Source organism: Homalodisca vitripennis, chromosome 5 (assembly GCF_021130785.1).
Source record: "Homalodisca vitripennis isolate AUS2020 chromosome 5, UT_GWSS_2.1, whole genome shotgun sequence".
In the NCBI taxonomy this organism is placed as follows: Eukaryota; Metazoa; Arthropoda; class Insecta; order Hemiptera; family Cicadellidae; genus Homalodisca; species Homalodisca vitripennis.
The window spans coordinates 54344986-54489164 of record NC_060211.1 but is presented as its reverse complement, the minus strand read 5'-3'; the positions used below and the strand labels follow the sequence as shown (position 1 = coordinate 54489164).

Sequence of the window (144179 nt, the reverse complement as noted above, 5' to 3'; positions counted from 1 at the left end):
CAACGAAACTTTCAATTTACTAACTTTCTCATTCTCAACGCGTCTAGTTTTAGACATAACGCCTGCCTTTATTACTCCGTATTACTGTACCAGTCGGTATTGTAAGGAATGATTCAGCTCAGAATGTAGTACAGTGCCCGAACCAGGAAGTTGCCGCAAGGCAGTCATCACCGAGTAACCGGGACATTACACATCGATATAGCGAGGTCTAGGCGAGACGAGATGAGCGGTTCTATTGGCAAACAATGCGGTATGGGGTACTACGCGTGCGTGGGAGTGGAGGGGGCGTGCGGCGCATGCGTCCCACACTGGCGAGCGACGGGCGGCTCAGCGTTATTACAACCCGCGGTTCCTGATCACAGTAATCTCGAGCCCGGCCAAAACATCTCTATCGCCCTTTAATAATCAGAAAAAGTCCCCTGATGACCGCTCATCGAGATAATAAAACGGTCTCTCACGTCGAACCCAAAGCCTTGCGCCTAACTTGCCCCCTTCCCTTATGTAATGTGATAGTTTTGTCATTTTGGTCCCGATTCCCCACCACCGGCGGCGAGGCTGATTGCAAAAGTAATTTCTCTGGAATGTCCGCAGACGTCATTTATTGTGACCTGTTTTTGTCCGCATTAAGTGGAAGCCTATTTTGTCCTAATTGAACACAAGGAATCTAAACGATTTCAGTAATAATTATTTATACTGTGGCAATTTAAAAGATATAGAACAAAATTGTGATAATGTTTCTAAACACTCCTATAGTTATTTTACTAAGGTAATATTTTGTGTTATGTTATATGCTATATCTCTTACAATAGGTTTTGTTAATTTATCAATTTTTTTCTGGGCAACATCATAATACAATTTTGAAATTTATAAAATCGCCAAAAACTGTATTGGAAATTACGTATTTCTTTAAAAAAAAATGTAAAATAAAAAAATTTTAAAAATAATCTACCTTATTGAATAAACGTGACTTTATATTTTTTTAATTTAAGTATAAGAAAACTTTAAATTTTAATGTACAAAGCCATTGCAATAGTGGTTTCCTAATGGATTATTATCTTGATTAGTAACGTTGGTGGTCCAAAGACTCGAGATGACTCATTTCTTTTACGTATCCATGTCCATTAAAACTGAATGCGTGATTATATATATATATAATTTTTATTTTTTTTTTTTTTTTTTTGCAGGGAAACGAATGGGCTTCTCACTACTAGTAGTACATTTTATTACTAATCTCGAAGGTGGTCTATTACGTGGCAAAATTGCATTTACGCGCGATGTGAAGCCGAGCTTCAACGATACTTTTCATCAGAAAAGTCACACCGAGTTTTTAAAAGATTATCTCACATTTCAGTTGCTTACATAGAGAAAGTAAAATTTGGGAGAAGGAAAATCCAGCTGACTTACCTTCGAGGAAAATGGTTACTTTCGCAGATCTCAGCTATGTTGTAAAGTAGCCCATTACCACACAGAATGATAGAAACTGGATTCCACATTATTTCATCTTTATTGAAAGGTTGGATCCAACAAAAAGAAGAGCTTAATTCCATACTTCTATGAAGTTTATTAGTGTATAAAAAGATTTATCGAGAGCAGCAATGCATTTAAAGGTCTTATAATTATGTACATTTTAAATAATATTTAATTGTATTTTAAATAACGACATAGCTATAATTATAATATAATCTCATATGACACAGCTTCCTAGTCAGTAGCTCGCAAGTCTGTATTGTCCTTTCTCTATCAGCTGATGACCTGTAAGGTGGTTCTCACCGCTAATATCTCTTGTCCCTTCTCTTGTTTACCTATAAGCCCTTTAAGCCTGTCATAGTAGTACACATGAAGTAAGTCTACGCAATATCATGGACAGGCCACCAGGTTACACAGTAGCTATAGCCCTTTACAAGTGATGAGAGCCTAATAAAAATGCTTTCATATATTTTAGATTGATGACAAACATTGATTAAACAAAGGTTTTGAATACCATTAAGAATTTTTTTTATCCTCCTCGTTAAATGCTCTTTCACTATTGCATATTTCATTTCTTCTCTCAATCAAAGATGTTTTTAGAGCAAATTCAATGATTTTTCAGTGAGAATTGTAAAAGATATTTATAGGAAAATAAATATACAAACAAATAATTAAGTGCTGTACGTATTAGCAAAGAATTGTAGATTACAAATCGATGCGTGCAATAATGAATAAAGGTAAATTGCCAGTTCATAGAATTTATAACCTTCATAAGCTCTTTAATGGTAATAATTGAAGAATCCTTCTTTCGTCAAAAATAAAGTTTATTATTATAAACACAAAGCCAGTGAAATAAATTTGTTTGTAATTTACCTGAGATTTTGGATTTCAAACATAGTCATTTCTATTGAGAATATATCCTGGTAGAGTAGTTCTCTAGAACTGTCATATAGTTATTTGATCAAATTCATTGGCTAAGCGTTGACGAAGCCTTAAAAGCTTAAATCAGCGTCAATCAAAGGACTAAAAGATGTTCATTTCTGTTGTACCGTATGTGTGTCTGTCTGAGAGCAAGTTAGAATATCGACTTGAAAATCTGCACGTAGATTTAATTCTACATATGCAATATCGAGTTAAGTGATGATGCATGGTACACTGTGGGATTCGGCTGAGGTTAGCGAACATTTGAACATCTGTCTTATGGGTAACCATGATGACAACGAGACAATCTTAAAATATACACATTTTTATACAAACTGAGTACGGTCGTTTGACATTTTAACGTGTGACATAGTAACACACGTAATAAGGTCATTATGTTGGATTGGTTTGTAAAATTTACGTCAGATCTGTCAGGTCTTTCGATACTCCTATGTATCAGTTTATTTGTAACAGAGAGTTCAATGATGGTACATGTGCCTTCAAGGAATATTGCTAAACATTAGGAGAGCCTATAACTCAGAGGCTGCAAAATGGACTGAACCATAACGTTAAATTATTAGTCTATATATTTTGCTTACCTTTCAAATAAGGATTCTGAACGATTCCTCTTATGTCTGTTTACTTCCTATGTGTCTATTTTCCGCTGGATATCTATAGAACGAACGAAGTTATAGACTAAATTATCCATGTAACTTCTATTCTACATAAGCAACGAAGTGTCTGACGATGGATATGTCTCTGCATTGGAATTGGCTTTGCGTTTGCGTAGCCTAATCATCACCAAGATATCTCGAGAAAGATTTCATCTGTAGATTTTAACTTTGCATTAAACTTTATTTTTACGCAGACATGAATGAGTTCTCCATGGTTTACGAACAAGAATTGTACATTTTCTTCCGTGAGATTTGAGGGAGCTTCAGTGAAGCCTATCACTTAATAAGCAGGAAAAGGTTTTTTAATAACGTAAAGTTCTTTTGTCTCTTATCATCGATTAAACTCTGGTAGTCCTGATGTCATGCTTCCTTTGGGAGTAGGTTGACTTTAACAATGGAATAGTTTTGTCTATTTTTAACGAGTTTAAATTCGTAATGTTTAACGACTAAAGTAATATTTTTGGAAAAAAAGTGTAGAACTATCTTTCTCCTGTTATGTTTATATATATAGTATAGCCTTTTATACAACAAATTCATTCATTCGTTATCACATGGATGTAGACTAAAAATTTACTTTTGCTGCACCAAAAATAATTCACGGAATAAATCTTAGTTAAGTTTCCGAAAAACATTACAAGCATTACTACCGAGTAACGTTTATATTAATAAATAACAGTAACCAATGAGCCCATTGCTTATTGAGTTGTTAAGTGCTGACATCCTATACAACAAATGTAAACACAGTCAAGTCCATAAATCAAAGCCAGAGACAACAGGTAGAGGTGCTGAAGAAAGGAAAATGACCCCTTCCACTCTACCCAAGGCGTTCGGAAGCCACCGCGAAGAGAATCGGACAGGAAAATTACACCATTCTGTACAGGTGTGATAATTCATTCGGTCTGCGTATTTAAACAAAGGCGCGCTTTAATTGTGGGTTGTCCGTCCGGCAGTGGGATTGATTCAGTTGGCTGCCTTCCCACAGTCGCCAGTCTCACAAGCGCTAAATCCCATTACAGCAGATAGTGACGATATCTCTATATCTTCTTGGGAAGAGGGAGAGGATCAAACCTTTTTAATGACACTTTAACCCATGCATAGATAGTCCTTATCTGCTCGTTCTTCTGATTAATCATTGTTGTAAGAATTCCAGAGTTGTAAAAATAATTACATTATAAAGATATATTTGGACACGAATTTAAATTCATGTCCTATATTTAAAGAACAATTGATGTATGGCTTAGTGATCAAATGATAGTTTGCTGATTTAAACACATATATTCAAAGAATAGGGCTAAATATTAAATAACTGTTGGTGTAATGAATGGACAGCATGCTCGTCTAACAAAAGAAAGATCCGGGCTCGAGTCCTATCGGTGCAAGTATTTGTGTTAATCAAGTTTACTTTAGACTGTTGCCATATACAAACATCTAATTATTATTACAAAGCTTAATATTATTTAATGTACCTATCAAATGTCAATTTGTTTAATGAAGCTATTGATACATATACAAGTGAAATCATTATATAACAAATTTAATTATTTTATTTATACTTCTCTTTTTATTTAAATCATACAAACTGAGACTATTTCATATTCCGTTACCTTCAACTCTTTCAGTATATAACATGAACATAGGTGTAATTTATTTTATGTTTCGATTAACTTTATGTATAATCTGGTGTAGAATTTGACACAGTAATATAAATAAACGTATTAATTAATATTGTTTTATGAAATGTATAATTTTTTTAAATTTTCATAGTGTAAATTATTTTCTCTAAGTGATAGCCTACAGAAAACTATTGTTCTCGGTCACATATTAATAGCTTGTCAGCTTAAGCAAGAAACGAAGGCCGCTTGACTTACCTAGTCAATGTTCAGTGGAATTCAGAGTTATTCAATGCACTTTTCCAGCATTATGAGATAACGTCTTATATAGCTAATTATTGTATTCTAAAATCTCTACCGCCTTTTCCACCCATTAGAAAACATAAATATCAATAATATAACGTAGTTATTAAGTATTAAATAGTCTTAGTAATGTTGGAACAGTTTTTTTATAGACCTAGAGGATTCCTCATCATATAAAAGATCTAAGGAAATTAAATACAAATCTTTAAGGCATTATAATCTTATTTTTAGCCCAATGATTTAAAAATAAAACCAGCGTTTATTCAAAAAGACTTAACCATCACTATGTGTTAATGAGTATATCCTTAGTTTGTTGTATTGATGAGCTATGACAGTACAAACCATAAAAACCTCTGTGAGGGTGCCTGGATAATAAACTTTGCTAACCGATATCTTATTTTTATATGAATTATTAAAAGAAACATTATTTTTATAGATTAAAGGTTCTTGAATTATTAAGCGAAGGGTGGGTTAAGGAAAGGATAAAACAGATTTAAGTATTAAGCAGGGCAGATTAAGTTTCCTAGTAACTATAAAATGTCAATATAATATCAAACTATTACTATAACTGTCTGCAATCATGTTTATCGCACGGCATGAATAGATGTAAATAATGTCCTCCCTAACTCTTCATAATTTATGATTTGAAAAAGTCCATGTCCGAAAAGTGAGGTCTTGCCACGAAACTAAAAAATGATAAATGTTTTGAAATCCTGTATTTTTTACAATATTAATATTCACTTGAGAACTTATGATAAATGTTCCATTGTTGTCTTTTTAAAGATAAAAATTTATATAAGGCTGATTTTATAAATAAAATCAGCCTACTACAATGATTCTAGAAACATAATAGAATACAAGTTTACAACGTGGGTTCTGAATACTATAACTGTCCTGAAAAAGCCCAGACAACTTTCATCATATATATGTCTTTGCTCAGTTTGTTTGCCAAATTACGAACACATATGAACCATCATTCTTAGCCATTTCGTTTCAACGCGCCTGTTTAAACTTAAATCCCACAACTCTATTATTTATAAACCTAAAAAACTAAAACTTTTCTTCAATGCTTATATCATTTCCTAAACTTTCTGTTATCACATGTTTGTCTCTAGAACGGTATTAAGATATTGAATTTGAATCCTATTGGAATAAATTAATAAGATTTCAGTTGTCACATCTGCCCACTTCTTCCGACTAACCCACAAAGACTACATGGGTTGAATAATGTTTTCCATATGTAACACATTGCAGCTGTTTTGTTGAGAATGTTGAGTTCCCTGAGAACTTTACACATCCTGTCGCCGGGCTCCGGACGCTGTGGGACTCGGGCCCGAGTGGTGGCTGTGCCCCCCGCACCGGCGGCGTGATTTATCACGGCCTGAGATTACAGGTGTAGCGGCAGATCACAAGGCTAGCCCGCCAGCCCGCCCTCCGCCACTAACCTCTTCAATGCGCCAATTAAATATTTTAGCCACATTGATTACGCCTAATACACCCATACCGGGGCTGTATCCTGTTTGATTATAGTAATACGCGTCCCTAAGCGATTACCCCGGTATCGCACCGCTCGATAATGAATGAAGCGATGTGATTTCCGCCACTTTGGACTGATCGGAGTTTAATTTTTCTAAACGCGAGAGTGGGCGATTGATTTTTGCAACGCATGTCGGCAGGTACGCCAATTTATATGATGAGAGAACAGAGAACTGGCTCTGTATTGTGTGGTTCTCAACCTGTCCGTGGCACACATTAACTGTGAACAAAATGTGTTACCTGTTGACATCCACATTCCCAACGTGGCACACATTAACTCCGAACAAAATGTGTTAACTGTTGACATCCACATTCCCAACATGGCACACATTAACTCCGAACAAAATGTGTTACCTGTTGACATCCACATTCCCAACATGGCACACATTAACTGTGAACAAAATGTGTTAACTGTTGACATCCACATTCCCAACATGGCACACATTAACTGTGAACAAAATGTGTTAACTGTTGACATCCACATTCCCAACATGGCACACATTAACTGTGAACAAAATGTGTTAACTGTTGACATCCACATTCCCAACATGGCACACATTAACTCCGAACAAAATGTGTTAACTGTTGACATCCACATTCCCAACGTGGCACACATTAACTGTGAACAAAATGTGTTAACTGTTGACATCCACATTCCCAACGTGGCACACATTAACTCCGAACAAAATGTGTTAACTGTTGACATCCACATTCCCAACATGGCACACATTAACTGTGAACAAAATGTGTTAACTGTTGACATCCACATTCCCAACATGGCACACATTAACTGTGAACAAAATGTGTTAACTGTTGACATCCACATTCCCAACATGGCACACATTAACTGTGAACAAAATGTGTTAACTGTTGACATCCACATTCCCAACATGGCACACATTAACTGTGAACAAAATGTGTTAACTGTTGACATCCACATTCCCAACATGGCACACATTAACTGTGAACAAAATGTGTTAACTGTTGACATCCACATTCCCAACATGGCACACATTAACTGTGAACAAAATGTAACTGTTGACATCCAAAACATTTGAACTTAACTGTTGACATCCACATTCCCAACATGGCACACATTAACTGTGAACAAAATGTGTTAACTGTTGACATCCACATTCCCAACATGGCACACATTAACTGTGAACAAAATGTGTTAACTGTTGACATCCACATTCCCAACATGGCACACATTAACTGTGAACAAAATGTGTTAACTGTTGACATCCACATTCCCAACATGGCACACATTAACTGTGAACAAAATGTGTTAACTGTTGACATCCACATTCCCAACGTGGCACACATTAACTGTGAACAAAATGTGTTAACTGTTGACATCCACATTCCCAACGTGGCACACATTAACTGTGAACAAAATGTGTTAACTGTTGACATCCACATTCCCAACGTGGCACACATTAACTGTAACGTGGCACACATTAACTGTGAACAGTGTTAACTGTTACATCCACATTCCCAACGTGGCACACATTAACTGTGATCACACATGTGGCACACATTAACTGTGAACAAAATGTGTTATCTGTTGACATCCACATTCCCAACGTGGCACACATTAACTGTGAACAAAATGTGTTATCTGTTGACATCCACATTCCCAACGTGGCATTAACTGTGAACAAAATGTGTTATCTGTTGACATCCACATTCCCAACGTGGCACACATTAACTGTGAACAAAAATGTGTTATCTGTTGACATCCACATTCCCAACATGGCACACATTAACAGTGAACAAAATGTGTTAACTGTTGACATCCACATTCCCAACGTGGCACACATTAATTGTGAACAAAATGTGTTAACTGTTGATAGCCATATTCCCAACATGGCACACATTAACTGTGAACAAAATGTGTTATCTGTTGACATCCACATTCCCAACGTGGCACACATTAACTGTGAACAAAATGTGTTATCTGTTGACATCCACATTCCCAACGTGGCATACATTAACTGTGAACAAAATGTGTTAACTGTTGACATCCACATTCCCAACGTGGCACACATTAACTGTGAACAAAATGTGTTAACTGTTGACATCCACATTCCCAACGTGGCACACATTAACTGTGAACAAAATGTGTTAACTGTTGACATCCACATTCCCAACGTGGCACACATTAACTGTGAACAAAATGTGTTAACTGTTGATAGCCATATTCCCAACGTGGCACACATTAACTGTGAACAAAATGTGTTAACTGTTGATAGCCATATTCCCAACGTGGCACACATTAACTGTGAACAAAATGTGTTAACTGTTGACATCCACATTCCCAACATGGCACACATTAACTGTGAACAAAATGTGTTAACTGTTGATAGCCATATTCCCAACGTGGCACACATGAACTCTGGACATGTCCCGTGTTCCCAACGTGGTTACGAACTTGGATTGAGTTAGATTGAGTTACGAACTTGATTTGAGTTAGAGCACAGATTCAAATCTTGTATGTGACTGTTTCACACATTACCAGTTCTATCGGCCTTGTATTGTATCGACTCTTATCTTTATTCTGCGTGGTAAGATCCCCGCACAGGCCAGTTGCCCTAGAAGACAGGTGGAATAATGTTTAAAAACGGAGCGGCCTCTCCTTTTTATAAAACAAATGCCTTCGTAAACCTTCAGAAGATATTTTACCATCAATCAATGTTTTCTTGATTCTAGTAAACCTTAGAGTCGGTTTTATGCTATAGCAATGACGCCTACTGTTTATAGCGCACTGTGTAATTTTATGTCTGAAAATTCCCAAATCTTATATTTTGCTTTCAAACCCATTAGAAACTCAAGTCATAACTTATCCACAGTAAATTCCAGCTAAACGTACTTTTTACGGTTGCGTCCTAATTAACTCTGGGCTTTGATTTACTATGTTTAATGACTGAGCACACCACTGCAACCATACAGATGCACTAGATGATTACAGTTTATACTCAATAAATAATTATTAATACATTTTTTGAGGAGGAATGGCTTTTTGTGTCAGTAGTACCCTTTAGTATTCAACTACTGATCAATCACTTTGTTGGAAAATAAGCAATTTAGGTACCAGATGTTTAGAATTATTGCACCACACCCTGTACCTACACCATGCATTAAGGACCATACAGGGCGTGTCGATAAATGTCCGTCTTCCTGTCCATTTGTGAGATAACTCTTGATAGAAAGGCTTTGGAGACTTGAAACTTGGTAAGTATTTTGATCCAAGGAAATAAACCGATTGATTTTGGGTTCAAGAGGTCAAACCCAAAATTAACTTGGTGATTGGATGGATAATAACCGGTTGAGCAAAACGAGTGCTTTTCTGAGCAGCTGTTTAAATAAAAGGTACTGCCATAAGATTAACATTGGAACTTTGTAAACCCGTGCGACCTATAGTATGTACTTACAATCCGCAAAAGTGCACATCTAGAGTTTTTTAAAGATGTCAAAAATGTATATAATATAGATTTACTCGTGTACCCCTAAAATATCCGTTGAAAAACCTTTAAATTCTTCTTATAGAAACAACCTATTTGGTTAAAAAATACGAATATAAGACGTTCTGTTACACACTTTTTACTTCAGTAACTTGTGCTTAGTAGGTCAGTTAAGATTTCCGTAGCCTAGGGATTTAGTAATTTTTTATTTGAAAAATGCTTGTCTCTACTTAAAATTAATTTGTTTGAGGCGATTAATCTCGTAGGCGATATCACATTTGACGTCCACTCGCCACTCATGTCACTTTCCAAACTTCACCTTCAACTTAGCCTCAGATACTAAATCCAATTCAAGGTCATGTCATAGTGAGAGGAATGAATATAGCAATTACATGTGTGATTTGTTATTTTGAGAGTCCATATATTTAGCAGTCACCCACAATATTAAGGGGTTATTATTTGTGAGTTATTTTGATTATTGCGTTCAGGAGAGAAAAGTGTTTACGAAGACAAGCGATTAAGTTAAACAACAGGCTATTTACAAAACAATATCTTAAACCACGACTGTCTAAGTGCTTTGCAAATAATAACACATTTTGTAAAATCTAAATGTCTCGTTCCATTTGCTAGTTGTATAACTTGACTAAATCTATATAATTTAGGCAATCTCTTCACAATTATTTTTATTTAATTTCTTTCTAATTAGTTTGGTGTGTGTGTGTGTGTGTGTGTGGTATTTCGGTTCAAAACGTTTCTTACACAATTACAATTCTGGAATGTTTCGTCCTCGCTATGAAGATCCCCTGTTCAGTCAGCAGATGTTACCACGTCTGAAATATTTCAAGAAGTTAATTGTGTGAGCAATATTTCGACGCTATGTGAACTGGAAAACCTATATATTATTATTTATATATTATTATATATATATATATATATATATAATATTGCTTTTAATTTACGAGTGTTTTTGTTTTAATTGTATTTACAAGAATGTTACACTTTTATTTAAGTTTGCTCATTAGGTTTGTACATTGTGATACATTTGGTTGTTTAGGTTACTTTATTGATGTATTACATTGTGTATACCAATGTATATAATGTGTTATTGTGTAATATTTTCAAAAATAAATCATATTCTAATTCTATTCTATTCTATGATACCGGCCACGCATCAAAGAACTAACAAATCTAATATTAACAAAAATATTCAAATGTTTTACTTGCCTTACATTGCAGCATTCATCAATTGAAATGCTTTAAATATGATATATTTTGTGGTGGCAATCCGAAAAAAACTCACAAAACACACGAATCCTCATTGATTAGTAAATTTCTTGAACGATTAGATCTGAAACGTAAACTTTTTTAATTCAGTAAACTGAGATCAATAAGAAACAATTCCAAAAGTGTAGCAATGAAAATAGAGACATCTGCTATATCGTGTAATCATGAAACCTGAACCACTAACTAATAAGGTTTGAAAGTTTATGTCAGAAAAAGTGTGTGGTGTTTTATAAAGTGTATATTGTACATTGTTCCATTTTAACCAAGAAACCTCAATATCTTAAAAATCTCTTATGAAATACACGTTTTATAAGGTATTGAACTAAATTAATTATACATACATGTTGCTCTCAAGAGACGGATATGACCTCAAGGTTTTTTTAAATTTTAACTATTCTTACAAATTAGACTATTACTTTCTGAAATTACCACTCCATTCAATTTCTATCACACATCAAATTAATGTTACTTTAAAAAAGCATTCTAAAGAACTTTACTATCACTATGTCCGTATTCCATCCTGAGTTCTTTAGTTTTCAATACCAATTTTTTGGATAGAGCAATACTAATAAATATGTTATAAATATGGTTTTACTGTCGTAGCGAAATTTTTACCATATGATTAATTATTATATATAGTATATCAAATTGATTAATCAATTGCATGGAAGCTATTAACAAGACTATAATAACAATATTTTTATGAAGGCGCTGACAAAAAAAAACGACGAGCACAAGATACTGATATTTTTACGCGGTTGTTCCCAACTCCTCTCTTCCAACTATTCGAAGCTGCCCCTAAGATGACAACGTACCAGAATGCTTGTGATGACGTGTTAGCTATGATGCGAAATACGCTATGAGGAACCTATGCGTTGGCCGCGCGCAGGTATTTATTAAGGTCATATTGCAATCGTGTCGATGCCCCTCCATTTTTGCGATAACTCTCAATAGAAACATCCTAGAGACTTGAAACTTGGCACATAGACCACTCTTGATCCAAGGGAGTGTTGATTTTTGGGCCTAAAGATCCTAACGGGTGATATAACTCTTGATAGGAAAGTCTTAGAGACTTCAAAATTAGTATTTAGTTCGGTCTTAGAGTAAGAATAATTCTAATTATTCTGGGAACAAAATGTAAATCCGTTTATCTTTTTGACAAACATATTTTTTCAGATTTACCCATGTACAGTCTAATGGACAATGTTTCCATTTAATTTATACAAGCATTTAATATTTATGGTAAAAATAACGAAACTAATGAGTGTATAAAATTTAGATAAAGTAATAACAATTACCTATCCCTACATATATGTCTTGTAGCAAACCACACTGGAATAACTCAAAACACAATAAAACTTTGTAAGACCTTAAATCAAAACCAAAGATAACAGGTAGAGGTGCTGAAGAAAGGAAAATGACCCCTTCCACTCCACCCGAGGCGTTCGGAAGCCATTGCGAGGAGAATCGGACAGGAAAATTACACCATTCTGTACAGGTGTGATAATTCATTCGGTCTGCGTATTTAAACAAAGGCGCGCTTTAATTGTGGGTTGTCCGTCCGGCAGTGGGATTGATTCAGTTGGCTGCCTTCCCACAGTCGCCAGTCTCACAAGCGCTAAATCCCATAAAAGGTAAAACTAAACGGCGTTCCACAAAGTTAAGGACCCTTGGGTGAAAATTATTTTATGATAAACCATTTTATCAATGGAATACAACTATATCACATTGTGTCAGCCATTATAGAACTATACAATTTTTTCTTGTGTATGAAAGCTAGGAGTAGGCCTACGCCACACTACGTGTCTCATAACAAGCTTAGGTGAGGTTTAATGCAAATCCATTTCAAGTACGTATATAGCTAATTTTCTTGTTGACAGATAAAATAGGATATAATCATACAAAAAAAATAAATCTTTACATCCTTATACAAACCATTTTTGTTCATTGAATTTGGTATCATATCAATATTTAAATAAGAAAATTTAAGTATAGATATTAAAATAATAAAAACTAAATGAAAAGCTTAAAATACGCTCATCCAAATTCTATAGATAGACATTCACCATCACAAAACTTATTTTTGTCTACGTAAAAATTAATAATCTTCATTCAAACTTAAGTTTTCGGATGAAACATTTCTCGAGATATCTTATCACATAGTACATTCACATTATAGTTTATAAAATTGAGCTTCATATCAATGTTTAAATTATAAGTCTACACACCAAGTCACCATAAAATGACATTTCATGTGTAGGGCGATTAGGCTACATGTATCAATATATCACGTGTTAAAATATGTGTACTGAGTTACAAATTTACTCATTCTGATATTTTCTCTTGCCGTCATGGTTTAAGACCAGAGTAAAAATATTTGCTAACGCTCAGCCAAATCCCATGGGTTAATTGCACCATCATCGAACTCATTGTTTGCCTATATATAAATGCAGGTTCGTGCAAACTTTCAAGTCTATAGTTTTCAGTTCGACAGACAGACAAAAACAAATTCCAGTCCCTCGAGTGAGAGGTATTACTAACTCTCACTCAATTATCACACACATACTTACCTGTTACGGTAGAGGGCAACATAATAATATATTATGAATATATTAATTGAACTAGAATGATAAGATTCAATGCAATTGGCTGTAACTACTTGATCCTCATGTTGTCGCTATAGGTGAACAAAATTTCTTCGAATAGAAAAGTTTAAATTCGATTAAAAACTGTATTTTAGCTGGAAATAACATCCATCGTTTTATTTTCCCCCAACTTTTCGTCAACAACTACCCTGACCTGACAGCAACTTATTAGCAACTGCGTCTTTCAGATTTAAAAATAATGGTGATTGTGGATTACCAGAGATTTGTAGAAGGGGAAATAATATAGCTCTTAGCATTTAAAGAAAGATAAAATAGATTACTAAAAAAATGCTTCATCAATTGTTGGAGGATTGAGTGGTTGGGTCAGCTAGATTCCCAATTGACCTCCGATGCAGTGCAGTGTTTGGTTGGTGAACCCTTTCATTGCAATGAGCTATCGCTTTGAGCACAGCGAAGTACAAAATGTGGTGTAAACGGTGGTATATATAAATGGCGTATTGCGAAATTACTGGTTGTACCCACTTCCTACAAATCGTCGCGTTTCTCAAAGCAAACTTTTGTAGATCTATCAGTTGGACACATGTGGTCAACTCTACCACCGTACTTTCCAAACTGTACAAGTGTAATATTTCAATCAAAAGAATAAATTATCAGCAATAAGATAATATTATTATGTACTATGAGAGTGTTTTATTTTGATGCATTATATGTATATATATATATATATATATATATATATATATACGTGTGTGTGTGTGTGTGTGTGTGTGTGTGTGTGTGTTTGTGTGTGTGTGTGTGTGTGTGTGTGTGTGTGTGTGTGTGTGTGTGTGTGTGTGTGTGTGTGTGTGTGTGTGTGTGTGTGTGTGTGTGTGTGTGTGTGTGTGTGTGTGTGTGTGTTCCACTATCTTAATGTATTCTGAATACATTTTTTTATAGAATTTAAGAAACACAAAACCTGCAAATTTACAATAACATTGTATAACAATAATTATATGTGAATTTTGAGTCTACATTACATGTACAATAACTATATATTGGTATTTTTTTCTTTCTTTCTGAGAGGAACTCTTAGTTTCTTTCATAAAACAAGCAGATACCTTCATTTCACGAAGTAAAATCTCATACGAAAATAAACTATTAAATGAAAGCAATATTTTAATTTGTTAGACAGTTTAAAAAAAAAACTTTACAAATTAGCCAAAATAGGCATGTCATCATTGGAAACATAGATATGCACTTCTAGCTTCATAAATCATGCATTATAGTGAGATGAGAATAATTCATCAACTGCCATTATCAATTTAACGAGAAAATTAACGATGAATTAAATATATTGTAAAAGAGTAGGAATAGGGAGGACGATTGTTGTGTCCTGTTGCACGATGAATATACTGTGTCTCGTTATAAAAAAATATTAGTGACACAATATCATTTTTTTAAACTAAGAATACGTATTTATTCACTCTTCTGCGTACTAGGAATAAAAGGATTGTAATCGTTTTATACGAAATTGATTGCACCCACGTCTGGGGTTCAGAAGCCGCTTGGGCATGTTAATGGGCCAAAACTTATGCTATGCGGGACTCAATCAAATTTGGGTAAAAAATGGGGTCCATTTATCGAAAGGCTGCCCACCATGTAGATGGCCGTAAATAACGAGGAGCGGAGAGCCGAGCGACGGACGGACAGACGATGACGCGGACAAATACCTCGCGATTAGTACCCTTCTAGCGTTGTTTTGTGCCGGATTCAATTAATACACGTGTTCAGGGTAGGAAATTCGACCGATGAATAGACCACCGAAGGGATTTATGGGGTGGGTCTCCATAAATCCATCAGAGGTCGTCACATTCCACCCCTCCCCCCACAGAACTACCCCCACCTTCCCCGAGCAATGGTGAATATTTCATTACCGCCTTATTCTGTTTCCAAACAGCTGTCAATTTAGTGTCACATAAATAACCGAGGTCTCGCCAGGAGGTAGAGATAGAAATCGCGTTTTCGGATTAATTTAATTTAGAATTTGACTCGATTTGACACGTCACGGGAGGAGGTGCCTTTGTTGCGAAGAACACCGGGATCTGTTTCCGCAGAGAAATTAATTGGCATATCATCGGGAGTGAAAAGGTGGAATTTGAGATTATTCTCCAAAAACATAACTGAAAACATTTATACGGTGCTGTTATATACGGTATTTTTAGTAAGTAAGTCATATAAAACATGAGGAATTGCTGTAAATGTATTTAATTTCCCTAATAACTGTTTTATAAAAATCACCACATATCTGTTTTTCTCAAAAGGAAATAATTCAACAGCAAAACGATATGTGTTTCTCTACATATAAAAGATATATTTCAAATTGAAGTTCAATCATGTTTATTCAAAGAAAACGTATTAAAATACACGCGAAGCAGCAAATCTCATGCAAATTTTACAGTAAATAAATACACGCAGTTTAACATAACTGGACTTGCGGGATGTCAGATGGATTAACAACAGTACATTTGGCACTGTCATACATGTTCAAGCAACTCACTATGATTAAATTGTAAACAAATAAATTACAAAAATCACGATTGTATAAATGATTTGCTAAGGTTATATCAGACTACTACAGATGAATAAATTACATTACTCGTCTATTAAACAATTTTGTAAACTATTTCAAACGTATGCAAGATGTGTTAATAAAAAATATATATTTGAACAATTACTAACGTTAGTAGCCGTGACATTGGAAAATTTCATTTTTGTCTGTTCGCACGATTTCTGGAAGGTGAACTGATCTATATAATTGAAATTTTGGATGAACTTTTATTTCTATACAGGTAGCACTGATTTAGATAATGGTGCATGTCATTCCACGGAATTTGGTTGAGACTGAGAATTTTTCCATTTACTTTATTGGTAACTATCATGGTGAAATAGGAAATAGTAGAATAAATAAGTTAGCATCAAATTGAGTACAATAATACAACATTTTAGCTTGTGACATTTTTATTCATAGAGTAAACAGAAATAAATAAGAGAGTAGAAATTCATTGTTAAAGTCTGTGACAAGTTTTTTCTGAGAGGACTCTTGCGATGTAGTACTCTCCTTAGCTCACCGGAACCTTCATTATTTAAACACTGCTATGTAACCTAAGCTATTGGACAAATATTTGAATTTATCATGTGGTAAGATATCGCGAGAAATTTATTTCTGTAGACAATAAATTTGGAAACTTTATTTCTACATACGTAAAGAATGAGTTCTGAGTTCTATGATGGTGCATGTCCAACCATGGAATTTTAGCTGAGCGGCATGAAGCTTATCACCGAGTAGGTTGTCGATGAAATGTAAACTGACAGATCTATCTGAGTTACAATTATATGAGTTGTAGATTGGAAATTTTGCGTGCAACCTCAGCGAAACATGTTACGCGACACGTGGTGTGGTGTACTCCTACCTTGTACTTACAAACGACGTTGTCAGGGATGTTAAAGTTCGAGTATATATTATATAATGATTACCTAGATTCATAATTAATCAAAAAATCTTCTTACAATAACGATTTTTGTAAGGAGAACCTAGAAATCGTGTAGACGGGACCTCGATCAAAGGAACAAATTTTTTGTGATCAACATCTAGTTCTTAATAGCTTTTAACTCGTATAGCTAACAAGGACTGTTATAGTGATCATTTCATTTTTAACCAGTGTCTTTGATCGTTTGAGGTCCTGATACAATCAACTCACGATATTTTAAAAATGAAAAGTTCGAGAAGTATCTAAAGTGGAAATGCTCTGTGCTAAGATTATGATAAGCTATCATTAAATGTTAGGTGCTAAAATGAACGTTGTCGAACTGCAACTTTGATTTTCTCTAAATTAAGTAAATTTACAATAAATTTCACCAATTCGTTGAATCTCTTTACACTTTGAGATTGACCTCTTCAAACGCTTCAGAAAACAATCCCCCAGAAGGTTTAATAGTATCAGGTACAAGTCCTGCAGACCGTTAACTTCCTAATCGCACCACATTCATCAAAACTGTCCCGGGAGAAAGCTAACCCCGACGCGTTCTGCTAATAGGGTCTCAGTTGGCGGGATAAAAGAATGGTCCAATCAGCGAACCTTGGGGCACTCCACGACCGCGCACTCCGACATAAATAACTGGTAACGCGTGAAACTGTAATTGGACAACTTGTACAAGCAAATCGAAGAAAAAATCGGAAGCAGACCCCACACGTATGATAGATCACGTTCGGCCGGGGGTGCTCCTATATTTAGAATCAATTTAGTCAACAGTAACAATATACGTTATTTATTAACAGTAAGAGCGTTAATTTATTTAAGTAGGAGTCGGTCCCTGATAGCATCGCCGCCGAATGATCAGTACTATAATGGTTCGACTCCAACGCGCGCTTTAACAGCTTTATGATAATTGATTTTTGGGTTTATGACGAGTGGTAAGCCTGATTGTGGGCTAAACGATTAGTGCTGCCCCCGAGCGGCCGAGACACCAACTAAGATCCTATCGCACTTATTTATTGTTCTTAACAGGTTACTATTACAAGTTTCTTAAAGGAATCATTAAAACTGAATATAAATGTTTGGCTCCGATCCGCGCGAGGAAATAGCGCCGTTAATCGAGCTGGAAGTTATCGGAAGTTCATCATTTGTAGAATTGGTAATTTTTCATCTGGAAATTAATTTTAAACGGATGTTTTACGGTAGGCCATAATATGCCCACGTAGAGCTGCGCCTTGCCTCATCTGAGGTCGGCTCACCTCTGCGCAGGGGTACATAAGAAACGTTGGAAACCTCTTTTAGTTTAAGTGGGGAGTGGAACGTAAAACATCGACTTGCTATGATTCCTTTAAAATATTTTACAACACTTATAGCTTATTCGCATCATTTCACAAATTTGGAAGTGCTTGAACTATGCATTTCATTTGGTTGTTACAGCGACTCTATTGAAAATATGTCACTTAGATAAAGTTATTGTGTTTCTCTTTTTCAAACTTCCAGTGCACAGTTAATTAAATAATTCCCATATACAATATCTGTGTGATATTTTTGCATTTCCGAAATTATATTCCCAATAATTTTTACAAACAATTGTGATAATGTGTGGAGGGTTATGACCACAGATGCAATTAAGGTACTACATTTAGCAATATCATTATTTTATATAAGAACCATTTTCTTTTTCGAGTGTGCTTTAAATATTGGTAGCAGAATTATCAGAGTCCTCAAGTAACTGAAGTAATTATATCCATATTTGATAGTGGCAAGAAATTGGTTTCACACATAATTACGTATATACTGTAGAAAGCCACATAATCTAATGAAAAGGCATGTTAGAACTGAATTCAATATATAGACTTATCGTTAAAACCAATTATTGTATTCAGGCGGCATTTAGTTTTACCTTTTATTTAGGTCTATTTAGTCGCTCGTTTTCTAGTCATTGGCGAATATTAGACTTATATTATTTATAAATTTCCATATCGGCCTAGATTTGATACTAAGATCGGCTTAACAACAAAAATAACTAATGAAAAAAATTGGGAGAGCTAACAAAATAATAAGATTTTGTTGTCGAATTCATGTTGCTTACCTTGTGTAAACCAATTCTCAAACTTCGGGATGAAATTCAAACAACATAACATAAACTTAGACATACAGACGTTTCAGTCTAGGTCCGAAGAGCCAGTTTACACAAAACCTAGATTTTTTTGAAATCAAAAGAACACAATCGATCACCAGCTGCACTAATGTTGGTACAAGTCGAAATGGGAGGAGCGTGTCAAAATGGTAAGAAATATGAGATAATAATTTATCTACTTAATTTTTGTGCTTGATACATATAAAGCGACCGTCAGACACTTAAACAATAGTTATATAATTGTCAAATAACGATAAAGAAGCTGAAAGAGACCCACTTTAAGGATCTGTATATCATTAACTGACGGTTGGTTTTAAATGCACAAGCTAAAAAAAAGTAGGATCCGAGAAAAGTCTCGTATTTTTAATTCTTTTAATACTATCCCATTTCTACCTTTACCAATCCTAAATGCGGCTGATGATCAATCAATTCTCAGGAGAAATTTCTGCAATGATATCAAGAAAAATATGATTGGTTGCTTTTATAATGCAAATTAGCTAGACTATTTCTGGTTATCCAAACTAACTAGCAACGTTAAGATTAGATCTTGTTAACGCGGTGTGAAAACCCCTTGACGAGATCGTCTAAAACCTTCCAAAAAGTGAGATTAAAGAAATTGGAATTGAATTAATGAGTGCCTGATCTCAAAATAAGAATTTCAGGAATATATTCCAATCTTGCCACTAGAGGACTTTATTCAATTTAATTAGATTTCGTTACTCGTTTTACTTAAAAAAGCCCCTTGGAAACATTAATTTCAGAAGGAATAACTCCAAACTCCATAAACTCGCTTGGCAAGATTATCCTGAGAGTTTCACCAGTGAACACGATGAGCTCGTAGACATGTGGCTCTTGTGAGTGTCAGATCCTTGATACACCCGCACGCTCACTAGCTGTGTGATAGGTGTCGGCCGCCCCGGGGCGCGTGAGCCACAGCCAACTGATTAACAGCCGCATAATTGTTTCCATCGTCGCCGCTAAACGTTCTGCCGCTCACCTCGCCGCCCCGCCAGGTGTAGGTTCCTCGCCATGCCGTCCTCCTCGCCATGCCGCCGAGCCGTCTGCAACGATTGCGGGCCGACTCGGATCTAGACGAACTTCTTATCTTCTCTTGATCCACCCGCACACTCACTAGCTGTGTGATTGGTGTCGGCCGCCCCGGGTCGCGTGAGCCACAGCCAACTGATTAACAGCCGCATAATTGTTTCCATCGTCGCCGCTAAACGTTCTGCCGCTCACCTCGCCGCCCAGCCAGGTGTAGGTTCCTCGCCATGCCGTCCTCCTTGCCATGCCGCCGAGCCATCTGCAACGATTGCGGGCCGACTCGGATCTAGACGAACTTTTATCTTTTCTTGATCCACCCGCACACTCACTAGCTGTGTGATAGGTGTCGGCCGCCCCGGGTCGCGTGAGCCACAGCCAACTGATTAACAGCCGCATAATTGTTTCCATCGTCGCCGCTAAACGTTCTGCCGCTCACCTCGCCGCCCAGCCAGGTGTAGGTTCCTTGCCATGCCGTCCTCCTGGCCATGCCGCCGAGCCGTCTGCAACGATTGCGGGCCGACTCGGATCTAGACGAACTTCTTATCTTCTCTTGATCCACCCGCACACTCACTAGCTGTGTGATAGGTGTCGGCCGCCCCGGGCCGCGTGAGCCACAGCCAACTGATTAACAGCCGCATAATTGTTTCCATCGTCGCCGCTAAACGTTCTGCCGCTCACCTCGCCGCCCCGCCAGGTGTAGGTTCCTCGCCATGCCGTCCTCCTCGCCATGCCGCCGAGCCGTCTGCAACGATTGCGGGCCGACTCGGATCTAGACGAACTTCTTATCTTCTCTTGATCCACCCGCACACTCACTAGCTGTGTGATTGGTGTCGGCCGCCCCGGGTCGCGTGAGCCACAGCCAACTGATTAACAGCCGCATAATTGTTTCCATTTGAAAAATGAGTATACGGTACTTTAAATTGATCAAAAGGAAAAAGTTATGGGAACCCCTGAGGAGAAACGAAAAATTACAAAATAATACGAAAAACACCAAAAGATTTGCTCTCCTCAACTCATTGCAATTTCTATTACGTCTTTACTTGTTTCATTTAAAGTAGCTCTTGTGATCGTCTTATCACATTCTCACCTCAAAACTCTATAAAGCATTACATTTATCATTACTTAAAACAATAAATTTGGCATGTAAATATTTCATGATATTGAGCAAGAACAGGATCGTTTATGTTATCAGTCAGTCCAACAATGGATTCTCGGAAAGGAACTTAAACCATGATATTAACTATCTAAAAAGTATTTTTATCTGAATTTTTATTTATCAGGTAAAATCAAAAAAACGAAATGTTAGCATATGACAGACTGAGAAGCCACATTTTTATTGTGGGTACACCAGGTACAATGAAAATTAAATGTTTGGTGTGAAATGTCTCATTGTAGAATAATTAGCTCTTTTTCTTTCAATACAATTAAAACATTTACTTTGGTATTTTGGGATTTTTCTTTTGCTCAACAAGAGGTATTGCAGCCAAATGTAATTTTTCAATAGGACGGTGTCCCCCTCCCTTGTTGGACTGTGTTTTCTCGATATAGTTAGAACGAAATATTCTCAAACCAATGGATTAGCCGACATATTTTAGAATCCTAGGTCTATTAATTACAACGTGTGGTTTTTTTGTATGTCAATAAGATAAACACACCAAACATGAACACATCGACCATGAAATGATTTTCGTGTTTGGTAGAACTGGTATGTATACTTGATTATTTTGAGAAAATAATGGGAATCGTATTGAAATTAGGAACATTCTTTGTCACCAAATTTAAAAAATGTCTATATTTTGGTTTTAATTTTATAACCTTAAGTGAAAAATAAGGATTATATGTTTTGAAGTTGTAAAGACTTTTTATAAGCACCTTAAACTGTAACGTTACTCTTTTAATGCTAATATTGAGGTTAATTCATCTAACCTTCGCTTAGTCCAGTGTCTAAAACCTAACATTGTCACAGACTAGACTCCTGGAATCTGTATATAGTGTCAAAAACATTGCAGTATACTCAATTGTGCACCTGATGAGACAATGAGAATACTTAATCTAGATTATACTGGATAACTTCTGAGTAACCCAGACTGAGGTCCCTTGTAGTCTCTTGTGTTGAAACGATGCAGAGTTCGTTTTAATGTCTTTGTCCAAATGCTGTTTAGCTCAATTTCACCTTCTGCGTAGTGTAACATATGGAATCTGACAGTCACAGACTTGACTCCTGGAATCTGGATCCTGTGACAATGTCAGATATCACACGCTGCACTATGCGGAAGTTAAAATGGAGCTAATCTTAACAGTTGCATAACCACTGTAAGCAAACTGAGTACAATCATACTATATTTCATTATATATCATGTGCTATAGTAACACACGGTCAGACTTTCGTTAGTTAGGTCTGGGTCCTTTATACTCCATTGTTCCATTGTATAGGTTTATTAAGTTTAATTTATTGACCAGTTCAATTGAGATATTGGCAGTTTTTCTGTAGTTAAAATTATGGTTATTTCAGTTTACCCCACTTATAGTAAGAGTGCAACAAAATTTGTGTTGATAAGTTTTCTTTGACATTTGGTTGTGTTCGAGACTAACTCTCATTTCTGTATTAAGACGACAGGAATATGGAGTAACAACATTTCTTTTTTACACTGGGCAGAAATTCCAGATTTTATTTTACACAATCTCGACTTTCGATGACGATATACAGCTTTGATGAACAAAGCCATCCATTATAAGATTCACTTTTGTCGGCTGCAGAGTTTTAAATCATCCCATCCCAATAGCATTCTTTACGTGCTGCTCATACATTCAATCAGTTCATTTATTATGGTTTTTACAACAAAGTTGAACTGAAATGAGTGTTTTCTTACCTCCTCCAAGTCCTGACCTCCCCTCCCCCACCGACCTATCACCCAAGGAATGGCCGGTGTTTTGACGCGGACCCTCTCAGCCCAGTGTCACCCCTCACATCGGACAGCTTGTCACCTTGTCACCGAGGGGGATGTCACCCTCAATACCCTGACATGAAGAGGGTACGTCATGTCTACTCGGCGGTCAAGCAGGTCTCGGCGGGGAGTTTGTTGTTCATTGCACGATTGTCATAGCTTACAAACTGTAGAGAGTTTACTAATCGTGTTTTAATCTATTCACTACACGATTTAAAACAAATATTCCCGATGAGTTAATAATGTATCAAATGTTACTTTAATTTTACAAAAATACCAGATTTTATTTTACACGATCACGACATTGTGTTTTTGGACTATTTTTTTTTATTTTGACCGGAATTATTACTATCTCATACGCCTTGCTTCATTAGCTACAAAGTAAACACAAACTGAGAAGCTTTACTAAAAGTCACGTCCCTCGTCTTTCAAGGCTTATTAAAATGTTTTTACAATTAGAAAAATGTAATAAGCAATTGTTCGAACGAATATTGGTGTTACCTGGGAAGCTAGATGTTTTACACATATTGTCAAACAATTAAATTATAATTCAGGAAGTAAACATGTATTTTATTTAATACAAATATATTGTAGTATTTAATTTTGAAAATTTTCAAAGCATATTTTTAATTTGTACATAGAGGCCGTACATTTTTACCTTTATAAAAAACAAATCCATTTGTAAGAAATTTTTCTTTCTTTATTGGCTGAGCATTAGCGAAGTTTTGAGTTTTAATAGCCATCTCGGATTAAGTTTGATATTTTTAAATCGAATAGTACGACATTTAATTTCAAATGTATTGTCTGAGTTCAGTTGAGAAACACGATTTTGTTATCTAAAGTAGTTAAAAAGTAATAATTATTATAATGTTAATATTATTTTAAAACTTTCAAATATGTAATTTTTATTATGCAGAGTTGCGCTATTATTGCAAGTTGCTTCTAAAGTATAAATCCAAATTCATCAAGTTTTTAAACGTGACGCGTTAAAATTAAATAGAGGAATTATGGAAATGTTATAATACTCATGCTTTTAATTTAATTTAATTTATTTTTACTCTAAAAATACTTTAAATGGTCCATGTTTTCCTCTATAGGTGCCATCCATAGTTCCCTCGTAAATAGTCATGCAAACGTCATGCTGGATATTCAAAAACAAACCGTTCTAAAATTTATTCTAAATGGATGACACTAATTTTGGAATTAACAATTTTTATTTAATTACTGTTTGTAAATAAAACAACAGCTGATTGAGATTAACCAAAATTTAACAAACAAGTAACTCTAAAACAGGCTAAAACATTTCCACAGGTAATAAATTAGTGAAATAAGAAAGTGACAAGTGAGTTTGACTTTGAGTAACCAACTTGTTGTAGTGAATATTTTAATTCATCGTATATTTTCACCACTATGAGTCACAAAATAATCTGTACAGGTTTTACTTATTTCATTTAGGTATTTACAAAACTGAAGCAACAAATTATGATAGCTCAACTCTGGATACTACAATTGTTACAGATTACAAAGTTGCATTTTTAAATAAACTCCTACCTGATTCATAAATACAAGAATGGATTTCACTATTGAGCAAAGAACAGAAAAAGAATTCGAAATTATATGTAACATAACCTTAATTCGTAGTTGTAATGTTAAACTTACATCCAAGATGGCCGCCAAAATTCAAAACGGCAGAAACAAATAGTTACTTTTATTTTATGAACACATACTAAAAATTACGTAGTAATTCCAAGCCATATACTCCCCATGCTGTGTGGACTGATCTCAGAATACCATTAGAAACTAAAAGGTCTGTTCACTTCAGAACACCCCGAGAGGGTCTCTCCAATCTCCAAACCTATCTCAAGTGTCACCTCTTGAGTGGTCTCACTTTCTGCCAAAAAGTCAATCTTCGGCCAACAAGTGGACAGACCATCCAAGTAGTGTTTATACCACGCTAATTGACAGCCCTTGAGCGCGAAGGGTGGCAGGCGTCAGTCAGGATTAGCTCCCAGGACATCTCCAGGGACACCTCCAAGGGGTGCTGCAGGTAATTAAGCCCGCGTGTGCGCGCCACCCCACCCTCGGCTTCTTTGTAATAGATCCTGATGTCTTACTCAGAACCTAAAATAACGCCCTGAGGGGTTCCTTTAAACGCCCTTTGGATTGGGAGAAAAACTAGAGACCCTTCAACCCTTCGAAACCAATATATGTGAGGTTTCTGTTTACACGCCTTGAGCTTCTGTTTACATTTTAATCCTTCCACTACTGTTGTCGGTAAACATTTTTTTATATGGGTTATTGACAATACTTGTTCGCCAGAATTTGTAAAGAATCTACAGGTGACTTTCTAAATACGTAACTTTTTATACACTTAGCACAAGGACTTAAGCCGCGTTTACACCGGAATTGGCAACCAAAAATTGCCAACTCCGATTGCCGACGCTAGTTGCCGATGGAAGTTTGCAATTTGTATCTGCAACCATGAACGTAGTTTGCTTAATTTTTACTGCAACTTGCAACCAAAAAATTAGACAGTACAGTATATAGAATGTCGAGTGCGGAAGAGGTTGTACTTGCTGCGGCAGCGTGTGTTGTTCTAGGTAAATATTGAGAAGCGGAGAAGATTCTGGGTTCGACCTTCATTGCAGGCAAGAGCAAGGTATAGTGGCAGCGATCTATTGAATGACTTAAATAGAGATGATACAGATCCTTTGACGGGAGAAAATTGAGATGCGATGGCAGTATAGAAATCTTTTTAAGAATGTCAAGCAACGATTTTGAATGTTTAATTGTTGGTATTGGACACATAATTAGCAAAAAGAATACTAATTACTGGCAAGCAATTCCAGTGCGTGAAAGGTTAGCTATAACTTTGCGATTTTTGGCAACTGGTGACTCTTATACAAGCATCAGTTATTTGTTTAAAGTTTCAAAAAGTACGATATCTCTCTTTGTGCTAGATTTTTGTGAGGCTTTGATATGTTTCCTGAAGGATAACATACAGGTGAGTAAATGTTAAATACCTATCGACCACGTGGAGCCGATGGGTGGGAGGGATAGCGGGGTTAGTTGCAGACTCAAGTCGCCGCTCAGTTTGCCACTGCAACTCGTATTGCCGACCGAGGTTGGCAACCGCCTTTGATCTTTACCGACTTCAGTCGGAAAACCAAATTTTGGTTGCCAACTCGTAAAATCGGTCTGCAACTACAGTTGGCAATGCGAGTTGCAGTTGTTTTAAGGCGTTCGACTAAAAATTGCCGATAAAAGTCTGCAATCATTGGTTGCCAACTCCGGTGTAAACGCGGCTTTACTTAGCATGCGAGGTACTAACAAACCTGATGGAAACGTGTATTAGGGTGTATGTGAACTAGTGGACCTATATGTCTTTTATAGGACTACCTTGTCTTTATTTACACTCTCTTGCAGCTCTGTTTATATAAGTTCCAGTTTGAGCTGTGCGTAGTTTCATTGTCTTAAAATCTCATTCCAGGAATTATTATAAGACAAATGCACCCTCAGCTAATAGGTCACCGTACGCTACACTGCAACTGCAGGGGGTACGGCGGTTATCGCGAGATAACTGAATCAAGCAACGTCGAGCGTGGCTGCTGCTTGGATGGGTGACCGCTGAGCGATCCTGTCGTTGCAAGCTGTCCACCATTTATAGTGGTTGAGAAGTCACCTTTAATCCGTTGGTTCCCAGGTTAAGTGTTAGAGAGGGCTTCTTAGCCCTAACGTTGCCTTGTAAAATAAGACATTACTTTAATTTACTTTACTTTTATGAACTATATGAAAACCGTACTGAACCTCGTCCCCCATGTCCTTCTCTCAAATGATTATTCAAGAAATTGTGAGTTAACGACAGACAGCTCAAATTATAGGCCATAATCAATAACGTGGCGAGGATTCATCCCCCATCTTGAGGATAATATGAGTGCAAGACATCTGGTAGATGACTTCGCCATAGAAGGCTCCTAAAGCTTTAGAAGACGTGAAAAAGAAAATATATCTTTCTATCTTCTCTTATGAAGTATTTATTTCTTCTTACATTCTCAACTGTATCTTGAGTCCGGTCAGAAACAACGTTAATAATGTTTTAGGGAAATACTTCCTCGCGTATCTATCAGGTCCTTCACTGCCATGAAAAGTAACTGTTCTAGGCTTCAAACGTTCTAGCTTCGTCGTACTAAGGATCGATCACAAAGGAATGAATTTACAACAGTGAGGAGAATAAATGGTTAACCTAGTTTATTTAAAAGCTTATCTTCCAAAAGATTCTCCTACGAAATTTTTCCATGTCCTCCTAAATTAATTCTTGTCCAGAGACTCGCCGTCGAAGACATTTGAAGTGCGCAGTTACAACCATGCCACAGAGACCATCCTGTCCGATACGATCTAACCCTAACGATCCTTATTCTGCCCGGAGGATCATCACCCATCTCGGTTACAATTAACCACGGACTACCGCAGGGCACGTCTCGTGACCGAGATATTTAGATGCGATCTGGCGGTGAAGAGGCGGAGATCAAGTGGAGATTTGAAATAGAAGATGAGTCGCGTGATCGTGTTACATCGGTGAGGTAAAGTTGCTGCAAACCGATGTTAAATATCAACGTAACCTTAGATCGAAGAATGATTGGTGAATTAATGGGTTTCATCCTTAGCGGTTATGAAATCTTGGCCGTCCAACTTGCCAATTTGTTAAGCGTATGTTATTTACATATTTAGCATTATTTTAATGTATTTTACCACTAAGCGATAATACAACTCTCCAAATAAGTACACTGTAGAGAGTATTGTCTTATGAGTCCTGTATCGTATTTACAGAATTTATAAAAAGCTCTATTTAAAAATACACAGTTTAAAATCCAGGTTTCTAATCAACGCGTGACGTAAATATTCAAAATTGTATAATTTTTACTAAATTTAAATTTATATTTAAGTGTTTATTCTTATAGGCTACTCAGTAATACCATATTGCATTAAGAAAGAACAAAAGATTGAAGTGATAGATTATTTACATTTTAAATTGAATTTGATTTTAAACTTATTTTAATTTTTATAAAATTAAGTTACTTGCATCAAATATTTTGGTTCTATGCCATTTCTTGATTTTTTTATAAAAAAATCAGGTCATTATCAAACGAACTACTTTTTATCGACTAAATTAGTCTGTAGTACTTGTAAAAATATTAATAAACACATAAAATTCAATATTTTGCTTTCATTATGTCTTCCGTCAGCATCTTTTATCTTGATGGTGGATCTAATTATCGGCGATCTTCGGGGAGTTACGTGTTACCAAGTTTTGGTTGATGCTAATTTGATTTTGTTAATTGACCTGTCACAGCATTGATGTAAATATTATCCTTTATACATCCAAACAGAAATGATCAGCCAAAATCACTTGAGGACCCCAACGCGGTGGCTGGATAATCACCAAACAGAAGCCGCAATAATCCTCAGCTGTGGAGGGCGAGGGCGTGCAAGTCGATGCTCTGAGAGGAGAAGGAGAGAGAGCCGAGTTCCCATGGTAGCACAATAACGTAAAGCACGTCCGCGAGTTTATTTGGAAGGTAATTGGATGAGCTCTGGCCACCGTAGTACGTGTCGGCGCCGAGCAGTCCCGGCCCGGTAGCGGAGAGTCGACCCCCCGCACTTCGCGGTCCTCCACAGTGGAGTAACACTCCGCCATCTTCCCATGTCCTGGAGTGCGAGGTCATCTACGTATGTGAAATCGCTAAACACAGCCTCGGCATCATGGGAATAGAGGAAAGTTGTGTTTCTGTAGGTGGATCATTTGGTAAAACTCACAGTAGCTCATGTAATTTGGTGATTGTCCAGCTCTTGTTCCCACTGTTATTGGCTGAGCGTTAGCGAAGCCTGTCACTCGAGTGGCTGGGAGAAATTTAATTTGTGTCTACCTGTTCGCACGATATCTCAAATTTGAACTAACATACACTTGAAGGTTTGCATGAAGCTTCATTTCTACAACCAACACTGGGTTCCGTGATGGTGCTTTGAGATTTGGCTGAGCGTTAACAAATATTTTGACTTTCGCCTTATGGATAGTCATGACGGCAACGAGACAATTGCACAATAAATTAATTTGTAAACAAACTAAGTACAATAAAATTAGGTTTTAACTAACGTATTACAGTTTTATTCATAGATACAAAAATAGAACATAAATTTATTGCAATAAGCTGGTGACAACATTTGATATCAGCGAACTCTTGCATTGTAGTTCCCTGCCTAGCTCATTATAACTTTGAATAAAACATAGCATGAAGACAACTAAATTATCTAATTTGTGAATGTACCATGCGGAAAGATATCTCAAGAAATATTTAATATTTAGATTTACATTTTGCAAGAAAATTCATTTCAATATAGACAATCAAGAGTGCATGTCCATCCATGCAATTTGGCTGAGCGCCATTAAAGCCTATCATTTATGACATAATTTCTCTTTTCTCTGCCGGGGATGTAAAAATTTCTTTTCGGTTCATCATGAAACGTCGATAATGAAATGAGCTATACATTATTTATAGGTATGAAACTTAGCAAATTCTTTGCCTGGCGTAATCCTACCTGGAATTAATTCAAGTGCTTGTGTAGTACTATTTATCATGAATAAAACTGTAATTCATGTCTACATGAATTATTGCAGTAGTTGTTTTTATTTAAATTTATTTCAAATTAATAGCAGTGGTGATTGAATATCTGAAGTGACAAACGGCGTCACCCACTCGCTAAAACTAATCAACTTGAATAATCCACCGTTTCGGTTTACATTATAAAAATCAAATAACACATCACAGCAAAGGGCAATTCAAAAAACATTTCAGAATCGCGGTCTAAAATTTCTCCCCCTGAAAGTTTCACCGGAGACATATTTTAATCCAGATATTTCCACCGCAACTAATCCACGCCTCGGTCCGGTTTCGAAGAAGAGTTATCTCTTCCGAAATTAATACCCGGTTAATTTCCAGCAGTAGAATTTGACAGTGAGCGGTGTCGGGTTGGCGCTACTGGACTTATAATTACGGAGCTATATATCAATAGTGGGCAACTGACAATACCGCCTAACTACCCGACGACCACCGGACACCCTGAATTTATGGGGCAGGTACTTCTTATCTGCTTATCAGCCGCTGACCTTCCCGCTCGCGTTCCCTCCTGATATTTGTGATACGATGTCCTTTTAGCCTTCCAGTAATATGATGTAACCCTTTCCCCATTCATGGATTAACATTTAAGATCTATCACATTTTAAATGTATTCAAATGATATTAGGTGCAATATATTGAAGTTTCTAACTGGTTTCCGGTGAGTATACATTTTTATTGTTTAATAATTTTTGTACTCACTTCTAGAGTTTAAGGTAAAATATGTTTTTAGTTTTTTTTATTATTTTTAAATCACGGTCTAGTAAGATGGTGCACGCATTTTTGGGTTTGAAGAATATGTTGTTATACAGGGTGAGTCTGACCACCCGTGCAGTATTTACAGCTGTCTTAATAACTGACTTCCACACTTTTTCTATCTCTTTTGTCCATAATTTGGCCTCTCCGAATCCGTTAAAATTATTTTCAATTTTGAAAAATGCCCCTAAAGGGCCCAATTTGGGGGTAGGGGGTACTTTTTGGGGAATTTTCAAATGTAAACATAGGTCGTGTGATACATCAATTTAAAGGTCTCATTACACCGAAAATTTGTTACATTTGTTACATTTTGTAAACAGACATACGTAATTCAGTTTTTTCGGCTGCGATTTTGAAACAGTAAGAGATAGGGAAAAAAGTTAAATACAAAAAAATTTTGTTTTAAAAAGACCTTTTATTTGATATAAAATGTATTATATGTTGCTATTTAAGAATTTTGAGTGTTAGGATTTTTTGTATTCTTAAATTTTGAATATTTTTGAAATTTAGAAAAATCCAGTGAAAAATGCCCGTACCACATATTTCATTGAAAAATAGGTCAATAGCAAGTTAGGAAAAAAATCTGGAGCTGTTCCGTATTGTAGGTAGGGTAACACGGTACTTCATTTTAAAGTCCTATTTCAAAACGTTTTGGTACACCCTGTACATACGGTTAAAGATAATTAACTTTTGTTTGCGCCAAAATTTTCGGTGTAATTAGACCTTTAAATTGATGTATCACACGACCCATGTTTACATTTGAAAATTCCCCAAAAAGTACCCCTACCCCCCAAATTGGGCCCTTTAGGGGCATTTTTCAAAATTGAAAATAAATTTAACGGATTCAGAGAGGCCAAATTATGGAGAAAAGAGATAGAAAAAGTGTGGAAGTCAGTTATTAAGACAGCTGTAAATACTGCACGGTGGGTCAGACTCACCCTATATTACATTAATAGTCCTTTAAGATAGGTTTCCTGGAAACAGAAAAAATATTTTTCGGTCACTCCAAATGAATTTTAAGGCATTTACGGTAGGACATTTTTTAATGTGGCCTAAACAAAAACGGCTAATGTAAGTACAACACTGTAATAGAGATCTACTCTTAGCTTTAGAGGGACATGTTATATATTTACAACCTAGGGAAATTAATGTTTTTAATTAAATGAAACTTAAGAAAGTTACAAGTTTTTAATACTTTTCTAATAATAATTATTTTATAAAAAAATACGTCACATGTATATACATGTAGATGACAAAAATATATGTTTTACCTTTTATGCAATGAAGTTATTTTAAAAGGCTATGAATGAAAAATAAAAATATATTTTTCAAATCCAAAATCGGTTGCGTCACCTCAAAAGTCATTCTTTGAAGACAAATATTGTTTCTGTAGTATTCAAAAAAGAGTATACATATCAACATATTCTAAACCATTTTGTATTATAAAACAATGCTATTTCTACAAGTTATGTTTCATATTTAATATTCAATTTCTTACGTAATAATGTATTCACATGCTGTAAAATTCATATCTTTATCATCAATTATTTAGCTTACGAAAATGCCTAAAATAGTTGTTATTTGTAATGCCAGTAGTTTTTTATATTTTGTTTGTTACTAAAAGCAATCGTAAAGAGGTATATAACTGATAAATTTATAAAGTTGAACTTACAAAACCCCGATAACACCATCTTGACTGAATGCTGATTTTAGAGTGAACTCTTCGCGTATTTTACTCTGCAGTGCGCATATAAAATTAATGATGGAAAAAACTTATATAGTATTACCGTTTTATTTAATATCAGATTCCATATAATGCGTCATTGAAATGTATGATTTCACTTTGTTTTGTTGAAACCGCGTCTTGTAGATTTCATAGGAGTGACTAGGGAGCTGTAATTTCAAGCGAAGGCGATAAATTTGATTTGTCTATCAAACGTGTTCAGACAAACTATCCAGACTCCTGATTATTTGCATTTATCGTGAGTGAGCTGTACAGTGATAACTGTATATTACATAAGCGTTATGTACGGCGCTTAAAATGTTGATAAGAATATGAGTTTCACGGTCTTAACTAATCACTTTGACTAGTGAAATCTTAGCACAGTACTTCACAATCGTAACACCGCGGGGTGGGAGCCAATATAGAAAGTAACTATTTTAAACTTATTGAAAACTTTATGTAAGAACTCATATCTGTTATAGAGTGATAATTTATCAAATTTAAATTGAAATAAATACGATAAAGTATGATAAGCACTATTCTTTAGTGGCTAAGATATAATTAAATTTATAATTATTTGTCAAATTATAATTTGTAAAAATATCGAGTTGCATGTCTGTATGGAAGATATAAAGTTGTTCTCCATACGCCAGTTATTGTGTAACTGGTCGTGTTATTTTTATAACAAAACTCTTTTTAAGCTTTTCTTCTACCAACGAACCTTTAAAGAAAAGTTTTAATGGAGCTAGGGAATTGTTTGAAGCTCAACCAATTACATTAGGCACTAGAATGGAGTGAGATGGCCACTTTCGCGACTTACGGAGGGTTTGTAACTGTATGAAGAAAACCAACTCTTGTTGCTCATAACATATTTGCAGGGGTTCATCTTTTTAGTTTTCTCAAAGGAATTGTTTTTTAATATTACAACCACTAATAATCAAATGTAAAACGATTTAAATCTACAAGTGTGTTTATAAATATTTTTCATCATTAGTTACTTACAACTGCAGTGTTTATTTGCATATTTTATTAGTTTTTAATTAGTTTTGTTAAATTAGATAATAGGTAAAACCCAAACCGCTTAGAATGGGGTCCATATGCAATAACAATTGTATAAATATATTAACTTACTAATTTCTTTTCGCTGAAAATACTTTAATATCATTTAACATAATCTGCATTATAGTTCAGCTTTTAATACAGGAAAAGTTATTTACTACACTAATAAGCTTGGGATGTTTTATGATAGCTTGAATATTAAAAAGTGCATTGTAATTATCAAATTTTAATATTATATAAATAAATGGGACATATTAGTTTAATATTTGAACTCTTTTTCAATGTTTATCGTATGTGCATGGCTACTGGCAAAACTTCAAATCTTCTACATCTTTAACAAAAGTTTTCCAAATCGTTTATATTAGTTTTAATTACATTTTCCAAATTTTAAGTCAAAAAAATATGACGATTGATATATTGATTAATAAGTTGGTAAAAATAATCTATATTTTAATGTTCTGGTTCATCCAATTTCCCATTCCGTCTCACGTTATATTCTAAAAAATTACAAATGCAATATTTAAATATATGTTTACTCTGCTTAGTTATATACTTATATTACTTATTGATATTTTTTAGTGTCTGTTACTACCTAGTTACTTAACATTTAGACTCCTGGTTTTTGCTAACACGCCTACTACATACAACACATCTGAAAATAAAATTTCTTACTCCTTTAGATTAGATATTGCAGAATGAGGAAAAATACAGTAGCCACAGATAGTGTAAAAGAGCTTCCTGCGTTGAAGCATCAACGACCGAAGTGTTAGGCTACATAGCGGTGGCCTCAGTGACGCATATGACGGACGGGAAACAACAAGAATATGCCATTGGAAATATAATTCAATCGAAGCATTACACAATGTGTGCCCACATATGTAAAACATAGCATAGTATGGCTATTTTACTATTCTCAATCTTAATCAAGTAAAGTATTTACATAGTATTACAGCAAGTAAATTGTGTAGTCTGTCGAGTTGATTGAAATACACCATAAACACACACATTAATCTCCATACAACATATAAAATGTGTTAATAAATTTAAATAAATGCGACAGTTGATATGTGAGTATCATAAACACAGGTTCCAATAAATTAAATTTATCTTAAAGGAATATGACGATGTGGATAAACTCAACAACAAGAACAGTAAAGAACAGAAATAATGAACTTATATGGCAGCTGATATTTTTATATTAATACTGTAGTGTCGCTGCCAATCAGAAACGAAGTACAATGACAAGCGCTCCTTTATGTGTAGTATCTAATTACCGCCTATACTCGAGGATAGGAACAGTGATATCGGGTTAGTACCATATGTGAATTCACCTGGCCTGGTCAAGACCATTTTCCCTGACTTCATGTAAAAGAAAATTTATAGGCCAAAAACTTATTGTATTGGGTTAAACACAATAATTACATTTTCGTTGCCCTTTAAATAATTGTGGCCTATGTGTTTTGTGTGAACTTGCTGAAAACAGGTACAGATTGAAACATTCGCCAAACTGTATTACAATTTTCTTTACGCATGTAACCTCCTAAACGAGTGTACGTAACCCGACACCCAAAACCAACATCGTAGTGCGGAGTGGCGACGTGACGGTGCGGTCTAGGTGAGTACGGAGTAGTAGTCACCAGTCTGCTCACGTTTCACCACAATTAATTTGTCAGCTCTAATGGTCGAGGACAAGTGATTTAATGCAGATTAAACCGATTCCATTAACATTCAATTACAAGATTTGTTTGGCTAGAGGTCCGCTACCGCGCTACGCCGCGCAGCCCCGGCCGCGCAGCCTGCCGGTCCGACCTAATCACCGCGTAATGAGAATCTCTACTAGACCTATTTGGCGGCTAGACGAGTCTGATTTAACTTTTGGGAGTGATTATTGCCTGTGCTTATTTTGTTTCCGGCAGTGATTCAAGTGTCAGTATGATCTGCGTGTGAGATCGATGCATCTCCACGAATATTATTTTTACATGTTGTAGAGTAAAACCTTTCTTTTATTTATATATATATATATATATATATATATATATATATATATATATATATAATTTAAATCACTGGCCTCTCGTTATACAAACAATGTGCATTAACTACATGGAATCACCCAGCAGGGACCACTTCTGGCTGGTTTATACCTTCCAGTTGAACCCACCACTGGGCACAGCAAAAACCAATGTGACATTTAAATCTGGGCAACCTTGTGGATGTGCAGCACATCACTAACCGCAAATGTTGAGATTCTGGGGTTCATGGACAATTTGTTAGGTCTAGTCTACTATGGGAGATGACTGTTGGAGTTGGTGGGGTTTGTTCCCTAACTATCAGAGGTTCTTGCTAACCTCAACAAGGGTGTGCCACTAATCCTTCCTCATGGATCTCGATAGGAGGCGGCCCCTACTCCCTAACCTTACCCATCTTGTATATCCTGTCATACCGGAAGCAGCGCAAAGGTTCTTACAGGACTAAGTGCAATTTATAAGCTTCTTGTCCTGAGAGAAAAAAACTACATGGAATCTCAAAAAGTTCAGAGGAATTTATAGATCCCAATCAACTTTTCTTTTATAAGATCTTATATAAAAATCAGTATTAAAATACTTTATTAGCCCACAACAGGCCTTGCAAACTCTTCTATATTAAACCATCACACTAAAATCGTTATTAATGAGGTTTTATATTCTGCAGAAGTAGAATTTATCTTGTTTTACATGAAAGGTGTCGGGCAACGTTACTATCTTATTTTATTTACTAATGCCTCCGGCTATCAATGCGGAGCTATAAAAGAAAAACATCCCTTAAGATAGTGCCTTTCTATAAAGTGCAGATCAAATTCCTAGAGGGTGTGATCACAAATTCCTGAGAGAGAATCAAGCATTAGACTAAAAAAAACCTATCAAGCATAACCTATAAAACTTTTAAAGTGATTTTTAACAAAAAATTCCCATTGAAAGTTTTAGATTTGTAATTTGAAATTCTCTAAAGAACTCCTTGGCCAGTAAGAAGATACCACGGAAGGTAGGTGTATTATTACACTACATTGAATTTATACTTCATTGTTATCATTATTTCTGCAATGTGTGAGCCTATTACACTCTCGTACGCGCATGCACAACTCATGCGGACTCTGAATCACCAACTGTGTTCCCTAATTACAGTTGACTCATTTTCTTCTACTTTCTCTACGCCATGGTATCAATGACTAAAAAGGTTAGGTAGGCTTCAGTTCAATTACGGTTTGGTATTGCGGGGAGCCGACGCAAACGACCAGTTCTTCAGTTTTGAGAAACGCAAATCAGGCGTTTCGCACAATTCCATAATTGAATTTTCGAGAATCTTGCAAGGAATCGAAATTACATATATCGAATCTGTCTAGTCTGTGCAACTTGGAGACATTATGTGTATGTACCTGAGGAAGGGGTTTGACACTTAGGTCTACCCTCACAGCCAGGGTTCGTTTTATCAACAAGTTGCCAAATTCAATAAAGATTGTACCAATATCCAAGGCGTTGGAGACTTGTCTAGTGACCAAAGCATTTTATAATCCTGACGAGTTAGTGGTGACGCACAATCAGTAGACTAACAACCGGCTAAGTGGGAAAATTGGAAAGGAATGAGTGGGGTATGAGAGCAAATATTGCATATTTTACTGAGGATTTAATGTTGTGCGTTTGCTAAAATAAAACAAACAATTCTGACAATTTCTATTATGTAATGTCTCTTGTATAAAGAAATTTTAATTTTGTTTCATTTTGGCGGTCAGCTATGGGAGTGTGGATGTTGGAATAGTGTAATCCATCAGGGACCACGACTCTTCTGGCAGAGTATATTTCTTTTAAACCTTTGATTTTTTTACATAGGTATACTCGTACATCCCTGAGCATACCTCATTTCCCTGGTCGGTATGCGCGTCAGTTGATCATTCTGTAGCGCACCCACGGTCCGAGCACAGAGCGGCGTCGGTGTCAGAAACTAATGTCCTGAGGTCACAGCGGCGGTCGCGGCGGCGCACCTGAAGGCGGCGGCTTTGTCATCGTCTACTGCACCTTTGTCTTGCAAATACGGCCGTGTTGTGGTCGTGCCACGGCTACTTGTGCCGGGTAAGAACCCGCCGCCGTACACCGCCGCGCCGCGCCGTAGTGCCGTCCTCATACAGATAGTAGTGCCCAGAGCGAGTCAAGCGAGCGGCCGACGAAACCATGCCAGATAAATCTCTATTATTGATACATGTCTCTGTTGTACACGATGGTTTCAAATTTATCTGGCTTTAATTCTTTATGGACGAATTCTAATAAAAATAATTAAATGAAGTGATAGAACAAACCTAATCTCAATCATGTCACTTGAGAATTTTTTTGAGATTCTGAGATAACTTTCTGTAATGTTCATTGTTATAGAGTACCAGAATGGCCGTACTGGAGCCTTGTATTACCCTTTAAAATGTACTTTAGAATTTGTAATCTTAAATTTTATTTTATTTCGGTTTCGAAAACAATTAGCCTACTGTTGTGTTATGAAAAGATATTCACAATATCTGTTCAATTCTTATTCCAGAAATTATTTACACGATTAAGGTTAGAATTTGATAAATTTAATTTTTATTATTTTAAAGTAATTTAAAACAATAGTTTTGATCACATCCCCACCTAACCTTTTATGCCAGGAATTGCTATGCAGGCTAGAAATTAAATATTTAAGTAACGTCCAGATGCACAAAAATATGTCCCACAGAATTTTAATGAAACATTCGGTCAGCTTCTATTTTTGGAGTATGTAAACAAGTTGAACAATGTTATTCAAAGCGTATTTATTGTTAAATATGCAGACGATACGACTCTTTGTAGAAAAGAAAATTCAAGAATCAATTTGGAGATTTCAGTATTGATTCGCGTATCCAGTAATTTTCAAACACATCTTTAAAAAATAGTCATAATGCCATCTTCATCAATTTTGATTTACTGTATACAGATGTTATGATAGACGACAGTCTATTTGAACATTGTGAATAACAACAACACAACTCATTAGAGGGATGGTTTGGAAATAAAATCTTTACGAAATTTGTTCAAATGACAAGGGTTATTTTAATTAATTCATAATAACTAAGATTCTGAAGATGGCCTTTTTTGTCTAAATCACCTTCATTTTTCTAAGTAATGAAACAGTGTTTAGACTTAAAAAAGCAAACATAATTGTTTCAATCATAAATTCTTGAAAGCTATGTATGTCTTGATGATATTGAGATTGTTGACTTTTCCCTTCAATTATACTCTCGGCGTCTTTATATACTGCAATTTCTAGTGTGATTTAACTCTTGACAGGGATATCAATTGTGATTCAAGAGACAGGAACACATGGAGAATGCGTGAACATCGAACAGCTATCTTTGAACTCTTCTTAGGTTATTGTCAGTTTGACCTGAAGAAACAAACGAACATTTGTTGCAAGTTCGACTAAAACACCTCTCGGTTACTATGCCATGTATACTGTGGATGAATTCATGGCTAGCCACTGGAGTATCTAATATAGTAACTAGTATCTGTCATTTGCCATGCATTGTAATCATTGTCGTTTTGCAATAAGAACACAGTAGTATTAGACCTAGTCCTCAACGCAATCCTGAAGTACATATATGTAGTGGCCGCAAACCCGGTATCGAGGGATGATAATTTTGATCTTTCTTGGCTTATAGCTTTCTGGACGAATTTTAAAAGTTTTAAGCGTAGCTTTGACTATGATTTAGCTGATTATGTCATAGAAACTTCAGGGCTATGAACAGAGTTTAAATTGTGAATGTTGAGTTCAGCTCCATCTCACCTTCCACTTAGTCTAGCTAGCGTCTTGAATATATCACATACTTGACGACTCCCAGAAGTTTGAACCCATGACCGTCTGAATAAAAGCTTCTTCTTTTTTAAGATCTGTTCAAACGAACGTGAACTACATATTCCAGGAGTCAAGGCTGTAGAAGCGTCAGACTTCAGACACTTCACTAAGAGGAAGGTGAAATGGAGCTAAATTCAACATTCGGATTGAATCCACTTTTTCCATCATAGCTTCTTTATGTGTAGAATTTAAACCGTTACCCAATAAAATTGACTGAGGCGTGTAGTAAAGCAGAATGAACCGTTGACGATTTTCTTCTGCACTGTAAAGATGTTTTATTGTCAATTTCCGAGGCAACAGCTTTTACATTGAATATCAACTAGTTTATGATTCGGCTTTTGCTGTCATTCTCTTTTTGGTGAGTTTAATTCTGATTTACAGACAAACTTGGATCACATGAGCAGGCGGAATCAGCGGAGGGAATTTTTTTGTTATTTTAAAACAACTCCAATGTAATTTAACATTCTTTGAATATCATTAAATTATACATCCAACTTTGCTATAATTTTTAAATGAACTGATTGTGGAATGTGATTGTGGTTCTGCCACATTCTGTTGTTGCGTGGTTCGACACACATCCTATTGTTACAGAAGTTCAGTTATATTCTGCTGTTGTGTGGTTTGACTCATCCTATTGTTACAGAAGTTCAGTTATATTCTGCTGTTGCGTGGTTCGACACACATCCTATTGTTACAGAAGTTCAGTTATATTCTGCTGTTGCGTGGTTCGACACACATCCTATTGTTACAGAAGTTCAGTTATATTCTGCTGTTGTGTGGTTCGACACACATCCTATTGTTACAGAAGTTCAGTTATATTCTGCTGTTGTGTGGTTTGACTCATCCTATTGTTACAGAAGTTCAGTTATATTCTGCTGTTGTGTGGTTTGACTCATCCTATTATTGCAGAGTATAAGGTATATTTTGCAGTTGTGTGGCTTGACACACATTTTGTTGTTCTAGAGGTTGAGACGTATTCTGGTGTTGTAGAAGACACATTTGGGAAACAAGATCGTGATATGATGTTTGTGTTCATTGACACTTTTTATTCGTACTCGGTGGTACGTTTTCTGACCTGAAATGTATGTATTTTAATACTACGTTAGCAAATCTGAGTATTAAGTTTGGAAGGCATTACGTATATTATTTATAATAATAAACACTATAATTTATTATTATAGTGTTGTTGTTGTTTTTGAGGAATTAATAACCCATTCAAGCAGATATTTATTATTGGTGGTTTCGGTTCAAAATTTGTTAAATAAAGATGGTTCTCCACAGCGGGACCGAAATATTTAAAGAATGTAATTGTATGAGCAATGTTTCAATGTTTCACCGCGATGTGAACAATAAAATTCACATGTTAGTAAAACACATTTTCATACTTTTTGCTTCTATTAAATACAATTATTTGTTGAATGATAAACAATACATAGTGATCTGGTGTATATATTTACATAAAATATTTACTTTATTTAATTATAGTATTGATGTAAAAGATGTTTTCCTTATCTACTCTAAAAAATCTCTCCAATTTTCCAAACAAGCCTGTCTATTTATTTTGACAACAGTTTTGTATGCTACTACATTAAAAAGCGTAAAGATAGAAAGCAGTTCTAAGATGAGTTTCGATGTATTCGATGGTGAAGGTTGGATGTTGGAAAAAGATTAAGCACCTATAAAATAGCTCGTAACTTTAAATGGCCTGAGAAACATGAACCTTTTTATTGTTCATGGTTTACGCCCTTGAATCACGACGTCATGTCAGAATCTGCGAAATGGCATAAGTGGTAAAATGTTTGATAAAAAATAAAGAATTAGTGTAATTTATCTGATGCAAATATAAAGGGTCATATCCCTTTAAAAAGCAATAAATAAACTAGTTAAAATCGAATTAGTGATAAAAATATAAATAGTTTGTATAAAAAAATTTAGAACGCTTATTGGCACGGAATTTTTTTCAAATATTACTCGTTTGGATTTGAAATTGTACTATTTATCTTATGCATTGTTATCGAATAAAGAGGAATTAATGAGAACAAGTTTTAAAAACTTTAATAATTATTTTGTAAGATACTCACACGACTTTTAGAGAGTGTTTCCTTCCTTCAGACGGAATGTTAAGCAGCTTAACAACCTGTTATAAACAACGTTTTTCAATAAATTATGTTATGGTTTGTGCATATGCTGTTGGCTGCTAATAATTATTGTTTGTTATTGTTTATTTTTACCATTCTATAATGTTTATTGCTGTTATTGTTACCTTCTGCATGGCGGTTTGTTGCCATACTTTGTTATTTTGTTACTTTTTTGTAGATTTATACGTGCAACTTAGTCATTCATTTAGTTCATGCATTGCACCTATGTTGTTATTTATAAAGTATATTTAAGTGTTATGGTTATTTGTTAGTATCAATGTTAAATTTAGAGTTCTAGAATTTATGTATATTTTGTTGTTGTTATACTGTTTTGCTACTGTTATTACATTTTTTTACTTATCTTTGTTGTTTTTGTTACATTGTTGTTATTTATTTTTATATGCATGTCTTTTTATATGTCTTTCAAAATTTCACTATACGCTACTGTTAACTATTTATTTACATTGTATTATTTGCCATCTAATTTTCACATTGTTATAAAATGGTCTGTACCGTTGGAATAAATAAATGTTTCACATATCTAAATTGTTTTTTGTACCTCACCTCTGCTTTGTACCACTTCTTAAAATTATTTTAATAACTTTTAAAACTTCAAGAATATTAGATTCTAGTCGTTTGAAAATTATATCGTCATCAGTGCCTCGACGTAACAAAAACTGAGTAAATTAAAATGCATCTTCACATGAACTTTAGGGTGGCACTTAAACAATAACCGTAAAATCTACTTTTTTCTCATTATCCTGAAAGGAATATTTTTAATTCACTTATCTTTAGTAAAGCCTATTACACGGGGGACTAGAACTGTTTTATTTATTATTGAGATTTCTCAAGAACAAACTGGATTAGTCTTTAAATTTTGCATGCAACTTCTTTTGTAAATAGACATAATCAAACTCGATGATGGTGAATGTCACTCCATCGGATTTGGCTGAGCGTTAGTATTTTACATTGATCTTATCAGTTACCATAATGATAACGAGAAAATTGCAGAAACATTACATTTGTATTCAATCAGAGTTCAACAGTAACACATATAGCCAAGGAAATGAGCGTTAGACTTAAAATTTTGCATACAACCTCATCGAAGCCTGGTACACGATACGTCCTACCTTGTTAATATCATGGCTTGTTGTACCATCTTGATAATTACATTATCAAGTTAAAATGACGTTAACCATCTGTAGATAAATAAATAATACTAAATACATGATTGGGAAAACAAAGTGAACGATTGGAGATACTTTTGTGTAACTGAGTAAATAAACATAATTAAGCTAATACGAGTGCCATGCATAGTATGAGAGTACCGCTTGTGTCAGTGAAATATGTAACGTTGATTGCCTTTAAATTCATACAACGCCAATGTGTATAATAGGAGCGATGGCTTCGTCTTACATAGCAACAAGTTCTAAATCGCTGTTTACCAAGCCATTTTCAAGCGCCACATGGGTTCACTTCTGGCTGGTTTGTACCTCCCAGTTGAACCTACACTGGGAACAGCAAAAACTGATGTGACACTTAAATCTTTGTAACTCTATGGATGTCCTGCAGCGGAACATCACTAACCGCAAATTTCGAGATATTGAAATGCAAGGGTAGATCAGTAGGATGACTGTTGGAGATGGTAGATCCGTAAGTGTTAAATTAAGTTGCTACCCTAGACGTAAGGGTGTTCCACCCCTGCCTGACTGGGAAGGCTGGTACAGAATCGGCTTCTCCTTCTTCCAAGGAGACATGAGGAGACTAAGATCAATTCCAAAAATCCTTCCTCGTTGATTTCGACAGGAGGCGACACCTACCCATCCAGAATACCCTGTCATTCCGGAAGCAGCGTAAAAGTTATTGTCTTAAGAGAGAGAAACAATTTTCAATGTCTTAATATTCACCTTGTAATACTAGAACGTAATTAATGATACTGTTATTAATTTTGGAGTCTAAATATTTTGTGTCGATGAAGATTAGCATATTTTCATTACCTTTCCCTTTTTTCCTACGACCCTTTTTTGTAACGATTTGCTTGGACTGCAAATTCACAGAAAATGATATTTTACGATTGCGTAGCTACACTCTTCAACCGCCCTGTGTCACTCAATCCAAATTTTTTGCTGGCGTTTAAAATATTTTCTTCTTTGAAAAATTTTGTATTTTCTCTGAAGGTCCATTCACACATAGCAGCGTTTGTACTCATCTCAGTCTTATTCAGTTATCACCTGGATATTTTTTATCATTTGCAGTAGAGGAGAATCATTACATCCTGCGAGGTAGGCAGCCTCAGAAAGGACGAAAGTCGTGGTTTTGTCTAAAAAGAGTAGATGTAAGAATCTAGATGCGGGTAGTTTTTGCTGAAAATTACGTATAATCTTGTTTTCACATGGAGCAACACATGTAGAATGTAGCTAAAAACAATTGAACAAAAAATAATTCCAAGATAATTAGATGATAGAAACCATTGCTTGCAGGCCTCTTGCTCACCTCGTTCTACATTTAGTAATTTATGAAATTCTATAATTTCAAAGCATGTGAGACTTTTACACCAAATCAATTCAATGTTGAATCATTACCACGACGTTCAAGTCTCTGGACCGGTCAGTTACATACATTCATCACTTTTGTGACATACTCATATAATGCTGAGCTTATAGTCTCACTAATCCAACATCTTGTACTACAATTCAACCCACAATAGAGAATATACCCAGTGACACCAGCCAGTATTGTACCGCTTAATAGGATTTCCAAGAGAACTGTCGCAAGTTTTGATCTCGATACCAACAAACGCCAGCAATGGAAATCTAAATTATGTTCCGTAACGTCATCCGTACTCTTCTTGGGGGTAAAATATTGGGATATGGGCACATTAAGCATAATCCTAGGAATTCCACACAAAGTGCAAATTCCAAAAGCAATACAAAATGATTCTTTATTGAGGATAAATTGGGCTATTTTACATATAACCTCAAACAATAGTGATCGAAAATAAACACAAATAAATTAACCTCTTTTAATGTGAACTATAAACAAGATCCATAATTGCTTACAATAAAAACAAAAATCTCTTAGTTTTACCCATGATCATCTCGTACATTATAATTGACATGAGCACAGACAATTCTGGTAAAGTATTCCAAGTAAGAGTTGATTCAACGCGAATGTTGAGTTTTTGCACCTATCCAACTTCCGTTTAGAGCAGCGTATGAATGTCCGCTCAATTGTGCGCCTGATGAGACAATAAGAACAAATATTCATCTAGATTATACTTGATTTTGAATCCGATTTATCTCTGGTGTCGAAACGATGCTAAAAGTTCGTTTTGAGCCTCTTCGTCGCCGAATTTGTTTATCTCTTAAGATGGGCGTGTACTCCGAATTTCAAATCTGCGGAGGCGTCAGATTTAAGATGGAAGATAAAAATAAGCTGAACTCAACATTCGTAGATGAGCTGTTGCGTGAAAACTCCGAGAAAACTTAAAGCTGTCTGCCAAATACTTTGGAAAACTAACTTTAATGATGAAATTAACCAAAACTAAAATAAGAATAATTTTATTGTTAGTAAGTTATAAGATGTAAATCTTGAATGTAAAAGGCGTTACCGAGCTGCGCAAGTGTAATTTGAAACAAACCAACCTGTAACGAGAATGGAACTCACATTAAGTTCTTAGAAAGCAAATATGTCTTGTTGTTGGAAAACAAAGTAATCAGAATAATAATCAGAAGCCACAGATTTTGCAAATATACTTAAAGGTGGAAAGGAAGCTGGCGTAGGATCTTACAGGTATTCTGATGTTAGATTGGTATTAGTGAGGGAATTACAAGGAATGCTGCAAGATGGCAATGACTTTAAAAGAGCTTTAGAACAAGTGCCATCAACCTCCATGTTGATCGAACGCCAGCCTACTCACATGAAGGTCGTTACAATGGACCAACTACCACTGAGACAGCTCTGGTTGTGGTTGGACTGCAGTTTAAACAAAAATATATAGTAACGAATAACCGTGGTAACAAACGAATCAGTGAATTCCATCGATCTTATGATATTCTGCAAAGTCCGCTTGTGTTTTATTATGGTGAAGACGGGTAATCTGTCGATGTCATTCTGATAATAAGCTCCTATAACTATGGAAACGGTAACAAAAACTATTTCTGTTGCTCGGTTTTATTCACTCCGTTTTATGCCTAGATATCGAGAAAGGTTTAATTAAATCGCTACCTTGATTGTAAATTTACTGTTTAAATTGTAAATACGGTTCGTTGGTTCGTTGAACTGATTTGTTTTACTTTATGAAACAAATCAGTTCGATTACACCACTGACCGTTGGGCCAACGACCCTCTTATTTAAAACTAAACTAATGTTTGTGTTAAAAAAAAGAAACTGAAAAGTTTTTTTATCTCCTACATAATTAAAGCAAACTGAGAGACGTGGAATTCTTTCCCTTGAGGTGTGATGAAGAGAATAGTGCTTCACATAACTTAGACAACTTCTCATTTTATAAGAATCTTTTAATGCAGGTTATGATCTCATAACAAATATAAGTAATTAAACAATTTAAGAGTCGGCTGTACGAGTGGCCATCTTGATTGCAGCCCCGTATAAACAAACCCCAAGCACCTATACGACCTTATTTTTAGTTTTAGTATTATGATAGATCTCTCATTTCAACTATATAATTAATACGCATTCAAACAATATTCAGTTTTTTAATATCTGTAGAGGTGATTTGAAAATAAATCGAAATTTTTTTAAACTTTACTGTTTAAATACTAAAAGTTATACACATTAGGTAAAAAAAACAAAAAAAGGATTAGGTCGCATATGAATTAAATATTTAGAATGAAACATTTTTCGTAACGCTGCGATCGTTGTTTCGTCACAGCCAGCTCTAAAGTATTTGTACAAATGATACAGGATACTTACAGAACCTAAGAACCAGTAAGTCGAGATTGGAGCTGACCATGTATTAAGTATGTCATGGTTTACAATGATATTTACTGTACCTTTTACGGGTCTGGTTCGATTACTCCACCGATCGTTGGCCCAACGACCCAAACATTAGTTTAGTTTTAAATAAGAGGGTCGTTGGCCCAACGATCAGTGGTGTAATCGAACTGATTTGTTTCATAAAGTAAAACATAACTAAAATGGATCGTTGGTCCAACGAACCGTATTTACAATTTAAACAGTAAATTTACAATCAAGGTTCGTTGGCCCGACGATCCAAAATTTACTTACAAATACTAATAGCGTATATGGTTCGTTGGGCCAACGACCCTATTACAGTAACAAGTTAAATTGTAGAATGCAGGTTCGATTAGTCCACTGGGTCGTTGGCCCAACGACCCGATCAAATAAAACATTGCATTTCAAATGAAAAGGGTCGATTACTCCACTGACCGATTAGTCCACTATGGACAAAGGCAGGCAGTACGGCAGCCGCTCCTCCTGCACTGTAGTAATTTTATCTTCATTATGAGCGTGATTACGTTTGATGAAAATATAAATATATATAACTATAAATATTATTATAAATTATATATTAATTAAACGCAGGTATGAGGTAACTTGTACATTTTTATTTTTTTTTTCTTTTGTCGGTAAAGAAAACATTACATTGGTTAATATAAACGTAATATATTTTTAGTTCTAATTTCTTCTACATCATTAACGTGACTAAAGATATATATATGTTTATATAAAATTTGTATACACGGCAAAAGCGTGATTTAATCTTTATTGAAACTACATTAGTATCGATTTTTTTTCATATATATATATATATATATATATATATATATATATGTATATATATATATACATATATATATGAAAATATATATATATATTTTCATATATATATATATTTTCATATATATATATATTTTCATATATATATATGAAAATATATATATATATATATTCATATATATATATGAAATTTGAGAATCATTTGCCTCGAACCATTTGAGAATCCGTATGACAGGGCATAGGTTTGACATATTCCATAAAGATGAAGATAAACCATTGGCAAGACACTGTCTAGAACACAAACAAGACAAAATTGAAGAGTGTTTTAAATTAAAAAAAAACCTTTATAAAAATCAACTGTTCCAACAAGATTGAATTAGAAAAATTTCACGTCAGCTGGACTTTGTCAAATGTTATGCACTGTGTTTACATTTATGTTTTATTAATTTTTGTTTACATGTTATAGTTCTGTATTCATTTTTATTTAAAACTTCCTGAAGACGGGGGTATTAAATCCCCCGAAATATAGAAGTGAAAAATAGTTCTTTTCTTTTCTTCTATTCAACACAGTGATTAGTATATATATATATATATATATATATATATACATGTACAAGTGAAAGAACTGGCCAATTATCTTCAAAAAGCCAATGTATAATGTACTGAAGCATTTTCACATTTTCGTGTATCTGGTACATTTCTTCAGATGGATATAAACTACATTTACAGTACATATTAAAGATAACTATCAATCATTAAAGCTTAATTCAGAATATGTTGCCAACTTTAAAATAGAAGCCTCTGAAGAAGTAATGTTGATTGTTAATGGGACGTGAGAGAAGGCATTACATTATCTTATACCGGGTATTCTATATGAACGTATCTATAAACGTAATGCAGCTGTTAGACTCTTAGTTATAAGTAGAATAGTGTAATTTGTGGTAATATATTAGAAATACAATGTTATTAGTGATGTCGCAAAAAGAATTCAAATTTCACATGCAACTGTGAAAGTACAGTACTACTAGAGCTTTAATTTCCCATAAGTTCAACATTATTCTTTTGATGGGATCTTCCTCAGTTTCTTTCCAAGCTGAAACATGCAAACTTGAATTGATGTCTCCGTGACAAACCTTGTTATAATTATTAATAGTTTTAATGTGAAGTAAACGTTTTCTTTGGCGTCTTCATTGTAGCTTTGTACTCTGTGATGGCTGATGAGGATAGTGATAACTGTCGACCGGAACATGAAGTCGCAGTCATTTATATGATTTTATTCAGTTTTCATTGAGCCCGGTGGTTTACTTTTACAGTTAATTTACATCATAAAAGATGGTAAACGGATTAGGTCTTCGGTTTACACGGACGGTGTCATAACCAACTGTTTCGGCCTAACCGTGGAAAGCTACCCTCCGTCACAATATTTTTTTGGTTTAAGATCTGTTGTTTAAGATAGTTCCCTACATAAAAACCGATACATTGTAAGAATTTAATTGGGTAAGCATCGTTTCGACGAGGTGTAAACTGCACAACACATCAAATATTATCAAATCATATAGCTCGTGTTTTAGTATTTAAGGTTATTTAACAACTATCGAGAAGTGTTCTATTAAATTTTTAAAACCTTCAAATTTGTGTACTTTATTTACATTTACTCTATATCATTGTCCAGTATGACTTAAGACAGTGAAGCAGTGGACCTGTACAGAAGGAGAATCAATCGTGGCCATTAGGCAAACTAGGCGGCCACCGAGGACGGCAGCTTTAAGGGGCTAAAAGAAGAAAAATTACAAGAATGTGTATAAATTACTTTACAGAAACCGAGCCAAAAAATACATAAAACAGGCTTGTGTCACTATAAAATTCAACCTTTATCATATCAAACATTACTTAGAGTGTCAGCGTAAACCTTAGGTAAATTGAATATAGTACAAGAAGTCTTTGTAGTTACCCTGTATGTGAAATTATTGAAGACGGCAACAGTTTTAGTGTTGTGTTCGGAGTTGGGCGTGATATGGCCTCGAAAAGCATCTTGTCGCATCGCTTCTATAACCCCATTACTACTACTTGTCTAAACCTTTACTCAAGTCGGAGGATCGATCAATCATTAGGCTAGTTTTGAGGGTTTTTTTATCGACTCTGTGTAATTTTTATTAGCGGTATCTAGTGTTGCTTGATTATGCGAGCATCCCGTACGTAAGAGGACACGCTAGTGGATGCTGCCTGCTCATCCGAGGCTCTATTTTTAACACGGAGCAAAAATTGAATGGAAAATAGGCACTTGACTTGTCTCAAACTTGATTTGTCAATCTTTCATTCCACAAACAGACTTTATAGTGGAACGCCTGGGGGTTTTGACCTCGGATTACAACTACAGTGAATGCATTTATATGGTCGATGTGGTATTTTGTTTTTCAGACTATAAATTGCAATGTTTATCAAATTTTTTATTTAGGTTTTTTTCATTGTTTAAACATAATTACTATAAAAATTAATCTTTGAGCATCTTTTAATGGTATTTTTCATATTATATGTGAAATTTAACCTAAATAGATGTAGAGAAACCACTACTCTTGGTGTGTTTTTAATTATATTTAGGGTTGTCGGGCTCTTGAAATGTAGTAAAACGTGGAGGGGAGAGCGGAGCTGCAGGTGCAAAGTACAGTGGAAATATGTAATGTAAAAAATAATATACATGTGGCCTTATTTTCACATAGTTCAGTGCCTAGCAACGAGGATTGCTATTATTAAGACAGTTTTTTTCTAAATTGTAAGATTTTGAACAGTCTATCAATTGTATTCACATCTCGTTACCATTTATATACAAGTTTTGTTATTTAATAGAAATCAACCAAACCTTTTCCTATATTGGTGACCTCGACTTGATCTGAATACTTAACCTGCTGATCTGGAAAAGGTTAGGTTGATGCCTATTAAATAATAAAACTTGTATATAGGTTAACAAGATGTGTATTTATTGAGTATAACTGATAGACTGTTCAAAATATTACAAAGTAAACTGTCTTTATAATAACAACAACCCTCGTTACGAGGCACCGAACTATGTGGAACTATTGTCACATACACATATATCATCATAAACCTATTTCTTATTTCAAGTATAGTAAATCCCTCTAACTAAATCCATATTCGAACAATACTGCTGGACGGTGTTCTGATCCTTAGATTTGAACCAACACTGACATGGTCCAAATGTTGAACTACAGATACGAAGTTCTAGGGCCAACTCCACATTTCTTTACCATAATCCTAGAGGATTTAGGGACCCATGGATTGTAACAAAAATTTACATGGAGATTCCTTGGGATAAATGACGATAATTATTTAATCCCCTTTCCCTTGGAGATAAGGGGCGTAGTTCAAGATCATAAATGTTTTTCGGACAACTTCCTCTGCATGGCAATGGGAGTGGGTGCATAAATGTTTGTGAGGATTAACTTACCTATTGACTTGAAATTTTGCTTGAATCCTCATTTCTGCATAAGGGACATTGGTTCGATGATGCATGCCATGGGATTTGCCTGAGCGTTAGGAAACATTTCTATATATTTATCTTATGAGAAACCACTATGAAAACGAAAAAAATATTTTTATAAGCAAAATTTGTAAATAGACTTGATTACAAATTAAAACACATGACTATTTTTAAGGCACAAAATTAATACAAAAGTCTCGATGTTTTTTAATATTTCCATCACGTTTGTGCACGAGTTCACGGAGCCGTTTATCGAGGAAACTGAAGTATTTCCCTAGTCACCAATAAATTGTGATGACGACATGTTCTGTCAATCAAACGAAGAAGAGCAGATTGATTTAGAAGACAAGACAACAGCACAGAGACCAGGAAGTAAGTGTAAGGCCACAGGGATAAGCTGGCTTCCGGGAACGAGGGCATTATTTTAGATCAATAACCTAAACTATGGCTGCTTTGAAAATTCTTTCCCTTCATTCGTCCAATCTCAAGCACAAAGCCTTGAACTTCACAACCACTTCAATTGTTTGAAAACATTCCATTGCTATACTTTGAATCATATAATTGTCTTGAATAACAATTGACATCAGTGATTGCCGTTGATAGATGTCGTAATTACAAAAAAATACGTTTGGCTTCGTCAGCCCCTAAAATCCTTAGTTTCCAAAAAAATTCAAAACAAAACCGACACCTATTTTCAAATGGCAAGATACACTGAAGTAAGATTTTAAACCAGTCTGTGGGTCTTGTACTGTATCGACTCTTCCCCTTATAATCTTTGTTAAGATCCTCGTAAAGGTCAATGGCACATGAGGAAGAGCAGAATAAGGATTCGAAAGAGACCAGCCTCTCCATAAAAATTAACGTCTATCATTTCATTTCAAGATTAGTATTACAATTTTATATATGCATTGCAATCCTTTCACCAGTTGATGCCAGTTTATGAATTAATGCCAGTTTCTGAATTAATGCTTTTAAAAGAGCTATATATTACTTAATTTTTGTATATAAAAACAAAATCAGCGATTTCATTAATTTAAACTACAACACTGGTCTAACTGTTGATTTGAGCATTTTTAATATTAAATCGAGCTTAAAATGTAGTAGTCAGAAATGTACAATGTGTGTGATATTAAAACCAATAATCTTAAATTTAATATAATTCTTAAATTTAAAATTCAGTTTTCTTTTAAAATCTGTAATATTTTTTTTAAATGCTTATACCCTGTTATTATGTTGTTATTCTCTTTGCTTGACATTTCAAAAACCATCAACAGTTTACACACATCACAGTTGATGTTTATATTTTGCTTGTATCCAATTCTCTTTTACCACAGACCTATGTTTAAAATAAAATTATATATTTCGTTGCTTCCAAATAACGATCAGGCTTAACAAATAAAACTGTATTACCTGATTGTTTTGTATGCATGAAAGAAAATTTATCAAAGTATCGTAAGCAAAATATAAAATATTTATATTCCATAGAAAAATTTGTGTGAATAAACTGGTATAAATAATCTGCACTAATTCTTGATCATTTAAAATATAATATTTTTATTTAGATTATATCTCATATACTTCCAGTATCGATTTATTGTGGTCAAACAATAACACATCGTTAAATAGTGTAGATTTATTTCATAATTATTTTCTATATAAATGAATAAGTGTTTGTATTAAGGAGGAGTCCTGATATAGTTTATAAAAGTTATTCATTATAGATTATTTCAAAAGAATATCCATCTTATCGAAATTATTTAAATTGAATTAGTTGAATAATTCAGATAACACCATAACGTCCTACTCAAAACCTCAGTTAACCTTAATTATTTTATGTCACTGGCAATGTAGTAATCGACAAATACTATATTTTCTTCTTTAAGTATAAATCTTGTGTTATATTTTTCTATTGTGTGTCTTGTTATGCTATTTTTATTTTAAAATTGTTTGATTCCAAAGATTTAAGATTGCCAATTAAAATGATTACAAAATATCTTTAAGTGAAAGTGGTTCATCTATCGAACTATACATAACGTTCGTTTAAAATTGCATTCTTGTGTAATAATATGTTAATAACCTGTGTCAAATGTCAAACACCATAAAATATGTAAATAACGCTTCTAACTGTAGTTATAACTGTTTAACAATTATTAATTTTCACATGATATTAAGGATTATGGACCCTGAGAAATCTTACAATAATAGGTTTTTAAGATGCAAAATAATTCTCGATACATTTTATTATGAAAAATAATCGGGTTTGAAATAGCGTTAAGATGTTATATGATATTACTATTATAATTATTCCTAAACTTGTAAAACATATGCGTCTAACAACGTTTACGGGATTTCAATACATTTTACCGACTTCTTATTAACCATGCAAAATATAACTATCAACGAAATTTAATAATATAATATTTGGTTAAATATGAAACCACTTATACTTTATATCAACCTTGTTATATAAATATTAAACAGGTAATAATAAAAACAAAATGTCATCTCATAATAGCATTTGTGGGTACTAATACTAATATAATAGTACATACTCCTACTAATATGTATATATTTGATTTTTAGTATTGAATATATATGTGGTTACTTTATCAGTTATGACATATTTTCTACAAACATTAGTATCTCGAGAACAACACTAAAACTACATATTAACTGGAGTGCTAAAAAAGTAAAACATTGCCTTGCAAGGGGACTTATAAGGAAAAGCAGAATGTAGTAGACTAATCGATAAAATAGTAGTGAACTAATCGACCCTCTGGCCGCTGAAATGAGCTAATGTAGCGGCGTGGGTCGTTGGGCCAACGCCTGGTGGTGTAATCGGCCCTCTTTTGAACGTCGTACGATTCATTTCACTTAGGTTCGTTGGCCCAACGACCCCGTTTAAATATTATTGCTTAATATTAATTCATGGTCCAATTACACCACTGATCGTTGGCCCAATGAACCTATACCAGTAAATAAAAAAATATAAGGTTCGTTGGCCCAACGACCCTTTATTTACAATTTACAGAAATAAAACAAATAGGGTCGTTGGGCCAACGAACCATTGGAGTAATCGAACCTCTATATGTTTGTAAAATGGGTCGTTGGGCCAACGATCAGTGGAGTAATCGAGCCGTCCCCCCTTTTACACCATTCTACAATAGAATGCGCCGGGTGTACAGTACACGCAGAAAGTTTGGTGTCCGCTACAACAGTGTAATTTTTCAGCCTAAAGATATGTGCTTTAGGTACTAATACTCCTCACTACTTATTTACTCAACGCTCGTTCAGCGTTTAATAACTGGTACTGAGACATACTTGACTCCTGAAATCTGGAGTTAGCATCTGTCTCAATAGATTCAGTAAGATCAAACAGTGGTTCAACATTGGTGCAACGACTATGTCCAATACTTCATCAGCCGCAATCTCACAGCAAATCCATCAAAGTCCAAGTTTGTAATTTTGCCTTGCGTGCTGTGGGAAACCAGTTTCGAGCTGCTGTGTATTTTAAGCGGACTCCACACTAGAAGAAGTATGTTCTTCAAAACTCCTTGGGATACACCTTGATCGAGGGTTGAATTGAGTGAACACAGCGATCACGTTTGCGACAAACTTTCTTTATTCTGAGGTCTTTAGCAAAATACTGCCAGAGTCAGGTGCTGATAACGGCGTATTACGGCTTCATCTATCCACATTTGTCCTACGGTTTGGTACTCTGTGGAGCTTGTGCAATCTATCAGTTTCAGAAACTTTAAAATGAAAAAAGAGATTCGAATGGTCGCAAAAATCAAATTTAGATGGTCTTGCAGGCTAACTTTCAAGGAACTGCAGCTTTTAACTCTGCCCTGTCTCTACATTTTGGAAACCGCTTTGTTGGCCAAGACTTGCACATGCACAAGACACAATACAGAGATAACTACCGTAAGGGACGGCACAGAACTATAATTTATGAACACTTGCCCTCACAGGCAGGTATTAATTTTCTCAAGAGACTGCACAACTCAATAACAAAATAAAGTAACGCCGAAGGCGTTAAAAACTCGCCTTAGACGCAGTTTTGTTTAACAGGAATTTTTCAATACTGACAAGTTTTTGGAATTCGACTAGGAGATCGCCCTAGAATTATTCTCTCCACTGTTTATAAAGTGGGATCTGGTTTAGAATAATAAATTGACGTTTGCTATGCAATTCTAAATAATTGTTTTCGCAATAAAGAATATTTGATTTGGTACACTGCATTATAGTGTATGAACGATAATTATCAGAAGGAATGTTACATGTGAGTCGTTTTTCTTCTGAAGCAATTTGTTTAAAGCATTTGATTGCAATAGTCTAAACATTGCACAAGGCAGATACCGATAGAGGTAGGGGAGAGTGGGGGAATTGTGCGCACCTAAGGGAAAATATTTTTCATATTTTTTTAATGGCTTATTTTTTTGTGTCATCCGTTACACCAAAAGTTTGAAGTGGTTATCATACTATACACTGGTGTTTTTTTGAAAATAAAATACCCTAAGGCAAACTATGTACATTTATTTTTCTAAGAGTATGCAAGAGCGCACAATTGCCCGAACGTAGGGTAATGGTACGCAGTGGGTTGGGTAATGGTGCGCGTTTTGAGCACATATCGGAATGTGGGAATAAAAGTCACCATTTATAGTAAACACTTTATTATACAGTGTGTAAGTAAAACATTATAGTGAATAAAGTATAAAATGGTTATATAAAATGTTTTTGGTTACAAAGAGATATTTTTAATATGAAAGAGATAATTTTTTAAACAAAGAGGATAAAAATTATTTTAGTATTTACAGAATTCGCAAATAAAGTCTTTAGCTGATTCTTTTCATTGTGCATGCTGCGTGATACCACTTTCCGCACAATATAACATCTGTACCACAGTTCCCTGTCTTTTCCATGATCTCCACAAAAACCACACAACTCATTGGGCGCCCCCTCAACTGCGTCTAGATCGATTACACTTCTGTCTACATCGTCCAAACTCGTCATCATTTGCAGATGGCTGAAGGGTCTATGTCTGATTCATCTGATGTGTCCCAAACGCTTTCCTCTAGTTTGTGATAAGGCCTAACTTTGGTCTTTTTTACCTTACTGGCAGTAGGGCCCATTGCTTTTATTAAGTTTAGGAGACAAAGCTAAACTTTGAACAACTTTCTGGTTTTTTTTTGGTCAGTCCTCCTTTTTTTTTTCAGTTCTTCTTTTAGTTTTTACTTTTCTGCATTAGCTTCTAGTTTTATTTTAACTGGAGTGCTAGTTAGAATTTCTGAATGTTGTTTTTCCCTGGGTTTTTTTTTTCTGATTTGCAGGCTTATAAACCTTCTTATTTGAACTCAAGAAAGGAGCGTATGCCAGAAAGGAGTTGGAAGCTTTGGTCGATGTGCACGGTAACGGATCATCAAAAAGACTTGGTGCATGTGCAGTTGACTGAGGACTTCCGAAAGTTGATGGTGTTGACACTTGACTTGTGGAAGGGAGTGTTTTTTCTGGACAAACAGTGATCCTAGTTGGTGTAGGCATTTCATGCTCTGGAACTCCTTCTACTGGAGGGATAGGCAAGTCGCGCATTTTCAGCCATTCCGTTGTCAAAAAACTTATCAGGGTTTGAAAGGGAAAATCCCAGCAGAACGGAAGCCTGACGCAGCATTAAGACATGGTAGCTACCTTTATAAAAGCTTGATTAAGGAGTCCGGCAACATCATACTCGGTTATCTTCTCATGACCGGATCGCATTAGATGAAGATCATATTCTCTATACAAGGCGTTTTTTCAATGGACCGAAAAAAGTCAGGTCCAGTGGCTGAAGCCGATGGGACGTGTGAGGGGGCAAAGATATCATATGAATGTTGCTGTCTTTGCAAAACTTGTAGGCCGGTATGGATATATGACTGTTTGTGATTGTCCAGGATTAGAAGAACAGGATCCTCGGGTGTAGGGTGTGAGTGTTTTTTTAAAGTGAGCTAGCCACTCCAAAAACAGCTCCCGAGTTTGTCCCAGCCGTTGTTAGAGAGGCAGTAAAGTGCACCATGTGGTCCATTCACTTGAAGGTTTGGGGGTCATTTCTTTTGCGTGGATATATATCAGCATTGGTGGGATGTAGGTGGCCAACCAGCACTTACACAAAAAACTGCTGTGATTGTTCTTCCCCCTTTCCCCTGAAGTAGCCCCACCTACTCTTTTTAGCACCCTTTAGTGCCAACACTTTTGGGCACTTCTTTTTGGAACGGTTGTTATACCGGTTTCGTCCTGATTGTACGTACGGTGGGGGTCTATTTCAAATTTATGTATCACTGCTTTCAAGTTATCAAAAAAAATCTTAACCTCTTGCTCATTGAACGCTGAAATTCTGTTAAGACTTGTGTTTTCAGGCTGGCGTAACTTCAGGTTTGTGTTGCGTTTCAAGTAGCTATATAACCAGTCTTTGCCTGCCAGACAAGTTTCTTTGTTGAAAGAGTGCTTAAGACCATTTGTCTTCAGCAAATCTGTAGGCAATTCGGCGAAGCTCTTTGGGTGTTAAACCATAAAAAAGACTACTTAGCAGCAAAACAAATTCACTAAGTTTCAGCTTCCGTCTCTGCCGGGAAAATAGTTTTCGCGACCTAATCGAAGATTGACGTCTCTTAGGCCTATTGTTCCTGAACGGCAAGGTATTTTCGTAAGGGTCGCCTCTGGAATGTTGAAACTTCTTCCGACTTCTCTGATTTTCCTTTTCTCTTCTTTGACAGCCCGCAAAGCTTTTTTAGGTCATCTGGCGAGTACTTTAGGCGATTCACCCTTTCGAATGTAATTTCTCGGGCATCTGAGAACAAAACCACGAAAAACAAAGATTAGGCAAACCTTTGTATATAAGCCGTGTGAGGGGGAATCATGCGCGCAAACGCGTACCATTACCCGACTGCGACCATGTGCGAATAAACCTAACCTAAAATATGCAACTGAACTAATCTAAAGACCAATCATATACCGAAACACGCGTAAATTAACGTAGTTTAAGACTATGTACAGATTATTTAGATTGAGAAATGATGTAGGCTTACCTTCTTATTTCCTGATGATAGAAAATTATAAGAAAATCACGATAAACACTTCTTTCACTCTCACTCATTAACAACTGCCAGTGGCGCGCCGGTGTTGTTGTCTAGTAGTTCGCATAGCAACCGCTAGGTGCAGCACTTATCAGACATCGGATTACTATGTCCGTTTGTCTCAAACAGTGATGCGCACTATTACCCACTGCGCAGAATTACCCCACTCTCCCCTATGTGTGTTGCAAATGGCACGATTTCTGAACAACTGTTCCCGACAAGCTATCAACACGCTGTGTGTGTGATTGGATTGACTAGGGGTTATCCGTATACCAAGGGGAGCACGAGGGCAAAAATTGAAAAAAAAATTATTTAATTTTTTTTAAATTTTTTATAATTCTACAACTTACAGGTATAACGAGTAATTTGTTGTATAAAACATTATATAAAAACGTTTTAAAGTGTACATAATTAATTAATCATTATTTTGTGCAGTGCTTAAATACGCAACATTTGCTATGTGTGATTTGATACGGTACGCAGTTTATTTCTAAGTTGCTTTGGTTTTAGTTTTTTAATTGGCTAACCTGATCTTTGCTAATTTCCTAGGCCTAACTCTCCTGAGTCATTTGAAACCTGTAGAATATGTACCAAAATTAAGTACTTCTGGAAATGAAATTGGCGACTTGGAAGATGTATATAGTAAATTTAGTTCAGAAGAAAATGTAAATATAGTTGTTGACCTATCTTTGTTGAATTGTGCATTACTTCAATCAGTTGTTTGTTCGAACTGTGGCGATTCCGGAATCCAGGTTAGGTTAGTAAGTAGTATTGGTTTGGCCTCAAGCATCGAATTATTTTGTAAGAACTGTTCTTTTAGGTTTGATTTTATGACATCTAATAATTTTAAGGGAAAGCCAAAGTTATTTGAAAATAATGTTCGGCTTATGTACGATCTTCGCTCCATAGGAAAAGGCCAAAAAGCGGCCCAAACAATTTGCGGTATAATGAATTTACCTCTACCACCAACTCATTTTGAATCCTACACAGATGTTCTAGGTTCAGCAGCTGAAGATGTATGTTTTGAATACATGAATGATGCTGTATAGGATGCAGTTGATGTAAATAGTGGAGAACGGAACATAGCGGTGGCTATCGATGGTACAATGGCAGAAGCGAGGGCATACGTCCCTCAATGGCGTCTTAACGGCCACCGGCTTCGACACTGGAAAAGTTATTGATGTGTCTATACTATCAACATGTTGTAAGTGTCCTAACAAAGAATCTCATAGTCCTTCCTGTACAGCTAATTACAAAGGCTCTAGTGGTGCAATGGAGGTACAAGGTGCAGGCGATATTTTTCGTAGGTCGATGACTGCGTATAACGTTAGATATACTCAGTACTTGGGAGATGGCGTTTCCAAAGGTTTCATCGCTGTCCAAGAATTGGAACCATATGGAATAATAAAATAGTTCGTGGCAATATATTTTGCGCTATATAGAACAAAACTATCTATGCCTCAGCCCACTCCCCACTCCATTTTTCGGCGTCAAGACATTTCGCTGACGATTCCACCGTGTAGTCTTCTCTTTCCGTATATGTTGCAGCGGTTCGTGTGTTGTGTTGTGATTTTTTGCAATTGCTGGTTTTACTACTGGGTTTAGATTTGCGGTTTTTATATTAACTTTTTTTAGAAGTATGACTATGACTTGTTTCACAACATATGTTTATTAATTTAGTGTTTCACGCCTAAAATTTGTTTGAAACGTTGTGTCTCATCTTTCCAACATATAATAATGTAATATAATCATGATTTTTCTCGGACATTTAACATACCTTAGTGATACAAGAAATCAGTAACACTACCTTTCGAGATCTGTAATCTGATCTTTGGATCTTTGGTGGATAGCTAACCTATCACATTACCACAATATTAGTGAAAATAGACAATCGTACAAACTGTTATACGACATACATTACTCAGTAATCACAACAATCTATTGTGTCCATTCCATCGCTAATACATGCGACTTACTGGTTTTTTTATTTACTTTCTGTTATATGTCATTATTAATGTGCGGACGTTGTATATATTTCTGTTATTTAAATATTTATTATTGCTGTCTTCAATATTTAAATTCAAACTCATGTCCTCCAATCTTATAATTTACTATATTGTTGTTATATGTACATTTATTTAGGCTCATAATTAGAATTATTACTATATCATTTTTATTCATGCTGATTTCATATGTTTAGAAAGGAATTGCCTTTGGTCAAAAAAATAAGCAAATATCACAAAATACTATTTAATATTGATGCTTAGCTAAAGAATACGGGTAAAAATACGCCTGCACTGAACGACCAACCACTGAAAACTGGCCAGAAGCCAATAGTAAATGACGTCACGTCACGTCAGAAACAAGATGCTCATGAACTAGGTGAGCTTTTTTGTTGGATGAACTTCTCTAAACCATTCTGTGACTCCGCATTGGTTTATTAGAAATCTAGTCTGTTTGATAATTTAGGTTTCCTTGATAGTTCATTTTTCACAATTGGCAATGAAAGTGAAACAATTTTTACTTATGGAAAAATTCTATCAGATATATAATAGCTTTTCGGTTGGTCCACTATTAACGAAGGCTAATTTCCAAAGTAATATTATTCTTTCATAACCAAGCAGTTAAACCATTTTAAAATGTTGTGGAATATATAAAATACACAAATTCACAATAAATGTTCCTGGATTCATAATCAAACATGATACACTTTGTTTTTTCTCTTAGCATGTGCATTGATTTTAAACCAGTTATTTTCGAATAAACAGTGATCTACATACAATAATGTCAAATAATTAGCTTGAATTATAAAATACTGGTCAACATATCTTATTGTTTATTGTGTAAACTAATTAATATTAGGATACAGATTCTAGATGGAATCCATAGCTCTAAAAGTACTGTTAGAGGGCTAAGGAACAGGAAATTCAATGTGCACAAATTATTTTATTCAATAAACTTTATTTCACTATAAATAACATGCGATAGGTAAACATGTTTACAAAAATATATCCGAGTCACTCCTTACATTAGTATACATATTAGGGATCAACTAATAAAAAATAAATTATCTTTTTCTACACTATTTACAAAGTTAATCATAAACACATCACACTATTACAGATAGCAGAGTTACCAGGCACCTCATACGGTACACCAAGTAATCATGCGGAAACGGAAATAATAACATTTATTAAACTATAAGTCTGACTAATATTATTGGGAGGCACAACGTTTTCACTGGTCCTACTTTATTAAGTTAGAAGATTACACAAAACAAGTATAGAACAGCACTGAAAACATATCAAATTATGATTAAACACAATTGAAATTACGCAATAAGTATCGTACAACATATATACACACTCTTTACGATCACGTGATTTATGTATAACGCTATATTACATAATGGTTTCTGTATCACACAATAAGACACAATTCAGAATAGTAAGGCATTTTAAAAACCGTTGTATCAAAGTTTTAAATTTAGGCATTCTAAATGCTATTTGAACAGCATAATAATACATAGCAGTAAAACCTACATTGTGGATAGTTTCCGTACAGGTATTATAGTTTAATACTTATCTTACACAAAAATAATTTGTTTCCATATTGTGTAATAGACAAAAATTTAAATTTTTTATAGTTATCGTAGAACTTATTATTTAATAGCATGTACATTTTCGTAATAATTGCTAACCACAAAATATGATGAAAAATATGAATTTAAATTCTGCACGTTTTCTATTGGATATAAGAGTAATGAATTAAATTTAATTTTAATTTCTTAATTGTTGTTATGTTAAAACCAACACTTTGTGTTAAATACTCCTCAATTCATCTACATTTTTAAATATTTTTGAAGCGTGTTTTCATTATTTTTAAGATGGTGATCTAATCATATCAATATCCCTGACTCTACTCGGAGAGGAGAATAGTCAGGGGTCTTAGGTCTCAGTGGACGCGCCCGCACAACCCCGCCTCCATGCTGCTCAGCTGGCCGAAGTACGGGTAACCGGACTTAGCCTCAGAAGGCGAGTGAGAAGGGGTCAGGTTGGAGGCTCCATACACCTGACTGGCGCCGGCAGAGAACAAGCTGTAACAAAAAGAAAAAATGTACAAACGATTTTGAAATTGTCCTATTGTTGATAGGTAATGGAGACAGCCAAGTAGAGATGACACGCAGAAGGATACAAGCACCCAAAAATAAATAGAAAAAAAAATAGAATGGAAAACCGAATTTCTAATTAAAATAAATAGATGTCTGATGCACAAATATTTATGTCCTTCGCTGACCTTGACTCCGAAGAATAAAATCCCATCTTCACGTGAACATGATATTACGTTTATCATCAAAATATTGTGTTTCTAGGTTTTGTCATTATTCTGACTTAAAAATTGTTTAGTAAACTCGAGGTATTCTAAGTGAAGTGAATGTTAAAATATTGCCACTATTTAAACTTGGCAGCTTTATATTAGTTTAATGATTACTTCCTTAATGTATTTATGGTTAGGAGGTGTGTAAAATTAAAAAACAAATGTATCCAAATAATTATATCCTAGTAGACCTGTCAGCACTTTACAAGAAAATAATATTTAAAAGATTAAAGTGACTTGAAAACACATCTAAATCTGTTTCTATTGTATTTTTCAATCTATATAAACATAAAAATTTGACATTTTGCCATAATCTGTGTAGGTAGGACTTGTTCTATTTCGGGATGGCACCTCCTTACAAATCTACATTTCTCCGTTTATAAAATATAAGTATATAGAATAATATTAAGAAGTAGCCGTATATCGTTTAATCACAGATGATGTATTTCACGACACAACATTGAATTGCCCAAATTTGTATTACTAATTTTAGTCACTAGCAAGCACTAAGAACGTGTTGTAAGTAAATACGTAAGTAATGTAAGTAAAAAAAACGACAATAACTCTATTGTTATTTACTAACAATCCACTAGAAAAACCACAGTTCCAAGAAAACTTTCTTTTTTTATAAATTAAACAATGTGGATATAGGTCTGTAATTTTCCAGATACGAATGACCACCACGTGAGAGGTGAGGGTAGACGGAACGATCCCGCCGCATGCACCGCCCCTCCCCAAGACAATGACATGTATTACGCTGATGACCATTTCATTACTCCGGCCTACTGTGTAATTCGACTGCGTGTGCGTCTAATGCGTTGCCTCCCACAAGCAAAACCACACGCAATTTGTTTGCGGTCTGTCTGGGTCTGGAAGTGATGGTATAGTACACGCGATTACCTCCAAGAGAAAATAGCCGTTTTCCAATATTTCGACGTCTTCCAAATGTTCTCCATTGTTACTTCCACGTATTATTCTACTTGTTGAATGAATAATCCTAGTTTTATTCAATTCGAAATACTTTATAAATACACATGTCAAGTGCATATATACAATATCTTACAGCCAACCAAATTAAACTTGTATAAATAAGTAACGACCTGTTCAGATTGGTGGTCCTCGGTATGTTGAATATTTCATCTATAAAAACTATAAGACTTTTTTGTGCAATTTGGAAAGGTGTAACTTGATGCCAAAATATGAGATGTACCTCCTCTCTATCTCCACTCTCAATGTTAAATGGTAACATATTGATTACGGTGTATCCTGGTTTGTTTACTAAGTAATGAATGAAGAAGTACGCCTTGGGGTAAAAGAGGTTGCGTCTTATGTTGTTTCTTGTGTATGACCAATGTCTTCGTAAGAAGAGTAAGTACCGTGTCAAACGCAGGATGATCTCAGGTAAGGTATACGGTCTTATGTTGAACTTCAGTTGTGCTAACAATTGGATTTATATTAGTAAATGAACAATACTGATTCCAAGTTCCTATTGGGTCATTTTAATTTTTATATTCGTAACAGTTGCATATCAAAAAATGTCCGAAAACACTCTAAAATAATGCTCGTACATGAAAACATTTTTCTTTCCTTCTTTTTTTAAAGAAAAGGCCGATCACCTTTGTAGCCTTATTCTGCCCATGCTCGTGGGCCACTGGCCTGTGCGAGGATCTCATCAAAAAGAATAAGGAGAAGAGTGGGTACAGTACAAGGTCGATGGTACTGGTAAAAATGTTACTGACAAAGACAGAATTTGAACCTATGCTATAGAGACTCATGTCCACAGTCCGACGTGAGACTGATCGACCATCGGCACTCACACTCCTAACTCTACTCTCTATTAAAATGCATAAAATTTCGGGCTCATAAGAGTGAACACTAAATTACCCAGCCTATAAACAGAATAACAGATAGGTATGCTGCAAAAGAAACTTCAAGCCAAGTTGCAAACGCAATTACAGTACTCCACTTCGTAATGTAACAGGAATGTTGTAACTGGAGCAAACTCTGTTTATGAAGAAACCGTTTTACTGAGGCATTAACACAAATCGAGGCAGGAAATGGCTAATGCAGTTTGAAAGAGCGTATCGCATGCTGTACACACAGGCGTACAAGGCCATTCGGTGGCCGGCTGGGCCGGGTTAGCCAACTTGTCCAGGGGTTGGCAAACTTTTGCGGTAGCCAAAGCTATAAACATGTCAACGACGATTCAAAGTCATAAATAATATAATAGGCTACTAAATTTTAGCACCCTATTTTATACGCCTTTTTAATTTCTTACTCTCAACTTTTAGTTTCGATTCTTCTGAAAAATATATTTTTTTGTGGCATGGTCTATGTAAGACCTTTCGCATACATTATACATACCACCAGTCATTCTTGATTTATTTGCGTTATTAGCATATAGATTATCTGTCGCTCTAATTAAAAGTATATTTCTTTTTGCGACGTAATTTGTTAAATATATGTCATGTTCATGTACGAATAATTTCACTAATAAATATTACGTTTTGTTAATAACACGCAAAGTTAACAAGCAAATATAATTTCAGTTTTTAGAAAGACCCATATAATAGTAAAATGGACCAACCTTTATAGTTCTACTTTTTTATAGTGATGAAAAACCTTGGTCTAAAGCAGGCTGGACCCCTATTACCCTATTAAGTAGTATCAGATGGACCAACCCATATTTAATATTATGAAGTACATGTTTGGGATATCATAAAATTCAAAATGAACCATTATGTAAAGTTTCTTTTAATGATTTTTGTTGTCTGATGTTTGGAGAGCTTAGCTGAAACGTTCTAAAAACACAAAAATTCAAAGTAGGACAACTTTATTACTAAAACGGATTATTCCCAATTTTCTAAAACTAAAAACATTTTGTTTATTTAGATTCACACTTTGCAATAAAAAAGCCATAGCAAAAATATGAACACTTAAAATCATAACAGTGCAAATTTGATTCGGGAACATTGTTCCTAACAAAAGTATTGGCTATAATCTTAACCTTAAATGTCTGAAAGCCTGGATTTTGGGATTGGTCCACTTTGCATTTTAACCATTCATTTGACTGACCGTTTCTTAAAAATATATTATACTTATTTATCAGCAATTCCACGATGCTGAAATCGTTGGCTACAAAGAAAGTAGAAATTCCAAATCGAAGGAGAATATAGTAACTATATAAGAACTGTTCTCGCTTCATTTATGCAACATTTGAAGGGATAAGATATCGTGAAAGGGGAAAAGGTAGGAGAGAAGAAAGGGGAAAAGGTACGAGAGAAGAAAGCACTATCGAATGAAGTTGTTAGAAAGGCCTAAAGATCATTTTCATAGCTGCATCGCAACGCAATTATCTTTACAGCCCTGTAAAGCCACAACACATAACTCAAGTTAGGGCCAAAAACAGGAAGCGTAAAGAAGCGTCGGGCATGAAACCGGCATGGCGCGGTGCGGCGCGGCCCACTGCGCCTTGGCGCGGCGCTGCACATTTGTTCAGGGAACACTCCGGTAGGCCGCCCGGAACTAATGCCAGATGCCGCATTGTACGGTGATACGACGCAATCATAATCCCGTCTGTAAAAGCCTATAATCAACAGTAGCGGGGTTATATAATTCTGGGAATGGAAAGAGAGCGGCGGCTCGCTCCGCTCGTTTTTCCCGCCAAAACACGGATGTCATTACAAAGGTAAACCTGAATTACCCCCGCTCCGCCCACCGCGGGGCCATTTAATTTAATAGAGACATCGCATATTAATTTATGGCCACGCAATCCGCTCTTCTGGACCTCCGAGGAGTGATTGTAACCGTCGCCTCAATTACACTTCTCGTGAACCCTGTGAAACTTTTGCTCCCTGGAATTATCCCTGTCCTCCTGGACGCCTCTGGGACCATCGGGACATCCTATACCTGTTCCCCTGTGCTCGAGATTGAGAGATGTATAATTACAATCAGGTTTGTTAGTGATTATTGGTATTAGTGGTGCTTCCACACTTAAAAACATGGCTCGATAACAGAAAAACATACATTAATCAGATTTATAACTGTAACAATTTAAAAGTACTAATTTAAATTTAGATATAAATTTCACCTCCAGCTCAAGATCACACGACATGAAGACAAATTTTGATAATATGATAGTATATAAATTGTTAGGATCATCATATACAGGCCACTTCTTTCAGTCTACGTCATTTTACCCCCTCGACCCTGCTTCTCCAATTACTTGTTTTTCCTCAACGTGGGTTTCCTCCGAATATACTGTATGTTCCTATTGTTGTAGAGTCAGAGCAAATATTAAATATACACCTATTAATACCTACTCAATCCAAAACATTTTAGTTTTTGTTGTGAAGTGTATAATTTTGTAGTATTTAAACTATCAAGTAAAGCATAGATTCTTTTTCTGAGAAAGCGATAAAAATGTCTAGGAATCTTTTTGATGCGTTTTGTTTAAACCTTTCAAACGAAATATCTCGTAATTTTACATCCAAAAACAAGGATGTAAAAGTGTTTAAGCTTAAAATTTGTTCATTTGGTCTAAATTCAAGACAGCCGCCTGGACAAACATCTATTAACTAAAATGTAAAATATCTTTATGACAGGGTGTCTCCCATTATTTTAATCTCATATTTTATTAAAAAAACAAAATATCCACTGTATTCACCAATGATTTTAATAACACATATATAAAAAAACTAATCCGCAATAGTAAACGCGCTGGAATCCTACTCTCAGTTTCTTTTGAAATAAATATAAACAGACATATAGAATTACATTTTCCATCGAGTAGGCTTCGCTAACGCTCAGCCAAATACCTAATTATACAACTGAACTCACTGGAGTATGGATTTAGAGGTGAGGAATATTCGTTGTTATATTCAAATTAATCATTTTTTTAACCAGCCAGAAAAGCAGTCCTTAGATGTTCGTTTCGACTTTAGGGTTGTAAATAAATAAGCAATGCAAACCTCTCTTAATGAAAGCTGCAAACAGTTTGATTTTAATCAGAAAATTAATTTACATTGAATGGAGTTACTTGCAAAATATTTTATTATATTTCCCCTACAGTTTAGGGACCTCTTCACATCTCTCTGAAACGCAGCTGCGCAATGAACATAGTTTCATCTGCTTTTAGTCTTTTGTAAAAACTTTTGCAGATCCTTTGTTAATTATGTATAATTGTTTCATCCATAGACTTAAAACTTTGCACAAAACTTCATTTCTACGTCCAAACGTGGAATTTGGCTGAGCGTCGTACAAACACTCAGTAGGCGGTCAATTTCTCTTTTTTTGCGCCGAAGCCTAGGCGATGTAATATAGTACACCCATTATTGTTCTCTAAATTGACTATGGACTTAAAATATTGCATTGAAGCTTAGTAAAGTCTATTGCACGACAAGTGGTGTCGTAAACTCCCATCTTGTTCTTTAAATCTGTGTAAAATCTACATGTACGTGAGTGTACCTTAAAATTCTTTTTATTATAAATATACATTTTTATTAGGCTATACATTGTAATTTCAATGCATTACAATGGGATATTTCAAGATGAATTTTAGGAATTTTAGTGTCTTGAATTTTGATTGTTAAAGACTATGTTAAAATTCGTTTGGTCGAGTTCCAAGCAAAGGAAATTAAATTTAGTTAAGTAGCTAAGAATTTGCTAAGATTAAACCAAGTCGCCTGTCTTAGATGTTCATTTTTTTAATTTCTTAGTGACAAGATGAACTAAAAGACAACTTTACTAATACATTACTGTTTACAGTAGTATTTACATTACACTATAGCTGTTCCAACTATACGTTAGCAGAATTCACCGCGAAGTAACAATGCAGGGATGTTAGTCCGATGTTTCTCTTTCACCCATAAAAATCTATTTCATCCCTGCACTAACCAGCTCCCTCCTTCGCCAAACCTGTATCTATCATAGTATCTGTGTCATAACAATTCTCCCTTCCAGTCACCAGGCCCAGAGATAGCGTCAGAGTAGTTACGACACTTTCACAACCCCACTTTGATGAGAAAAGAGGAGAAGGTTTCGGTCGATTTAGCCACCGAACAATAATCATCTGCCTGACCTTTGAGAAGGAATTCAATTCCAAGCATCAGTCCGTTTCCGGGAGTTCAATTAATGACGCGATATTTGGTGTGGATCGGTCCTCCCTGTGTGAAATGAAAATTGTTTAATTACCGCGCCGTAAGATGGGGATTAATTAACGGTTACGCCAGTAAGCCCAAACAACAATAGTGCTGCCAGATTATAGGATATATAATAACCGATATAGAAGATCGAAAATATCATAGAACGTTTAGAATAAATAACTAAACACGTTAAAACTTCTTTGTTTAAAGTCTGTTATTGATGATGGAAGATTTGAAAGGATAATATGATTTCAGGCAATGGCCATGTTAAAAAATGTATCACGCTACGTTTCGAGGATTGAAACCTACCCTCTTCGTCACATGTAAGACATTTAAAGCATGAAAAAGTACTTAAAGTCTATAACGAGTGGCAATAGCCTGGCACTTAAAATATATAAATTATTTTCATTCATTAAGTATTATTTATTGTATTATAATATGATAATTATTATATTATATAGTTCATATATATTTTTCTATATTTGTTACGTAATATATATAAATAATAATTATTATTTATTATTGTATTTATTAAATCTTTTACTCCTGATGGAGAGGGTAGATTTCAATGCTCGAAACGTATTGTTACACATTTTGTAACATATAACAATGGCAAATGTCCTAAACCCTCTTATCCTTTAAGTAAATTATTTTTTCAATGATTTTCTTAATTGAATTTCGTATTCGCAAATATTTTTAGCCTCCATTAACTAAATCTAATCCCTAATAGGAAACGATCTAATTAGGAATTGTTGACACATTTGGAATCTTAATCTGAAATACTCTAGTAAGCAATAAAAACTTTTACTAAAGCTTGCATTAAAAATGGCATGTCGCTAAGTGCTTGGAATTGTATAAAATATTCTTTTTTTATTACTAATTCTTAATAATTATAATATTCTTTACCTCTGACATGGGTGTAAAATCAACGTTAAAATCATGTTTTATAAAGTTAATTAAATCAATACTATACTAATAATAATCGTGATTTATTTAAAAAAAAAAAAAATTTATTGTTTAATATTAATTTGAATTGTTTAATGCTAATACCCTGTAAATTTTTAAATCTATTTTTGTTTTCTTCTACTTAAAACTAATGTGTCCTTATACAGTAATCTCCCAGCTTGTGAGGACATTCATTTTATTATTGTGAGTTTATTTTATTTTTTAACTCAGTAAATATTTTATTGTAACATTTCTACGCAGGACGTAGTGTTCCTTTTTTTTTTGAAAAATGGTATGTTCTGTATTAATGTTTGTAAATAATTTCTTAATTTAATGGTGTAACGGTGTGTTATTTTGCTCCATTGAGAAACATCTATTATAATTTTGCTGTAGTAACTGTACATGAGTTACTAAGTTTTGTAAGTTAAAATTTTTTAAGCATTAGTTTTGTTGATTAAATTTAGTGTCATTTTCGCTCTAATACTAATAATAATAATAGTCTTCCCATATATGTATCTAAGGTATACGCTAGTTGCTTTAGAGACTATATATGTAATAAATCTAAAAAAGAAAACATTTTTGTAACAGAAATTCCTTGACAGAATCATTTAATCCGAGAGCACTTTGTTAAATTTAAGTGCGTATAGGCTATGTGTTCCTTTCCATGCCTACTGAACTGGCGTTTGTATGCAGCATTTTGAAGACTATAAAATATTCTTTATGTTTGCCTTAAGATATTACTAAGTAGAACCGATAGTTTTTTAACGATTGCAGTTACGTAAAACACATTTTTTAAGTAAAATAATTAAATTCTTTTGATTGATTTGTTTTACACGAAATTACTACTTCTTATCGATGCGCACACATTGTATTATACAAATTGTTCATATTGATCATATTAAACAGCTTGTTTAAAAATACCTATATATAAACTAAAATAAAAAATAAACACCTGTAACTTGTAGGTTATAGGCTTCATAAATGATATCATAAATACTTTATAATCTAATGATATTTATATAAAACCATATTAAACAAACAAAATAAGGTTCGTTATTTGTTATTGAATATAAGTATTGAATTGAGTTAATTATTAACGTTAGTTCAAAACTAAATTTAGAGGTTATTTTAGAGGTATTAAGAACCATCGGAGAAGGAAGGCGATACGGTACAAAAAGACAATAGCAAAACAGTAGAGCAGTTTATGTATAGTATCGTAGGTGGTTAAATATTGGTCCAGTAAATAGATAGGATCAGAAATATCAGTCCAATATGTATACATATATAAATAAATAGGGTTCCAACGGTCTTACCTGTAGTTGTCAGGCCAGTGGGTAGGGACGTCCACGGCTTTGGTGGCAGCTGCCTGCGGGTGTCTGGCCCAGGGTGAGGCCCCACTCTGAGCACACTGCTGACTAGTGCCCTGGTAGTACTGGGTGCCGAGGTCCCCGGCCGAGCCTCCACCACTGGGGTAGCCGCTGTTGTAGCTGCCGAGGGTCCCAGAAGCCGCATACCCGGCTACAGCCGCCTGCTGCGCCCAGCTAGCTGCGTGGCCTGTTGGGCAAATATTACGTTATTGTAGGACAGTATAATTATTGCTAAATTAATATTTTGGGAATCCATTCCAAATTTTAATAACGAGTAAATATAGCAATTCCATTCCTGTCCCATATCTCTGGTGCTAAGTACAGTCTTCTTTCAATGAATTCTATCCTCTCGTCTGACTGACTACGCTCGACCGCTTATTATAAAACGACGCCTCCCTACGACCGGACCCCGCCCGCAACCCGAGTGCAGGTCGGCAATTACAGGTTTAATGCCGGGTCGAGTCCGGCCAGGAGTAAGACACTGCCGACGATCATCGGTTTGATCAAATCTTGATCGTGCATCTCATCAGGAGGAGGCTAGTATTTCGCTAATGATTGCTGAGGGACTTGTAAATGGGGTGTAATAGCTAACGCGGAGCCGTTCGCCGGAAGTTGTCGACTCATCTCACCACAATGTTGTCCTGCCCGTTCTGGTGGACCACTTCTGATCACTGTCTGGCCGAAAAAAGAGGAGTAGTAGTTTCAGGACGAAAGTTTGTTAGAATTTTAAGCGGACCTTAGAGGACTAAATTGATGTATTAGGCAACACTTCATGAGATAATTATTAAACCAAATCACCATTATTTTATAAAATAATTTTTTACGTTAATTGTATGTTTTATTCCCTCCCAGTAGGCTACAAGAGTGTAAATACCTTTGCTTATTGATGTGTTTGTTTTAAAAGTTAAACTGGTAGTCTACAGGTACTACAGTCTCAAAATCTTCACAACTACTGTATATTACATTTTTAGTAAATATTTGATTACAAATAACACCAACAACTATAAGCAAAAATTCACACAAAAACGGGCAACGTTTCAAATCCCTCTAAGTACTTGGGATAGGGCTAATATTTGGAGCGTTGGTCAACCTGTGACTGTAGGCAGGTAATAGGATGTTATTAGGAAATATAGGAGGTTAATCTTAGAAATATCCTTAAATAGGGTTTGAATTAACATCCACTACGGGAATGGAGTGAGTTATAAAACGTCGTCAACTAAATAACCCCCACAAAGCCACGGAACAATCAGCGGCACTAAACAGAAATTGTTAAAGATGCACCGAAATTTCACAAGGTCTGGTGGAACTGGAGTAGATTTCAGAAATCGTTGTCAATTATTACCAATACATCCAAGAGACTGTGAAGAAGGACCTAGGCAGATCTTGATAAAGATGCACTCAAAGTTCACAAGGTCTGGAGCAGATTTCATAAACTCCACAAAGCTATGATACAATGAAGCGGCCTTGATAAAGATGCACCCAAAGTTCACAAGGTCTTGAGTAGATTCCATAAACTCCACAAAGCTACGATACAGTTAAGCGGGCCTTGATAAAGATGCACCCAAAGTTGGCCGGGTCTGGCGGGACTGGAGAGCGAGTAATTTAATTTGAACGCGTGCAATTTGAGCAGGCAGGCAGCCCGCGCAGGCGCAGGTGTTGAGTCGGCGCGCTTTATTATAAGGTATTAGTAAATAGCGGCCTCGGCGTGTAATGTGGCCCGATACCATCTGAACACCCATTCACTGAGCCGTTATAGCTCGGTACTCACCCACAGAGCCCGCCGCTTCACTAAATGTTCTTCTCTTATTACAAAAACAGATGTTCAAATGCTCAATATACTACACTCGAAATCTTTTTCCAGTAATTTAGCGTAAAGGTATTGAATTTTTTGTGATACTCTTTCTTCAACTCAAAATAATAAATTAGAATACCATCACGTTTTATGTATCAACTTTTTTTAACAAATAATGAATATCACAGATATGTGTTTTACAATAAGTCGACTTAATATGATATGTAAAAACAGCAGTACAAAATATAACTAAGTAAAAATTACCATTAAACATGATTCATGAAAACATATTGATGCTATTGTATTTTTTTTTTTTTTTTTTTTTTTTAAGTCAATAATTTGCGACTGATAGTTAATATATACTGTAGGTATATGTACTACAGTATATAAAATCAATCTTGAGGTAAGATGCCAAATGGCTTATTCATGTAGAAATAAAATAAAAAGATTTAGGCCTACGACAATTTATAAAAGGTTTAGCCATATTTGGCTTTATTATTTTTTTATTTAACGTAACCATTAGGTCTACAAATTCAGGACTTAAAAAAAACCAACACATTCTCATAGATTATAAATACATTATAACTTTCTAAAAATTGAAAGCACACTATAAGTATTTATGAATCAAAAACACAGTTTCTTCAATCAACTCGCTAAAACTGAAAGAAAGAAGAAACATAAATAAATTGTGTCTTCAGTTATATTACCTGAATATTATCTTCAACTATGTTTTAAACATATGTATAAATGTAGTATAATTATATTACATGCTATGTGCATACATATACTTTAATAATAACATGTTAAAACAATAACATGTTAAAATATTATATTAATTTCACCACATTGTTCAAATGTAATTATTTTTTTAACTTTTTTATTCTTTACGTAACATTTTATTAATATTTTAAAATTTACGTTGTCGCAGGTTAAGTGTAACAAATCGCCATGCGGTCCTAACTTTGCCTGTATAAATAAAGAATGTTTTATTTCATTTTTTCATACTTAATAAATAACTGAAGATAATATTCAGACAATATAATTCAAGACACAATATATTTATGTATCATCTTCATTTCAGTTTTACCGTGTTGATTAAAGGAACCGTTTTTTTGTAATCAAAACCACTTAAAGTATGCTTTACATTTTGTATGAATACTAAATTATATATTTAATTAAGTGTTAAAGGATACGACGTTTCAACTTTCGTTGTGATATTCTAAAAACCAAAATTATTGCGGAGGGCTCGCTAAACAACGAGCAACGCCGTTTAACTTTCAGCGTTCATTTAAATCCTCACAAATTATGGGGGGCCCTTAATGAAAAGGAACGGTCCCAGAGTAAGACCCTGCGGACCCCGTGTGAGGTCCTCGCTAATTATTTGTTTTATTTGTCACGCGAAGCTCGGCCCTCGACAATGTGTAGTAAATATGCTCCGCTCCGTACGGTCCTGTCAGGCAACACCTGCTCTAAATGCTTTTACTTATCACAAATGCAATTAACTTTTACGACGTTTCCAGAAAAATTGAACGTTATTAGTGACACATTTTACGGTGAGTTTATCGTTCCTGGAAGAGCCGGACTATAAAGTGGCCAGTTTTATCGGCGCGGAGTGTCGCCGCTCGGGGAGCACTGGTCTTATATGCTGCAGTTGTACTAATCATGTTTTTGTGTCAAAGGGACCAGTAAATCACGTGACCTGACGCGCCTTGCTATTGGCCAGCTGTTCACCCTCTTTGAGGGACCATTGATCACCCTACTTATGCGACTATGATCTTCCCCCTTTCAACGACCGCCCTACTCTGATGTTTTCAATCGCCCTAGAGGGGAAACTAGGGGCGATAACTGAGTCATACATATTTAGACGTAACCTCCATCTTCCCTTCACCAATCTGATATTACTCAAAGTATAGATACATTTATTCGGGTTGTCTATAAACAAAAGTAGTAAAAAGAAAGATAATCTAAGAAACCGATTTTGCATTTTCACCTAGGATTTATTAAAACATTTTAATTTAGCAGGCGAAATTAGGGCTAAGAAGCCGTAACTGACACTTAACCTGAGGACCAACGGCTTAAAGAAGAAATTCTAAACCACCACCAATGATCGGGCAGGCTCGCTTCTTGCAAGGACAGGATCGTTTGGCGGTCACCCATCCAAGCAACAGCCACGCTCGACGTTACTTGATTCGGTTGTATGTGCACTATCAACAACACTGTAACTACCAAAATATCAGTGTATTATTCAATAATTCACCAACCTTGGGCATTGAAGTTGGCTGTTGGGTCAGGCACAGGGTATTGGTGGTGTGCTGGAAACGCGCTCTGGAGTGTCATCGAGTTGAACGCGTTCAGCTGCTGACTGTTGAGTTGCTTCCGTAGCCTCGCGCGTCTGTTACTGAACCACACCTGAACTCTGGCTTCTGTTAGCTTCGTCCTGCAACACAAACAGAAAGTTAGACATCGAGTTGAACGCGTTCAGCTGCTGACTGTTGAGTTGCTTCCGTAGCCTCGCGCGTCTGTTACTGAACCACACCTGAACTCTGGCTTCTGTTAGCTTCGTCCTACTACACAAACAGAAAGATAAACAGAGACAGTTTGATTAATTTCTAATCCAAAAATATAAGGAGGTGGGCTTGATTTCATCATGATGGAAACGAACTATGTTTTGGAAGAGTCAAAAAATAATTTATTCACATCAAACCTTATATCAAGGATCTTCTTCACGACTAAAATAGATCCGTAACCTTGCGTTACAGAAATAATTATTTATACACGCACAAAATTTCACGTAACCTTTTACTAAATATCAGGCCCCTCCATTTTCTCTCGAGACAAGTCTGACGCAAGAATATCTTTATTCAATAGCGGTTTAATAATAGTTTGCATATAGATCGCGTGGCCGGGGGAGGCTATTAGTATGCATGAATATATGTTGACCATAAGCCACATAGGATACCTTGACATTCTGCCTGCAGCCTCTGGGCTTATTGTTTCATCGACTATCCAGTCTGTATCGGCAATTCCGTCAGACCAGGGAAAATTTGATTTACCACCGTCCAAACGTCGATCGTTAGATTCGCCTCCGTGCGGGTGCACTGGGGTCACTCAGATTTAGAAACGTTTATTGGGCTTTTAATTTTAATGTAATGTGTTTGAGGCCTACAGGATGGAAAGGTTTTATGCAACTTCGATAAACGAAATGAAATCCTTGAAAATTCACGTTGGTTCTCTATTGTTCCCCCCTTGCTTGATATTGTGCAAACATTCCTTAAAGATTGATTAATACTGGCAAATCGGAATTATTAGTATTATTATGTTATGGACAGTAAAATATCCGTTTATTCCACTATTGTATTTTACTTGTGTGAGGTTCATTTGATATGAGCTAGAAATGTTGATAAGCGTGTTTTGGGATAAGAAACATTTTAGCTATTATAAACTTTATTCCTATATACCCTGAAATACAGAAAAGAGATTTTTATTTAAATTATTGAGAACACTTCCAGAAGGCTGTAAAATAATATAAAACACCGATAATGCATAGTTACACACTATTTAGCCTGATAAATCCCAGAAACTAAACAATTGTTCATTTAAACAAACGTTATGTAAAACAATTGTTATTAGCAATAGGATTAATCGAGGCAGTTAAATTTAAATAACACTGAGTCCTCCTCCGTATACTAATGGTTATAGTATCGGCTCTTTAACTGAGAGATCACACGTTCAAATTCCGGGGAGGGCCAATCATTTATAAACACGTGTACTTGAAAAACAGTGTGTGAACTTTGAAAATAAACCAGTGTACTTCGAAGCCGACATAGCTGAAACTGAGCCTTACAAGAGAACAAAAAAAGAAAGAAAAAAAAACACTGCATTAATTTAATTACCATGTTTGGGCTCGTTGGTTAGATGGAAAACGAGCTGCAGTGCTTAACGAATTTTTAATTAAAATTATTTGCAAAAGTACTAAAATCTACATTTAAGTAACTGAAAGTACCATACATTTTTAAAACATCGTATTATTGCTATTCCATACACAAATATTGCACACAGAACTGCAAACAGTTCATAGTAATTTCATTATTTTTAGCCATCAGCAGAGCTAAATATAGCCTCCGAGTCTCCACTACTGTCAGGCTGCGAGATTGCAGAGACTCCCATAACTCAAGCGACTTGGCCACGGTTGACCGTTCTCTTTACGGTACGTAGCGCTACAGGTTACACCTACTTCTGCGCTAGCTCCTCCCTCGTGTATACGTCTGGATACTGAGTCCGCTGGAACGCCCTCTCCAGCTCCTCCAGCTGGTCTCCGGTGAAAGTCGTGCGACTCCGCCTCTGCTTCCTCTTCAGCGGAATCCCGGGCTCCGACTCCGTGTCACTCTCGTCCCCACTGCTAGGACCTGGAACAGGTCGATCACAACTTGTTATGTTAATCTAACGGTTCAGTCCTACCCGACTTCAGCTTTTCCACAAATCTGAAAAGTGAATACTGTTTTTTTTTTACTACTACGCTGCACGTGTATAAAGCAACTTTATGTTGAACTATGTATGCCAAGTATTGCTCTAATTAAAAATCAATAATACTGTATTATAATTTAGCTGAATGGCTGCGGGCTCCATTTGGAATGATTCCTTCCATATTTATATAGACATTAGTATAAAACATAGTCTATACCATAAATAACAAAATTTAAACCAAGAACAAACTTTCGATAAAGAATTACATACGTAAGTTTTATTTTATTGGTATTCCCATTAGTTCAATTCAGTAGATGCTCTATAACTCTGCATTTGAAACTATGTATGTACAAGAACAAAATACTTAATGGTAGTTATACTTTTATGTTAATAATGTTTATTTTAGTTAGTATACTTTATGCAATAGTTGGTGTAACTGTAACCATATTTCCAGGAACCGATTTTTGTATTTATTTTTGCGTTTGCCGTTTGCCTTTACAGGTTTACTTGTGTAATCCCCAAAGATCATACTTTTAATTCGAGTTGTAAACGAATTGCCCCATAAAATCTACAGCCCTTTTAGATGGAATTGCACAGAATGCTTAGCACAGATAGATGGCAAACAGATACTATTACAACTCTCCGGACCAGCGTATTGGTCAAAGAAGCAGCCAGTACAACCGACATACATCAAAACTTGACTTCCGGTTAATTAACGGGCGACAGAACAGCGCAACAAACAGGGCTGACGATAGGAGTGGATCGGGCGTGACGCAAGCTTAACCCCACGTGGAGGGCAAAAAAGCACAAATCGTCCGCAAAGAAAGCATCCGATCCGTGCAGTAAATCGCTTCAACAAACAGTCCTGGTTGGTAGAGATGGTGGTAGTGGGGAGGGGGGAACAGGTGTCGGTATCCCAGACCACCTCTGAGCAAGCGTCCTCTTCTCACCCGGTATTAATGATGATTAATGCCCACCCTAACCTAATCAAACGCTCCACAATAACACTATCGCGCTCGCCGCGGCACTGCTCCACAGTCCTCATAAATAACGGCCACAATTAAATTATTGATTCATAAATTTTCAGGAATCCAATCCCTCGCGACAATTTAATGCAAGCCACAACACCGCTCGAAATTTAGTACTCGCCACGTTCGAGCTGATGAAATTTAATTTCGTATTTTTGACCGTTCGACACGGTCGCCGTTTATGTGCCGCCTCGGTTATTTCTGGCGTGGCGATCGTGTCGCCGCGTGCACCGCCTGCCTCTGTAGCGTAGCTGTGACAGTATGATACTCTGGGTAACTATCGCTTCTCGACACGGTCGCAGTTTGTGTGCCAAACTGATATTTCTGGCGTGGCGATCGTGTCGCTGCCTTCACCGCCTGCCTCTTTAGTGTAGCTATGACAGTATGTTACTCTGGGTAACTATCGATTCTCGACACGGTCGCAGTTTGTGTGCTAAACTGATATTTCTGGCGTGGCGATCGTGTCGCTGCGTTCACCGCCTGCCTCTGTAGCGTAGCTGTGACAGTATGTTACTCTGGGTAACTATCGCTTCTCGCCGCGGTCGCAGTTTGTGTGCTAAACTGATATTTCTGGCGTGGCGATCGTGTCGCTGCGTTCACCGCCTGCCTCTGTAGCGTAGCTGTGACAGTATGTTACTCTGGGTAACTATCGCTTCTCGCCGCGGTCGCAGTTTGTGTGCTAAACTGATATTTCTGGCGTGGCGATCGTGTCGCTGCGTTCACCGCCTGCCTCTGTAGCGTAGCTGTGACAGTATGTTACTCTGGGTAACTATCGCTTCTCGACGCGGTCTCAGTTTGTGTGCTAAACTGATATTTCTGGCGTGGCGATCGTGTCGCTGCGTTCACCGCCTGCCTCTGTAGCGTAGCTGTGACAGTATGTTACTCTGGGTAACTATCGATTCTCGACACGGTCGCAGTTTGTGTGCTAAACTGATATTTCTGGCGTGGCGATCGTGTCGCTGCGTTCACCGCCTGCCTCTGTAGCGTAGCTGTGACAGTATGTTACTCTGGGTAACTATCGATTCTCGACACGGTCGCAGTTTGTGTGCTAAACTGATATTTCTGGCGTGGCGATCGTGTCGCTGCGTTCACCGCCTGCCTCTGTAGCGTAGCTGTGACAGTATGTTACTCTGGGTAACTATCGCTTCTCGACACGGTCGCCGTTTTTATGCCTCTGTAGAGTAGGTTCACCGGGATAAGATCAATAAAAATAAATTTTATTTCACTTAATATTATTATCGCTGTAGGTACATTTCTACAAATGCATTTGTATGCTTGTAATGAAATACTGCACAGACCTGTATTTTAAAATTTGTATTTACTAAAGCACTTGAAACAAGTATTAAAGAATACTAGTATTTTTTAAAGAGTGAATTTTTAAGATAAATTGTAACAGTTTTTCAATGTGGCGATCAACTTTCTAATTGAGCACACTAAAAACGTGATTTGTAAACGTTTTATTTAGCATTTTTTAACTCATGGACACTTAAATATTTTTGTAAATAACCACTGCCAACATAAAAACATTTAATAGGCAATAGCGTTTAACGTTCCCTTCCCTTTCACTCAGAGAAAAGTAGACCAAACAAACAATTAATTTTCTCACTACGGTCCAAATGCTGTGATTAAGAACTGAAAGTCCGCAGCTTGCAAGCGTACGTGTGATTAGCGCATACGTCACGAATATCCCTAGAGTGGCGAGCAGTACCTGATTGATTTATAGAAGCCTGAGGCCGACCGACCCGGCTCGGTACCGGCCTAACTAGGCCTAATGAAGCCCGATGACAAATGGGGCCGATAATGAGCCCCATACACGCCGATAATCAGGCCTCGATTAGCACTTATTTGTAAGTAATCAATTTAATATCGAGTCGATTAATCGAGCGATCGTTAATCGACGCCGCTCAGCCGCCCACATCGTGCGTCATCGCCGACAGACCGATTGTCATTGCGGGCCTCGCTTTGATATCACGCCGTTTGTTTGGCGCTCTTTAACCCTTCTATTTTTAAACAGAACGGTCATAACCATTGAAGAGCCAGCTTTGTAATTAAACTAGCAAAGGTGTTATAGACAGCTACTTACACTTCTACAGTTAACTCTAAAAATAAGTTATTATTTCTACAATAGATCATGTTTTCAGTATATTACGTCAACACATTGTTACAAGTAATTATTATAAAAACCCTGTCTCAGTAGAAAAGTGTTTGAAAACCTTCAGAATCGTATTCCTGATCTGAACATATCAAAGTTTTTTCCTCGGTCTCTCACCTTCTCTTGTGTGCGAACATGTTGTTCAGTGCGCTTCTTTTATGTAGTGACATGGTTGATACTCGCTCTATTTACTCTGGACCCTCATGTGTTCGCGTTCTTTTGAAGTTCACCAAGTTCTGTAGTTAACTGTGGTTGGGACGAGTTCAATCACCCAAGTATAGATTTTTTTCTTAGCTTTGTGAATGCTTCACCTTATTTTTCAAGGTTTTTAACTCCTGAAGAAGGGGATAGGCCTAGATTCCAACCCTCGAAAATTAGTGTTCAATTATATCAAATGTTATGGGAATTTATGACTGGGGACTCCAAGACAATCATATAAACATTAGCAGAATAAGCTAGATCAACCTCTAGAACTATATTACATGCAGATAATTTGTCCATCAATTCTTTTCATTGTAATCGTTCCTGCTTGGATCACGTATAAAACTAATACTAAATTTTAGTAAATTTAGTAATAGTGTATTGAGACTTCTTTTAAGAGCTATATATTATAGTATCAGCAGCAAAAGAGCCGCTACAAAAGAAGATCCAACACCGCTTTAATCCTGAGGGTGGGGCCGAGTTGAAAGTTCCTAGATTATGAAAGCAGTAGAAAGTACGTCGGATAAAAACTAGGCGAGGATTTAAATCTAAGTTTATGAAATGTAATAAAATGTACTCTTTATTACCTTAAATAAAAACCTAATATACTAATGACGTAATTCATGCAGACAGGTACAATTACTTAAAATGTGTATTCCCAAACAAGGAGCTGTTCATTTCAGAAATGTTACGACTTTTGGAATAGTATATTACATTCATTGACAGAACTAATTAACAATTACTAACTTTTTCTATTTTAGGCTCAGATAAAATGTGCGGGAATATTTCTTAATATCTCAGAAATATTTGAATTTTATTGAGGAGTAATTCAAGCTAATATAAAAATCTGCAAGTCGCAGAAATGTCAAAGCTCCCAAAGAAAAGGCCCCCAAGCAATTATACCCCTTTTAAAAACATTTTATTTGTCATACATGTGTTTTGGCATGCAGCCATCTCCTGTGTACATTAACCTCTAAAGGCTGTCTGTGTACATGTGTATGGCGAATAAAATGTTTTGAAAAGGGTTTTAGTTGCCTATTTTTTATACTAATACAAAGACAACCCTTTAATGTGGATGTAATAACATATTATTGTATATATTATAAATCTACAAAAGACAATAGCCTTAGAGGAATTGTTTACATGATAGGTAATGTTTGCACTAACCTAATCCTTAATAATACGTGTAAACTAATACTTCATATTGGCTAGAGTTAGGATTAGTGTAAAATGTTTTAAATTTGGCCAAACAAATTTTTGGGGGGTCCAGCAACTGTAATTTCTCATAGTGAACAGATAGTAAGGCCCCATTTGGTTCCTTAAAAAGATCTTGACCTGTTTCTTTGTGGAGAACGATCTATCAGCAGTACATGTCAGTAATACTGAATTATTTAAATAATAATTCTTTACTAAATAAAGTAATTTCACAAGTTGAAAATTTGGGGGTCCTGCTCTCTTGGATCCCTTCGCTGGCTACGTTCTTGAACTCTGCATTGAGTGAAAATTTATGAAAGTAGCTGTTGTATTTTTACTCATAGTCAAACAAGAGTATTATTATGGAGTTTTTTATACTTCTAACTCAGAAATCAAGAGGTTAATACTCGCTAGACATCTTGAGTTGTATTAAGGTAATTGACTATACTATATCTACTACGTTTGACGTAGCGAAATTGTTATTCGGTAGACTGGCAAATATTTAACAAACTATCCCAAAGTCAAGTAAAACAAAGTCATTGTCATTACAAGGATTGTATGTATTTAAAGGTATCTTGTTATCAGGCGTCAAAGAAACTGTAAAAAGAAAGATAAGGATGTGAAGTTTTTACATTGCGTATATCTAAGATGATTGATTTAAGAGAGTGACGTGTTTGTCATTCATACAAAATAACTTTCTTAAAGTATTTTTGTATTACCTTGATTTTCTTAAATTAAAATATAATTTCCCCAAGACTTAAAAACATATCACACCCTGTAATCGTTAATTATTTAAGAATCTTAAACACTTAGACCTCTTTGCAAAATTAACCGAAATTCCTACTATTTTCAATCTACAGTTTTATCTTAAATAGAAATAACTATTCTATGGAACTCAATGTTCTTTATCTACTCAGCCTCTCATCTGGGAACTATAATGTGTACAGATTTAGGTTCAGAAAGATGTTAAATCCTTGGTTTGTTTAACTCTTTAGTTTTCTAAAGAAAAGGAGAGGCCTCATCCTCACGGATCACTTCATCTTATCAAACATAATAAAGGAGGGGTTTGATACAGTAGAATGTTAATGGTACTGTTAAAAAGTGTAACTTTCATAGTGAGAATTTGAATCTTCAATCCAACTAAACTCATGATAACTTCCTCAGTATTTAGTTACAAATATCCAACCAATGTGAACTGTACAACTGTAACTCTCACACAGATGACGAGCAGAGAGCTAGATAAACGTTTGCTCAGTTTAGATGAGCAGATGTATAACCGCTCAATCGTAGCAGCAGAGCTGGGCTCGTAATGACAGCTTGCACCACCATTGTCACACTTGGGTGGTCTGCGCTTCGCCCGACACATCGTCAGATAGAGCTGTACAGTTCAGTTCAGTACAGTACAGTACGGTACAGTACATTTGCCACTCTCCGTGTTCCAGTTCTCGCAGTTGTACTGAATCTCTCCCGCTCTAACATCTTCCTGTACTGGATAACGCGTTAGTTGGGAAATTACAGATGCACTAACTTGCTATGTTTTAACAATACTTTTTTAATTGTATTTTGATGTACCATCGGTACTTTTCCTTTTCTGTAAGGCGACGAGGTTTATTTTTAAACATGTATCTTGTGGACAACTATTGAGTTAATTATGTTAAGAATTAAGTTAAGAATATTGTATCACCTCCGATCTTTTCACGCTTATCGTATACTTATAAGAAATCTTTCCACACGTTTTTATCTGTGGTAGGCTATGTTTATTTCTTACTTGTCTGATATATGTCTATCTTCATGTAACTATAATTTTTGATAACTATTATAGTTTGTATAAAACCAATATATACTTTTTTGATAGCTGGGTTTTCGTGGGACAAGTTATACCGGCACAAAATATTAAGAGCTACAGCGCATGTAGAACTTTAATAACCTTCCTTTAAAATTAGATTTTTAATTTTGATTTTTCCTAATTTCCTAAAAGCACATTTTAACTGGGTATGACTGCCAATTCATTTAATGTTATAATTGTTTGAACACACAATTTGAATACCCCATGACTTTTCATTCCAGTAACTATATCGTCCTGATCTAAGACGTCTTCGATCACTTTTTTTCATTTTCTCTTTACTTTGTGATGGAGATAAAAATATAAAATATTTACTAACAAGAAATAAAGAACTGAAGTAAGTTTAGAAGTCAGGTCCAATATTACAAGAGTAATTAGAACAGAGTTGGAATCTTCTTACATTTTGCGATCTCGCTCAGCCGCTAAAGGTTACTGAGATGATTGTATATAAACTTGTGAATTGAACAGCTTCATTTATTAATTGTTTCATTATATGTGGTGGTAGAAGTAAATTGTGAATTCTACGTGTTAACCAGCTCTTAGTAATTTAATTGGTAAAACTTCTGAGATATTGACGAATCGATAATAACAAAAACAAGATACGATTGAATTAGATACATCTTTTAGAGTGTAATTGACGAAAGTAAATATTTTAGTCTTAGCAAAATTCTAAGTTTCATTCCTTAAATGTTCATTACCCAAGACTTGTTCTGGCATTTTTTTATAATATTCGTACCAGCTGAGCTTTAGCAAAGCCAATCACTCGAGGAAATGAAAAAATTCAATTTCTGTCTATTTGTCAATTTGTCCACACGATATCTCAAAAACGAAGTAATTTAGAAACTTGATATTTTGCATAAATCTTCATTTATATATTATCACCCCTGAGTTCAATGAGGGTGCACGTCACTCATGATATGTGGCTGAGCGTTAGCGAATATTCTAATGGAGATCCACTATGACACCGATAAAACAGTAGGAATAGTTAATTTGTAAACAAGCAGAGTTCAACCGTATTAGATTTCAACACGTGACTTTTATTTATAGATTAAGAAGAATAAATAATATAATGGAAAGTCAATGTTAAACTCTAAGGCAAGATTTGATTTTAGTGTAGCTCTTGCATTGTAATATTAATAGTGCCCAATACACTGGAACCTTTACTATTTAAACAATCTGTTATGAAATTTAAGTTAATGAACAAAAACTTAAATGTATCGTGTGGTAAGAATCTCTAAAAACATTTCATTTATAGACATAGATATAGAAACTATATTTCGACATAGACAACTGTTAGTTTGGGGCTGGCACAATTTTTTTGTTTGCCGATGGATGTAAAAATGTATCTTCTATATGATATCTGTCTGTCTGTATGGTCACAGGACACCTCAAGAATGAAATATTGAAATTTTGCATGCAACCAAGAACAATTTAGATGGGTAGGTAATATTTATAAATAGTCTCAAATTTAAAATATACTATGCAAGCTTCTCACTCTCCAATAAGACTATTGCCAAGGGTGAGATCTACTCTCTCTGAGCTGTTTGAGGAAGACATGGACCGTGAAAGTGGTACAGTCCCGCGAGGTTAGCGGCTAAAGCGAGTTTTGAGTGTCTCGGTGGGCCACCTCCGCAGGCACCTCACCGCACCTTACCTCGTCATTAGTGAAGTAATGGAGACAGTCTCTATCTCTCCAGTAATGTGCGGAATATACTGTACGTCTGCACCACATCATTACAAGTTTAGGGGATGGTATCTCCAGTTCAGAACTAAGATCTGTCTTTGAACCCGTAATCAATTCAAGGGTCGTGTTTCATCTTCTTGTGTTTAGTTCACATACAATACTTTCTGTTAGCTATAATAATTGGATGTTGAATAAGATTTATCCTTGTGTATTAATAACAGAACTAAAAGGTTTTCACAAAAAGTATTATTTCACGAGCTATGCTGGAAATACAAATATTATATGACCCATGAATGAGGCATAGTTTTGTATGACCATTTAGGTCGTAGGTTGAACTAAACATTTAGTGAACGGTCTTAAAAACACAGGCATGTTATAAATGACAATAGCAAAAATCGAACACATTAAAAAACTTTCTCAAAATATATCTACTATTTCTATGAATTTATGTTTTGGAACATTTATTAAGCGCAAATTTGACCAAACGTAAATTTGTATTGTTAATGGGATTAATACAGGCCGTGAAATACAATTTATTGTAGATTTCTCAAAGACCGAGGCATATAAAATCTCTACTAGTCTCTATTAACTCTGATGGTTATGTGTCCCACAACATTTCCATGGAAAGCTAATTAACTCGTATTTCCCAATCTCTGTGTTTTCAGTTATCTCTACATTTGTATAATAGTTTAATAAAAAATATTTGTATCCAACTTGTTCGAAAGTTGTGTTCACCCGCATTTGAGATGTAGAAAACATACAAGCTTTTAATGTTCACAACATTCACTTTAACAGGAAAATCTTTGGTTAGGAAGGAGAATTTTATCATAATCTGAGAATAAAAAAGTAAATATCCTTTGAAATAGTAATTGCACTTGAAGGAGCACACGACTGTTTTTCACCGGTAATCCTCTCTTGTATTTTATTTTCGTAGTTAGATGAACGCAGGAGCGGTCTCAGCACATATTTCACTCACTCTTCTGTCTCTTTCTGTAGGATCAACAGCAGCTAACGCAATGATGACGAGAGAGACAGAGTGAGAGAGAGAGAGAGAGAGACTCAAGTCATCTGGTCAAGGGCATATTACCAGTCACGAACTTCGGTCAAGCAAAGCTTCAAGATCCTAAAACTAGTCATAAATGTTATTTTACTGAAAGTAAAAGCACTTCCTCTCTAAAAGAAGAATCACGTTTAACGCTTTTATTCATAGCACGCCAAACATAAACCTCATCTGTATTAAGTGTGGTGTGACTGTGCTGGACTTACGTTTATAGCCCTTTCTAAGATTTTAGTATTGGAAAGTGATTCAACTTTCCGATTTAATTCAAACGTAATTGAAAAATTCATTTTACAATGGTAATCTGATCAAAGATGCCAAACTAATTAGCTTACAGGCGATTGTCGGAATAAATAAAGAAATAAGTCTTCAATGGTTTATTGCATTTTTTTTTAAATTGTACAATTTAAAAATGATCAAGAGATGATTAATTAATAATTGCATTCCAAAATAATATTTGCAATCAAGCATCAATAACCAAACGCCATAGCCTTCAACAACAAATCCAAACTGGATATTCTTGAAACTTTAGTGAAACGTAAATTTATAAATACGAACTTTATAAAAATTAATTTAATTGAAAGTAATTATTAATATTAAAATGAGCTTTATTATTACAAAAGTATGTAGAAAAGCCTACATAGGCATAATTTGTATTACAAGAGTTATAAATAGATTTGGAACATCTAACTTTGGAACAAAGTAATAAAGAGGAAATCCCGAGCAACCTATTTTAAGAGTTTAACTTTATTTGGCACTAAATAAAAATTACTAAATGTAGATCTTTTTGGTTAGACAATTAAGGAGTTATATTTATATTAGACTTAATAATTAAATTTCTTTACAAATCTCTTACAAGAAAAAGTTATAAAGATGCCTTAACTTTTTGTTATAAAAATACTTTGAAATAAAATTTTTTCTTATTCTTTTGAGTAAGTAACTACGATTGAGATGCCTAAGGATGGAGAGAGCAAACGATTACGCAGAGTAAGGGTTGGCTTACGGAAGGAAAAGAGTATCCTTTAATAACACTGTAAATTATTATTTTACACCTTTGTGATACTATGAGAAAAGTTACTATTTTTTTTATTATTTTCATAGGAATACTCCTTTTTCACCACTGGCACCAGAATTACAATTCTCCAGAAAGTTGCAATACTATTATGAACATTCATCAGTATGCAGACTGAGACTTTTTCCTGAATTACTTTCCAAGAAATCCCCTCACAGAACCAAATTTGGATCTAGCAGGACTCCATGCAGTAGTTCAAGGAGATCAGGTCTTTATTCAAATGCGTGATTCATCACAAACGATACCCGGGCGATCATTACTGTGGTGCTCCAGAGAGGTAATGGATTACTACGCCTGACCAGCTCGCTTGGCTCTGAGATGTAACCTTGCCTGGGGCAATCCGCCTTCCCTAGCTCTCCTGCAGATCCTGTAGTAACTGATGCCCTCATGACATTCTCTAATGCTCTACATCTTTTGAAACACAGAGCTTTCATTGCGTAATTACCAGAAATCTTGTTGAATGGAAGTTGTTTTTTAATTTGATGACTGAAGTGTCTTAAGTGCAATAGTATAGAATGACACTCGCCTTCGACTCGCTGGGGGCTACGCCCCCAGGCTGCAGGATCGACTATTTGTTAAATTTGGGGATAAACGGAATTCGGGTACAGGTTAAGTCCGAGCATTAGAGTCGTGATATGGGAGTTTATAGTAGAACTACTGTATTGAATTTTCCGGATTTAACCAGTTTTGACTTCAAGGGCATTTTGTGGCTTAACCCTAAGAGATACGAGAAAAAGTGGCTAGACCTTTCTTGTCGGAAATTGAAAAATGATTCTGCTATTGGATTTCAGCCACGAGCTCTTATTTAGGCGGTACAGAGCTTGAGAGAAAGGACTGCACTGGCCAGTTTTTAAAGAACTTCTTAGAGTAGGTAATTTAAAATGAAAACTGACCAGCTTTAATACATTTTCGGACAAATTTCATCGTCTAAGCTACGATGAGTCAGTGAGTCAGTCAGTCAGTTACACATGCGGCTGTATATTATATAGGATAGATGCATTCCTATGGGTTAATTCAATATGTTGCTAAGCCTGTTAGGAGTACGTGTTGCATAAGAAATTTGGCTAAAGGTAAAATGAGGATCATTTACTTGTATGAGGGACATTTACTTGTCATGACATTATAGAGGGACATGAGTTACCGTCAAAATTAATATCACTATTGTGTAACTATTGTGTAATAGTTTGAGAGCTGTCTTATAATTTCTCCAACAATTTCCTATATTGTTTCACCATTTACTTCAGCGCACTGATGTCCAGTAAACGACACATTTTCAGGACAATTTCCTTACTTATGTCGTAACTTATAAAACATTAATCTTGAATTTATGTAAAGACGTGCATTTGAAACAGTGAACATTCTAAGATTAATAATAAACCATATAACCAGCTTATAAGTGCTACGTTTCAATTCTAAGATGGCGAATGCTGCTACCAAAGTTGGGACAGTGACCTTTAGCTACTCTTTACGGAGGTTTAAGAGAGCCAGCTCGACAAGATTCAATTTTGAAATTAAAAATAATATATGAATAAGAACTTTCTTATCCTCGTATCCTAAGATTGTTTTCTAATCGACTATTGGTAGCTCATAAAATCATCATTCGGCACTTTCCACGCGGTCTGTCCTTTGCAATATCGAGTTTCTAAAACTTAACATTGTCCGATTAAAATAAAATATGTCAAAGTAATTTCTTTTTAATTTGAGTTGTGATGGGAAAACAATAGTCCATACAAAGTAGTAATAAGCGTATATATTCAGTATCACTCAAATTTAAAGGGTTTCAGATAAACTCAAATAGTTAAATCCCGCCATTGACTGGTGTATAACCCAGTTGTTGGGAAGCCCCAGCCAGCATTATGGTTTCCAAAACCATCGATGAGGTCGGAAACCGTTAGGGGTGGCTCCCCGCACAGATGGGGAGAAACAATAACGAGCCAGATTTATGGACGTATTTATTAGAGCAATGACGGGCCTGGCCACCGGGTGAGAAGTGACGACTTCTTGCCAGTGGGTCAGGACCCCTTCGGGGAGACCCTCCAATGGGGTCACTGGGAGGGTGATAATCCCCTATGACGACATACTCTCCCCTTCCCCTTCCCACTTAAAATGGCTACCGCGTGGATTAGAGAGATGGAATAATCCGATGCCTCCTAGATCTACATCATAAATCTTCCTAGGCTGACGCGATTCCTGTTTGTAATTATTTCTTTATTACTGAAATGTTTGTGCAATATCTTCTTGTTACGCCTCATTGTCACCCTTATTGTGCTGGTCGTTTCGGTGTTGGTCATATGATGTATGTTAGAGTTGGAACACGACATAAACTAAATTGACAGCTATTACTCGCAAACTTACAGGACAACGAATCACATTATTTTTTGCAGAATGCATTCTACAAAGTTAAATTTCTCAGTAATTTTATTCTGTTTTTTTTTATTCTTTATTTTATATCTTGCACTGTGTGTGTTTTATTTACATTTTACTTTGAGTTTCAAAAAAGAAAATGTAACTGTAAATTTAATATTCTAAAATAAAGTTTCCCTAATACTTTTTTCGGTGTTTTTCATGTCATTATGTTACTGTTTATCTATTCAAATGACACTAACGAACAGATAAAGCTTGTCTATCTTTTTGCCAAGTTCATAAAAATATTTCACTAAAAAGAATAATTTTAATTCACTTTATTATGTACGAAATATTAGAAAAAGTATGTGGCAAATAAAAATATGAAGGATAAATTAACATTATGTACCAAGAGATTAATTTTTAAAATACATATAAATAGAATAAACATTATATTGTAAGTTAACGTTAACTTACGCCTGGCAGAGTAACTCTTAAGCTGCTCTGGAAACAGTTATATTAATTTGAAACTCGAAGCACTAATGTCATCTTGTGAAATAATTTCGAGCTCCAAAATAAACGCCAAAACCCCGACTTATTTCAATATATCAATTGGATTAGAGTCCTTTTTCGATTGTAGAGAACTTATACAAGTGAAACTGTCATTTCAGGTTAGATTCTTATTATGTTTATAGATAACTTCTACAAAAGGAAATATAATGTGAAATATTACGAATCACATTATCATCATACTTAGTATGACCATTTTGATATACTTTGATCACAAATAAAATATTATACAAATTTATTGTTATTTCTAATTTTAATGCAATTATTACTTCAGAATATATTACAAAGAACGACGAAATAAATATAGTCGTAATATAAATATAGTATATTGAAGATGAAGGAGCAAAATGCACGAATAATGTATTCAGCAGGGAATACACTTACCAAGAATGCCGTCAATGGAGTGGTTCTTCCTTGGATCGCAGTCGTCTCGCCTGTTTCCTCTCAGCAGCCTGCTGATTGAGCTGACGGAGGGGGCGCTGTTCTTGTCGCAGATTCCGTCCTGCTGGAAACCAAACATCAACTAAACCTGGGCATTTAAAAAATCAACAGCAAACCAACACATAAAAAGTAACTGGTAAATTACTCTTTGATACTTTTTCATTTTGCTGTAAAAATCAAACTATGCAATTTTTTCTTGACAATTATTGTTGCTGTGAGTGGTGTAGATCACAAACATGAAATGGTAACGAGAACAGATTAGTAACAAAAAAATGCAATTACATGTAATGTTTTAAATTGCCAAAAATATACAGAATGCTATGATATCAAAGGATAAGAATAAAATTTTGCAAAAATGAGTGGAGTATTGGAATTGACTGAAACCACTTGAAATGGAATAGTGATAAGGCCTTCTGACATAGATTTATAATTTGATAAACCATCTTGAAATAGCAGTGTAAAATGAGAAAAAATGAACTTAACAAAATGTAGTATTATGTAATTTTAATATTTTACTAGTAAAAGTTTTTTTACAAAATTCACATTTCGTAAAAAATCTAACTGAGAAATACTGATTTACACGGCCGAATATAAAGGAAATTCATCGGTTAGAAAAAGGTGTTGAAGATGGTAGGATTTCTTTCTATCACTTAGCTCAAGAATCTTTGGATGAGGACGAAAGAAAAAAAGAACTCTATCTTCTTTTTGCCTTGATCTGGATACCTCACGGGCCACTGGCCAGTGTAAGGATCTTATCAAACAGAATTCAGATTCAGAGTCTAGCCATCGGCACTCCCTAGCGACCTTCTTAAGTAAATAAAGAGAACCATGCTCGCTTCATTCTTTCACTCTTCCTCCCAACTTTAGTTTTGTGTATGCCACTAAAGTCATATTATCATACCTAAAAGATTCAACTAATTAGAATGTTAATGTCCGCACCTTAACTAGTCTGTCCCGGATCTCCCAGCTGAAGATGCCAGGATTGCTCTTCTTGTATTCCTCTATCCTACGCTCAACATCCGGGGTGGCGACGCGGGGCTTGCTGCCGCCGATCACCCCAGGTCGGATGCTGCCGGTCTCCTGGTAGCGGTTCAGGATCTTGCTGACGCAGCCGTGGCTGACGCGCAGTTGTCTGCTGATGACGCACGGACGCACTCCTGCTGCAGCCATCTCTACGATCTTCAACCGGATGTGGTTCGGTAACGGCCTCCCATTGATGAACACTCCGCCTAGCTGGTTGACGCGCCCCTGACCTGGAAATATCACCAATGGAGATCAGAGATGATGATTTATCTATCCGACTATCGCTAATCAATTCACCAATATGTACATGGAACTCTAAAAAAAGTTAATGATACAATCAGGATTTTTTCTGAAAATGAGACATAACATAAAATCTGCTTATTAACAACCCTAATATTATAGACTACTAATAATATAAGCTACAAAATAATATAGCCTACAAATAATATATGATACTAATAATATAGGCTACTAATAATATAGACCACTAATAATGAAGGCTACTAATAATATAGGCTAATAATAATATAGGCTGGTAATAATATAGGTTATTAATAATGCAGGCTGATAATCCCTGTTATGGTATAGTGTGTTTTTGAATGCTAGTTCGTTTTCACCTCTTCCTGTTCATATGCTTGTCTATCTTTCCTCGTAATATTAATTCCTATTTAATAAATATTAAACATTTGTAGTATGTGTGTTTTGTTTTCTAATTACTTGCATTGTTTTTGTTGCGGTAAACCAGTTGCTTAGAACCGAAACCTGTATTTCAGTCATAGTACTACTGTGAGTTAATGTAGTAATGAACATATATCGCTGTAATGTAATGAACAAATGTGAAGTAATATTTAATGGTAAATTCCTTCAACAGTATATTTTACTGTCCAATACAATGATTACTGGATTATATTTCTGTATAAATCACTCTTGAGGTGACTGTAGTCCATTAATAATACACTATTATATAATACCTATATTATTTATAAAGTGCCGACCATGCAATTTCTGATATTTTACCCTACTTTACATATTGCAATTTTATATAACTCTTATCCTATTTTTATGCAAATCCGCGTGTACTTGGCGAGCACGTTAAACTTGGCTATTAAACTTTATAGAGTATTGTTAAACTAATAACCGACCTATCCCTACTTTCTCACGGGCTGCAATGTTTGTTGCCTCCAGAACTGTACTTTCTTCTGTACTAAAGTTCCTTGGAGGCTCTCAAACTAACGGTTCTTACCGCTGAAGAAAGCTCGTGTACGGCATTAAAAATTATGGTAACACGGTGAGTAAAGTAAGGCATTATTCACCGATGTCGCTTAGAACAGCAACAAATTTTGTTATGGTTCTGGTTTTTAGAGTATTTAATTACGTATTTAATTTTAATTTACATAAAATCTTGGAAATAGAAATGCAAGAAACTCCTAGATTCGTATCTCATCTCTCAATGTTTTTTAGGGATTATTGAATATTTTCACAAAATTATAGTGTGTATTTAATTGCCATATATTGTATCTTAATTAAATTTCCTAAAATTAGGGAGAAATTATTAAAGAGTGAAAATTAAAATAATTACTCAAACTCTTTTAAAATTAAGAAAAGGTGTGTAAAGTCACAACGTTGAAATGAGTGGATCGTTTTTGTTTTAGCTATAGCCTGTACACTGCATAATAATTTGGTTATGATGAAATATTTATGTTATTAAAACTTCACCTGATGTTTTCTGGTAATTATATCCAGCATATTCGTTTCTCATGTGACCAGCCAACAAACGAGATCATGTTTTGTGATTATATCCAGCATATTTTTTCTTAGCAGCCAACTAACAAGATCTCTTGTTTTGTGATTATATCCAGCATATTTTTTCTTAGCAGCCAACTAACAAGATCTTGTTTTGTGATTATATCCAGCATATTTTTTCTTAGCAGCCAACTAACAAGATCTTGTTTTGTGATTATATCCAGCATATTTTTTCTTAGCAGCCAACTAACAAGATCGTGTTTTCCTTGCCGGACTGTTAGAGACATTTCCAAACATAACAGACAACGGTGTATCCCGTTGGATAATAACTGAACCTAAGTCTTGTTTGTTAAGTTTTCGTCTGTAACGCCAGGTCTGTAAATCCACTAGAGACTATCCCCCGGTCGATTGAGTGTTTTGTGGCCCCAGGGCCCGGCCACCCGGTAGCATTGTCGCTTTAAACGCTCGATTTGGCGAGTGAGTAGGTCAAAGAGCCGCGCGTCTGTCAAAACTGGGGGCGCGAGAAGAGAGAGGCGGGGCGGGATCTTGATACAGGCCGGGTGGATAAGCCACTCCAGAGGTCCGCTGGGCTGGAAAAGCCTGCTTCAACAATGAATCCCAAGTTTACATGTATGTCAGTTTATTTTCCGTAAGAGTGGCCACACAAACACTCAGTGGCCCCTTAGCTGGCTGTTGGCGATCTTGGTGATATCATTAAATCCGTAAAGAAGGTACAAGTGGTAATACTCTCAACTGGTAAAAACAATAAATACATGAAATAATTGTGACGTATCTTAAAAAAAGATTAATGGCTCTTTTGATCCAACTCCAATTCTTGTATATTTGATATTAGATTTTACTAGTTGATTCTTGTAAGAACGTCATAGGTGCAGGACAACATAAACCCCATTTGTGAGGGCAGACCTAGCTTATAAACAAGTTTGTGTACCTTATTTTAACGTAAGTTTTAGAATTTCATTTTGATCATAAGGAGCGGTCATGTCAGGAAACCCATTACACATTATAATTTGCTAGTGGAATTACATCTCTATAAGTATTTCTATAGTAGATGATAGAAGACAGGGTTAGAACCGTCTAGGACCCACACCTCATTGGTGAGTGAGTAGAGGCCCGTCTAAGAAACGCAATGAACAAGCTGTAGAAATAAACCAAGGTTTCTATATAAGTTGGATCTAATAACTACTACGTTCAGGACCTGATTAGTCCAGAGGCATGGGAATGTCGAACATGTTTACCACGCAAGTAGCGCATGATCTTGAACTCTGGGATCAGCACGTAAAGATCATTTGATTAACCTTCTGAACAAACCAAATTACCAGATATATCGTGAATATGATAGAATAAAAATTGAATGTAATCATAGAGTAGGATAGAAGTTCTTGGGTGAAGATCTCAGTAAAAATGAACCAGATATTTTATCAAGGTTAATTTATAAGTAGGAAGAAGGGTTGAATGTTGTTATAAAGCGGATTAGAAGTTTTTGGTTCTAGATTTACTTTTAACGCAAAGAGCACACAGTCGTGAAGGCAAAACTACAAAAATAGAGTGCACTTAGTTTTTTTCTGTTTTCATTTTATTGAGGTAGAAAAGGATTATGTAGCTACCCACTGAATCGTAAAAAACTACAAGAGAAGACACATTGTCTACTACATTCGAGCGAGGGAGAGAACAACCTTTATCGTATACATGTTAAGAAATAGCTACTGTATTTTCAATTTAACGTTATAAAAAATAAATATTCAAATTAATGAATAAATTTGCCTAATAAATTGTACGCTCAAACTATTAGGACACGGTAGTCCCTCAAATATGATTAACGAGTGCTCTGAACTGGCATTAAACCATAATTTAAATTTCATATTTTAGACAATTTTTGTTTTATATCTTATCTTTGAATAGTGAAATATGCACATATTTAATTTCTTAGAATTTCTACAAAATAAGAAACAAATCATAACAAAAATGGTAAGTATCCAAACGTTGTACGTTTTACCAGAAAGTGAGATGGTAGAGACTGGGACTAAAGCATGTTCATTGATAAAGTTATCGGGCTTGTCTTGTCAGTGATAGTACGATTAAAAGATACAGACCATTTATGGCACAATTTAAACTATTAGTTAAGATTACAATCATTCAACTACAAGAATGCTGGAATTCAGTGCACTACTACTTTTAATTCTCTATACCTAAAATTCTCTAACAAGGAGAAAATATCGTACACCTTTATGTATAATTAATCATTAGCTAAATTTTATTTTTGGTTGCAAGAATGATACTACTATGATATACAAAATTTTTTAACTCATTTCAATATCAATGAAACGGATTCAAAAAACCTCCTTGATCCTCTTCTTTCTAACAAAATAATATTGGATTAATAACAGCTTAACAGTATTGCAGATGTAATTAAAGTGGTTTATTAAGTGAATATTTTACCGCAAATACTTAAAACTGTCCGTTGGTTATAAAATATTAACAGTAAAAGCACGAGGTTTCAGTCATACCGATCGTCAAAGTCTCCTCATTTCACTTTGTAATTTCAGCGCCATTTTATCTCACTTGCTACTGCGGCAGGAAGTTGTAATTAATTAGCCGTTTTATCGCAAAAGCCATCATTAAACTGGTGCATATTCCCTCGGGAGGGTGCATAAATAATGATAAACTGATGACGGTTTCACGAGTTGATTGCGAGGATAAGTGTTGATCGGTCAGGACTTGTTCACGTTTCCTGAAACCACTGTTGCATAATTGTCAGCTTTCCTCCTTACAGTAAGTTGTAAATCCTCTTACTCCATGAACGGTAATATACAGCAAGAGTTGTAACTAATGATAACTGTTTGTCATTTCCAGGAGAGTGTTAGTTTAGTTAAAATGATATGGCAACCACATTATTACGTTGATGTCCCCGCAATGGTTTTTAATACTAGTTTGTTTAACGCGGTAGTGATACTTGAGCAATTATTAGGTAACACACTGCGTATAGTTAAAACTGTAATGTTCAACTCACCTAATTCCAGAAATGAATTGCTTATGTCAGAGAAATGGTGGTTGCGGGAAAAGAGGCGACAACCTAAATTATTGACCATCAGGTTTTACTAGGGTAGAGTCTATAGAATTCAAATAGATTTGGAAAAGAATACAAACACGAATTTTGCTAGTTCTTCTTTGACATAAACTTGATTCTAACAAATCTTTTTCTCTAACACAATCTTATTGCACAAAATAAACCCCGACAACGTGTAGGGGTTTTCCCATATTTCTTAAATGTATAACCATGGTCCTTAATCAGAATCAGTATAATCCTTGTCCTAGAATAACTATCCTTATCTGTAAAGTTATTTTTTTTTAATTTTTTTTTTTTTTTTTTTGTGGAAATTGTAGCCTAAAACTGTGACGATGAACCCCCTGAGTAATCATTTTTGAAGTAAGAAAAATTCGGATTCATCAAATCAAATCAGATGGGTGCGTAATCATATGTTGTTCTTACTTTTCATTAATTTACCAGTAGTAATTAATGATGATTCTTGAAGTAATTGGAAAAACTAATTCGATACAACTAGTAATAATCGCTCAATTTTCCAGTGTTAATTTTTATTTTTGTGAAACCTTTCCAAGACAACGATTTCCTCTTCAGGTGAATCCACAAATAAATATTTATATGTTTTAAAATGATAATGAGCATACGATTTGTAAATACGATTAGCCAGTATAATATATTCTAATAGAGTTACTATTAAACTTCTTATAAATCTCTTAATCTTCTTATAAATTGATATGCGAGTAGAATCAAATGTTCAATAGGTCTAATGCAGTATTTTGCAATAGCATAATTTTCGGTTATGTATGTGTGCAAATGTTCTTTAAATCGTACTTTGATTTTCCTTTTTTGTTTAGCCAATGCACGCTTTTAGCTCAGTCGTTGCATTTAGTTTATTAAATTCCTAATTTGTTTTTATATGTGTTTTTGTCTTTGTAATGTCCTAATATTTGTGATAATTTGTTGTTTGTTTAGTAAGTGATGTATTTGTTTGTGTGTTTCTTAAAAATATTATATGTAGGCTAACTGCATTGAAGTTTTGCTGCATGTTGTACATATGAATTCTCGTTTGATGTCTTGAATGGTACTAATGTTTTATACATTTCCTTGCTTTTCCTTTTATTAATTTGCGAAATTTGTTTGTTTGTCAATAATTTTGGTGATGTAACCGTTAAAATATCAATATCATTTATGTTATGTATCAATATCATTATATTGTTTAATACTTAATTGTAGTACTTCGGTAACGATTTGGGATTTTTAAAGTCTATAAATCATCGAATTAAACTTGCTCTGTTATTTAGAGGGGGGTAGATATATTCAGTGACGATAAACTATTCGTATGAGTTGGTTTCTTGTTAGTATCACATTCAAGTTTTGCTTGTTTTATATTACTAAATCATCTACAAATAATTAAAAATTTACTTCGTAAAATTATGTGATTATTACTAGTTGTTTCGAAGCACATATGTGGTTGTGTTTTGTTGAAATAATTTTTATTGTAAACCTTTGAAGTTTTCGTTTAATCTACAATGTCAATTTCACAAAAACATATATATGTATTTATACTCTACATATTTTGTTGCTTAAAGATTACTATAACTATTCCCGAACTGTAGAGATTAAATGCCACAAGTCTTTAAACTCTCTCCATAATTTGTTTTCCGAAAATGGAAAACATTTTTTGAGCACTGGTTAGCCAACCTGGTACTGTGGAAAATGTAAGCATTCAAGCTAGAATATTAATCACCAACTTATGCAACTACTTTAACTTCTTGTCGTCTTAGGTTTCTCTAAATAGGAATCATCTTCATTGTGATAGTGATCGTTGTTTTGACAAAACAAACTACTGTATCTCTAATATTGTCTTGATATCACATATAAATTGCTGTTTTGGTTTGTTATTTAATTTTATTGTTGTAGTTCACTTTTAATTTGACATAATTACAAATTTAATTCAGATTTGTAAAGTTATTTAATTGTCAATATTTAACTAATTACTTTATAATTTACAACTTTCATTGTTTGTTTTCAAAGTAAAACATTTTTATTTTCCAAAACGAATGTTGAGTTTAGCACTGGATGGAAGTGAATATACATCGATAATAATTATTTGTCGTTTATTCTTATGGTAGTGTTACACAACCCTAACACATAGTTACATCAACTTTAAAATCAGTTACAAAACTGAAACAAAAACACAATATGTGTTATGTCAGTGTGTCTGCCAAACAGCAAGATACGTTGTTGAGTCCACACTTGACCCTCGCCCATTGAGGGTAGTCTGCGGGCAGCAGTGAGGAGGCGGCGTGCGGTCTCCCTCGCAGCCGGTGGTACCGCCACCCTCTATGTTGCCGCCCCCACGTGAATGGGCGATCGCCCTCAAAGCCATTGTACCCTTGTACTTTAACACAACATTATTGCCTGTGTCCGTGGGAACGCTTGACTGGGTCGGCTCCTTTGGGTGGAAAGGGCGGAAAGCGGAGTGAATAGTTTGGTAAATTAGTTCAGATTCACACGTGTGTAAGGATTGTTATAAGTTGTTTACTACGTTAGGCTTCAGTGTTATTTTGATCTATATTGTGTGTACGTGGTTTTTGTATGATACATCTATTTATTTAAAACTATTAAAAAAACAGTCATAAGTTACTGATTGAATAATTTTTAAATATAACTTTTTCATAAATAAAAAAAATGTTTGAAACGTCATCAATGTTTGTCTTTCTGTAAAATTTAGATTTTGATATATAAGACATTTTTTTATATAAAAAATTTGATATAAAAATATTTTGCACTGCAGATAATATATTGTGTTGTTTTACCACCTAAAGATGCTCATTATGTTAGTAGCTGAAGCATTATGGATCTCTGTAGAATAAGTAATTAAAATAACAAGCCCTAACTGTTTAATTTAATGTAATTCCTAAATTTAATTCGTTCGTTATCTGCTATGTTTCCAAAATCAGTAAAACCCCTTAAGGTAGAACTACAACAAGTACAATTGACGTCAGAGAATATTTAAAAAGCTGTTGGTCATCACTTATTTACCGCATCGCCTACCGGAAACTACTCAGACAATTATATAATAACATGGATTAAACTAATAATTAGGCTTAATGAATATTTATTAACACCTACATAATGCGATTAATGGTCGGTGTATAATATTAATTAAATCTCATTTCTTATATTTAGGGTTTTAACATACGTGGTCAATCTTTTTAAAATCTTTTCAATTTGTATTTTTTAACTTGTAGGCATAAATTTGGAATATAAATATTTAAAAGTAGTGATATAATATACTTTCATGTATTGCTTTCCTCTCGTCTATAGTATAGCCATATTTTAATCTCAACTAACAAATATGTGTTATGGATATTCATTTAAGGACGCCGTAATAAGAAATAAACACACTTTTGCTGTTTGAGTCAATTGTTTAAGAGTGAATGGATTACTAAGCTATGAGGACAAGTCATATTTGAGAAAGTTTTAACAGAATACTGAGACTTTTTTAGTCAAATCTACGTTTATATACACTGTAAACGTAAAAGAAGACTATTTTCATGTTTGATTAAAAGCATTTACACTCTGTTTAGTAGACTATTTAAGGTCTATTCACACACATCAGTTGAGTCACAGTTCCGTCACAGTTCAGTCTCAGTTCAGTCACAGTTCCGTCCGGAATTCGTCAGTCAACTGTCCGTCAGTTGGCTTCAGTCAGTCGTCAGTCACTTTATACAGTGATCTTACAGTCAAGCTTATTTTATCATGAGTGAATTAAATTGGATAATATATAATTACCTCAATGGCTGATTTTACTATAGTAGAGTTAGCTGCAATAGCGATAGCCTTAGGTGACAAAGAGATTGAAAATAAGAGAAAAAAGCGAAGGATATGGGTTCATGATTTATGGAAGAAGAGGGAAAGTCAGGGAGAGTTCATCACGTTATTTAAGGGACTAATGGACGATGAAACTAAGTTCTTTAAATATTTTAGGATGACAATTTGATGATCGTTATGATCGTAACAAACAGTCTTTAAAATATAAACTCAACACAGAAATACAACTTTTACATAAAAACGTAATCCTAATAGCAAACACATCCGTCATGCGACCGTCAGGCGTCCGAATAATCAAAAAATATCGGTGGGAAGAAATCTGAAAATGACTGACGGACGCCGGCAGAGCGACTGACGGACCTGCGCCGGAACTGAGCCGGATGATGTAGATAGCGCAACAGGAAATCCATTATAGAATACATTTTTTGACTGTGACGTGACTGATGTGACTGACCTGTGACGCGCCGGAACTGATGTGTGTGAATTGACCTTTATTTTGGTATAAAATACAGAAATATATCATTTTGTTTAATCTGAGCAGAATGTGCATCTATCTGATCAAACATGAGACTATTAGGTCTAACTTGTTGGACAAAATAAAAAAAAGTTTTATTTAGATTTTTCCAGGACCTGATGGAAGAAAAAAGTTTGTTTACATAATGATACAAAAATTATATTACAGGGATCCTAATCATGAATATATTAATTGATTACTCATTATTAAATCAAATCATATTAGGTTTTTAAATTAAACAGCTATAAAATATTTAATTACTTTGTTGTTGTATGCGAAACGTTTAAGTCGCACGCTTATAGTCTAAAATAAGTTTATATTAAACAGGCATCATGGTGCGGTCACGTGATACAAAACTTACTTGTTCATTCATAGGACTTCAAGTTCAGTGCCGGATGTGTATCTTTGTGTGCAAGAACCTTTAACACACCTACTTTTAATTCGATTCATAGCAACCAAAATGCTAAGCTTTCGCTTGCACTTCTTCTAATACATTTCGGTATTCGAGAATCAATGCGACCCAAACATTTAAATTGAAGATATCTAACATATGCATGCTGTAACTTTATTGACTAATTCAATTAAGAACACAAGCACATCAATTCAATTATCAATTTTAAAATAAACCTTGAAATTACTTGCATGTTTGTCCTATGACTAAATTAACGTAAATTTAAATATTAACGTTTTTTTAAATGCCAAAAGTACATGTTTCTCGATATAACAATATCTAAACATTGAGGTCTTGATTCGGAAATTGAAAGCCGCTGACACTTCGGACCCGTTCCGGGGTAAGAAAATCGAGTGAAAAGTGCGGTGGAATGTCGAGCTGGAGAGCCGGCACAGGCGAGGCGGGCAGACGCGAATTACATGGTTTACCGCCATCAGGCTACGCCCACCCGCTTTGATCTAGCCGCCCGTTGTAATATGCTTACATGGATCTCCACACTTGTAAATTAGGGTCCTCACCACGGGCCGTCGTCGAGCAAACGACCACCTCGCCTCCTCAACAGTCTTTCCATATTTTTGTTTAATAATAACATTGTCGAGCGTGTGAACCGCGGTTAATTGTCCAATGTCCATCGCGGCGATCGTCTTTGTCGGGCCGATACTTCACTGACGCTCAGCCACTTGTCAAATCTCGTTGAAATACGCTTACATGGATCTCCACACTTGTAAATTAGGGTCCTCACCAATGGCCGTCGTCGAGCAAACGACCACCTCGCCTCCTCAACAGTCTTTCCATATTTTTGTTTAATAATAACATTGTCGAGCGTGTGAACCGCGGTTAATTGTCCAATGTCCATCGCGGCGATCGTCTTTGTCGGGCCGATACTTCACTGACGCTCAGCCACTTGTCAAATCTCGTTGTAATACGCTTACATGGATCTCCACACTTGTAAATTAGGGTCCTCACCAATGGCCGTCGTCGAGCAAACGACCACCTCGCCTCCTCAACAGTCTTTCCATATTTTTGTTTAATAATAACATTGTCGAGCGTGTGAACCGCGGTTAATTGTCCAATGTCCATCGCGGCGATCGTCTTTGTCGGACCGATACTGCACTGACGCTCAGCCAATTGTCAAATCTCGTTTCCACTTTAGATGGAAAGTATTGTCTTATGGAAACTGTTAATGGCTATAAGAATTATCTAGAAAATTAGCGTACCGACTTGAAAGAGTCTAAAACAGTAGTAGTATAATTTTGTAGGAATTTTTATTGTCATTATTTCAAACTCATAGCCAATGCTCTCACTGAAAAAGATGTAAGGGGATAATAACAAATGGTAACCCATGCCTCTACTTTATATGCATTCTATTATTACTTCTTTAATTTTACATACTGATGACATACATGCTTGAAGTTCATTCCGATTTAAATTTAAGGAGGATATTTCAATAACTTATCTTAAAAACTATCTAGTTCTTTCCTTCCCTGTTGTCGAAACTAAGTTAGTACCTACTAATTTCTAAATACATGTTTACGTAAGTATGAACGTACTTATCTTTACATTGTTATTTTAATCAATTTGTGTTCTTTTATAAACACCGAGAAGTATTATAAGGTCCTAGTATACTTTTGACTTATCTTATTTCATAAAGCTGTATTGAATATAATGTTGTAAAATTAGAGTACTATTTCGCATATCACAGGGACAGATTATTCATCAAATATAAATACAGTATTATGAAAGCTAAAAATATTCTATTAGGAATTTCTGCTAAAAGTATGTTTATATAATTTATTAAAAAAAAATTAAAAATAATTTATAAAGTATATTTTATATACCTGTTTTGTTTCTTATAAATGTAGTTTATATTGATCGTTAATTATTTAAAAAAAGTTTGATTACATATTAATTTGTTGATAGTAAAAAATGAATAATGTACACACTTTAAATATTTTTTGTATTTTAAATAGAATAACCACTGTTAAATTTTATCAAACCTACATTTCACAATGCCACAAGGCTTCCAGTTTTATTAACTTTTTCAACTTTATTTTATTTTTATTTATTCTTCCAACGGAATTAGACCACTTGTACGTGTAATAAGTTAAAAGGAGTATAAATTATTAATAGCACAAATATAATGTATACATATATAATTAAATAACAAACAGGGTTAAAATAAGTAATAAATAAACAGCGAATTACTTGTTTACACTTTTTCCATAAATACGACAGACACAATTTTTTTAAGAAATATTTCTACTTGTCCATAATGTTAACTAATATTTTCTTCTACCTGAGCTATCATTTATTTATTTCTAGTATTTACTCATTTAATATATCTGAAACCAGTGGCGTATATAGACAATTATATAGTGGGGGGCTGAAACACTGCGTGGTTTAGGAAGTATATAGAACACCTCCAAAAATAGTGGCTCGGAAATATTCTCCCCAGAGAATTGTTGTGCAGACTTTATAAATTTATTCTTGTTAAAAACTATTAAGTGCAATTTTAATATTTGTTTTTCAAAGCTTCGGAGAGGGCTTGCGCCCCCTTGAACCCTGGCTTATATACACCCAGGCCTGAAAGCATGCTGTTTATATAATTGACCCATTGTGTGGTATTTTATTACGTTTATGTTTTGCCTTGGACTGTAAATACATTTAGGTACTTGTGGTAATAGGCAAATTCTCTGCGAGCTAATGTACTCTAAAAGCGTACAGACGTGGGGCTCGTATGATCATATCAGGCGAAATTAATAACGTATTCGATGCGAGCACAATATGGGAATAGGAAATGACCCTCGGCTCACCTCTGCCAACAAAAACTGGTCCTTAATCTGCCCAGCTGGTACCTAGAGGACGAACCATAGCGGCTGTCCACGCGGACGTCTCTGAGGAATCTCTCTTCCACAAGGTTTGAGGAATTTATACAATTTCCTGCATCGCAAAACTATTTTTGTAAATTAGCGGCCGCTATTTACAGACAAAAGAAGTACAACACTTGTCTTAATTTTGTGAATCACCCCACTACATCATAACAATTTAGAACACTGCCTTATTGAATAGTTCACACGAGAAATACGATACAAATGTAACAAAAGTTACATTTTAAGTTCTAATAGTCTTCATTACTTATTGATCAGTAATGTCTTCATTACTTAACTAATGTTTGTGATAGTGTGTTCCTTTTTCTTTTTTTTACAATAGGCCTATTTACGTCAGTTTTCTAACTAACGTAAAACAAAAATTGTTATTATTATTGATGCTACTATTTGTCCCAGCGCAGGGCGAGATTTTGATGAGTGATTAGATATGTGTAGTGAGTATATGTGTTGCATATTAGAGCCTGTAAGTTGATTTCAGATAAGATATCAATTACAAAATAATTTAGTAATGATAGTGAACCCGAGGTGACTCAGTAATTCGATCCTATCTTGCATTATTTTACCAATATCTGCACAAAATTGTTCACCCTTTTTACTTAATGCATATCAGTATAAATCTAAGTGACCAACAAAATAATGTTAAATAGCTCTAAAAACTCTAGTAGTACGATTTTAACTGATGGTGTTGAAATCATTAACAAGTAAGCATACTCGTTGATATTTCTTACTTCTTAACTTTAAAAATTTTAGTATTATCAAATATAAATACGTCTATCCTCTCAAAATTTACATAGATAGTGTACATAACAATAAAATAAAAATGCATGCACAAATATCATAATAACGTATTTAAATTCAAAATCAACTTACAAACGGTTAAATATAACAAAATAAATCCTTACTGTGTACTAAGATAGTGCAATAATAATTTTCAGAAACTCTGCACAATTTCTATACATTTATAGTTGCACCCAGCCCGGCATCATTGCGTTTTATATGATCTGATGGTTTCCTGTTCAATTAAAAATATATTATTGTGGACAAAGGATATTAATGTGTAATATGCTTTCTTAGTTATTTCACAATTAGACTAGAAATAAAACCTGAATGTTACTTTTGTGCATTTTTATCAAGTTAATTAATCTGTAGGTAAACAGCAAAAACAAACTGTTTAAAACACTGTACATTATAATAACTGCATTTGTGCTTATGCATATAACTATTTCACTCTTGTAAGCTTTCAAGAAGATGTAGCTTCCAAATTTTGTATTATATTAACATGCGCACACCTAAAGATTTGTCACACAATCAGCATAACAAATAACAAAAATAACATTTCATTTGATATTTTGATATGAGTCACATACAAAATATACCTATATATATATATAATATATATATATATATATTTTCCTACTTTGCCAGAAGGGTTAGTTATAAGGTAACATTTTAAAATCAAACTGTAAAAATTTAATTAATTCTTTTAATAATTACTAATGATCACATTAATTCGTAAATATTCTATAGAAGTAAATTAAAATAGACAATTTAACTTGTTTTACTGTAATACCAACTGTTTGCATTCTATGTAATATATTTACTGCAGAAATATTAGTCAAAAGTATCACAAGATCTTGATATAATTTACCTCGTCAATGACTAGGCTGTTTTACAATGCGTTTGGATTTAAATGAATGTGCGTACATGTTATGTTTTGTGTTAACTATTCTACGAGTAAAAGTATTTTTTCTGATAAAGTAGGCGAACATTCTTTAAAATATCTTCTGAACTACAGGTAAATTGCAAGATTCTCTGTATTAAGAAAAGTTTAATCGTTTAAAATGCCGTTACATATGTTTTATTCGACATAGGTTGCCAAATTATGACGGTAAAAATGACATTTAACAATTGACATTAAAAAAACTAATGAAGAAAAGAACTCAGTTTAATATGTAGTCATCCTCTGAGGGGAAAATTTTTTTCTCAGTTGAATCATTCTTAAACTGTCAAAATTTGGATTTCACCTCTCCATTAAATGTTTTCTTGACCATAGATCTCCAACTTATTAACGTACACATGACTGAATTTCATGAGTAACAGTATTTATAGAGAGATGACGTAGACAATACGATTTTCATAATTTATCCGTGGGAGGTAATTTATAGGAAACATGTTCTGATATTTAATCCAACAATAAGTGCAAGAAATACGCAGATGATTTAAGTACGCTTGCACGTCTCTTGTCAGTGTGGAGTTGAAAGTTCAGTACGTTTTACTGCTGGTAATGGAAAGATATTATCTTGCAGAAATACTACGTGATTATGTTTTATATGAACCTATGAAAGTAAAAGTCCACAATAAACCATCAGGAATAATTAAAATCAAGAATCTTTTTGATTTAAAATAACTTAAGATGCTGTTAAAATCTTTTCTGTAAATTTATTACTTGCCGTTCAATTGACTGCATTCAAATTTAAAATAACCTACACATTTAAATATATATAGGTTATATATATATATATATATATATATATATATATATATATATATATATATATTAATTATTAAATATCTGAATTTTATTTTATAGTATTAGATCTTTATCTACTGTACTGGGAGATGGAAAATGCGATAACCACGTATAGACTAATTTATTAATGGTGTCAGTTAATTGAAGTGGGAGTTGGCCATCGTTAATATGGGCTTTAAAGGGGATACCTCAGGTATTGCTTCTTGGACCAATTATTTTCTTATAGTTCATTACTAAATGTTCAAGATTGTCTTCATGTGATTTACACTTACTTCCTATTTTTAAACTTTGTAATTCTATATAATTACAAAACTTTCCTAAGTTTATTATTACATACCTTATATTGATTTTTCGTAACCCGTTATACCCAAAATAGTTCATTGTAATATTCAAAATAAAATTTTAAACCACTTTTTTAATATAAGAAACAATTTAAATGATACTGTTACATTCTTAACTGGTAAAGATAGAACTATTATGGACATAATTGAGGATTGTAGTACCTGGAAGTCGGTTTGATGGAATTTTAATGTTGGATTTAGAGTCTCAGGAAACGAAGCAGAGGAATTGTTACTACAGGGCGTCTTTGTTATGTGTTTCTACAGCCTAAGCCATAATTATGGAATAATACATACTTTTTTGAACTGTATATATCAGATTTGTAGCTATGAATACATAGTCTACGAACAAAGTTATATCCTAAGTTCCCAAGTGACGGTAATTCTAAACTACCAATTTAAAACTAAAAATAATGATATCGATACTGTAAATTTAAATAAATAAATAAATAAATATATATATATATATATATATATATATATATATATATAAGGGCTATATAAGAGATCAAATAAAATGAATAAAACTAATAATAGATTACATTACAATAGATTCAATTATATAAACAACAAATTGTAATAATTATGAAGCATTTATGAAATTGTGTTGTAATTTAAAAAATAAATTTAACATAATATTCTCACAAATTCAGTTTATTAGTCTGTAAGTCTTATTAATGCAAAACTCTTTTTGAATACCTACGTAAGCTTAATCCACCATTGTTATTGATAAAACATTCGTCAAGGAGTTAGCGTAATGTGTGACCTAACATAAATTACTTTTTATGTGTCAGGCAGTATTACTGGAGGACAACTAGCGTGGTAATGACGTGGGTTATTCTTGGAAGGAGTTAAAATCTCTTTGGTCCCAGAGGTATTATACCGTCCGGGGAGTTCTACCATGACCGGAAGTTAGTAAATAATTTCGTTTCGGTTTTAATGCGTCTTTAATGCTTAAGTAATGTTATTATTATTTTTGGAGATTTAAGAGAAGCAAGGTTCACGTACGCTTTTTGCCTAGAATTTTTAATTTTCTCTTATTGTACTGCCGGCTATCTTGATTTCAATTCGATAACAATAACATGAAACTAAGAAAATGTAGCATCTTATTATAAGCTTCAATTTAAAGATATTGTTAATACTCATTAAAACGTGTTTAATTTTGCTAAATATTTTGTTAGTTTATTTGATAAAAAAACTTAAAACCCTCAATCTCCAAAAGAATTTCCACGTTTAAATAATCAAAAAATTATTTACTAAATAGAGCTAAAAATCGTTTGGATTCGTACTAATCATATTTGTGAAATAAAACATATTCCATAATCCTAAGAAAAAATAAGGGCTTGATGAAGTTAACATTGATTTATGGGATAAAACGTATGGTCGTTTCTCTACATCTGGCTCGTTTTAATGCAGTATTTAATATTTTAGGAAGGACTAATTTAGGAAGCGAAAAAATATATAATAACTATTCACCATTGAACATAAAGTTTCATGATTACCATTCATAACTTACATCAAAATTATGTAGGTTTATTTATTTGTTATTATTTGTATGTTCATATACGACTCTTCAACTGTATACTAAACATACGAATAAACTTTAACTTTTTTCAATTTCTTATAACTATATTTTATGACAGAGTTATTTGTTTAGGTTTATAGCCAATTAATCCAGTTATTACATAAAACATCCAGGTAATATCTATAATAGCTAGTGAAAGTGGTCAAAGTGGTTGTTAATGTCCTATTTATCACTCACTATACAGTGGCTATACATATTATCTGAGTGAAGTTGGCCACAGTGATTAATCATGGTTTATTTATTACTTCATCTTGTCACTCACTATACATATTATCTGAGTGAAGATGGCCACAGTGATTAATCATGGTTTATTTATTACTTCATCTTGTCACTCACTGTACATATTATTATCTGAGTGAAGTTGGCCACAGTGATTAATCATGCTTTATTTATTACTTCGTCCAGTCTAACCTAGCCTAACCTAATCTAGCCTAACCTACCTAATCTAACCTATCCTACCTAATCTAATCTAACCTAACTAAGTTTTCTTTGCTATTATTTCTTTAGCCAAATTGTCAAATTATTTTGTCGCTTACATACCCTGTAAAAACGATTTCTTGAGTCCAGTATTCATTTACTAAGTTTAAATTTCACAACTTGAGCCAAGACAAGAACATTAAACAATCTAAAACAGGACCTATATTGTAAACTGTTTCAAACTTTTAACCAGCGTAATGTTTTTAAAAATGTAACCCTTTGAGGTTAGATTTGTGGCATTGTACTCTACTAACAAAACCTATGCTCCTATTTAAGATTTTCTTCTGACTTCTTGCGGGCCATCCCTTCGACAAGCCAAAAAATGGTAGTTACTTTAAAAAGTAGATTTATTGGTGCGGTAATGATGTACCTAATTTTATTGCTTCACCTTTAATCGTTCGGGAGGTACCAAGCCAGTGCGGGACTTTTTACACCCTGTATATTATATCAGTTTCATTAACATTATAATCTCTGGCGTTAGTACGAGTCGTAAATGGAAAGCAGCGAGGGGGGGGGGAACCCACAGTGGTTCGATCTAGCCAGTTCGATAAACAGAGGCAATCAGTATGAGGGTCACGTTTGGATCTGAAGATCAGTTTAGCTGGCTCGGTAGCACACCTGGTCGGCACGGCACGGCGGCCCATCGGCACGGCACGGCGCGGCGAGCCTTATGGTTGTAATCCCCAGTAAGCGGCATTAGTTGTCAGATATGCTGTCATTCCCGGCCGCGACGTGGGAGGTGGCCTCTGAGGGGCCGACGCCGCGTAGCGCTGCTCTCAGATCAGAATATCCTGGCTCAGTTACTGCATTCAAGCAGGATTTTTATTTTTATTCACCGAGCTTATTTGCAAAAATTTTCTGGTCATTTCAACAGAATCAAGGTACACGACGAGCCTATTAGTGAAGATAACATTATAAAGAAATTACAGTTTACTTGTTTTGAGGCCTAGGAAATGGGGTATGGTGAATGAGACCTCCTGTTCGAGTATTGGAAACCGTAGAGGGAATTCCTCATGCACATATTTATGAAGTTATTGACTTCTTTTCGCCCTCTTCAGATACATCCTAACTGTAAAGATAAAAAAAAACTAAGAATTGGCATTGTACACATAATAGAACATACAGTAGTTACAACAAAGTTACAATAGTAACCATTAAGACATTAATCCTATTAATATGTTCAAAAAACTATAACCTATATATAAAATAAAAATTCTAGACAAACTACGATAATCAGTCAAATACAATTTAGCAAATGCAGCAATATTATCATTTTTTTTATTATAGTTTAAATAGCAGTTACCCATATCTTGTTTGAGTGAATTACATATCCGACCCTAATGTTAAGTTTGCCTTAACGCCATGATCAAGAAAATATTTAAAAAATACACGTGTGTGTGTGTGTGTGTGTGTGTGTGTGTGTGTGTGTGTGTGTGTGTGTGTGTGTGTGTGTGTGTGTGTGTGTGTGTGTGTGTGTGTGTGTGATCGGTCAAAAATACAAGATACGTTTTACAACAGTTTTAAAATTTGTAATAAAAGTTAGATAGTAACTTAGTCTTATATATGTGCTTTACTCTACTGAAGAAGCACTGCATACTTAATATTTGCTAAAAAAGTAAAAATTATATTTTTCCTAACATATAATTTTTTCATCTCTGGATAAAACATTGTGCTCAACAGCGATTCCAGAAATATCTAAGTAAGAAGTTTTGTTTCTATTAAGCTTTGCTTTCAAGACTATAGATGTAAACAAATTTAAAATAATAGCTAAAATGCTTAAACGTATGTTGTGCTGTCAAAAAACAATGTTCACACAGAACAGTTTATTACATTTAACAGGTTCATTCAATTAATAAAATGTGTTTGCTGTAATACAACTTTTTGAGACCGAGATGGGATTTTTCGTAACTTTAGAGACCAGTGAGGCGCAGCCGGAGATATTCGAAATAAGAATATGTAAGTATAGGGACCCCAATTAAGGTTTCAGTACATCCGGTCCAGTAGTTTCTAAGCGATTAAGAAAGGAAAATAACGTTAAATTTTATAAAACAGAAGAGATTTATTATTTCTCCCTCCTTTAATTATCACGATTCTGTAGTTCGTAAATCGGAGCGTTTTAAAACTTTTAGAAAGCTAACAAATACAGGATTTGCAATCTATAACCCCTGTTAAAAGAAAATAAAAAACTACGTTGGTTTCCAAGGTAAATTATGATTTCTTAATTTGGTAGATACAAAATGATCGACTCAATTACATTAAGATAATACAAGGATAAACACAAGGAAACAATTTATAATCGTTATATTTTTAAATTTAAAATTATGCATTTTTATTTTAATGGACTTAAAAACATTCTCATATTCTTTTGCTTTATTGGGAAACCATTCGAATATTCAAGAAGTAATATAAGGTAGGGGGACTGCTCGTCCCCCCTCCTCCGTAAAGGTAAAATACATCCTTTACCCCTAATGTACGGAGAGAATGGAAGAGGATCTGTTTATTTGGGGATGGGAGAGTTCTATGAAAAATGTCAAAAAAATAAATTTACTAAAAATTATATTTCTAATATCTTGCAAACAAATTTTTCCGTCATGCGTTGTCATGTGCAGTTATTTCATGTTATCGGCAATGAAAAAGTAAGAAAGTGGCTCAGGAACGAACAAGGGGTCTAAAGGATGTTTTAGATGCAAACATACAACTAAGTTGAATTTTATTTTAAAGGTCATTAAGAGGTAATAAATAAGATAATAAAAAAGTAGTCAAGGGTGTACTGAAAAAATCGAAGACCTACTAATATTTTAAGGATTGCGCATAAAAAGGAAGTCGAGATTTAACAAGGTCAATAAAATAAAAGTTTTAGAGAATTCAACATTTTAAGGGGATGCTCCTTAGAAGAACAATCTAAAACACATGTTTATCAAATTACTGATTCCCCTTCTGTAATTCTGATACAATCTTACTGGAAAATAACAAAAATCTAAGAAATTTAGCACGAATAGTAGAATTATCTGTTTTCTAAATTGTCTATATAAAATTCACAATTGAAATCCTATTCGCCATGTTACCAAAAATGTAAACTTTGATTTCGAATGGAGATGCTTTACAGAGCAAACCCGTGCAAAATAAAACAAAGTACCAACAAGAAATTAGATTCTGGTGTTAATATTTCTGCTGAGGACTCAACATTTTAATCAAATTTATCCCCTTATTTATCTTTCGGTTCTTTCAACGCTGAACAAGTTTCAACTTTTCCTAAGTGATTATGTAGGATTTGTGGATTTGTTTATGTTTCAGTCTTAAATACCTTAGAAAATGTGCAAATATAGAAACATTCAGCCTCGATTTTTTGTTTATCGACTTATTGCAAAGAAGTGTTTGGCTTCTAAACATATCTAGGGAGACGTTTCATCAAAATAATATGTTCATGCCAAATAGCAAGTTCTGTGTCCAAGACATAATGTTCAAACTCTCTTTTCAAATCGTGAGACCAAAGTTACATTCAAAGTTATTTGAGGTATAATATTTAGTAAATTTAATTTTTCAGTTAAAATAGACATTTGATAAGTACTCGTATATAGCCTAATACACTGTAACACAACTTCATGTTATTCTATGCGATAAAATAAGAATGTTTCAATCTCGATAATTGCAATATATACAAATTATTGAAGTACACTATTTTATACAGAATATTATTTAGAAGTCTTGATACATCTTGAAAGTATAGTTAACTTTATCATATTATATAGTTATATTATTATAGTATATTATACAGTTAGCTACACAAAGTTTCTATTTACGTCTGTTGAATATGTTGAATTAAACAACCGTAATTGAAAATAAATAGTATTATTGAATTAACTGCCATTATATTAAGGAAAACTGTAATTAAAGTTTATCTAAAGTATATTTCATCTAGTATATTGACTAATATAATTTAATGTAATGTAATTAATACAAGTAGACACTCATTAATTATGTGTATGTATTTTTTTATATTGGCTAAAAAAAGGCTGTTCATTTTAAGAATCTGTATTTATTGAAACTCCATTACCTCAAAGGTACACTAGAAATACCTGATAATGTTTAACTTTAAATTGCGAGATGAAAAAGTCAGTTTCCTCTGATCATCTCCTGTGATTATGAAGTTAAAAACCCGGAACAAACCATTACTTAGACCGCTAACAGTTATTATACCTGAGCTGTAAGAGTTCGAGGTTTTTATTGAAACCCTGTAAATCTTTTATTTCCTGACTTAGTTTTCTCCTACAGCACGAAAAGTTAACGAACCATCAATGTTATAATTGGAATACTTTAAAAATAATACAACTGCTCTGCGAATAACGTTTCAGAGAAATTTAATAAAAGTAAATTGTACTAATATATCTTTTTATGAAAACTTTACATGTGTTCACATAAACACCCTGTTTCATGGATAGCTTAGTGAAGCAATCGACTTTGGATTTAGAAAAATTGTTTTTATGTGAAATTCATTGCCGTTTAAGATAACTTCTTAAAATACAAAAAAGAGAGATTTTTTATTATTACTCTGGGTGAAGTAAGAAAATAAAGCAAATTTGTAATTAGTTCCAAGTAAAAATGGCTCAAGAAATATATATATGTGTAAAATGTTCACAGCATTTACATGATTCAGCATGTGTTTTTATTCACTTATGGATTAAGGAAATCATAATTTTTAGTAGTATATAATTTAAATCAATGACATGTTTTTTTATATTTTTCACGTAACTAAATTTATATTTTTATGAATTAAAAACTTGGCACTCCTCTAAGTAAACACTACAAAAACTTTACATTTTTACCTGCAGGCGTTTTATTTGGGTCTGATTTAATAATTTTCTAAATTTCCCACTTTGAATACGCGTAATTTACTACTTTATTACTTATACATATACATAGACTTACTTTCCTGGCTTTAAAATATTATCTCCTTGTATTTTTTTAATGACGTGTGTTTTTTATTTAAATAAAAATTGTTTATATTATTGTAACCAGTATATTAACATGTATGTGTAAAATGATTATTGTAACCTTTAATTTTAGTTGTGTGGGTCTGATGTTTACTTTAAAAACGAAAGGCCTCAAAATCAATTGATAAAAAATATCTTCATTTTTTGTACCAAGGAAGTTATCTTAAAGGACTGACTATGAATTTGACATAAAAATATTACCCAATACCAAAATCGATTACATCAACTTAAGTAATTAGTTTTGTTAAATAACATGTATAAAAAATAATATTTGTGAGGAAAGCAGCAGTACTATAAATATTCTTGTATGTGAGTACAGTATATAGCTTCTTTGAAACAGTATATAGCTGAGATAGGTTTTATAAAGAGTAATATTGTGGCCCTAAAAATAGATAATTTTTTAATTTTTTTTTTAGAATTTAAAAATGACCAGATTACTACGAATTGTTCCTGTATATATTTATGAACACTTTTTCATCAAACTGCATAAACAAGTTCACAATTGGCGAATTTGTGTTACAGCTTGCGAATCCCATTGGAGACGGTGGACATTTCGACTCGCACATTATAACACAGCATAAGCTTTATTACCTTAGATAATCGGTTTTCAGTTGGGATAAAGCTTTTTAAATATTTTTATTCCTAAAAACTTTTTTGTTCACAGTCCTTTCCTGAAGATAGGAAGTAGAAAAGTTTTTGATTATTCTACGAAGATTTGTGGGTATTTAAAACATTATTTGGGTATATTCAAGCAATCAGGCAAGGAAGTTAAACATGAGGTCATAACATTCTTACATTATGTATCTGCATGTAACTAACTGGAGGGAATAACATTATGTAATTGTAAAAAAATATACTGAAAGAAGATTTAACTTAACAAATTGACTTCTTAGAATTGAAGAAAAGAATTGATGAGTCGTTAGAAATATGCCACTTTCCTAAACTATAAGTTGAATATATACTGGTCAAAGTTTATGTTTATGTTCATCAGTTAATATTTGGTCTTGGCTATGAAGTTATCTAAGTTCAATTAAATTATTTAATTTTTTTACGTTTTCGGAAAAGTTATTTAAAATAATACCGACCAATAACCAACTGCAAACTCCTCAAATGTATTTGATACATGCTTCTCGTAACCGTTAATAGTGACAATCGTACATAAATCTATGTAATAGATAACAACTGTAATTAAATCAAAGTTAATTAATCGTTAAATAATTACATGTTACATGTATGTTACCAGCTCTAGCGTTTCTCTTTTGTACATGAAACGATGTATTGTATATAAATACTTACTTATTTTATCATTGTTATTCTATTGTTGTGTTATATAAAAGTATCACGTTATTGTTGTTAAAAAAGTATGACGTTATTGTTGTTATGATCTCTGCTTGTTATATTTGATTCCATATACCTATTGATTGTTATTATTGTTTTTGCTACTGTGTTAATATGTAACATTATTTAGTTGCATATATATTATATATTTTCGCAACCATGTTATTCGTTACGGGTTAGTGGTATTATCTTGGAACTAAATTCTTGGCGGAATAACAACTTAATTGGCACGCGTAGTAATTTTTTTCTCTTGAAATTTGTAGCTGAATATCTTGACCTCGTGCACTTTATCCATAAGAATTTACATTTTTGAAATATAAATTAGTCCTTCATGCGAGATTTATTTTTTGTATGTATTGTAAAGTAATTTTGTTAATAATAAAGTAACTTAGCTACGATTATGTTTTAGTTGCCAGATGATATCAGATATAAATTGTGGTGACGTCTTACTGACAAGACCAAGTTGTCGTAATTATAGGTTGTATCGATAAATGGCTAATCACGTCGCGATTTTATTTTAGACGAGTCCTTGAGTCCTGAAATGATTCCTCTTTGAGGACTACCTTGATTAAATCTTCCTTTTTGTGACTACAGCTGCAATGTCGAGCCAAGATGGTGACGCCGCACATATCCAGTAAGTCGACATTAACGTGAAAAGAAGTCATTTAAGGTTTTATTCAAGTGATTAAGTTGGCAAGGAAAATTACGAAGAACAGTGGAACCACTAGGCCCACCCCCAGATATAATTTTTTTTATTAAACTCGATTTTGGCAGCAACGTGGCATGTCATATTTTAATTTCAACATCTAAAAGTGGTGCTTGTAGGTTTTATTTGTCATAATTAAACTTACAAGTAAACTTTTCAATGCCGAGTATTTATTACTACGACTTCAGAGATCTCCACCCCATGTGTTTCGTTCATTTGATAGAAATCTTTTTACCATAATTACTTATAAGGCCTTACCTATAGTTCATTTTACGTTTGTACGTTTTTTCTTAGGTTGGTTGATATAATTTATATCGCTAACAATAGGAACTCTTAGTACTGTCTAATTTAGTAATATTATACTTATAAATTAAATGGTGGATAATAATTTAAATTAATTAATTAAGAGTTAGACGGCTAATTTCTGTTGGTGTACTGTGGTAAAGGCATACGTCCTACTATAGTGAAGAAAAGCGCAATTCAGGTAAGGTGTGCAAAAGATGGGAAAATGTTATTAAGCGACGAGCGTAAATTGGTTAATCGAGTGTCTCTATAAAGTGACGTGCCATACGCCACGAAAGCAGAAAATTGAGATGTCCAACAACTGAGGTTGGTAGTTTCATGGATGATGATGTTAATGATGTCTCCTTCAGTCATAAATGATTATCTGCACGAAAATGTCGTTTAGTTTCTGTACTCAATTTGGACCTCACAATTCGGCTGTTTAAGTTATCAGGATTTTCAGCAGTATCCTCTGACTTTAATATACGGAATAAGACGGTCACTAGAGCTGCAGAACTTGCCCAAAAGTCATGCAGTTAGTCTGTGTATTCCTTATGTGGAAGTCTATATTCAGTACTGTGGGTAACATTAATTTGCCCATCATTACCTTCGCCATTGCTTTTCTAGTATTTCTGTATGAACTGCTATAAGTTTAAATTAAAATCTTTCGAAGGAGAAGAATAAGCGTAACATAAAGCTGAATGATCTCTGCACACGTTTGACATGAAAAATTAGAGATCTCTAGACACTTCTCATTGAACAATTAAATATTCTGTCTCTAAAACCGACAATTCATAAACTTCTCGCCAGGAGAAATTGACACTAATCAGTTATAACTAACCTTAACTTAGTTGGCGTCTATTACTACATACTCTATTCTAGGTGCTATCCTGTAAGTATAAACTTAGTTTATAATTAAGAAAATTACCTAAAATCATTGTGATGCGTTTGAGTTCATTGTTAGTTTATAGCCTACTTGTAGTCCTGGATCCAAGAGTCAATTTTGACTGTATAAGCACACAACCTGTTTTTCCTAACCGATAGAGGAATTTTCTTTAGAAATAAATTGACATTCGCGCAACATAATTATATATATTTTTCAATTAAAATTTACCGTTTATACGCTTAAACAATAGCTAATTATCATTTGATAACTAGATAAAGAGCCTAAACCTCCCCATTTTATGGGTCTTTATATTGTTATTTGACGATAATTTAACATTTATATATATATATATATATATATATATATATATATATATATGCCTGACATTTGGTTTTAAGTGTATTAACGTAAGAAAATGTCCAACTCATATTTTTAATTCTTTTGCTGCCTTCCCATTATCACTTCCAACAAAATTAGCGCGGCTGATGATCAATAGATTTCTTATAGGACAACATCTAGCAATAAAAAAGAGGTTATGTACCTATACAATACAAATGAGCTCTTGACTCCTAGATTATCGTACTTACTCTATTCCAGGAAAAGGATCATGCTTTCTTATGTTCTTATGTAAATGCTATCTCAATTTGTTGTACTTTTTCAGAAAGGAAATCTGATATACAACCCTGTGATCATTACTGCTTGTGGATAACATCATCTTAAAACTTCAAATCCAAACTATTGTTTCACAGGTCATCTTTAGTTTTGCTTGCTTTACACCTGTAATTTCGTTTGCATCGCATTAATGTACATGTAAACCAAACTTTTGAGGTAGAAAGCGCTTCCATAACAGATACAGAAAGGAAAACAATGAGAGGATCGAATAGTCTAATATTCCAAGGTCCAAAAGCCAACCCAAACATTGCTTGTTTAAGAAATACTACACTGTTTAAATGTACGAAAAATTATGACATTTACATAAATTTTTTATTCCTTTTATTCAAAAGGTAATTTTTTATGAAATCCTTATATAAAGGCTGATTTTACCTTCAATTTTACTGATTGGATATGACTATAAAAGAATCAATTAATAATTTCATTACTTTACGAGTTTCCGTTCAGAAGAATTAAATCGGAGTTTTTAAGGGAATTCCACAAACGCCAAGGGCATTTTTATCATTTGTTCTAAGCGTTTTTAAGGGTAAAGTGTACAAACCTATTAGCAAATTTTATTGACCTCCCCGGGAATCGAACCCGCGACCTCGGGGTTAGAGAGCCGCACAGTTACCCCTACACTACGGAGGAGATCTCTGCAGTGTTCGTAGTTGCGTTGTATTAATCTTAACCTGATGTCAGCGTGATCCCCCCTGAAGCGAAGTGCCCACTAAATTCTCCCCGAGGACGCATGGCGACGGTCGACTCTTCCAGGCCGCGCGTGCCCCGTCACGCCCGTCACGCCCGCCACGCCGCCGCGACGCCCATCGCGGTCTCGTCACATGCTGACAATAATTACCCCTAACTGGGACACGGACCCGCCTGCTCTGCCATCACCATCACCGTACACCACGTTCTGAATCAGAGTCCTCATCGTCATAAATAGCACAATTATTTTACACTTAAATAATCTCCTAACTCTGAGGCGTTGCTAATAATCTAACAGTACAGTGAAGAACTTTGGAGACATTTTTCTATTGCCTTAGAATGTTCACTTGTGGGGCTGCATGTGCTCAATTTACAAAAACCTCCAGTTTCCCGCTATGTTCTAAACCATATTTCTCTATGTCGATCAGCATTTAACTTTCCTTCAGGAAGATCTAATGGAAGAGTGTACAATCCCAAATCACTTGTTCTAGAATTCAAAAAGGACTACACACTTAAATCTCAGTTTTTTTAATCATCTATACACAATAAGTATGTATAAAAATAACCCGTACTTAACCCAAATTTACTATCAATGCAGATATGTTTTGTATATTATATATAGTTTTTGGGCTTCCGATTTGTTATTTATGTCGTGCCAAAATATGTTCTGGAACCATAAAAACGTAAAATACTTACGTTGCTTATACTTATTCTAAATATTTCACTCATACAATTTTACCCGTCAATTAAGTGTATCTGTAATACTCTTATTAGCCTATGTTATTTCACATATTTAAAAAAAAAAAAAAAAAAAAAAAAAAAAAAAAAAAAAAAAAAAAAAACATCAGACTGAGTTAAAAAGCTCATTACATAGCATAATTGTTTATCCTCAAAAATCTATGTTTAAAAAATTTAAACAAATTCGAACAGTCTTAATATTTGTATTTCGCGGAAACTTTAACGCATAATTAATGACAAAGACCATTAAAACCAAAACTTATTCATCCCATTGTGAGCTGCCTGTACTAACGGCTATATTTGATTTTTGCTGCTAAAATATGCTAAAAAGTATGTACTTTATCAGAAAATTTCACTACAGACAACTCTAAAAGTACAAATAAAGCATGTAATAAATTCATTATCATTATCGTTAACATCAGTACAGATTCCTTTAAGGATTTCCAGCTAAATTTCTAGATTTTAAATTATGCTTTAAGTGGATTTCCACCAATATCGATTTACAAGTAGATTTAAAACTAATGTGTTTAGTTAAAACTAATAGCATTGCTTATTCGGTTTTGTGTTTCTTATGACAATCTATCCAACCATAGTTAATTCTGTAACTACTAGATGTATAATCAAGGCTATTAGTTACTGCATAGGCTAAGTGTTAGTTAATAAGTAACTGTTATAGCTATTAACTATACAATATGCTTTGTGTACTCCCGATAAGTGTTTTGATTCTCCATTGTAAGCTTTCTTTAAGTAAGTCTAATTCTAACAAAGTTAGACATGTAGACTACAATGTGAGTTTATAAAGCTGCCGCTTATAGCCTAATCATATTCAATAACAGACTTAACCTAACAATGGGAAAGCGCTGTTTGTTCCGCTAAGCCTGGTGTGACATGATTTCTTCGGATTTATCGATACACTAATGAATTAATGTGGCAGACTCATTTATTTTATCTTATTTATGAACGGTAAACACCGTTAAAAATCATAAATCGATTCATCACTTCACAACATTAAAAGTCTTCTTAATTTACTATTACTTAATATGTAGCCTATTCTTATGAAACGGAATTATATGGAATGACATTTTTTTTAATCACAGTATTAATATCCTATAATATTATAATATATATTTATATAATTATATATGTAGCCTAAATGTGTGTGTGTGGTTTATTTATATTTTAAATCTTTAATGGTTCTCTTGATTGTGTATTACTTCTTTCAATTTCTATATTTGTATTTGAATTGCCTTGTTTTGAAGAGATAGCCTACTTAAGAATTAAATAAGATTATTATTATTATTATATTAGTAGAGTATTAATATATAATATTACAAAACCATATTAATACTTACATAAAATAAAGTAATATAAACCTTTATTTGCATTTTATATAAACTTTATAACTGTCGTGTTTGACTGTTAGAGACTATAGTTATTTTTTAAGTTTGTTGTTGACGATGTGTAGGCTAATTGGAAAGCATAAAAGCATTTTTAACTTTTACTATCGTTATATGTTGTTTGTTTATGATACAATGGTTTTTAATATATGCCAACTCTGCTTTTTATACTTCAAGAAGGGGTTATATTCATATCATCGAAACGTATAAATCTATAACTGTAGCAAATATAGTAAATCTTTTTACTTATATTTATATTTATTTGAATTATATTATATTATATTTGTATTCAGGTCATAACAGGCCTGTTTTAACTACAAATATTTGGAAAATTTGTGAAGATAAATATTGGTTAACTGCTACAACTTTAAACTGTCTATTCTAAAGATAGCGATGTTTTCAGTATGTTGAACCTAAATGAACCTTAGTGGATACACTAAGCTCATTCAGATACTTGATAAATAAAAGAGAGTCCAGTAGTGACAATAGGGGCACGCCCACCGTGACTAATGAATGGCTAGGACTACCTGTACCAACGTTATGGACAATTTAAAACGAACTGAAAACAATCGTAACCTAGGAATCTCTAACACCTTTCGTTCCCATCTTGTCAAAAATATGCTGACAATTAAAGATGTCAATGTCATTGAAATCTAAACAGCCCTTCAACTCATGACAAGAGATAAAAATGAAATCCACCTCTAAATATTGAATTGTTTTCTGTAGACACATCTTTTCAAAACCACTCCAATTATATGTGTGTTAAAAACATTAAAGTAAATATTTAATAAATAAACGTAATTTAAACAACACTTCTCCAATGTTTATAAAGGATTAAAACGGAAAATCATTTAATTGATAGTAATAACATAAACATAGTTCATCGGCAAAAATTATTTGATAATAGTTAGCCTATTTAGGCTAATTAAAATTAAAAGTCAAAATTTTAAAAATATATTTTTCTTAGCTACCTGACGGCAGTAACACACTAACTCAAATACCTAATCTTATGATATTAAATGGCGTATATTGTAATTTATTATCAATCTATCATTGTGATACGCTATTTTGGTTCAATAAATGCATAAGGAGTATTATATTTATAACGTGGAAACTCCATACGGTACTCGTTAACAAATAAATTTGTAAATAAGATATATGAAAACATGCTGCAAAGTTTGGAAATAGGCTACTTTAATTTCTTCTACACTTAATCGAAATTCAAGCGTTTTTTTGTTTAATTCACACTTGAACGGAAGGGCAACATTGTTTATATTTCAAAGGGTGGGATGACACTTTTCTGTTCTGTAGTGATTTCATATTCGCCATATTTTTCGCAGTTGCGTCAGAATACCAGTGACGCATAATTTGGCATTGATTATACATTTAGGCTAACGTTCACACCATATCAGAATACTAAATTAATGTTTATGCAAACTTTCTACTGTGAAAATATTAGTTTATTATATGTTTGTCAAAACAATATTAGAAATGAGTTGACTAAAACTTAATTTTAAAAATAACTAATGAAAAACATTTAGTTGTCACTATCTAACTAAACTAAAAGTCATGGAAGCGTCCTTCTTGCAGAAAGGCTCCAAGGCAGCTAGCTACACACCTTGAAATGGATAACCAGTGAAGTACGGAGCCATGTTCAGCGTGGACACAGCCATGGGTGACTCAGCCTCCAGGTCCACAAGTACAGTCCTAAGGCACAGAACAGTCCACAACACTGTAAACCGCCGCGGAACGACTAAAGGCAGCACATTGTAGAAGGCACACACTAAGGCTATCGGCGGACGACGGCCAAACACTGAGGTGAGATCTCTTCCTGGTCGGGCTCACAGGTGACGCTCCGCCTTCGTCCTTATCGTTCCTTTGAAGTTCGCCGCCGCCGCCTTCTGATTGGTCGAGGGGCGGAGCTTCCTCACTAACCTACCATGAAGTCGGTACCCTCTCCCCTACCCCTCACGGACTTCTCTGAATGTCCCTATTACCATTCCTTTTCATATTTAAAATCACGCTGTTTATAAAGCCCCCATATCTGTTCTGTTATTCAAGCTCTGTACTATTTAAGAAAGTAAAGCAAACGTATTAATTTAAAACAACATATTTCGGATACAGCCGTCTTGTGATTTTATAATAATGTGGGGCCAGCTGCGTTTTAATAAGTTCTACACATTCGGTTTGAGCCTTTTGTAAAATGTTAACTGATACGAACCGTTTACTTGGCCTACTTAATATTTTCCCACTGCTAGACTATTATATTTATATGTATGAGATGAAATTACCTATGTGTTTCTGTTCAAGTGCAGAGATTTTAGAATAACATTATCAGGGATTGGTAACTCCTCCATTATTCTATGTACTGTAGTACAGACTTTGTACTATAGGCCTAATATGGTAATTTGCAAAAATACTAGAACTAGCCTCCTGTCTGGAAACAATACATTATGTAGTGTATGAACTCCTACACGTATGATACCTCTGGCCCCTCTTGCAGTTAGAGCAAAAATTTAGTGCATAGGTTATCTCTTCTTAAACAATTCTGTTGGTGCAGCTGTTGATATACCCTAAAGAGTGTTTATTGTGTTGTTCTTGATTGTTATATAATTTAATTGCTTTCCAGTAATATCCTTTTTGCTACACGCACTATGTTAATGATATTTGTTATTCATTTGTTTACTTATTGTATGTGTTTCTTTTGATTATAAGCTTTGTTTCTGTTGACAACTTTTAGTGATTTTTGTTGTTGTTTTCCAGCATTGTAGAATTGTATAGTTATTATTTAACTTTAATTTAAATAGACTACTGTAAAAATTGATTTATGTCCGTTGGAAATAAAGAAATAATACCTTGCAAAAATTGGGAAATCATATTAGGTCTATACTTAATTAATGTAGCCTAAGTACAAAATGATCAGTGTGCACTACACATATTTTTATAGCATATATCCAGAATAATCCTATAAGTATTATTTTTTTTTCATTCCCCTCGCCTGGGTTGCCCTCAGGATAGGATATGTTAGGTAAGTATAATCACATCTGCAATGGGCAATTTCTCATTTAGAGTTATGGGTTTTACGAAATTGATGTCTAACACTATAATAAGGTAATACCTAGACCAGAAATAAATGCGGTTCATGCTAGAACTCAAGAGAGCCTTAGAAGCATGTCGGCTACATCATACTTCGATAACTGCTATCAAGATTGTAAAAATTGTGAATGGGTTTGGCGTTAATAAACTGGTTAGTAGTATACGTCACACCAGGTATCGCGTAATGAGCTTCGCTCGTTTTGTTATCGGGACGTCCTGCAGGACGTACAGACAGATGGGCAATCAGACGTTAAATTTGAATATCCCGCATGCAGACAGAAAACTGCCAGCCTACTCAATTATAGAATTCAATGACGCTTGTATAGAAATGTGGGAAATGTTTCATGCAACATTTCCAGTCTATAGATCTGTTCGTTTTTTACGTACGCTACGGGAGACGACAGAAATGAAATATTTCCACCCCCTCAAGTGATAGCATTCCTTAATGCTCGGACATTAAACATACTTGATCTTAAAAAACACAGAAATTATTGACTGAGACTTGTCTCATACCTCATTATGTTGAAGATATTTGTTCAAGAACTAATTGTAATTTGGAATGTATAAGGACAGCAATAACTTGTTTTTCCAGAATCACCACAGTTTTCCATTATTCTACTATTTTCTCGTTGGCATCATGGTTACTTATAAGACCAACGTTACATTGAATAAAGCTCAGCCATCTCCTATGGCGTAAACATGCGCCATTATCAAACTCAGTATCCCTCATATAAAAATGAACCTGCAAGCAAATTTAATGTCTATAAGCCAGTTTGTTATAGTGATATCGCGCGGCAGACAGTCAGATTTCTCCTACGTAAGAAACCGATCGTCGATATTTTTAGTGCAGGTGGAAATAGGAAGGCATCAAAAAGGTTAAAAAAATTAAGTAATATATTTTCTAAGAACATATTTTTCTTAGCTTGACTCTTAAATGAATGTTAAATCAGCACCAGTTAACTGTACTCAAGGTGCCTTTCAGTCTTTTATCTATTGTCTGACGATATTATTATTACCTGTGTATGTGTCTTACGGTTGGTTTTAAGCTTACCAAGCTAGGAAAACCATAATCTGGGGAAAATTTTTATTTCATATTTTTAACCCTTTCGAAAACTTTCGCTTCCAACCTCCACCAAAGTTGGCAACGACTGACGATCAATTTCTGTGTGTGTGTGTGTGTTTGGTGAAATTCCTTTATCGATTAAAAAAAACACAGGCTGTGTGCTCCCGACACCTAGACTATGATTCTAATTCAGTTTAGAGTCCAATTAAATGCCGATTATTGTCCTCAGAAGTGGAACTAGGATCATTTGGAGCTCAAGGCCCAAAAAAATTAACTGTATCAGAGCTCGGGTGAGCCAAATTGTAGTGAATTATTGTAGTTAGCCTATGGATAGTTTAAAACTCGTTTTCAGTAGGCCTACTGTTGTTTGAATTGTATTTTTGTATATAACAATTCACAGTCATTTTGTACATGAATATTAAGTTTTTGCAGAGATTATAGTTAGCGCAAATCATCATTTGTGGTTCGATAAAGAACCTTTACACCATTTTCGAATGTTGGTAGATTACACTGCAAACTCTTTTTTCAACTAAAGAAGTTCCATTGTGTTTTTTATATTATGAAGAAACTTAACTACGTAATTACTGTTTATAAAGTGTCAAAGACTTAAATAAAAATTATTGTAGCTTAAGTCTATTACTTTGACTCAATAAGGTAAAAGAATAATACATTTGGAAATTTAGTAACATTAATTTTGATTAATCTAATTGTATACAATACATTTTATATAATTTTAAACTCTTAGATCTATAACTGTTGTATTTGCGATAACATAACATAAAGCTAGATTAATAAAACTCTCATCAAAATTTGCCATTATGCTTATTTATTTTTACACAATGTTTTCCTATTTCCTCACATGCTTTTATATATTTACTTTTGGGCTACGATAATTTAAAGAAAATATTAAATTTTTTAAAGTATATCTCAAACCATTTAAACTCTTCATTATTCACAACAGAAAATGCAAAATATATTTAAACTAGTGTGATGAACTTACGGAAAACTATTACTAAATAATAATAATGATTACGTTCGTCCTGTAATGTTTCATGCATATTATGTAATGTAAATTTGAATCAATAACTTTGATTCAGTAAAAGAGAAATAATAATAATTTAGATAAATAAAAAGAATAATAATAATAATTCTTTAATATCAAGTCATGTAGACCAGCATTTCAACGACTGCAAACAGATTTCCTGTTTTGGTGCCAGCGACCAAATTAGAGCATGAGCTCTTCGGTTCAAACAGTTTTTAGGGTTTCTCCAGTTATTATTGACATGATATTTATTTCAAAAACCAAATTGAAATACGAGCTGTATGGTTGTAAAGAACACGCATCCATTTTCTTGCCCCAGTATACAAGCAGGCTAAAAGACGTAGGCTTTGGATCTCAGGAGTCAAATTGCGTGTGTGCGTTTCCAAGTTTAATCAGACTTGGCTAATTAACGTTATGAGATAATTCCTTGATTGTATTGGTACTACAGTACACACTGGAAAGTACCGTCCATTATAAGATTTACAATGCTATTCATCTTTAACTATTGCAGTATCCATAGTTTGGAAGAAACAATCAATTCCTAATTATCCTTAACTAGAAACAAGTACAAAAGTAGGCTATTATGTGAAAAAATCTGATTCAAAAAGCATTGATAGTTTAGAAGATTTTTAATTAATAATTTTTGAAAGAGGAAACAGTTTTTTTTATTTTTTTAAATATCTTTTTATAGGCCCATAGCTCAAATAAAAATCTTTTTGGGTGAGTGTTAGGGAAGCATATCACTCGTGTGGCTGGATAAATTTAATTTCTGCCTGTCTGTCTATCTGTACGCACGATAGCCTATCTCGAAAACGAAATGACCTATAGACTTGAAAATTTGCACGAAGCTTCAGTTATATATACTAGCAAAACTGATTCCGATGTTTGTGCATTTTATTCCATGGGATTTGGCTGAACGTTAGTAAATATTTTTGCATTGTTCTTATGGGTAACCGTGATGGTAACGAAGAAATATCAGAATAAATAATTTTGTAAACAAGCTGAGTACATAATATGAGATTTTAAAAAGTGACAAATATTACCACAGATAGATTATTCATATAGTAAAACATAAAATAATGGAGTAACATTCAATGTTAAAAGATGGTGACAAGGCTTTATTTCTGCACACCCTTGATTTGTACTTCCCTCCCTAACTCGCCAAGTAACTACAAAACTGAGAATGTGCAATGTAGCAATATATCTCGATAAATATCATCTGCAGGCTATTTTACATGAAACCTATTTCTACATAGACAAAGAGTTCTATGATGTATGTCCAACCATGGAAAACGGCCGAAGCGCTTAGTAGGCTGACTCAATTTATCTTTTGTTTCCTGGGGGGGGGGATATAAACACGCCCTTTCTTTATGATACATGTCTGTCTGTCTGTCTGTCTGTCTGACCGCAGGACATATCGAGAAATATATGACCTATAGGCTTGAAATTTTGTCTGCAACCTTATCGAGCCACTTACGCGACAAATGGCGTAGCGTACTCGTACCTTGTAATAGAGAAAAGCTCACTTATATTATATTGCTAGGCAAGTGTTTATGTATTGTATTTATTGCAACAGACATAAGCATTACACATATAAGGGTAAACATATAGGCAATACATAGCTATGTATATTAGTTTCTGAAGGAAAAATACAACATAATAAAATATATGTGTAAAGCCTTTGTTCGAATCATGCTGTTATGTGACGTTCAATGCATATATAAACTTAATACTGTACTTTAATGATAGAAGCAATTCTGTAAGACGTGGCTAATTGACAAATAATACTGTATAAAAAGCAATAAATATGATAACGAGGACAAAATAAAATAGTTGGCCTTGTTACATCAGAGTGATTTTGTGTTTTTCTAAATTTCCCACTATAGGAGGAAGCACGTTCGATTTAAACAAGCCACCCCTGAGATCAGGGTTGTTGCCACTGCTTGTGAAATAAAGAATTATACTTTATTATATCTATTTATTTTTTCTTGTAAATCACTGTGAGCAAAATATCACTACAGAGAAACATTATTGAAATGCAAAAGTAATTTTAGTGTTATCTACTTGTAGTTTTTCTAAAAAAAAGTCGTGGAAAGTTAAAATTTATTTTCCTAAAGTAGTCGCTGCGTCTCCACTTTCTGGCTACTTGCCACTCACCGCCAGAATATAATTTCGCCAAATAATTGGTAAAGGAACCATGGACATGATGTATGTGCTACTTCTTAAAGCTCGTAATAATTGAATTTACCAAGGTCAACGTGTGTATAATGTTTTTTAGAACATTTCTTCTCACCTTCGCCTACTACAAAGGCGTGAAAAAAGGTGAATTCGATCTCCATCAACAAACATAAAAATCACTTTTTAGAGGTTAACCATAGCAAAGATCCCATGTCGACAAATTAACTTGAGCGATATGGTTATTAATTTAAATAGATGTCCTCAAATATTGCGATTAACATTGTATTGTATTGTATTGCCGATTGCATCGACGTTATGTGTTACAAAATATGTAACACTGCGTTTCGAGTATTGAAATCTATCCCCTTCGTCAGGTAAAAAGGCAATAACACAAATAAATGTAACCTACAACGTTGCACCGTTGTTTAGTTGTATTTTATATAACACATATTTTCGCAACCCCGTTACTGTTACTGGTTAAATCTATCGATGTTCTTGGAACTAGATTCTTGGCGGAGTAATAACCTACTTGGCATGCGTATTAATTTTTCTCTCGTGAACGTTGTAGCTGCCGTTCCTGCTGCCGAGCAACAACCTCACGCACCTTATCCGTAAGTAAAATTTATATTTTTGTGTTATAAATTAGCCCTTTCATTTATATTATATTCATTAATTTTGAATGTAATATAAAGTAAAGTTGTAAATAACAAAATAACTTACCTTGGTTGATGTTTTATTTGGCAGATTAATATTGATAATAGTGTGGTGATGTCCTTCTGACGAGACCACGTTGTCATGAATCTTAAGTTGACTCGATAAATGGCTAATACCGTCGTGATTTTGTTTTAGGCGAGTTCAACTTCGAGTCTCTGAATCTGCTTTCATCTTCGCTTTTTAGACTTCTAATCTTCACTTTTTTCCGACTTCAGCTGCAATTTCGATCCAAGATGCTGACGCGCGCGCTCATGAGTCGACACCAAAGTGAAGTGCAGTCTATTTTAAAGTTTTATAATTGTTAAGTTTTTTTTGCAAAAATCCCATAGAACATTGGAACCATTAGGCCCACCCCTAAGATATCATTTAGTTCATTATCACTCTATTTGGCAGCAACGTGGCAATACATTATTTATTTTTAACACCTAGAAGTGGTGATTTTTTGTTTATTTGCCACAGTTAAACATATAAGTAAACTTTGCAAATTGAGTAATCATTACTACGACCTCAGCGGTATCCAACCCCATGTGTTTCGTCCATTCGGTACAATGTGCAGCTGTCGCATAATGTGAACAAGGATAAGAATGTTTGTCACAAGTACTTGTGGCAGCTACATCACTGGTTGCTTATTTATTTAACGGAAACCCATTACATGCAACTACATAACAATAAGCATTCAACGTTTGAAGAAAAACAATTCAACAATAGCTATATATTACACGGAGGGCAGCACGCAACAACATTAATCAAACAAGAGTCCATCGTGCATGAGAGGTATCCAAGTAAAAAAAAGAGACAACGTATACAACCAATGACAGTACTATAAGTAATATAAATAACAATAATCATAATAAGAGAATATAAATATATGTAAATACACACATATATGTATAATAAAAACTAAGAACCAATAACATAAATATATCTTAAGCATTAACAAAGAGATAGTGGAACATTCTATAATAATCAACAGTATTAATCATGCATAGCAGCCGTGCACAAAACACATCCACGTCCCACTAAATCCAGCTTATTAAAAATCTATATCAATTCAAGAAGTAATATAAATACAAAAACAATAACAATACTATAACAATAACAATGTGATGCAATAACAATAACAATAAACCAAAATAATGCAAGAAATATAATAAAAACCATAACAACTAACGTAAATTATCGCTAAGCATTAACAAGAAAATAAACCATGCAACATACAATAGCAAACCATTACATTACTTAGCCATAACATCGAATAACAACTCCGCCACAATCACAGCCACCAAAATACGATAAGTGGTCCCCCGAGTGCACCACCATTCGCAGTACTGGCATTGATCACAGTGGGACTCACAGGACCACTGACAACCTGTAATACTGTGGCCCTTTAAAGGCACCACCAATTAAATATTTACGCAAACAGCACCACTACTAATGATCACCAGAGAAGTGGAAGTCCTTAATTGATCTTCGGAAAGTCAATGAGTTTGAGTTTGTTGAGGGAGGCAATGCAAAATCAGTTTACACATGGCAGATATCACAGAAATACCTTAAATTTTAATTTTAATATCGACACTAATATTCAATTCTCGCAAACAACTGTCCAACACTGGTCGCGACACTCCGTTTAGAATAGAAATTTTTACTGCCGAAGAAAAAAAGTACGCAATTTTTTGTCCGTGTAAACGTAGCATAAAGACCCCTTTTATATATATCTTGGAAAAGTTTCGGGAACGTTTTCTAAGAATCTATAGGGAATATTTAGAAAATCTGCGGAATATCTGCGGGTATCTATTTTTTATTTGAAACGTCAACTGGGGATGAACTCGCTGGAGGGTAAGAGCAACATTTATCTTCCTTATTTCTCCTATGTTTGTGAATGGAACTGACTGCCCTATCCTCAGAAATGACCATTCACGTTCCAAGGCAGAATACATGTCTTAACTACTAATAATAGCAATTCACGGGTAAACAGAGAAAAAGAGAGAAATAATCTTCGATTAGGATACATCACGTTTCAGAACTTTTAGTTAAATAAGAATAACGAAACTAAACTTCTGTGACGGTTGTTACTGTAGGCCTAAAGCGTCTCTCAAGAGCCACAAGTGACAAAGTACCTTTTGTACTCTGTTACTGCTGATATACTCCGAATGAGAAGCCGAAAGCTAAAAGCCCCGGCATTACGAGCTTTGTCGCCTCCACTTGACGTGTAATTTCAATAACTCTCGCCGTACAGCTCAGTTCCGCGAATGCGAGCTGAGCGAGCAAGAGCCAAGGACATAAAACACCCCACAGCTTTTTTCTTTCTTTTATTAGATTTCTAATCCACCTATTACAACCTTTATAGCCATATATACGGACTAATATAGTGTATACATTTATCATCACAATTACGGGTAAAACCTCCTAGGTATTTTAACAAAGTTGGCTTAGACTTTCTATAATTAAATAACAATCAAGTTGGTTGTTGGAGCTAACACATTGAAGGGGGCCCAACCCAAAAGCCAAACTGTTCTATACAACTACTCTAGTGTTATCAGGGTTGGATAATTTGAATAAATTTACTAATATAATAATAGTAACTAAGGCAATTCATGAGAGGTTCTTGACTTAAGGAAGCAAAACCTCAGGATCAAAATCATTTTCTCTTAGACGGCCTTCTAGAATTTTACGGAAATGCTGGAAACTTCATAAGGCAGGAAGCTTTCGGTGTTAATGTTCCCATTGCACATGTGCTCGCTCATTAAGTTTGGGAACTTTCAGGATCATCCGTTGGACAGGAATCTATAGAGGCTATGACCTTTAAGAGGATTAGTGTCTTCAGGTGCTAGAAATCTCAAACAGTATCCACTAGAGTCTATGTACTTTTAGAAGCTGAAATCTTCTAAATATGGAATCTCTAAGAGTCCAAATATTTTTGAGAGGTAGGAATCATCCAGAAAGAGCAGCTCCCAGATGTTGGATGCTGAAACTGAAATCTTCTAAATATGGAATTGCCAGATGCTGGAAGCGTTCAGATGGCCTATTCTCCCGGAGTCCAAACACTTTTGAGAGGTAGGAATCTTCCAGAAGGAGCAGCTTACAAATGTTGGATGCTGAAGCTGAAATCTTCTAAATATGGAATTGCCAGATGCTGGAAGGCTGGAAGCGTTCAATGGCCTATTCTCCAGGAGTCCAAACACTTTTAAGAGGTAGGAATCGTCCAGAGGGAGCAGCTTCCAGATGTTGGATACTGAAGCTGAAATCTTTTAAATATGGAATTGCCCGAGGCTGGAAGTGTTCAGGTGGCCTAGTTTCTAGGAATCCAAACACCTTTGAGGAGTAGGAATCTTCTAGAAAAAGCAGCTTCCAGATGTCGGATACTTTTGGTGCTTTCATAACCAGTCGTGAACGTTTCAGACAATTGGAGTCAGTTTATCGTAATAAATTGTAGATAGAATCATGGTTATCCATAGGTTACATTTTCCTCAGGTGATATACCATAGTGGGTTCCAGGAACCAGGTTCATTATCAGAAAATAAAAAAATTTCAGCTGATGTTTTATGAACTATAAAGGGGTTCTACTTTATTCCTGAGGCCGTGGCCGTTTGGTCAAAAATTCTTGTTTACCCTAAATCCCTCGGGGTTATTTCTTAAAAATGCGTGTTATTATTTCATAGACATGACGTATTTCTTAAATTCCTGAACTATGCAGTAGTAACTGTTTGATTCAGGACAGATCAACACACCATTTTCATTTTAGCGTTTGATCATCGACGCTGACGATGCTACAATCGGTCAAAGCAGGGGAAGCACGAATATACCTTTAGAAAAGATCATTGTATACTGCAGAGCTTATTGGATGGGATGGGGAAGTGGATTATGATTATCATACCTCTATCACATAAAAGAGATGATTCGTTTAAACTGTACTAATTATATTTATAGATATTTTCTGAAGCAAATACATCTTTAATGCTTGACACCATGACTAAAACCAAAATATCAGGGATTTGAAAAACATACTTCATGACCAGTCTATAAGTATGTGCAACATTCCAATGTGAACCTTGATCAGTCACTAGTCACCAACAAATTTTAACCTGTATTAAACGAGTACTACCACTTGTATTGCAACACGCGGTTCATGAATATAATGAGTGGTCAAACCTAGTAATTAGCCGATCAGAATGTAAGTAGTTTAATTATGCTTAATTTTAAGATTCGTGAATAAATTATGGAGACGCGAAATTATTTAAAACTGATATATATTTAATATTGATGTTCAACATTTATTTATTGTAAAAATTGTAAAGCATTTTACAAAATAATTAAAATGGCATCGTTGCATAACTCTCAGCCTCGTTAGTCGATTTCAAGTTCAAACCCTATTTTAAATCGACAAAAATACTCAACATATGCACTCGTTTTAAAATTATTATCATTATTAACTTATTCGAATAATGTTATAAATAAAAATTAATCGGAAAATGTGTTGCTAAACTCTATTCTATTGAACAGCTGGACCAGTTTGGCTAATTCTTTTTGTAAAATATTCCTTGATGTCCGAGAAAGATTTGCATGAAGAGATCAGAAAGGTTACTGGTATATTTTTTCGGAATTCTGAAATAGTGGTAGTATTTACGTTTCATAATCTACACGTAACTGACACTAAACAGCTGTTGACACTTTCAGCTGAAATAATATAGAATTGGCTGAAACATATGTTTATATTTAAATTTTATAACATATTAATTGTATAGTGCTTGATTACTAGTGTAATGCAGATAGCAAGTAAAAATTTAATATTTAAATTTTACTCCAGACTGGACCAGTGAATAATTTTGAACATCTAATCCATTGTAAATATGATCTAAACACTGTTATAAAACCAACCTTAATGAACAAAGTTGTGCATGTTTTCACACACGGTACTCTAAATTGGTCGGCTTCCTTGACATTGTGATATGGCATTTTAACAGTTGCTTAGGTAAAAATAGAGAAATAAACACTAACATGCCACAACGATCCATTCTTTCCTAAACTACAGTCCAAAAAACAATTTATTTTAACAAGATTTTAACAAATCTTCGCAAACCAAAACCTTATAAACGAATATTTGTGAAATTTCGATGAACTTGGTCGGAAGACTTCCCAGGTCTGGGAATTTCTATTTTTGATCAGAACAACAAGGCAGACTCTGCTGTGTCGTTGGAAATATAACTAATTTGAACTAGAAAATTCAGGTAAAACTCTGATACTCTTAACCGTACTACACTGAATACTGAAATAACAAGTACCTGAGGTATGCCTACTTACTTTTGACAGAAATCCTAGGACTCCATCATATTACTTACTAAGTGCTCTTACTAAGCAGTATAAGGACTTAAATTTTGAAAATTGCGTATGAAGCCATGGGTAACAGCTAGTATTTAGTATAGTAAAATATAAACCCGGAAAACCTGATTTATTGATAATTATAATGATTGCTTTACTTCCAGAATACGTGGACTCTTTTAAGCGTTGCATCCTAAAACACGAGTGTAAGCGTGCAAAAAAGTACACAAACGCTGTCGTACTTCTTTTAGGATTTGACACCGGACAAAGGGTGTAGATACCTGTTTTAGAAATGTTGTACTTCTGTTGTAACACTATGACAATGTCCGCGATCTCGTTCTCGTTTCATAACGCCTAAGCCATCATAAGAAACGAATAACTGTTTTTTATTTTATTTTAAGCACATTTTGTGGATTTAAAATTTAGCTCTAACATAAGGCAACATCTTTTGATACATCTTGGAACTTAAGCGTTTCACTACTTTCGCGAAATCCATATTTCTGAAATCCTTCTCCATGCTACCAAACTTGTGACGAGCCACTGTCCTGGACACGAGACGCGGCGTGATGGATGGGTGGAGGCCGTGAATGTGGTTTGATTGAGGGCGACAATGTGCCAAATTGCCGGCCAGAGTCTGGAGAGCGAGAAGCGCCAAGTCAGCCAGCCTCGCGGTCTCTAGGGCCCGGTCCATCTCGTGACACTCACTCGTGTACCCTGGGGATACCTGCACACAATTAGCCCCACACTGTTGTGGGTTTTCTCCTTTTGTAGCGATGAACCCACTTTGTGCCTCAAGAGGCAACTAATTCCCCACCTTTATGCGCTGACAGAAGAAAATAGAATAGTTATTGTTGATCCCCAACACAATTATTTTTATTCTTTGAAAGTTTTGTCACATCATCACGATCAAGATTACAACGTCTTAGGAAAGCACTCATGTTATTGTTTTATTTATCATTCGTCAATTATAATTTGTATGTAAACTTTTCCAAACGTCAAAGGCTATGTTTTATTTTTCATTTTTAAGAAATTAAAATCAAACAGTCTTTTGAATACAGTTATATTTTTTATGTTGATTTCTTATATGCCCCTTTTATGATATTTACAAATTATTTCAGACAACAAAGGTCTATCTTCAGTCATAAAGAATATTTAGGGACGAAACTTTTCAATTGTCTTCTTAAAATCGTGTCATTGCCGTCCGTATCAAGCATCAACTTTCTAGGGCTTTTCTATTAAGAGTTATTGCACTGACGAGTAGGCAGAAAAGGACAGACCGTCCTTTGAAATTATTCTTGGACCAAGGAAGTACCCTGTTAATTTGGGATGAAAATTTCAAAGGACGGTTCGTCCATCTTTCTATTCGTCAGTGCGATAACTCCAAATAGAAAGGTCATAGAAACTTGATATATGATACATACGTTCCTTTTGGTGCAAGGAAAACGTTGTCTGTCTGTCCGTCTGTACTATCATTCTTTCTATTCGTCAGTGCGATAACTCTAAATAGAAAGGTCATAGAAACTTGATACATGATACATACGTTCCTTTTGGTGCAAGGAAGAACGTTGTCTGTCTGTCCGTCTGTACTATCATTCTTTCTATTCGTCAGTGCGATAACTCTAAATAGAAAGGTCATAGAAACTTGATACATGATACATACGTTCCTTTTGGTGCAAGGAAGAACGTTGTCTGTCTGTCCGTCTGTACTATCATTCTTTCTATTCGTCAGTGCGATAACTCTAAATAGAAAGGTCATAGAAACTTGATACATGATACATACGTTCCTTTTGGTGCAAGGAAGAACGTTGTCTGTCTGTCCATCTGTACTATCATTCTTTCGTTTCGTTCCATCGGGTACATTGATACTCCGTTGTATTAGTTTACCAACTTATGTTGCAAAAATAGCGCAAAAACAATGATTGCTTTATCATTTCCAATAATATTATAATTTATCTTTTTCATCAACAGTACCACCATAATCAACGGCGTTTTTAGAGTTAAGTGATAAGTCTCTTTAGGTTGGAATATCAACTCGTATGTTTACACTCACCCACAAATCAAGGAAAAATAATCTCGTGTATTATTTGCATTTTAAACTCTTCTGTGTTTAGATATAACCACTATTAACTGTATTGGGGTAATTTGTTTTATTTTTTAATAAGTCCAGTCCAATAAATCTGTGTTTTTACATAAGATTAAATAAAAATGTTTACACTTATTGATGACATATAAATGAGTAGTTACTCTTTGTTTAGAAAGTGTTAGAAGTGTTATAAAGTAACTACATGTTTTCTATAATTTTCTTTGTTACGAATTTTAATTTCAACGGTTCAGTTTAACAAGGTCAAGTTTAAAACGAGTGTAGTTTAAGTTCATTAAATCTATTTAATTCTCAGATTTGTTGTTTTACGAAGTCAACCTCAAAGGAAACGTTACACATAATAAACGAAATAATTATAATAATAGTAATTATAATAAATTATATTATAATATTATTATTATAACTTATGCATTTAGTGTTTTTTCTTATACGAAAGGAAAAAAGACTAATACAGAATTCTAGGACTATTGTTTACTCAACAATGTTTACAAATTTTATTCTGCTATGTAGTTCCTACTCATGACTACTTAATTCTTTATTCTGATAACATTTCAAACTGATATAATGGCAGTTCACACATGTGTTAAAAAAATAAAGATGTGAATGATTATTTAAATATTTGTCATCATACATTTGACTTGCACCTGCCAAACCGTTCCGCCATATCCACACGTATATACGTACTGGTAATATATTAAAGAATTTTAGTGACAACACAAAAAATGCAAGATTACATAATAATTTTTGTATCAAAGATTATCTCCTGTTATCATTTTACTGTGATAGTGTCTAATATCAAGAAATGAACTATTGCTCTTTGACAACTATTTCGAAATAATTAACAGCCTTCAGAATGTTTCAACACAATAACACGAGCGCATAAGACTAGCATACAGTATCTTTACGTATGCAGGCGACACAGCCCGGCGGGATAGCGCTTAGGTAACTTGCCTTTACATTGTAATTACAAAATTAAAAGTTATATTTATAACATTAACCTCAATAATAAATTATACTTCGTATTGACTCAATATATTATTAAAATAATTTATACTTGACACGACACTTCCTTTTTATACTCAATCCTATATTTTTTCAATAAATATAGGAAAACGTTGATTTAACGGGAAAATAAGCACTTATCATCATGAATATATCAATCATTATTAAAACTATATACTATATGATCAATATAAATTGATTTTGACCTCCGTCGGTGGTAATTATTATTTTTGATTGTTTGGTTAATAATATTTTGCGGAAACCAGTATTAATATATAATATGTTACATTTTTTTGGAAGATTAATATATTTGTGTATGTCTATTTGTTCTGTCTAATTGAATCACTACATAAAACTAGGAATACAGACCTCAGAAGCCAAATACTCGGACGTTGTTAGTTCTTGTAAAACCAGTATTTGGTTTTAGGAAACTGTATGAATGTGTTCAAAATTAAAACAAATAGTACGATGAATACAAACTTACGGTAGAGAACATTTTATTATGAAAATAGAATTAATAAAAACTAGTATACACTGCCAGATACAAGGGAATAATTTTAAAAACTCTGCCGCGTCTAATCAGCCAAGCTACAGCAAATCATGAACTGATCAAAAAATCTCGAATGTTGTGCTGGTCTTGTAAGAAACTAGAGCAATTTGAAATAACAAATCTGTAAACATTTAAGTTTTTCACATATTACCTAGGGGATTCTTGGAATAAATCAAGTTACAAATTAAATTAGAAACGTAATATATATAATTACAAATTACAATATTACTCGTACTTAAGCTGGTACACGTCAAAGACTTATTCTTTCCGGAATATATTCTTACTATTTAGCACACTACTTCCTGTAGCTTCAGATAGTTGGATTCACTAGCGCGCAAAATACCGTACCGAAACCGGAATTCGAACCCAGATCCTTGGGGTAATAAACTAATGTGGGGTCACTACCAACAACTAAGCTACCAGTGACATCAACCCTAATTTATTATAATAATTAATTATATGTTTTCTACAACCATCGAAGAATTATTAATTTAGGAGAATGTTGCACAACGTAATATGTGTAAACTACAAGCGAACAATATCTGAATTCAACATGCCAAACAATGAATAACGTAATATTTTTATAATGCATAAACGTGGGAATAAAACTTATGCAATTCCGATGCAAATTAAACCTATAATGTAGCTGAATCAAAAACTACCGAAATTTTTTGAACATCCCCGGTCAAGAATAACAATTTAGTCTATAATTTAATCAAAAACCTTTCTTATAATTTTAAATTTCATACTCAAAACAGTATAACTTACTTGTAACTATTATTCATCAAAGTTTGGTCGTAATGGAATCACAGTCAACGGAAAACGATATATTTGTCATTGTTACCGACATAAAAGTTATTGGTTTGTAAATAATTTGCTTTATATTTATAGACACAAAATTTGTAATTTCCGTTATTGTACCTCCACTGGTTATTTTGTGGTTAACTTTCAAACTTGGGTGTCAAACTGTATGTCCCGAGAGTAAGTAAGGATTTCCAGTGTGTTGGTCTGCTTGGAGATTATATAGGCTTTGATTGTATTAGTTACGCAATCAAAGATACAATATCACAGTTTGAAGAAGGTTACCATAACCGGTCGCAGGCATTTTTGGAGTTTAAAATCTACATCCCTTTTTAATTTTTTAAATTTTTATTTAAATTTTTAATCAGCATTTATTGAGTGTCTGCTTAACAAATTCATGTGTTTCGACTAAATAATTATTGTCTTTTTTAATTCTTAATTAGTAGTCAGTATATATAAATTATAACAATAAACCGACAAGAAACTAAAAAATATACATGTAGGTAAATAATTATTCTTAACGCCTAAAAATATAAATGATCAAATAATAGTTTTGCCCTAAAAATGAATTTACTGTAGCAATGTGTGCGCCCTGTGTTACAACCACACTAACAGCTCTACAGAGCTGTTTAAAATGTGCGGTTCACCGATTTTCAGGCGTTCTGTAAAATTTTACAATGCATAGAGGAATTTTCTTATAAAATACTGAAGGTAAAGGAAAAATTACTAACCAGCAAAAGTGTTCTATAGCAAATTTACTGCTAATTTATTGATACTGAGAGAATGATAGGAAGAAATATCTGTATATTATAAAAAGAACAGGAAACTTAGTTAAATGAGGGTTTTTACCTCTAAAGATTATCATCTAAAGGTTACAGGCCACGATGTTAACTCCTATGACATAAACGTAATATAACCCATTCAATCTTATTATTATTTACTTCTAGGAGGTCATAAAAGGAAGTTTAAACGCCAAATTCAAGAAATTCCCGATCCATCTCAATTCCACTTTTATATTTTTCTCACAGTGTTTATAGTAGTAAAATAATTCATGGATTCTAATAATTATTAATCGATTAGTAATACATTTTTAATTTTGTAATTAACACTTTAAAAATGTATCTACCTAAAATATATTCATTACAAACATTTCGGTACTTTGTAGTTTCTTTCACTGTTACTAAGTAAATTTTCAGCATAACTTCTGAATTTCTTATGATGAAATATAAAACTTCCCGAATAGATCAATATTTCCATTACATTGATAGTTTCATATATCATGACAGACTTGCAGTGTTTTACAGTATTGTAACAGTCAATACATATAATATTTCCAAATCTGAACAACTGTGTATTTAGCAATATCGCTATTTTAAGGCGAAAATAAATCTGTATTGTAGACGGGGGCTTCTTTTGTTATTCTCTCATTACTTCACGCACTAATTATTCAAAACTACAACATCGTGAAAACTAATTGTTTATTTAAATAAATTTACTATATTAGTAAATGATATATCAAAATTTACAAATTGTCATTTACACTGTCTCTTAAAACTAAGCTTTTAAAGTATATTTTGAAATATCCAATACAAATATTCAATGGTTTATGTATTAAACCAATTTCCATATATAGGTAATATTTCTGGCCTGTAACCTTAAAATAGCATTTAAAAGATTGATTTAGTAGTGATTGATAATACAGTTTTCTACTTTACATAGTGCAAAAATACTCAGTGTTGATGAATAAACTTTGAAATCCTCACAATTTGTACATTCAGTACAATACATTTCAAGCTAATGTACTACTAGCATGTCACTCACCCACAACTAGTTTAGGCTGTGTTCTCTTAGTTCTGTAACAATCCACTAGGAAGCAGCACAAACCAGTCTCCTTCTTTTACAATGCCTGTTAGTGTATATAGAATCCGCTAGAGCGCTCTACATTCATAACAGATTGATAACAAAATAGTAAAGCAAACTGAGCCTACAATTTGTCACAAGGCAACACGTATAACCAAGCAAACTAACAGTATTGTGGTACAATCGAGTGTTCGGTGGAAAAATATTTTTGAATTTTAAATCTGTGGCTATTTAAGATAATTTTTCTCAAGACGGAAAAGGTAAAATTTTGTATTACTACATGAAAAATTATTTAGTTATAAAATAAGAAATAAAGGCAATTTTGTAATCGTGTCTGAATATAAATAACCTCCTGAGTTTTACATATTTTAAAATTTAACAGTATGGGGAACCTTTACAGATAAAATAGTATTTTTGTTTCTTTATTAACAATGAATTTATATTTATTTTATTAACAATATATTGAAAATTACATGTTTTTAAATAGAATTGTTCTTGAGAAAGTGATATTTTCCATAAATAAAAAGCTTCTCACTTCCTCCAGTCATATTTAATATAAATACTACAAAAATACATGCCCTCATCATCAACCCTTTTTTGTGTCTGTCTATAAAATTGATGTCATAAAATTCTGGTTAAAATCTCACAAATCCTCGTGGAGTATTTAAACCATTTGATCTATTTTCACTGTTTCAGAAAATGGTACCAAAAAGGTTGTGGTCAAAATTCTAACCAAAACTCGATTGCACTATTTCAATTTTAGTGATATTTCTTCCAAGACTGCCATGGAGAATAACAATACTAGTTTTTTTTAATCTTACCAAGTTTTTAAGTCTTTAAAGGTAGTAAACTTGATAGGTTGTTTGTAGAAACCCACACATTCAAAGTTTTAAAACAGCAACTGTAAAATTCTTGTGGTTTGGTCGAAATTGTAAGAAGAAATTCTTCTTCTTTCCGCAAATAGGCTATGTTTTTGACACTTGTCAGCTAACCTTTATGACACGAAGGTTGCAATGCCAATGACATGGTAACGGGTGTCGTTACCACGTGACATGGTGTTTTCAAATAGAGTGTTTATAATTTTGTTAGCGATGAAAATTATAACTGAATCTTGACTGCCCTGAACTTGTGGCTAAAGTTGATTTCAGAGTGCCAACGTGCAGTTCAAATTCATATAACATGTTCATGCCAAGGATCTATTGAACCGGAAAATTAAATAACTAAATCACACGATTTCTTTTTGTACAGAGTAAAGTCCCTGAAGCACGTATTTTTTCAAGTGACAATTTGTTGGTTGTTATTTTATTTACTAAGTTTTTATTATTACTTCATTTATGATTATTGTTATGATATAGTTTTCTTTTTCACGGCTTTTTGTTTTTATTTTTATTTTACTCATGCTTGATGTATGATTATAATTGTTTTTCAATTGAACGTCTTTCTTAAATTTTATAATATTTCATTATGTATTGCCATCTTGCACATTATTATCTGTTGTATAGTCGTACGCGTATTTACCGTAAATAAATAAATCCATATATTTTAAACCAGCACTTTAAAACTAGCCTAATGAAATACATATTGGAGGCAAGAAGAAAATGCTAAGATCTTTATTTTTTATTATAAAATCTACGAAAGTAAAAATATCAAGTACAATTTCTAACAACAACAATCCATCATGTAATTATAATCGTCGCATAGAGGAGTTTGAGAAATCGGACACTGCAGCCAAGGTGGACATTCGACAGGAACACGATCTGCAACAAAACACAGACTAAATTAGAATATTTTGAACGACATATTTTGAACATAATATCTTCAATGACAGTATTCTATTCTTAACTTCGTACTATATATATATATATATATATATATATATATATATATATATATATACAGGACACGCTTGCGAAGTACGTTTTGAAGAAGGTTTCTTAAAGGGTTAATTTTTTGAACTACACTAGGAATACTGTATGGGTTTTCACTCCAGGACCCAAACCAATGGAGACTCTGTTGTTATTTACGAGTTGGGCGAATACACCTCGTAAATAAATGTGTGAATTTTATGTGGTCGTTACAAACAGGTTTAACACCAACGATTGTAATGAAAGATTTGTGACTAAAATGAAGTAATTTTTCAACCATGAACCGTGCTTCGTGTGATCTTAGCTTAGTCTTAGTAAGTATTAAATAAAAAATTCTTTTCCGATATAGTTTATTTTTTGGATAATTGTTGTTTAATAACATGTTTTTTTTCCAATTGCTCCAAGAGTCTTCAAGGTGTTAGCTACGAGGTAAATCGCCCACTGCTCTAAATGTGTAACAAATATAAATGTTTCAATGTTTATATGAGTATATATATACAGTCTGAAAGCGTTCTGTATCAGATAAGAACAGGAAACATTACACATCCCGGTATAGGTATTTTCTGTATCTTTGATAGATCAAGGGCGTTTCCAGTGATGGGGCCCAATGGGCCCGAGCCTCTCCGAAATTTTCAATTTTTTCAACTACTTTTTTACTCAACGATTATAATTATTTAAACAATTCAGTATTACTGACATGTACTGGTGAAAGATCGTTCTCAAAAAACAAACTGGCCAAGAACATTTTAAGGAACAAAATAGGGCCTTACTCTTTGTCCACTACCGGAAAATATCTATCTAGACTCCCAAAATGTTTTTCCTGGCAATATTGTTTGTACAGATTTATTTATATCGACATTTAGAAAGAAATGTGATGAGTTAGTCTACACGTGATGCCAGAAGTGAATCAAATTAATTTAATTAAATGAAAGAGAATGTATAACATAATGTAAGTTTTCTACACATAACGTAGCATTATGTGTATAGTTGCGTCAGATGGCAGATGCTGCACTAAGAGGAAGGTGAACTGGAGCTGGACTCAACATTCACATTGAATCAACCCTTCCCACCATATCTAACATAACTACAGATTCTAAAAGTCAAGTCTGTGGCAGGGTCAGATTCCAGACGCTGCTCTAAAAGAAAAGTGAACTTGAGCATACTCAACATTCACATTGAATCAACCCTTCCCACCATATCTAACATAACTACAGATTCTAAAAGTCAAGTCTGTGGCAGGGTCAGATTCCAGACGCTGCACTAAAAGAAAAGTGGACTTGAGCATACTCAACATTCACATTGAATCAACCCTTCCCACCATATCTAACATAACTACAGATTCTAAAAGTCAAGTCTGTGGCAGGGTCAGATTCCAGACGCTGCTCTAAAAGAAAAGTGGACTTGAGCATACTCAACATTCACATTGAATCAACCCTTCCCATCATATCTAACATAACTAAAGATTCTAAGAGTCAAGTCTGTGGCAGGGTCAGATTCCAGACGCTGCTCTAAGAGGAAGGTGAACTGGAGCTGGACTCAACATTCACATTGAATCGACCCTTCTCACCATATCTAACATAACTACAGATTCCAGGAGTCACGTCTAAGGCAGTGTCAGATTCCAGACGCTACAATAAAATGATGGGGAACTGGAGCTGGATTCATCATT

General features: G+C 34.3%; 1 protein-coding gene across 1 annotated transcript; it reads right to left on the bottom strand.

Annotated features, from left to right (window-relative positions):
• Window positions 1–61046: 61046 nt before the first annotated feature.
• On the bottom strand, window positions 61047–122752 carry LOC124362218 (protein gooseberry-like). Its single transcript, XM_046816537.1, has 7 exons — window positions 122541–122752; window positions 91718–92031; window positions 90722–90839; window positions 76964–77135; window positions 74991–75166; window positions 70884–71124; window positions 61047–62201 (listed from the first exon to the last, which is right to left on the bottom strand). The coding sequence occupies exons 1-7, from the start codon at window positions 122593–122595 to the stop codon at window positions 62060–62062; spliced, it is 1218 nt and encodes a 405-aa protein (XP_046672493.1). The 5' UTR covers window positions 122596–122752; the 3' UTR covers window positions 61047–62059.
• Between the last annotated feature and the right edge of the window lie 21427 nt (window positions 122753–144179).

Coding starts and splice junctions, on each gene's coding strand:
- LOC124362218 (XM_046816537.1), bottom strand. CDS start 122,595: ATGGCTGTGTCCACGCTGAACATGGCTCCGTACTTCACTGGTTATCCA. Junction 92,032..122,540: donor CACTGGTTATCCATTTCAAG/GTGTGTAGCTAG, acceptor TGATATTTCCAG/GTCAGGGGCGCGTCAACCAG. Junction 71,125..74,990: donor AGCCAACTTCAATGCCCAAG/GTTGGTGAATTA, acceptor TTTGCCCAACAG/GCCACGCAGCTAGCTGGGCG.